We start from the raw sequence: 144,179 nt of genomic DNA, 5'->3' as shown, positions 1-144,179 counted from the left end.
AAACCCATAACCACCTAACAGGAGTGCTTATGGTCTGTTTTGTTTTTACTACATACCCTCAAATTATTTTCGGGCAAAAAGCCTGTGTACCTATGTATTTTTGTATGTATGTATTAACAGCACTGAAACACTTTACCCAGTGTCATGTACTGTACTGTGGTCCGATTTGAGAAACAAACTACAATCACAGACATTTTTTGTCAATGCTCTAATTAATAAAGCCATTGGTTCTTGTAAGTTTATTGGTAGTATCTTTAACCACAAAAAAAAAAAAAAAAAAAAAAATTACATATTCAAAAGTAATATTTTCCCACTGTACATAAAGTTTAATATGTACACTAAAACTAATAAAAGTAGAGAACAAACATGTTAACAACAATGAAATAACAGAATGATAAGACAAACTAAAAACTTTCACAAGCAATTCTATGAAACATGGGCTAACTAAGAACTTTATGGCCTTAGAAGGATCAAAGGATTAATATCTAATATACTGAACAAAAGAACTGCAAATATTATATCGTATATAGAGATTATTATACGAGCTTGTGTGTTGCACTGATTTTACAAACCAAGTGTAACAATTATTGTATTACCCATGAATCCTGACACGCAAGTGTAATAATTTTTTTATTATCCACATTACCCAAAATATTATTTTCGCGAATAACAAGCTGGGACCATGTTAAAACAATTTAACTGTATCTAAAAAGAGACTATGAAACAACATCATTTTCAGAAATGACATCATTTTGATAAGCATTTACACCGAGGAAGCCGCATTAAGTTGTGATGTTGCTTCGCAAAATTACGTCATTCGTAGTGTATGTGAAATTATTATGACACATGTGGGTCATACTGATTATATTTCTTGAACTATGGGGATAATAAACATGTATATGTATAAACATATATACATCACCACTGTAAACCGGGAAAAAATTGTGTGTGTATTAATTTCACATTGTTCGCGTCCAACCTCGTCGTAAAATTTATACGCACCCATTATTTTTTACAGATGCCAACGGTCATTCACGAAATCTAAACGTCGCAAACATGAGCTAAGGTGCATATTCGCAAAAAAAACATTTTGCAGTATTAATCTGGTTTGCAGTATATATATTTTATTTTTATTTATTTATTTATTTATTTTGGATACAATTCAATTCTGTCAAATGATGCATAAAATGTTCACAAAACAGTTAATTTTAAAAGACACAAAATTTAATGTAATGTTAAATAACAGATGCCAACGGTCATTCAAGAAATAAAAAACATTGCGAACATGAGTTAAGGTGCGTATTTGCAAAAAAAAAGATGTTGCAATATTAATCCAGTGTACAGTATATATATTTTATTTTTATTTATTTATATATTTTGGATACAATTCAACTGTCAAATGATGCATAAAATGTTCACAAAACAGTTAATTTTAAAAGACATAAAATTTAATGTAATGTTAAATAACAGATGCCAACGGTCATTCACGAAATAAAAAACATCGCGAACATGAGCTAAGGTGCGTATTCGCAAAAAAAAGATGTTGCAATATTAATCTAGTGTACAGTATATATATTTTATTTTTATTTATTTATTTATTATGGATACAATTCAATTCTGTCAAATGATGCATAAAATGTTCACAAGACACAGTTAATTTTAAAAGACACAAAATTTAATGTAATGTTAAATAAAATTAAAGAACACTAAATTGATATTTGTGTTTCCTTTATCGAGTATATTCCAACAAGCCAGGTTTGAAATACAGCTTTGGCTTTGGGCAAACCAAGCTTCCTTATAGTCTGGCTGGAGCTATACAAAATGTTCTATATTACAATAAAATGTACAGCACTTGATATATTACACTATTTACCGAACACATACATCACCATATGCACACACGCACACAAAACGCCACCCACAATGTGCCTTATATACTATATCCAGCATATCTGTAATTGTTGTTAACGCACACAAGTGCAAAGTTGGTCAGACATTAAAACTTCAAGATATATATGTTTTAAAATTTCAATACCTTTATGTAATAGGTACAATACAGGCCCAGGGCCCGTGCTTATAAAACTTAAAAGTCCACACTTTAATGTAATGCTATCTGAATGGCGGTGCCATGACGTTAAAGTCTGGACTTTATTAAAGTCTAGACTTTAAGGTTTATAAGCACGGGGCCTGGAAATGATATGTAAGAATTTCACTTGCTATTGTGGGAGGTGCACAAGCAAACTGTATTGTTTTTTATCATCCATTTAAGGTTTTTGTAGGCGATATCGCTGGCACTATAATTAGTGATATCTCCTGCGATATCTTCCTAGAAGATATCGCTTCTTTTGTTACGTCAATGTGTATGTTTCAGTGCTAAACCTATCATTAGTGATGTCACGCCACTGTCGTTCTGCTAGTTAACGAGTCTACCACTGCCAAATAGAGTGACATTCAACCCACATTACTGATATTGTTTACAATTGTCACAAATAAAAAGAATGATAATGGATGATAAATTGATCAGCACTCGTTAATAAAAGTATAAACATCCTCGGCAAGCCTCGGATTTCATACTTTTATCAACTCGTGCTAATAAATTATGATATCACAAGACATGAGAGAAGTATCCTCTACATATATCTAAGACAAAAAAAGTAAATAATCTGAATCTCAAGTACACGTACACAGGACCCATCATCTCCAACCCCAGCCTCACCCCAAGCAGCCCTGCAAGTTTATTAGAAGCAACCTAAAGATACATATTTTGCTTGTGCCCCCCCCCCCCCCAAAAAAAAACAACAACAACAACCCCAACAATACACAAAAAAAAAAAAAAAATCAAACAGCCAGACACTGACATACATACAGACAAACTCACACACACATGGAAACCTATCCACACAGACAGACAGACAGACACACTCATTCCTCCAGGCCTGTACCATCATATCTTTCTAAAATCAAGACCATGGCTAAGCACAGTAAAACGTAAGGAAACTAAGTTCTGACCACTTGACTTCGAACTCCCTTCTCTTTTGCTGGCGATATTTGCAACCAAAGGTGAAAAGCCAGATAATTAAGAAACAATGGTGTCCTTCAATATGTAAAAACCAATAAAATTTAAACCCAATACTGATCACTGGTGTACCAGTATTTCATATTGATGGGGGAAAGGGTGCAATTGTTTATGAGTCATGTCGTGGAGTGACAGACAAATATATAACATGGTGGGGAGATAAAATGAGGTGTGATCCATGCCAACGTCCCCCTGGCTATGCTAGTGATACTGATACTTATTTTGACAGATGAATATAAGAAAAGTGATTATGCATTTATTTCAGATGCATCGAAGTCTTAAATGATGACAAAATACAGTGTTCACCTGACATTTATCCTACATTATTAAATATGTATCTATATACATGGCGTTTAGGAAAGTTACACATGATTAAAAGAAAAATAACTTTCTAAAGTTCAGCCCTAAATGTCTGGTTACACTTGATAGATAAATATGAGCTATATGTACAATAAAATGACACTTTCTTCAAATTATCCCACATTACAAGCATACAAAATCATGCTTCAAAAGATACAAAACCCAAACATAACACACTTAAAGATATTGTCAAAGCCTTTCATTAATCAATTTTATATACACAAGGTACAGGGCCATTAACAAATACAATGTATCCACATTTTCCCAACCCACTACCTTTTCCCAAAAGTGTATATCAAAAGTGACGATTTTGCAAAAATCATTTCTCACCGATTTTTTTTTTTTTTTTAAAACAATAAAAGCATGGAAATTGGCCTGAACACCTTTCCCCCCCCTGAGTACAGATATGTTTTGGGAAAATATTGTCAATAGTGGATGGCCTCTAAATGCTGACGGAAATGCACATTTACTCTATGACTGATGAAAATAAGACACCACCATCATAAAACTTAATTTAATATGAGGTTAGATGTTATAAGTTTGAGTTACTCACTTTCAAAATGATAGCAAAGTGTTTCTCATACAACACAGATATCCCTGGGGCCATGCATATCAAGTCTACTCTGAAATCTCTAAGGTTGTCAAATGCATGCAATTTGTATCGAATTTGAAGTATCGAATCTGGGATAGCTCTTGGTGAAATTTTTTTTTTTTATTAAAGTTCAAAAATGGCATTTTTTCTAATAAAATGAGTAAAATGTGATAAACTAAAATTTGACAATTGTTTTTAAAATTTGCTTGGTTTTGGTCTAGACCTGTTAAACTCTTTAGTTTTATAAGAACCCCGTATAACTGAAAGGTGTTTTTGACGAGCATGATCAGTTGTCTGAAACTACAGAAAGTGTTTGACGTGATCAGTGTCTGAAACTCAGTGATGCTGGTTTGTTTGTTTTGTTTAATGACACCACTAGAGCACATCGATTCATTAATCACGCGGCTATTGGTTAAAGTTTGAATTTGTTTTTGTTTAATGACACCACTAGAGCACATTGATTTATTAATCACCGGCTACTGGATGTCAAATATTTTGTAATTTTGATAGTCTCATATAGTGAAAATCCGCTACATTTTTCAATTAGTAGCAAGGTATCTTTTATATGCACCATCCCACAGACAGGATAGCACATGCCATGGCCTTTGATATATCAGTTGTGGTGCACTGGCTGAATGAGAAATAATCTGGCGAGCACTTCCCACTAGACTTTACCTAAGTTTCGCCCCAGTGTTGAAAAGTATAAGAAAGTGTTTTTATGTGACCAATGGGTGCTTCAATGATGCTGGAGTTTGTAATAATTTTTTTAAATACTACCGAGTCATTGAGAACTCATAAACTGATCATGGACACAAGCATGTACACCTTTCCTCTTAATATTACACTCGTTGAGTTATTCAAGTCGCAGACCCTAGTTTCAATCCATGAAAATGGACAATATGTTTTGATAATTTAAAACCTCTAACACATTTGGATAAAGTTACAAAAGAGTGAAACGAGAGTCAGTGCTGTTGAAACTGGGAAATACACTTAAAAAATAGACTAGAGCTTGTCTCCATAACAGTTACTTCTCACAGGTATGTGCATTTTATAAAGTACGAAAAATGCATTTTGTGGTATTAGAAACACCGGGTTGACCAAAAAACACTTGAGATGTACAGAAATTTAGAGTCTAAACAATAAAATTGTCCAATTTCAATAATCAAAAACAATCGTAATGGTGAAAAATAGGCCATAATGTTATGCCAGATGAATTTGTAGGTAATAATTGTTTTGTTTAGCAACACCACTAGAGCACATTGATTTATTAAACATCGGTAATTGGGTGTCAAACATTTGGTAATTTTGACATTAAGTCTTAGAGAAGAAAACTGCTACATTTTTCAAGTAGTAGCAAGGGATTTTTTATATGCAAAACCCCAGTCAGGATAGAACATACCATGGCCTTTGATATACCATTCGTGGTACACTGGCTAGAACAAAAAATAGCCCAACGGGTCAAACCTATGGCGATCGATCTCAGACCGACCATGCATCAAGCGAGCGCTATACCACTGGGCTATGTTCCACCCCTTGTGGGTGATAAATATTACAAACTGTTTAGGTTATTAAGGCATGCTAGATGAATTTACCGGCCTCGATGGCGTAGTGTGGTTAAGCCACTGGACTACAGGCTGGTAGGTACAGGGTTCGCAGCCCGATACTGGCTTCCACCCAGAGCGAGTTCTTAAGGGCTCAATGGGTAGGTGTAAGGCCACTACACCCTCTCCTCTCTCACTAACTACTAACTAACAATTAACCCACTGTCCTGGACCGACAGCCCAAACAGCTGAGGTGTGTGCCCAGGACAGCATGCTTGAAACTTAATTGAATATAAGCACGAAAATAAGTTAAAATGAAATAGATGAATGTGTGGGTGATAAAGATCACAAACTGTTTAGGTTATTAGGGCATGCTAGATGAATTTGTGGGGGATATATTATTCCATGTGTCCAGATGTGATAACATTAAGGACTGAATTTACTGGTTTTTTCTTAAGCATAAAATGTAAATATGTATGATTGACATCCAACAGCTGATGATTAATCAATGTGCTCCAGTGGTGTCATCGAACAAAACAAATGTTTCTCAACATATATAGTTACTTGTGTGTAAGACAAAAACACACATTGTAAATTCAGCCCTTTATAAAATATGACAAATGAAGTATCATTTATTTCAATGTACATACAAGATAATTACATTTTAAATAACCAACAGAAGGCTTTTTGAACTGTCTCAAGGCAGCATCAGTTTTAACCCTTTGTGTTATGCGTCTGCTCACAGGAATGCAGTTTAAATAACCAACAGAAGGCTATATAAAACTGTCTCAAGGAAGAATCAACTTTAACCCTTTATGTTATGTGTCTTCTCACAGGAATGCAGTTTAAATAACCAACAGAAGGCTATATAAAACTGTCTCAAAGTACCATCAATTTTAATCCTTTCTCACAGGAATGCATAACGTTAATTCAACACATTTGTAAGAACAAATCTGATTGGATTTCTACAAAAATATGAAGTAGTAAAACCTGTGTTTTTCAACTTGAAATATGTGACGTTAAGTGCAGGAAGTCGGTGAAACATGTAGTGATGTTTACAGTGATGTTTACAGCACTTTATTACATACCCGATTAATATTACTACAGTAATAAAGACAATTCTGACCGTGCAATAATAATACACAATATTTCATGTGCCCTGGTAAATACACATACAAATGTACAATAACATGACTTGCTCTTTTAAAAACCTGTCCTTTGACATTGTCAGGGTTGTTTATCTATTCTGTTCTTTATATTTCATATTTCTGTTTTTATCATGATTTAATATTTTATCTTCCCCCCCCCCCCCACAATTTTTTTAAAAATAATTTAGCTTAGACTACCAATATAAATATATATTAAAAAAAATATATTATAAATATTTTTTTTAATAAAAGTGTACTTGATGATAGTTTTACATTCCTGAGTGATGTCAGTAATTACTGACACTTTTCAGAAAAATAATTTGTAAGTTTGTTTAAAAAAACAAGGAAATAATTTGAAATTAGAATAGGGATAACCCAACTGTGTTATGAGATTTGCAAACATAGTTGGTTTTACTATTGAACATTTTTCGTTTTACTGGCTCTACTAACAAGTCTGCAATCAAACTAAATCTTTTGACAGTAAACTATGAATCTATGTCTGCAATTGGAAAAAAGACAATGAAAGTAGTGTTTATATTTTGCAATTAGACAGGTTTTCTCCTATTCCCATATGTAGTGTTTTCCCTAGTATTGTTTAGCATAGTGACATGCCTCAAGTCTAGCTACATCTTGTCCCCAACCAATGCCATCCTGCCCTGAGGTATAATAAGCCTTTTTCAGTAATTATATTTATTACACATCTATTCACTATACTATAGTAATAAAGACATTTTGAAACCGTGTGATAAATTTATTTTGTATCGCACATGTGCAATCTAGACCTGAACTTTTAAATAGAGAATTCTCCTATTTTTATTGCACTTAGCACTTTTTATTTACTGATGTCATATATGATTTACAAATTATGTCACATCGTATTTGAAACATTACACAAGGCTGCCGCAGAGTATGATTCTTAACATTAAGCAAATCCATGAAAGGAGTTTTGATCATAGATTTAACAAAGTGTTGTTATGACGTTAAATTAAAAACCGTTTTTGTTAAACATAAAAGAAGGTATGTAATAAATACAGAACTTCACATACGTTGTTTTTGCTTTCTATTTATTGCACTCATTTATTTTGCGAAAGAACATACCACTTGACTGCTACGTGGTCTCATGGTATACATTCTTGCACAAAATAAGCTTGTGTAATAAATAGGAAGCGAAAACAACAAATGCAAAGTTCTGTACATTTATAAAACACTCAGTAACTGCAGTTATGCATGCAGATTTACAATTTCACTAATCAGAAATGGTAATCTATTACTATATAGACATAGACAGAGGGGTGGGAGATAGCTCAGTGGTACAGCGCTCGCCTGATGCTCGATCGATCTAGGATCGATTCCCATTGGTGGGCCCACTGCCACGGGGCTATTTCTCATTCCAGTCAGTGCTCCACAACTGGTGTAACAAAGGCTGTGGTATGTACTATCCTGTCTGTGGATGGTGCTTATAAAAGATCCCTTGCTGCTAATCGAAAAGAGTAGCCCATGAAGTGGTGACAGCGGGTTTCCTCTCTCAATAACTGTGTGTATCTTTAACCATATGTCTGATGCCATATAACCGTAAATAAAATGTGTTGAGTGCGTCGTTAAAAAAAACATTCTTCCTGCCTTCTTTATAGAACAGCGTGACAATTGTTGTTTAGTTTACCATGCCTTGCCAAATCTCTAGGGAAAACACCCAATATGATAACAATGAGCCAGTAATTGTCTTCCCCACTAAAGGATTTGGTCCATTTTGTAGTTATGAATTATTTGAAAAAAACATATGATCACAATATTTATTGGCATTTGAAAAATGGGTTCTCTGTTTGATATATTTTACTTGTTTCTTTTTTTTTTCTTTTTTTCTTTTTTCAAAAGTAGAATTATTAATCTGGGACTTGGAAGTATTTTTGTGCCGTGGTAATGCAGATTTGTACATTCAATTGTATTCATCAACAAATCAACAACTGTATGATGACTGTTAATATGCATCATTTGTACTAAGGCTATACAAATGCCATGGTATGTGCTTTCCCATCTGTAAGAATATGCACGCAATAGAGCCTTTTCTGCTACTATGACATAACACTAACTGATGTTTCAAATGTCTGACACAGGCGGTGATAAAACACTGAGCTGAGTCCTCATTACATATTGCTGTTAGTAAATATTAATTATAATGGAAGCCTCTTAGAAAGCTAAAACAGGAATTCCATGGAATAAATGTCTTGCCTACCATAAACCTTTTAAGTGCACTGTGATGAACATCTGTAGGTGCAACTATAAACCAAGTTTCACACATCTACGACTTACAGTTTGTGAGAAACTGATCTAAATGCAAAAGTCGATTCCACCACCGCTGGCAAAGTAATACCTATACTAAAAAAACTTAGTTGACTATATGTGAATTTAATATACATAGGCGTACGGACTCCAATTTTTGTAGGGGGCAGGCTGGTTTTTGCCCGAATTAAGCAAAACTGCCCAAATTTTAATAACAACATTTTATCCCGTTATATAGGGTTGCAAATGAATCACTATGCATTTTTACATGGATTACAACTAATTTTGATGATAGAATGATGGAAATACATGGTAAAAAGGTCTCAGGTTAGCACATTTTGCCCGAATATCTCTATCATTTTTGCCTGAATTTGAGGTTTTGCCCCTCCCCTTGCCTCGTATGCATATGTTAATATATTAATAATTTATAATCTTCTTTAAAATAAAATGTAAAACCCAATACATTTGAAGACAGCTATTTCTATCACAGATCATCTATTTTAACAATTTGCCATAGTCACAAAATCTAATATATCCTTATGAGGGAAATACGATAACTATGACAGGTTATATTAGATAGTGAACATTAAAAAATTTCAGGTGCAACTTCTACATGTGATCTCCTGCTTAAAGCAGACTTAAAGAACCCTGTCAACACCGTCGCGTGAGACAAAGTATGACTTGTATGTTAACATCGATGACCCGGTCCAACAGCAGTCCTTTGAAAATTGCGAGAGCGATAGTTTCGTTCGCATGTCGCTCATGTAAGTATAGTTTTGCTTAGCCCATTGTTCGTTCGCACATTGAATGTATAATGTCATTTACATGGTCATGGCAGGTTACGTAAAAACTAAATAAATGGATTACGCAAATTCTCAATTCTCAAAGGCCTGCTACATTTCGATATGTAAACACCTTCTACATATTATGAGGATAAAGATTCAAACACATTCTTCCGTCTGGTCAGTCCATCTTCAGATTGACGTAAATGTATCTGACAAATTTCAACGACGCGAAGAATGAGACGGTTCCCAGCATGAGGAAGAAGACGTAGCACGTGAGGATGGTGTAGCCAAAGAACTCGATCGTCTGCAGCATGCCCGACATGTTGGAGCGCTTGAAGTAGTAGAACAGAGCGTACAGGAAGACAAACAGGCCGGTAGAGCTGAAACGAGACAGACAATTAACAGTTGCAGTTCGACAGGTCAAATAGATCTTCTTTTACTCATTAAAGAACTCATTAAAGAACCCCCACGATTTATGCTTTACTTTCAGCTGTAACTATGTTGTGTTTTACCACTTAAATTTGAAATATGTTTTAAATGAAACAAATTACAACATATAAATCTAGAGCACTGAATATAGATCTCACCCTGCACAGAATATAGATCTCATTTACCATACATTGAATATAGATCTCACTTACCCTACACTAATATAGATCTCATTTACTGTACATTGAATATAGATCTCACTTACCCTACACTAATATAGATCTCATTTACCCTGCACTGAATATAGATCTCACTTTCCCTGCACAGAATATAGATCTCATTTACCGTACATTGAATATAGATCTCACTTACCCTACACTAATATAGATCTCATTTACTGTACATTGAATATAGATCTCACTTACCCTGCACTGGATATAGATCTCACTTACCCTGCACTGGATATAGATCTCACTTACCCTGCACTGGATATAGATCTCACTTACCTTGCACTGAATATAGATCTCATTTACCCTCCACTGAATATAGATCTCACTTACCCTGCACTGGATATAGATCTCACTTACCTTGCACTGGATATAGATCTCTCCTTGCACTAAATATAGATCTCACCCTGCACTGAATATAGATCTCACTTACTTTGCACTGAATATAGATCTCACTTACCTTGCACTGGATATAGATCTCTCACCCTGCACTGAATATAGATCTCACTTACCTTGCACTGAATATAGATCTCACTTACCCTGCACTGAATATAGATCTCACTTACCCTGAACTGAATACAGATCTCACTTACCCTGCACTGAATACAGATCTCACTTACCCTGAACTGAATATAGATCTCACTTACCCTGCACTGAATATAGATCTCACCCTGCACTGAATATAGATGTCACTTACCCTGCACTGAATATAGATCTCACTTACCCATCACTGAATATAGATCTCACTTACCCTGCACTGAATATAGATCTCACTTACCCTGCACTGAATACAGATCTCACCCTGCACTGAATATAGATCTCACTTACCCTGCACTGAATATAGATCTCACTTGCCCTGCACTAAATAGAGATCTCACCCTGCACTGAATATAGATCTCACTTACCCTGCACTGAATATAGATCTCACTTGCCCTGCACTGAATATAGATCTCACTTACCCTGCACTGAATACAGATCTCACTTACCCTGCACTGAATACAGATCTCACTTACCCTGCACTGAATACAGATCTCACTTACCCTGCACTGAATATAGACCTCCACCACCACCGGTAGTCCTCTGCAGACAACTGAAAGTAGGTCAGCGCGACCGAGATGCAAGCGGTGACACTCAGCAGAATGCCGTACACTATGAAGAGGATTCCGAACAGTGTGTATTGCTCACGACCCCACAGTGTGGCAAATATATAGTACAGCTCCACAGAGATGGCACTGCAAAAACAAGTATAAACAATGCTTTAAACATTTTGGAGTGGAATTGTTTTCCAGTTTTAAAGAATAATTATAATGATGTGTTGTCACACACAAAAATAATTAAATAAAGTATTTCATAATATGCAGTGCATAAAATATGTACAGTTTTTATTTTGTCTTTAACAATAATGTATATTTATAGTTTTACTTTGGTTATTTGGCAAACAAGTTTCTATTGTGGTCACAATATTGATGATTTAATTATTTTAATTCCTAAAACCAAAGGAAAAGTCAATTTCACTTTTAGAACAAAACTTACGAAGCAATTTAAAATAATATTAATTAATATAATAAAAAATAACCATCTTGTTGCAAACATAAGAAGAAAATATTTGGTTCTTTGAGTGCCAAATAATAAAAATAATTCAAGATTAGCACTAAATACATGAGTTAATTGTTGTAGCTCTACTGTACTGCTTGTTAGTAGTTTCTATATTCCAGCTGTTCATTTCACTGGGTGGTGAAAAGAAATTAGGACAAATTAAACTACTGGGTTATTTGAACATCAATCTTGCATTCAATGACTTTAAAACCTGACAAAGCATCTACAAATCATATTACTGCCTATAACGGCAGGACTTCCAATCCAAAGAACCACTACCTGAACGGCAAGAAGCCTCCTACAACACAGTGAGCGAATGCAGATCTATACCATGGGACACTGGGTATTTCCCGCGCAATGTTTTTTGTTCTGCAGGGAGCATCAAACGAATTTGCCCAGTTCTTTCCAAAAATACCACCAACTACTGTCAGAGGGTAGCCAACTGAAAAAACATGTAGAAAACACTTGAATAATACATTTTAAAATTGAACTGATAGCATGATGAATATGAATAAAATTAACTCAAAACAAACACACATGGCAAGAAATTCTAATGAATGAATGAATGAATGAATGAATGAATGAATGAATGAATTAATTAATTAATGTTTAACGACACCCCAGCACGAAAAATACATCGGCTATTGCATGTCAATCTATGGTAAATGACATCAATATAAAAATTCAAGAGTTAAATTAAAACAGTCTAAAGAACTGCAAAAAATACAAATATCACTGATAGATCAAATTAAAATTTATAATAAAAGTCAGTATCACAAAGAAATTGCAACAAAATTCTATTGAAGTCAAATTCATTATATTACCCATAATTGATCTTAATTTATATCAGTCAACTTGTTTGGTTTACGTTCCTGTAAGGTTGTAGTTCGCCAATCGATGACATCCTCATGTGAAGTCGAAGTTTTATGTCCCACTTGGCATTCTAATGGGACATATCACTTTGACAGGTACCAAGATATTTTTAACCATGTTGGTAATAAATGTCATTATCAATTTGCCAAAAATCTAATTCCTAATTCGAAACTGCATTCCATTTGTAAATCAACTGCCATTCTGGTTGTTCGGTCAATTCATCAAACTGCTAATAATTTTGGGTTATCTGTGGAAGGGCTGGGAGAATTAAAACTTACCAAACACCCACAATGCTATTAGCAAGATAATTGTTGTCCATGGCAACGCCTGTGTAGTCCCATATGCCCAGGCTACAGAGTTGATAAAAGACCACACTATAAAGAATGGAGCTGAAAGTAATTGAAAAAGAACAATATTAGATTATTATTTCTTTAAATTACTCAAAGAAGAAACAAAAAGCATCAAGTTTGATACAAAATACATCTGATATGCAATTAAGCAGGTTATGTTTAAATAAATCCATTATTAACTTTATCGATTTCTATTTACTTTTTTTCACTTTGAAGTACTGAGTCATGCAAAGTGTAAGTCCATCATAATGGAATTTCTGCAATGTTATTTTAAATAAATTATGGAAATACTCATGTCTATTACATTTTAATCATATTCCACATGCTGTTCTCAAAACAAAGGAAGGAAATATTTTATTTAACGACGCACTCAACACATTTTATTTACGGTTATATTGCGTCAGACATATGGTTAAGGACCACACAGATATTGAGGGAGGAAAACCGCTGTCGCCACTTCATGGGCTACTCTTTTCGATTAGCAGCAAGGGATCTTTTATATGCACCATCCCATAGATAGGATAGCACATACCACAGCCTTTGATGTACCAATCATAGTGCACTGGCTGGAGTGAGAAATAGCCCAATGGGCCCACCGACAGGGATCAATCCCAAACCGACCACGCATCAAGTGAGTGCTTTACCAGTGGGCTACGTCTCGTCCCTTTCTCAAAACGAAAAAGAAAGAAAGAAATTGTTTTTTATTATTTAACGACGCACTCAACACATTTTATTTACGGTTATATGGCGTCAGACATATGGTTAAGGACCACACAGATTTTTTAGAGGAAACCCGCTGTCGCCACTACATGAGCTACTCTTTCCGATTAGCAGCAAGGGATCTTTTATTTGCGCTTCCCACAGGCAGGATAGCATAAACCATGGCCTTTGTTGAATCAGTTATGGATCACTGGTCAGTGCAAGTGGTTTACACCTACCCATTGAGCCTTGCGGAGCACTTACTCAGGGTTTGGAGTCGGTATCTGGATTAAAAATCCCATGCCTCGACTGGGATTTGAACCCAGTACCTACCAGCCTGTAGACCGATGGCCTAACCACTATGCCACCGAGGCCGGTTTTTCTCAAAACGAATACTTAATTTGTTATTGTGAATCCTATCTGTTGTAATCTGTGTGTGTTTGAGATGACAGGATGTAAGTATTAACAGAGAAGAACTATACCAGCAAAGAGTGCGGACGTCAGGTTGATGATCCACACCCAGTTGTTTCCACCCATCCTGCGGAATATATTTGTAGACACATAGCCACTAATACCTGGAAACAGATCACAAATTAGAAACATTTAAAAAACATTCTCTGCTGTAATCCACCTAACATTCAGGGGCTGAAATTGTTTGTTTTTTTACCACTATCCCAAAGGAATAGTGAATTTCAAAAAACACTGTTCCGTCTGAAAATGTACTATCCCTTCAGTTATTAATGTACCACAAGTTTTCCTGACTGTGCTACGTCGCCTTGTACAACATTGCGTAACGAACAATTGTTTATATATCAGTCTATGCATTACTGCGTATTAGCTGGAATTACAAACAAACTCACTCCAAACATTAGTCACGATCAAAAAGAAGTTTATTTTATACCGGTAAGTGCATGAGAAAGGTCTTAGTAGCACGAGGATTTGTTCTGCAGAAAAATGTAGCTGAAGAAAAAGTATAAGCGGAATTATAGTCGCAGGTGATTTTCGATATTCTGTGCTCTATTTTCACTTTCATGGCGGAATATTGGAAGAATTGTTTTACTATTCCATTTCGAAATTTACTATTTGCAGAATAGCGGAATAGCGTAAAATTCGACCCCTGACATTTAAATTCTGGCATTTACAACACAAAATCGAGGACTAACAAACAGAACTGGGTATGTTCAAAGGTCTCACTACACAGATGTCATCTGCCTATGAAATACATGTTAAATTGCTCATCTTCAAATGAACATTGCTAATAGAATGGATTCGTATATACCACTAGTTTGAGGACAGGTGATGTTGAAAAGAAATAATATTAGAAAACATTTTCAGAGCACTGCTAAAGCAATGCATTCCCTTATAGGGCCCAAATCATTTTTTATCTCCTAAATTCAAGGGCCATAACTTTGTCAAAAATGGGTAAATCATCATAAAAGTCAAACTTGCAACAGTACATGATAAAGCTATGCACAAAATTTCAGTTTCATATCTTGAGGCATTGTGAAAATAAAGTCCGAAAAACTGGGACAAACGAACAAACAGACAGAAGAAAGGAGACGAAACCTATAGTTCCCTCTCGTTGGACTGGTTGGGGACTAATAAAAGCTTCAAGTTTTACTCACAAGCAGTGAAGGCGTACAAGATAATAGCGGCTGAATTGATAGCTCCATGTTGGTGAACGTTGAACATTCCACTGAGCGCCATCAGTAAGATGCCTGTTGCCAGTGCCAGAAACTGGCTACCAACACCTACAATAGAACAAAAACACACATTTTAACACCCTTCTTACACTTTACCAACCCAATTACAATAAGAAATAAACACATTTTAACACGCTTCTTACACTTTACTAACCCAATTACAATAGGAAATAAACACATTTTAACACCCTTCTTACACTTTACCAACCCAATTACAATAGGAAATAAACACATTTTAACACACTTCTTACACATTACTAACACAATTACAATAGGGAATAAACACATTTTAACACACTTCTTACACGTTACTAACACAATTACCATAGGGAATAAACACATTTTAACACACTTCTTACACGTTACTAACACAATTCCATAACTTTGATGTCTTTTTAAAAAGATTTTCCTTGACTTTTTAAAGAATGTTACAAAGATTTTTCTGCAATCATCAACACAATCAAATAATAAAACGTTTGAATGCACATTGATTATTTTTTATTAATTTAAATGGGGAAAGTTAACTTTCCAAATCTGGAAAAAGTTGCAAACTTCCATGACTTGCCAGGATTTTCATGATTTACATTGATCTTCAAAATAGCATCAAACATAAAGGTAGGAGAAAGACTTGGTGAGCATCCGACAAGGTAGGGTGGGACGTAGCCCAGTGGTAAAGTGCTCGATTCATGCGCGGTCAGTCAGGGATTGACCCCTGTTGATGGGCCCATTGGGCTATTTCTCAGTCCAGCCAGTGCACCACAACTGGTATATATCAAAGGCTGTGGCATGTGCTATCTTGTCTGTGGGATGGTGCATATAAAGATCCTTTGTTCATAATGCAAAAATGCAGCAGCATTGCCGATGATTAATAAATCAATGTGCTCTAGTGGTGTCATTAAACAAAACAAACTTCTTCTTTTTTATGACGAGTCACAAATTACCAAATGTTTGACATCCAATAGCCAATGTTTAATTGATCAATGTGCTCTTGTGGTGTCATTAAACAAAACAAACTAACAAATATAAAGGTCGGAGAAAGATTTGGTTAGAACCTGATACGGTATTTTCAGTTTTGGTTATTACAATTTCGAACACTCACCTAATATAGCACAGAAGAGTTTCTTGTGAGGAGGAAACCTGAAGACGTCTGTGTGGATGATCTTCCACCCGTTGTCATCCTGGTCCAAATCCTCTGATTCCTCATCATCCATGTTGTACCGAGCAAAATCACTCTTCAGCACACGCGTCTACACGAAAAAACATTGTCAAATCATTATATCTGTTAAATACATGTTTCAAATATATATTTATATATATATATATACACGGTTTAGACTTAAGCCCATGAAATAATAGCAATTTGGCAAATTTTAGGGAACATTTTGTTCTAAAAATCTTGATTAGCAATATTTCTAGTCAATTGAAAATTTATTAGCAACTACTTTTTAATGTTTTGAAATTGTGTAGCGATCTCCGAAACTTGCGTAGCGAATTGCGACGCAATACTGAACAAAATGTTCCCTGAATTTGCTACGTAAATCTGTCGCCAAACTGAAGCTTCATCTAGCCAATCAGCAAAAATGATGAAACATCCATAAATTTCAGACGATTTTCAAATTAGCTTTTTGGCTAATTAGCAATGAAATATATTTGTCAAATTGAACTTTGATTCACATTTGGTGATTTGGCAGGTGACAGCTTAAACCATGTATATATATGGCCATAATGGGGTGGGACGTATCCCAGTGGTAAAGCACTCACTTGATTCGCAGTCAGTTTGGGTTCGATCCCCATCGGTGGACCCACTGGACTATTTCTCATCCCAGCCAGTGTACCACAACTGGTATATCAATGGCCATGGTATGTGCTATCCTGTTTGTGGGATGGTGTATATATAAAAGATCCCATGCTACTAACAGAAAAATGAAGTGGGTTTCCTCTCTAAGACTATGTCAAAATTACCAAATGTTTCACATCCAATAGAAAATGATAATTAAAATATCAATGTGCTCTAGTGGTGTCGTTAAACACAACAAACTTTAACTTTATATATGGCCATAATTACATGCACACAATGACTTATAATTCACCAAATGAATGTATCAAAATGACTGTAGGTATTTTACCAATCTTGTTTTACATAGCCAAGCATACAAACATTAGCCTATACAAAACTGAAAACCAATGTTTAACTTTATACTTAACAAGAGAATAACCCCTGTGAGATCATTCTACTAAAAAAAAGTAACAAGTTTGCCACCTAGTTTAAAATATTATCAGTTATTTCATGGAGTCAGCAAAGGGAAGCAACTCCCATTAAACCACATTTGAAAGGCTACACACTACATGATATGGCATTTGGTTCTAGATGCAGGAATCAACCCTGTTTTAACATTATAATTGTGGGAGTTGTTCCCACCATCCAATTTTCAACATAGAATAACATAACAGTCAAATCAATTCCAATTCCATCAAAATGAAATCCAGAAAAGGGGCGTTCTTTTCAAAGAAATATATTCATCACCTACAAACAGTTGATAAAGAGTTATAAAAACAAAACATTACCAATCCTGCTCTTGACATTCATTGTCAGTAAGACACAAACTTCACATATACTACAAGCCTCTGAGAATTGAAACATTAGGTAACATTTTCTGGGATAAGCAAAACAATTTAAGGTAACCGACTTTTCTTTATTGTGTAACCTGTCAGGACTATGTAAATGATATTTTAAACTTAATGTGCAAATGAAAAATCAAATAAAAAAAATAAAAAATGTACATGAGCAATGGACATAAGCAAAACCTTAAATTTGGGAAAAAATTATACAAATATTCGGGCAAAGTGTGCTAACCTGAGACCTTTTTACCATGTATTTCCATCATTCTACCCTCAAAATTAGTTGTAATCCATGTAAAAATGTGTAGCGGTTCATTTGCAACCCTATACAGGTGTTTGGTAGTAATGCTAATATGAATAAATGTTGTTATACAGATTCTGGCATTTTCTTTTAATTCGGGCAAAAGCCAGCCTGCCTACAAAAATGTGAGCAGGCTATGGCAATGGACAAATGAAAGAAAACGATCCTTCAAGCAGTTTTCTCTGAGGTCTGTATTATGTCATTAAGTATACGACTTACCAGAATAATGACAACAAATCCTATCAGCAGGAAGACGAGAACCATCGAGTTGATGATTGACAGCCAGTGAATCTGAAATAAACAATGATACCTAGTGAACTCAAAACACCACACTTAAAACAGAAGTAGATAGGGTTTACATAGAGCTGATGATTGACAAGCCAGTGAATCTGAAATGAACAATGATACCTAGTGAACTCAAAACACCACACTTAAAACAGATGTAGATAGGGTTTACATAGAGTTGATGACTGACAAGCCAGTGAATCTGAAATGAACAATGATACCTAGTGAACTCAAAACACCACACTTAAAACAGACGTAGATAGGGTTTACATAGAGTTGATGACTGACAAGCCAGTGAATCTGAAATGAACAATGATACCTAGTGAACTCAAAACACCACACTTAAAACAGACGTAGATAGGGTTTACATAGATTGGATGACTGACAGCCAGTGAATCTAAAATGAACAATGATACCTAGTGAACTCAAAACACCACACTTAAAACAGATGTAGATAGGGTTTACATAGAGTTGATGACTGACAGCCAGTGAATCTGAAATGAACAATGATACCTAGTGAACTCAAAACACCACACTTAAAACAGACGTAGATAGGGTTTACATAGAGTTGATGACTGACAGCCTGTGAATCTGAATTGAACAATGATACCTAGTGAACTCAAAACACCACACTTAAAACAGACGTAGATAGGGTTTACATAGAGTTGATGACTGACAAGCCAGTGAATCTGAAATGAACAATGATACCTAGTGAACTCAAAACACCACACTTAAAACAGACGTAGATAGGGTTTACATAGAGTTGATGACTGACAGCCAGTGAATCTGAAATGAACAATGATACCTAGTGAACTCAAAACACCACACTTAAAACAGACGTAGATAGGGTTTACATAGAGTTGATGACTGACAAGCCAGTGAATCTGACATGAACAATGATACCTAGTGAACTCAAAACACCACACTTAAAACAGACGTAGATAGGGTTTACATAGAGTTGATGACTGACAAGCCAGTGAATCTGAAATAAACAATGATACCTAGTGAACTCAAAACACCACACTTAAAACAGACGTAGATAGGGTTTACATAGAGTTGATGACTGACAAGCCAGTGAATCTGAAATAAACAATGATACCTAGTGAACTCAAAACACCACACTTAAAACAGACGCAGATAGGGTTTACATAGAGTTGATGACTGACAAGCCAGTGAATCTGAAATAAACAATGATACCTAGTGAACTCAAAACACCACACTTACAACAGACGTAGATAGGGTTTACATAGAGTTGATGACTGACAGCCAGTGAATCTGAAATGAACAATGATACCTAGTGAACTCAAAACACCACACTTAAAACAGACGTAGATAGGGTTTACATAGAGTTGATGACTGACAGCCAGTGAATCTGAAATGAACAATGATACCTAGTGAACTCAAAACACCACACTTAAAACAGATGTAGATAGGGTTTACATAGAGTTGATGACTGACAAGCCAGTGAATCTGAAATGAACAATGATACCTAGTGAACTCAAAACACCACACTTAAAACAGACGTAGATAGGGTTTACATAGAGTTGATGACTGACAAGCCAGTGAATCTGAAATGAACAATGATACCTAGTGAACTCAAAACACCACACTTAAAACAGACGTAGATAGGGTTTACATAGATTGGATGACTGACAGCCAGTGAATCTAAAATGAACAATGATACCTAGTGAACTCAAAACACCACACTTAAAACAGATGTAGATAGGGTTTACATAGAGTTGATGACTGACAGCCAGTGAATCTGAAATGAACAATGATACCTAGTGAACTCAAAACACCACACTTAAAACAGACGTAGATAGGGTTTACATAGAGTTGATGACTGACAGCCTGTGAATCTGAATTGAACAATGATACCTAGTGAACTCAAAACACCACACTTAAAACAGACGTAGATAGGGTTTACATAGAGTTGATGACTGACAAGCCAGTGAATCTGAAATAAACAATGATACCTAGTGAACTCAAAACACCACACTTAAAACAGACGTAGATAGGGTTTACATAGAGTTGATGACTGACAGCCAGTGAATCTGAAATGAACAATGATACCTAGTGAACTCAAAACACCACACTTAAAACAGACGTAGATAGGGTTTACATAGAGTTGATGACTGACAAGCCAGTGAATCTGACATGAACAATGATACCTAGTGAACTCAAAACACCACACTTAAAACAGACGTAGATAGGGTTTACATAGAGTTGATGACTGACAAGCCAGTGAATCTGAAATAAACAATGATACCTAGTGAACTCAAAACACCACACTTAAAACAGACGTAGATAGGGTTTACATAGAGTTGATGACTGACAAGCCAGTGAATCTGAAATAAACAATGATACCTAGTGAACTCAAAACACCACACTTAAAACAGACGCAGATAGGGTTTACATAGAGTTGATGACTGACAAGCCAGTGAATCTGAAATAAACAATGATACCTAGTGAACTCAAAACACCACACTTACAACAGACGTAGATAGGGTTTACATAGAGTTGATGACTGACAAGCCAGTGAATCTGAAATAAACAATGATACCTAGTGAACTCAAAACACCACACTTAAAACAGACGTAGATAGGGTTTACATAGAGTTGATGACTGACAAGCCAGTGAATCTGAATTGAACAATGACACTCGGTTAAGTCTTAATCAATTTATTCACTGAAAACAAGTACAACACTTAAAACAGATGTAGACAGGGTTTACAAAGAACTAGCAAGTATTTGTTTTCACACAAGAATAGTAATCAACTGAACTGAATGAGTTACAAAGTCAACAAAAGTGCCACTCATAAATAAATAAATAAATGAAATAAATTAATGCAAAACCAAATTTTTAAAATGTACTCACTTCTAGAGTTTTTGGAAAAAAGCTGCTATCTCGCAGCCTTTTACTTCGATCTTCATACTTCAGACTGAAATCAAGTGACTGTACAGTAATAACATATCACAAAAATCAACTTTAAAACTTAGATAGACAAAGGACTTTTGACAGGAATTGCTTACACAGAGCTGACAGAGTTTTCTTTCCGAATAAATAATTAATTTTAAACTGAAACAAAACATGTATGAATGAGACAAATAAATTATATATAACAATCTACAAACTAACAACTGTATTGAAAGTATACTTAACCTGCAGAAACATTATTTGACTTACAATGTTGATCAAATATTTTACAAACATTTATCTCAAACTGTTGTCCTTTTTCAATACAAGACCCTTTTCATTTCCGTTTATTTTCGAACATATATTTAAGTTTAGATATACTGCCCTTTTTTGTTCTGTTTTAACAACACCACTTGAACACATTGAATTATTAATCATTGGCTAATGAATGTCAAACATTTGGTTGGTTTTGACATCTAGTCTTTGTAGAAACCAGCTACTTTTTTCTGTTAGCAGCAGGGGTGGGAAATAGCCCAGTGGTAAAGCGCTCCCTTGATGAGTGGTCAGTTTGGGATCGATCCCCGTCGGTGGGCCCATTGGGCTATTTCTCACTCCAGCCAGTGCACTATGACCGGTATATCAAAGGCTGTGGTATGTGCTATTCTATCTGTGGGATGGTGCACATAAAAGATCCATTGCTACTAATGGAAAAATGTAGCGGGTTTCCTCTCTAAGACTATATGTCAAAATTACCAAATGTTTGACATCCAATAGCCGATGATTAATAAATCAATGTGCTCTAGTCGTATCGTTAAACAAAACAAACTACTGGCAGCAAGTATGCTCTTCAGGACACAAACTTGAACTCTATCCAGGAGAGAGAACAGCAGTTCGTTGTTAGTGGTTAATGTTAGAAATTAGGGTAGTAGGCGTATACCCACCCCTCCCTCATTTCTCCCTTTCCTTTACACCTCACTCTGTGACTCAAACAGATACAGGCATACAAACTCCGTCAATGGTTTAATGTGTTGTTCACTGATGCTAGCAACCCCTGCAATTAAGAAAATGTCCACGGCTAAAAAAAACATGCCACTGTAAAACCCTGAATATAGTCCACGGCCAAAAGGTGCCGTGGAGAATTACAAACTCCATGGCATTGTCGATTACCGTGGGCATTTGCAAGAGTTGGGCCAGTCTAAAGAGACTCACCTGGTTTCATGCCACTTAACACTGTAGGTGAAGGCCACTTCAAAGGGAGTTGTCACACCGTCCAAACTGACAGGGGGCTGCTCCTTTGTCGAGACATTCGCATAGATTATCTGAATAAACATAAAACTATCATCATCACAGCATACAAGTAGAATATGAAATAAAAAACAGTATCTGTCTGTCCATTCCCATCATTGTAAACATTGTGGTTAATGGTTAAAGCTACAATCTTGACTCTGTGAAAAATAGGACACTGCTGTTTTAAGGATGTACAATCACTTGATAACTACCATGCAAATTTTATTTTATTTTATAGTGGCTCTGAAATGGTTTTTATTCTTTAAGTACAACAAACTACTGACTGGAGTATGAAAAAGTAGACAACGTTTAGTTAAAAAGGACCAAAAGTGAATTTACTTAAGATTCTTATTTCTGTATATACTGAATACAAGGATCATCACTGACAGCAATGTACTAACGTCATCTATTATTTTCATTGTATATATTAAGTTTTGGATAGCAGTATGCACAATAGTAAGAATGAAGTATATCAGAACAAAAGTAACTTACATGTTCTCCGTTATACTCAATATTGAAGTGTAGATGTGCCCAAAGGTAAACCTTGTGGTTGTGTGGAAGAAAACCACCTTCTTCCAAATGGCCAATGAAACCACGCAGCGGAATATCATCTGCAAAAAACACAACACTTACTAAGTATATACAGTAACAATGAATGAATGAAAGAATGAAAGAAAAAAAGAAAGAACGAAAGAATGAGAAAGAAAGAAAGAAAGAATGAAAGAATTAATGAATGAATGAATTAATTAATTAATTAATTGAATGGTTTAACAACACCCCAGCACGAAAAATACATCGGTTATCGGGTGTCAAATTATGGTAAATGCAGTTAAATTAAAACACAGTGTAAAGAACTGTGCAAAAAACACAAATATCACAGATAGGTAAAATTAAAATTTAGAATAAAAGTCAGTATCACAAAAAAATTGTAATAAAACTTCAGGATGGAATCAAAATGATTCCATCACAGTTATGTTGAATATCTGTTTATTGTAGTGTGAAATTATCAAATAAATTAAGAATAATAAAAGGATCCTTCAACTTTAATCAAACTAAGATGGATGGATGGATGGATGGATGGATAAACAAACAAATTTTAAAACTTTAGTTAATTCAAGAGGCTACTACTTATAATTTATTGGATATTTTGAATGGTTACTAGCAAACAACATTGTTTGCATTAAGAATGACTGCCATTGACATCATCCTAAATGGGTAAAACTGCCGCATGAAGAAGCGGGAGAGCGTACCTATGACAAACTCGAAATAATACAGATCTTCAATAGCGTTCTTGAGGAGTTCCAAATCCTTGTTGGAGTACGACACCATGCAGAGTTCCTTCTTGTCCGCATTCTCTGGCAAACAAAGTAAATATAATACGTTAACACAAATCTGTCAGGCTGCAGATTTTAGAAACTACCTTAGCCCTACGGTTTCGAAAAACCATTGTAAGCCATGACATCACTAACAGATGCCAGTGACGTCATAACCTACAATTGTTTTACAATACCATAGTGCTAAGATACCTTTGAAAGCATGGGACCAGATTAACACAATGTAAACTTAATTAACTAACAATATGAATTCTGTGAAATTAAATATTCTGCCTGTCATAAACTGTTATGCTGCACCTAGGATTTATAGTTTGTGAGAAACGGATCTAAACGCAAAATTTAACACTGAACTTTCCACACAAAAGTTAAGGCTGTCGTCGACGTCAGAAATGTAAAACATATATCTCACTTTTTTACTTCACAAAGGTGAGAAAATAATATTGTTCTCTTGTCAATTATTTGATGGTTGAATGTAAAGATAAAAACTGACAAAAGACAGAATTATTTTTAGTCTACATTTAAATAATAATAATATAATTAGTGACAGTAACTGAGTGGTGTAGACGGTAATGGAGTGATGAATACAAGTACCTTGTGTGTAGCAATTATTTCCTTTTTAAAAATGTTATTATTCATACACAGTTATGTGCGAATGTTTGTGTTTTGGTCTAATAAAGTGTGTAATAACAGTCTACTAAAATGTGGAATAATTTCTGACTTTTAAATTGTATTTTATAAACACTAAGGTCGGCCTACTAAATGTGGAATAACTGCTCACTTTTAAACTGTATCTTATAAGTAGATTCAGCCATCCGGTCTCCATCCAAGACTTCTCCAAGTGTTAGACTTTTATGTTCAATCTGCAAAAAAAAGATAATTTTATACCTGTTATTATCAAAGTCAAACATCAACTCCAGAATTAAATGTACATATACATGAGTAAAGGTAACTTCAGCTAACTGGTCAACTTGAAGGTAAAACACAACCAGCCAGACAATTTTATCATTCGTTCTTTCTCTCTTATTTACAAGATAATAAACAAAATTTAAATCTATTAGAAAAATAACGTCTCAAAGTTGCATCAAATATTAAATGTCAATACGAATTATTTCATTTGTAATACAGTCTATATTTATTTTATAAAAAAATGAATGAAACTCATACTTTAAAACTTCATTTGATGACAAATTGATAATTTAATAATATTGACAGCAATCAAAAATTACCTTCCACTTTCCTTTTGGTTGTCTTCAGGGTGTACACTACCAAATCAAAACAATGTGCCTAAAACTCCTACCTGCAGCGTATCAATCAACATAAACACCACAGATATAAATACCACCACTCCTCACCCTTAAAATGAATCAGAAAAAATTTGGGGTCAACTGCTCATTTCAGAAATAACGGGTAGCATATATGATTACCCTAGTTCCGCACAAAATTTGAGTACTTTTTTTTTTACAGGTATCAAGCACAAGGCTACTTGACACAGTGATACTAGATGAAATAAAATTGCCCAGATGAAACTTTTTTTCTTTTTTTTTTTACAACCAACACACTCATATTTATCACCAATCCCCTGCGTGTGCTGTAACCTCACCGTGGTGCAGGGGTGTAACATTCTCTTCGAGAATGGCCAATACAGCACAAATTGAAGTTTAGAATAAAAGTCAGTATCTGTCTGTGATATTTGTATTTGTATTTTTGCACAGTTCTTTACACTGTTTTTATTTATATCTTGAATTTTTCTATTGATGTTGATCATCACTTTATTTATTTGCATTACCATAGTTTGACACCCAATAGCCGATGTATTTTTCGTGCTGGGGTGTCGTTAAACATTCATTCATTCATTCATTCATTCATTCATTATCACCAGTCACATGACTTGTAGTATTAACTGCTCTATCAAAAGTTGGGTGCACTTCGAACTTTGACCCAGCCGGAAATTATTTGGTTTAGTACTACCTATAGGGCGATTTTGGTTCAAACTCAGGCCAAATACCCAGTACTCTTAACAAACCACTACAATTTCAAACACTACATAAAACCAAATTTATTGTAAGCTTTTGAAGCCACTTTAGACTTCAGTTCAAGAAGCAGACTATTTATTTATTTATAATTTAAGTTAAGTTAGTAACAGTTTGTGAATTGATTATTAGATTTACTAAATTATCTGAAATATGCATGTGAATCTAAGCCTAGATTTGGATGTTTAGCACGCAAATCCAACGTGAATCAGATTCGGAGGTTCGTACACATTGGTAGCCCTGTACTTACCGTAACTGGTCGACAGACTGGCAGCTGGTAATAATGGTAAGTTTCATGGGGATTGAAATAGGGTCCAACTTTATTCACATAGAGTTTCACCTGAAAAATAAATAACAATGATTTAGATTGCTACTGGAGTCTGTTTATAAGTTGTTCACTTAGAAGTGCTGTCATGATTGTTAAAAGCTGTTAGCATTACAATCTACATCAAAACCACTGCAGTTTCACCGATGACTCGCATTTTCTTGATGAACAAATGAACAGGTATGAAGGAAGGAAATGGTTTGTTTAATGACGCACTGAACACAGATATTGAGGGAGGAAGAGGGCTACTTCATGGGCTACTCTTTTTCGATTAGCAGCAAGGGATCTTTTATATTCACCATCCCATAGACAGGATAGCACATACCACAGCCTTTGATGTATCAGTCATGGTGCACTGGCTGGTGCGAGAAATAGCCCAATGGGCCAACTGATGGGGATCGATCCCAAACCGACCGCGCATCGAGTGTGCGCTTTACCACTGGGCTACATCCCGCCCCTTAAAGGTGAAAAAATAAAGTTTTTTTGTGAAAAGGTAATACAATTATTTGATGGCTGTCGTGGTGCACTGGATGGTGCGAGAAATAGCCCAATGGCCCACTGACGGGGATCGATCCCAAACCGACAGTGCATCAAGTGAGTGCTTTACCACTTAAGTTAAGTCTCGCCCCTAACAGTTGCACTGAACTCGAACCTTTTGACAAAATTAATGATTCCTATCATTACTGTATGATTTTCTTAACCCTAACCCTAAACTTAACCCATTTTCTTTCTGGGGGAGGCCCCCTATACCTGGGCTATTGACTGTGGTTGCATTCAATTTTATAGCACCATACCCAAACATTTCTTTCTGGTATGAGACTACTTGACAGGGCCTTGCTCCACGCTTGCTGTCAGTTGAGCTATCTCAGTATCACCCAAGCCCGGGGGACACGGAACCTGCAATGCATGCCAAGTAATCATCCCCAATGTGGGGTCATACACTCAGGAGACACACCCATAATCACAGACGTGAAGTCGGTGAAACTCGATGTGGCCTTACACCTACCCATTGAGCCTAGCGGTACACTCACTCTGGGTTGGAGCCGTTACTGGCATGCAAAATCCCCCATTGCATCAGGTGGGATATGAATCCAGTACCTACCAGCCTCAAAGCCAATGACATAAGTACTACACCACCGAGGCTGGGTCACACTAGCAACTTGATGCTACAAATGTCAAAATATTTTCATTTTATTAATTAAAAAAACACGACTTTTTTTAAACGTCTTATTGTTGATCAAAAAGTGATCCATAAACAAATTTCATGTCAATTATTGAGATTGCACGGTTTCATTTTTAAATTCCCCCAAAATGGCAAAATTAAAATAATACGGTTTTGAGCTGGGTCGCTTTTTGGAAACCAGGAAAGTCTAGCGATACATAACATGTATAATATATACTATTAAAAACTTTATACTATACTCTATAGCGGCTAGCCAGACGATAATGGCCCTATCTTTTAGGTTTTTGTCTTACTAATATTGAAGCATCTAACATTTATTTGACATATCGTCTTCATAATGTGCATTTAAAATGAAAAACATCTGGATACCTCCTGACCGTCTTTATATGTTGCACTGTTGACAAATAAAAAACACAGTGACCACGTAACAACAGAAAAAGTCGCCATTTTGTAAAGCGTTCTCCTTATTTATCGCGTTTATGAGATTAATCGAAAAACATTTATTAAGTAAAAAAAAATTATACTACACTCTACACTTATTAAAACTAGAGTAAAACTACAATTTAAAATAGTAATAAGTTATCTTTAGAGAATTCCGAATACACTAGCAAAATCGATATCCGCCTATCATTCGGAACTCCTCGGCCGAAGACTTCCGAATAACACTGTCCTGACTTTCGTTTTTAAAAGGGCTATAAATGGAAAATCGCAATTAACAAAATAATTGGCGTTAAAAGTGGAGAGGAATCGCGCCCCTAAATATTGAGTTATAATTTTATATATGGAATTTTTTTTAATATATTTTTTCTTTTGTTCTTTTTTTTTTAGATTTAATGTAATTTATTTAAAACAAAAAATAAATAAATAAACAGGCCTAAATAAATAAATAAAAACATAATATCTGTTTTCCTCTCTCACAGATAAATACTTCGCAGGACTTGAACATAAGTTAAAATTCCAAAAATAGTTTCTTATAGTTTCATGTATGCTTCCCCCTGGACAAATTTGTTTGTTTTGTTTTGTTTAACGACATCACTAGAGTAGGGGACTACATTGATTTATTAAGCATCGGCAATTGGATGTCAAACATTTGGTATGTGCTATTCTGTCTGTGGGATGTGCTCTAGTGGTGTCATTAAACAAAACAAACTAATATTTCATTCATTCATTTCAACTTATTTTCGTGTTTTTATCCAATTAAGGTTCAAGCACGCTGTCCTTGGCAGTTGGCACACAACTCAGTTATCTGGGCTGTCTGTCCAGGACAGTGGGTTAGTTGGTTAGTTGTTAGAGAGAAAGAAGAGGGTGCAGTGGCTTTACACCTACCCATTGATCCCTCAAGAACTCGCTCTGGGTTGGAGCCTGTACCGGGCTGGCGGTTGAAGTCCGGGGAACTGTACGGCGGGTGGGCTACACTACACTACGTCTGTCGGCTGTTTTACTGCAGATGCAGGGATCGCCGCTGTCTTAGATGCAGTCGTCGATCTAGAAAGAACCGCCATCAGTGGCTGAGCCACTTGTGGAAGGGGGGTGGGGGTGGGGGTAGATCAATAGTAACCATAGTAACCGGAGCGTAGTCATTTGTGACTGGCGTGGTCGAGGCTCTGGTTGGAAATTGTAACCGGCCTCGGTAGCGCAGTGGTTAAGCCATCGGACTACAGGCTGGTAGGTACAGAGTTCACAGCCCGGTACCGACTCCACCCAGAGCAAGTTCTTGAGGGATCAATGGGTAGGTGTAAGGCCACTGCACCCTCTTCTTTCTCTCTGACCACTAACCAACTAACAACTAACCCACTGCTTTGGACAGACGGCCCAGTTAGTTTAGGTGCGTGCCCAGGACAGCGTGCTTGAACCTTAATTGAATATAAGCACGAAAATAAGTCGAAATGAAATGAAATGGAAATTGTACTAGGCTAAGGCGCATTCACGGCTTGATTTCTTCCTGTGCTTGAAACTTTATTGAGTTCGTCAAATACCTGTATATAGCACTATAAAAATAAAACGTAAAAGTAACGCTTAGTTTGTAAAGATGCGTGAACCTTAATTCAACACTCGTATGTAAATGCATAAATGTTATTAAGTGGCAGTAAACTGTTTTAAAATAGTAGTACAAGGCGAGTTGAGATATTACTAGCGGATGATGGACATTACACCGACAGATGTTCTGTAGAAAATTATTTAATTTTGTGCCGTGGATTGTTTAATATCATGTAAAACATCAAAGCGAAAAAAAATTCACATTCGAAAACCAATACTTGCATGAGCTCGTGTTAATTACTCTTAAAGGGACATTCCTGAGTTTGCTGCATTGTAAAATGTTTCCGACTGTTAAAATATTTCTACGATTAAATTTACATATTAAATATGTTTTCTTGTTTAGAATAGCAGTGTCTGTATCTTCAATGTGTTTCTGGTCGTCTTAATATTTGTAAGAAGTCCAAACTGAATTTTGTCTCCAAATAATTTCGTACGTACGAAGGAAAATATATTTTAGGAAATAAATGAAATTTAATATACAGTCACAAATATTTTATGCAGAAAAAATAGATTTGATATGTAATTACAATCGTTAAAAAGTCTCTGTTAGTCGATAACATCTTTAAAATTGCAGCAAACTCAGGAATGTCTCTTTAAGTAGTCCATGCTGTACTCATATTCCATAAGAGAACAGATGCACGAAGTGGAACAGTAAGCAAAAATTCCAACCATACCCATATATTACATATTATTAATGAAAATTTGGGGAAATTTTAATCGTGAAACTTCATCCATCAAATTCCTTCGAGCCAATATTTTTATTTTTCACCATTATGTCTATCAGTATATAAAATAAATAGTTTTAAAATTGATACTATATGTTGTATTCATTTTCAGCTTAAACTTTAATAGGCTTAATATTTGACAATAATATATTACAAAGGCACTTTGTTTCCGCGCAAGGTGCGATGGGTTATGCGGTCGATCTACACCTGTGGCGGACCTAATGGATTCGCACCAGTTCTAATAAAACTGTCATCCCCTATACTAGAGCCAGATATAATTCATAACAGAAATCAACATATGTTAGTTGTGATATCCACTGGGGTTCTGAAAATCTCCGTTTAGTGAAAATTTACTTGATGATTAAGAATGTAACATTACCCGCATTAAACAAATATCAATAACATATATATATATATATATATATATATATATATATATATATACACATACACATACACATACACATACACATACACATATATTATTTTTAATTTTTTTAAAATTATTATATTTTTTTTATATTTTTTTTAAATATAGTGTCCCAGAAATGTGCTGTATATTATTAAGTGACAAGTATACAAGCATTAATTAACCGCAGTGGAAGTCGTGCTGGCGCCGTTTATAACAGATGAAGGGCAGTTGCCCTTCTAAAAATTACGAAAAAGGTACCTTTTTATCTGTCTGGAGAATGCCATAATATTATTGTGCCCTAACTCCTTTCTTTCCTTTTCACTTTCTTCCTTTTAAAAAAAAAAAATGTGTTGCCCCTGTCCCCATCCCCCACGGCGCAGCCAGATGGGAGCCCCCATTGGTATCTCTTTTCTTCCTCCCACAACCGTATATATTTTCCTGTCGTCCCGTAACACGATTCACAGACATAGTCGTTTCCTCCCCCCCCCCCCCCCCCAATGAGGGTTGCTCCTCCCAATATAAAATTTTGAGTACCTCAGTGACCCACGCCCCATGGTTACTGTAGTCTAGGTATGGTCTAACAGACCAATGGGAGTCCGGACAGCGGTAACAGACACAGATTAAATACATGTAATATGTTTAGATGCCATGGGTGGGGCGTAGCCCAGTGGTAAAGCGCTCGCTTAATGTGCGGTCGGTCTGGGATCGATCCCCGCCTGTGGGCCTATTGAGCAATTTTTCGTTCCAGCTAATGCATAATAACTGGTTTATCAAACGCCGTGGTTTGTGCTATCCTGTCTGTGGGATGGTGCATATAAAAGATCCCTTGCTACTAATAGAAAAATGTAGCGGGTTTCCTCTCTAAGATTATATGTCGGAATTACCAAATGTTTGACACCCAATAGCTGATGGTTAATAAATCAATGTGCTCTAATGGTGTCGTTAAACAAAAAACAAACAAACCTCACAGAATATATGACAAATATATGTAAGGCCTTTGTGTATTTATGAATATAATTGTTGATTTACATAAAGAGCTTTTGAAATAATTATATCAGATATGATTTTAAAAAAATACATGTATACTATTTTAGATAGTTGGATTTGTTTAAAATTGGTGATTCGGACATATAGTCCTAGGTGAAACCCGCTACATTTCCCCCACCAATTATTAATTTTATTAATGCCTTCATTACTCTACATTTCGTATGTATACTGAATACAATTATTTGATTATTTGAGTTTGTGTGCATTTTTGAACTGAGTAAACGAGTGCTTTTAATTTGATTGGCCTATTTAAATGGTTTTATTTGTTCAACAGTATGTGGGTCATTGTAAACTGACATATTAATACTGAATACATTTAAAAAAAACTAATACATTTATATTAAAATAGTTGCAAGAACAATACAATTCAATAATTTTATGTTTAATCTTCAAAACTTTCTCCAAATACAACGCACTGCAGCGGTACAAGAACATGAATAGACCCTAGTTATGCTAATTTATTTATGGATTGTTTTGAAAAAGTTCTACTATACTACTGTTATATATATATATATATATATATATATATATATATATATATATATATATATATATATATATATATATATATATATATATATATAGTGAACAGGTTTGGTATCTGACGAGCGAAAGTGAGTCAGATACCAACACTTCACGAATTTCATAAAAATGGTATGACATGCAAGCTAGTTTAGTATTTTATTTATTACAAACCAACTGTAAACAATCCACAACGCAGACGTAAGCAGATGTCGGGACCTACTACACGTTATTTTTCTGCGAATTGGGTCAGCAACTGATCTGCGTCACGCTCGCGTCACGCTCGCGTCACGCCAATATTACACTAGTCAGATATTGAGTGATTGTTATGACATGAGCAATATCTTACACTGGTGTGTAATAATGAGTCTTTTTCAACAACCGTTACTACAAAACAACAAACACACACACCAGTATTTACATTTCAAATCAACTCACCCAAAATTGTGTAAAAATGAAATTCCATTCAGTCATGGTAAAAAGTACACACGAATCATTTCGAACAGTGACACGTTACATACTGAATTAAAATGTTTGGTATGTGTTAGGTATTGAGGAATTATCGAGTGACAAGTACACTCAAAGTACTATCATAAAGTAAACCAATTGTTGCTTTTAACAGACCCTTCAATCTTAAAACTACAATCTAGGGTTGTTGTTTTTTTACTACCAATAGTAAGATTTACTATCAATAATATTTTTGATTCAGAATTATCGGAGGGGGGAGACTCCCCAGCCCCCCCCCCCCAATCTGCTCCGCCGTGCCTGAATCTAAATATGTTAATAAAAAACACTCTGCATTAATAATTAGATTGCATTAAATTGTGGCAAAATAAAATGCAAAAATTGCAAATTCCTTTTTAAAAGAGCACACTTTAAAAACAGTCATACTAGACCTGTTTTATTTCATAAAACATACAGTGGCATAATACGGTGTGCAATATATAGGACAGATAGGGAAATGGCCATCGTAGCTACACAAATTTATATTCCTGTAAATCTACGTTAAGTAATAATACCCACTTAAATACAAAATGACACTGCATATCATATTTCTTGTACCCCTGTTAAAATATTATTTAGCGCTGCAGTGATGAATATTACCATTTAGTAAGGGGAACATTTTGAATACGCGAATAAAGCTAGGAACCCATGTGTACGTATTGTGCGCGTAATGCGTAATACGTAATACGCAGTGCGTATTGCATACTGCGTATTGACTGTTTCCATGTATTCTTACATATTCATGTGCAAACTTAAAACGCGACATGTATTTAATGACAATGTTTTACTTGATGTAAACATGTGCAAACATAAAACGTCACATGGACTAAATGGCAATGTTTTACTTAGTGAACATATCTTAATCACTTTATTGCAATTTTACATATATACAATGTAATACAGCAGTATTACTTTTTGTTTTACTGTACTTTAAAACATTGTTTCATATTTTATATACAATGTGAGATAATTAAATAATTTGACAAAATTGCTAAGAAATGTATATATGCACAATCATTATTACCTTTTTCTACTTGAAATTTCTGTGATTTAGTACTTTTAAATTTCAGTGTGTTCATTTAGTGGTCTAATGTCTGTTCTCACGACAATTTTTTTTATGCATTAACCTGCTAATTTTAGACTACTTTTATATCTACTACAGATTCTGAACAAAATGATAAATCTCAATGACCTGACGTGACATCATCTTACTTATAATTTTTAAAAAGGCAAAACTGCCAAAACATGTTAATTAAACAATTATTGAACTGTAGTTATTGAAACGATATTATCTAGATTCCACTAGTCCACCGCACATGGGCGTACGACCCGAGGGGGGGGGCAGGGAGGGGGCAATTGCCCCCCCCCCCCCAAATTCGGGCAAAACAGTGGGGAAAGTTCGGGCAGTTTTTATCTGGGTAAAATTTCGGGCAAATCAACCCCTCCAGCCCCCCTAAATCAAAGAGTCCCCATACGCCCATGCCACCGCAGCATAGTTAACAGTTTTAATAATGCATTTTAAATGGCCAGGATTGCATTAAGACTGAACATTGTTTGCATGAATAAGTGTATAATAAATTAAATTGCACCAATCTTTTTTAGAATTTTACACGCAAGATTCCCACATGACTAGTGCTAGGCAGTAGAGACGAGATATGTTTATATTTAGCCTACACGATGCAGATAATTTAAAATGACCAATTATAATCTGAATTTTGTGTTGCTATTGTTTCATTGTTAATTCCAGCTTGCCCTTTAATATGCTATTATAACCAATAATATGTAACAAACGACAGCTGACGTTTCATGATTACCGCTGGAGGTACCCATCTTAATCTTTGGCCCAATTACGTGGATCAACGGTCTATATATTCGTGCGCGGGAATCGCCGACATACCGCCCACCGACGTGAAAAGATGCACAAATTACGACAGTGTTTACTTTTCAAATGCCAAACCTAACACCCAGTTGAACATGAAAATATTTAGTGCTTCCGCAAAACGCTAAACAAATGTTAGCAGCATGTACATGGAGAACTATATATTCATGCGCCAAGTGACGACTATTTACATGCACAATCAGGTCGACTAATCCTCTTAGGATCTGAGCAGCTTTATCTTTAGAGGGAGGTTAGAAACCTAGCAAAATTCTCCCGTTTCGCTACGATGGTTGAAGAATTTTCTCAAAACTGGAGTCGGAACTATAACAGAATTGAGATGGAGATGTGAGGGAGACGTAGCGAATTCGAATGTTTCTCCGATTACAGTAATCGTACTGTCGTGGATAATCCTTTAAAGCATATTGTTAGGTCTTAAAGGGACCGAGCCATTGTCTCGTCGGCCATTGCAGAAGCAGACGATTGCTCCAGTGCCAGGGCGCGTGGAATGGACTTCCATGCCGCTATGGAGACTTTCGCAGAGGCCTGGGTAGCGGCAAACACCCCGACAGCAGTGAACGTAGAATCACACGTGAGTTTGAAGTAGTCTCGTCAAGCTTAGCATCACGATCACATTGTTTATGTTGGTTTTAGTTTTGTTGTCACTTGTAAGTTTGAGCACATCAGGAAAGTGTAGGCTTATCATACCATTTGTTTATGTTGGTTTTAGTTTTGTTGTCACTTGTAAGTTTGAGCACATCAGGGAAGTGTTGGCTTATCATACCATTTGTTTGGATTTGTCACATAGTGACACTGATAATGTAGTAACAGTAGTGTAAAATAGTCTGGTCAAGCATAGCATGACATTGTTTATGTTGGTTTTGTTGACACTTGTAAGTTTAAGAATATCAGGAAAGTGTAGGCTTATCATATCATTTTAAGCAGTTTGGATTTGTCATATACTGATAATGTTGTGACAGTAGTGTATGGGGACTTATAACATGACATTGTTTATGTTTGTTTTGTTTTTGTTGTAAGTTTGAGCATATCAGGAAAGTGTAGGGTTATACCATTTTAAGCATTTGTTTGGATTTGTCACATACTGATATAGTGACAATAGTATATAGTGGCTTATAACATGTATGACATTGTTTATCATTGTTGTCACTTGTAAGTTTCAGGGCATCGGGGAAACTAGATAATGAAGTGATAGTAGTGTATAGCGGCTGATAAGTTATAACATGGATCCAGTTATAATGATACTTTCAGTTGTAAATACTCTTAAATTGTCACAGTACTTTCAGTTGTCAAATAATCTTACATGTCACAGTACTTTCAGTTGTCAAATAATCTTAATTGTCACAGTACTTTCAGTTGTCAAATACTCTATATCATCGTAGTACTTAAAGTTGTCAAATAATCTTATATGTCACAGTACTTTCAGTTGTCAAATAATCTTACATGTCACAGTACTTTCAGTTGTCAAATAATCTTACATGTCACAGTACTTAGTTGTCAAATAATCTAACACTAAGGCAAAACATTTTCCCATCTCATTGATTCATAGATTAATCCAGGCAGAAAGTGGGAGGGGTGGATGGGTGGGAGGGGTGGATGGGCAAGGACTCACACTGTACATTGCCAAATTAGCCAATTATTAATTTTTATGCAAAGTGGCTACATTTAGTCGTTGACTAATAGTAATAAATATTCCTTAAATTAACCACAGTTTAATAATTTTTAAGGAGATACTATGTACTATATCTGAAAACTGGCTAAACCAAAAATATTTTCCACTGTGAGCACTGGTTGGGGTACAGACATCTTCACATACCTTGATGCGCGGTCGGTTTGGGATCGATCCCCATCAGTGGGCCCATTGGGTTATTTCTCGCTCCAGCCAGTGCACCACGACTGGTACATCAAAGGCCGTGGTATGTGCTATCCTGTCTTTGGGATGGTGCATATAAAAGATCCCTTGCTGCTAATCGAAAAGAGTAGCCCATGAAGTGGCGACAGCAGGTTTCCTCCCTCAATATCTATGTGGTCCTTAACCATATGTCCGACGTCATATTTAACCGTAAATAAAATGTGTTGAGTGTGTTGTTAAATAAAACATTTCCTTCCTTCTAACTGGAAAACATGGCATAAATACACCCCTTGGGACTGTAGCATGGAACAATTTAAAGGTCTGCAGACACTGTCCATTGCATCCAGATGCTTACTAGATGTGTGCTCGAGATCCATGTTTGATCACAAATAAAAGCTTACATTTCATTTTGTTTTATTAATATTATATAGCATGTTACATTTCATCCATAGACGATGTGATTCATTGTGTAATAAGTGACATAACATGTATATATGCATTATTAATATCAAAAATGAAACTTTAAATCAAGTTAAAATCAATTCAACTCCTTGAAATGGTTTAGCTTTTTACATTATAGAGCTTTTAAAATGACGTGAAACTGTTTCAGCTAAAATCTTGTGAACCTTTTTGACACTGGTTCAGTAAAAATACATCGATTTTTGTTTGCTTTGTAAACCTATACTTTAATAGCATTCATCAAAAATGTATTAGGTGTGTACATTTTCAGTGATCATTCGTATACTTGGAATGTTGATTAGTGTAATAAGGGACGTATGTACATATTGCAGATAAAATACATGTAAGCAGGGCTTTATGTACCTATTTACACCTTCATTTTGAACAAAATGAATGTTTTAAATATGGGGCCATGTAGTAACTGTTGTAGAGGGGACAGCAGGTTACCTCTCATTATCTGTATGGTCCTGACCGGCCTCGGTGGTGTCGTGGTTAGGCTGGTAGATACTGGGTTCGGATCCCAGTCGAGGCATGGGATTTTTAATCCAGATACCGACTCCAAACCCTGAGTAAGTGCTCCGCAAGGCTCAATGGGTAGGTGAAAACCACTTGCACTGACCAGTGATCCATAACTGGTTCAACAAAGGCCATGGTTTGTGCTATCCTGCCTGCGGGAAGCACAAATAAAAGATCCCTTACTGATAATCAGAAAGAGTAGCCCATGAAGTGGCGATAGCGGGTTTCCTCTCAAAATCTGTGTGGTCCTTAACCATATGTCTGACACCATATAACCGTAAATAAAATGTGTTGAGTGCATGTGTCGTTAAATAAAACATTTTGTTTCTTTCTTTCTGTATGGTTAACTGTATGTCCGGCATTATATAACCATAATTAAAATGTGGTGAGTGCATCATTAATTGAAACATTCCTACCTTCCTATTTTATGCTGACAAAAAGAAGTCTTGAATCCTACACATTGACAATCACTGAATCAATATAATGTTTTTCAAACATGTATAGTGTCAGATTAAAAAAACCCCAGGTTTTTAAGCATTGTAAGGTTAAAGTTTGGTTTGATTAACGACACCACTAGAGCACATTGATTAATTAATCAACAGCTACTGGATGTCAAACATTTGGTAATTCTGACACGTAGTCATCAGAGGAAACCAGTTACATTGTTTCTAATGCAGCAAGGGATCTTATGCACTTCCCCACAGACAGAAAAGTACATATCACAGCCTTTGACCAGTTGTGGTGCACTAGTTGGAAGGAGAAAAAAAACAGGTGAATGGATCCACCATGGTAATTTGATCCGGCGATACAAGCACCTCAAGCAAGCACTCAACCGACTGAGCTAAATCCCTTCCCTTTAATCATTGTAAATACATGACAGGGCTTCTAAATTTTTATAAAATCTACTAGCCATAGGATCAGTGATTTTAAAAATGTGCTAGCCACGATTAAAAATTCACTAGCCTTACTTTACTTGAAGTTAATACAATTTTACTAAATAATAGTAATAATCAGATGTGTCACCTAAAGAGATTAAAAAAACTAACACAAAATGGACTTATTGAAACACTTGACTTCTTTTTCTTTCACTAGCATTCAGGCATAGCGGTACTAGTTATTTACTAGCCAAACATTGAATAGTACTAGCCATGGGAGTGGGGCTACCATAATCTAGAGGGTGTATACTACCAAATCAAATCCCATAGACAACAATAGTAACATATGTGGCTAAAACGCCTACCTGCAGCGTATCAATCGACATAAACACCACATATATAAATACTACTACCCCTCAACTCTTAAAGTAAATCAGAAAAAATTGGGGTTCAAGCTGCTCATTTCTGTGATAACGGGTAGCGTCTATGACTACCCTAGTTCCGCACAAAAGTCAAGTACTTTTTTTTTTTACAAGGCTACTTGACACATTGGTACTATAACCAATCACAGGACTTGTGTTGTTCACTTCTCTATGGGTGCACCTCGAACTTTGACCCAGCCGGAAGTTATTTGGTTTAGTGCTACCTATAGGCTATATGGTATTTACGGTTTAGTACTACCTACTACCTAGAAGCCCTGCACATGTAAGACAACAACAGGCTTTGTGAAATTTGACCCAGCCGGAAGTTATTTGGTTTAGTGCTACCTAGAAGCCCTGCACATGTAAGACAACAACAGGCTTTGTGAAATTTGACCCAGCCGGAAGTTATTTGGTTTAGTGCTACCTAGAAGGCCTGCACATGTAAGACAACAACAGGCTTTGTGAACTTTGACCCAGCCGGAAGTTATTTGGTTTAGTGCTACCAACAGGCTTTCTGAATTTGGCCCATATTGTATATCTATAGTTTTATCAGAAAATGAAAATTTCAGGAGCTCAAGTTCTGTATTTGTTGTTGAATGTTTTGTGAATTATTTTTGTTGTTGCTCATCATTTGATCCTGAAGTTGGTATGGGTGACACACTATCTGCATATTTAATTCTGTGTTACCTAACAAGTTCAGCTTTACTCCTCCTGTTCCTGGTGCTAATCACTCTCCAAGCTTAAACCTGATCTCTTGACCACATGTGCTTTCCCACTGCTACAGCACATCTGTTAATCATTTTTGCCTAAATGGAATTGTTCCCTGCAGGGAAAGCTGGCATTCAGATAATCAGAAAATCCACTTTGCTCAGTACCTCCAGTACACACATTTGTGCTATAATCTGTTCGTTTACAATTCCTAGACTAGAATGTGTGTCAGATAATGCTATAACCCATGCATGGAAAGTATTTGCTGAGAGATTTTCAACACCTGTTAATGTGATACGAAGGTTTTTGACCAAGTTACAAGTAGTTGATTTGTAAATTCTAATCTCAAAAGAAGTTTGTTTTGTTTAACAACACCACTAGAGCACATTGATTTATTAATCATCAGCTACTGAATGTCAAACATTTGTTAATTTTGACATATAGTCCTAGAAGAAGTTTGTTTTGTTTAACAACACCACTAGAGCACATTGATTTATTAATCATCGGCTATTGGATGTCAAACATTTGGTAATTTTGATATATACATGTTTTCCTATAGAGGAAACCTGCTACATTTTTCCATTAGTAGCAAGGGATCTTTTGTATGCACCATCCCACAGACGGGATAGCACATACCATAGACTTTATATATCGGTCATGATACACTGGCTGGAATGAGAAATAACCCAATGGGCCTACCGATGGAGATCGATCCTAAACTGACCGTGCATCAAGCGAGCACTGTACCACTAGGTTACTTCCCACCTCACAAAATAAAGACCCTTGGGATTACGTACAACCCTGGTTAAAAATGATTAATAAATCAGTTTGTTCTAGTGGTGTCGTTAAACAAAACAAACTTTAAGTTTAGCACAGGTTAAACTTCAAGTTGGGTCAGCCTTGGTCTAAAGTCTCTGGCACAGTCGGAGGTTGTGCTCACGACAGTTTTCAGGAGGCATATTTTGGGCGGGATGTCACTCAGTCAGGTAGAGCACTCACCTGATGTGATTGATTGGGTCGTATGATCAACCCTCCTTGGAGGTTTTCAGTCCCAGCCAGTGCTCCACGACTGATATATCAATGGTCATGCTATGTGCATGTCCTGTATGGTAGAGTACATATAATATTTAAAAACACAAAGTATCAGTTGGCAGGTTTCGAATCTAGGGTGGTATGAAGCCCAGTGGTAAAGCACTCACCTGATGCGTGATCGGGTTAGAATCAATCCCCATCAGTGGGCCCATTGGCCTATTTCTTGTTCCATGAACTATTTATTTAGACAAGTGAAAATGGTGTTCGACAAGTCAATTTCTGGATGTATTTGTCCAGTGGACTAGTGAAAATGTCTGCTTATTTCTATCAGGTGAATGTTGCAAATCTAAAGGAACCTACATGTAGATTGGTATTTCAATCATATAAACTGAACAACATTTCATTTCAACTTATTTTCGTGCTTGTATCCAATTAAGATTCAAGCACGCTGTACTGGGCACACACCTCAGCTATCTGGGCTTGTCTATCCAGGACAATTGGTTAGTTGTTATTGGTTAGTGAGAGAGATGTCCGATGGCTTAACCACGACACCACCAAGGCTTTGTAAAAAAAAGAAAAAAAGAGAGAGACAAAAGTGTAATACATAATAAGTGAACAATGCAGAGTCAAATGGGTAATTGACAAAATAGTGGTCGATTCCATGGATCTCAATCTGGTGTGTCATCTATAGGACAGCCACTCCCAAGGAGATCCTTTACTGGATATTTCATCCGTTTTGCACCACCACAGAGGACTGCCACTTCCAGACTAGTTTACTATCAAATCAAAACTGGCACCAGACAGCTCATTAGAAGTAAATTGTGATGGCATGCACTCATGAATCACTGTCATAACACTGATGATATCAGCTGTTCGTGAAAAGTGAGTGCATTCTTCCCCTCGTTGGCACCCATCATGAGTACTGCCACTACAGCTGTCAGATCCATCGCTTCATCTAAAACGATGACATTTTTTTTACCAAAGAGATGGAAAAAGTATGCACAAGTTCAAAATATGGAATAGTATCAGACATCATTTTGGTCAGAGATGCATTATATTTAGTACATATAGCCTCTAAATGTCTAACGTACAAAAAAAATTATTGAATGTCTGTGGACATCATATCCCTGATGGACAACTTCTGTGCCAGAATGATATGACGTTGTTTGAAATTTGCATACAATATGCATGCCCTAAAGTAGAGCTGGGCGGTATATTGTATATTCCATTCAGTATCGGTATCATGTCAGTATCGATTTACCGTACCGAGCAAATTTCAAAATACCCAAATTTCAGTATTGAAAAATGTTTCCCATCATTTAGTAAAGCACTAACAATATACATGTATTTGACGAATGCAAAATGGGTTGGGTATAAATCGGACAAGAGCCGTGTGTATGTAATGTAATTTTATTTAGATGGAATTTAATTTTATTTAGATGAAGTTATCGGGTAAGCCTTAACTCAGGCATGCATTTAAAGCCAAGTATATAGAAAATACTGCTCAGTATCAGTATTGGTATTGTGTCACTACTGAATACCGTACTAATACTGAGATAAATCAACCAAAAAATACCGATATCAATACCAAACCTCAAATTTCAGTACCACCCAGCTCTACCCTAAGGTATCTTATACGTTGTGATATGTAGACACCAAAAGCTGGAGCAGAAGGTATACTGCTCAACATGCAGGGGAAATTGACTATTGGAAAGTTGAAGTCCTCCCTTTTGTCATACAGCTTAGTTTGTAGACCAGTTTGGCTTTGAATCTCTATGCATAGATGAAGGTATGAAACTGATTTAATACCTTCAGATGTTCCTTTTATCTCTAACTCTTGTGGTAAATCAAAGGAAGGTAATCTGTAATCCTGCTATTATTGAATGATGTAAGATGATCAATATAGCGGAAAAGTATAGTAAAAAGTTTTAGCCAGATTGCTTTGTTTTGATTTAACCAGATTAGTCGGAAATTCTTATTCATTCATATGCATAGAGAAACAAATTGGAAATTGTAGAGCACAGTTGGTGCCCAGGGGGATTCCTATTTCCTGTCTATATGTCCCAGGTCTCGAATTTGATAAACAAGAGGGTAAGACCAGTTGGCCTGGACCGATGGAATTTTTAGGGATCATTATGATAACTTAACAAGCATCTTAAGTGTATAACAGGGGTGGGATGTAGCCCAGTGGTAAAGCGTTCACTTGATGCGCAGTTGGTTTGGGATCGATCCCTGTATGTGGGTTATTTCTCGCTCCAGACAGTGCACCACGACTGGTATATCAAAGGCTGTGGTATGTGTTATCCTGTCTGTGGGGTGGTACATATAAAAGATCCCTTGCTGCTAATTGAAAAGAGTAGCGACATCAGGTTTCCTCTCTCAGTATCTGTGTGGTCCTTAACCATATGTCGAACTCCATGTAACCGTAATTAAAATGTGTTGAGTGCGTCATTAAATAAAACATTTCCTTCCTTCCTAAAGTGATATAACAGAACACTTTCAAAATAAATAAGCATGAAAAGTTTCATGTGTTTGTAATAAAACAACTTATAGAGAAATCTTATTTGAGTATGATGACCAATTACTAACATGCAAATTAAGTCACGGCCAGTTTGGTCGTGACACATTGTTTAATTTCCAAGATATTGGAGTACATGAATAGGACATTACGGCAATTTTCTGCATAGCCTCTCCTCTGAGGCTGGGTTTTGCTGGTGCATTTGCTGGATCCTTCGATGTAGCTCTCCTTGGAGACAGGGTTTTGCTGGTGCATTTGCTGGATCCTTAGATGTAGCTCTGCTTGGAGACAAGGTTTTGCTGGTGCATTTGCTGGACCCTTCGATGTAGCTCTCCTTGGAGACAAGGTTTTGCTGGTGCATTTGCTGGACCCTTCGATGTAGCTCTACTTGGAGACAAGGTTTTGCTGGTGCATTTGCTGGACCCCTTGACATATCTCTACTTGTATGAGAGTCGGGACGTAGCCCAGTGGTACAGAGCTCACTTGATGCACAGTTGGTCTGGGATCGATCTCATCAGTGGGCCCATTGGGTTATTTCTCGTTCCAGCCAATGCACCATGACTGGTATACCAAAGGCTATCTTGCTGTCTGGAATGGTACATATAAAAGAACCCTTGCTACTAATGGAAAAAATGTAAAGGGGGTAGTGTTTTTCATCTCTAAGACTGTCAAAATTACCAAATGTTTGACATCTAATAGCCTATGATTAATAAATCAATGTGCTCCAGTGGTGTCGTTAAACAAAACAAACTTCTTCTTCTCTCATCGTATGGATTGTTATAAAGTTTAGGAATCCAATACAAAAGAGGAATGGACATGTTTTCAGATTTTCTATGAGGTTGTGAAGTTGTTTTATGTGTACGGATTTAATTATAATTTCCACCATTTTCAAAAAATAAACCTGAACCTGAACTCTTTTAACATGGTCATATAACATTATGTTTCCGAGCACATCTCACACAGGCTTAATCTCTGACTTCACCAGTGGCTAAGTTCGGGACAGGAGAGGGGAGGTAAATTTGAGGTGGGCGGAATTTGCAATAAAATTTAGAATAAGGTCGGAGAGACCTAAGCCAAAAGAGAATATAAAGGATATAGTTACAACTACTATTCATGTGGACACTAGTGGTGGATATAGGAATTTGTAAAGAGGTTTAAAGTTTGTTATAATGACACCACTGGAGCACATTGATTAATTAATCATCATCTATTGGATGTCAAACATTTGGTAATTCTGACTCATAGTCATCGGAAGAAACATGCTACATTTTTCCAAATGTAGCAAGGGATCTTTTATGTGCACTTTCCCATGGACAGGAAAGCACATACCATGACCTTTGTCCAGTTGTGGTGCACTGGATGGATTGTAAAGAGGTGTGCATGTTCAAGAGCTGAATTTACGAAGCCTGTTTTCCTAGCATTGTAAATACATGTAGTCAAAAACTGGCTTTGTAAATTCGCCACAAAATGTTTACACTTTAAGGCTGATGACCCTATTTTTTGCCAAATACACCAAAATTACTATAGTGTCTGTCTTTCAATACTATTTCACATCATTCAGTGTTTATATTAATATTAATTTGTGTTACATTTGTAAAATTAAAAAAAAAATCATTAAAAATGCGTTAGCGGAGCCAATAAAACGGTAAATTTGTTACTGTAAAACCACCGATATACATATGCAAATCGGAAAACACAGTAGGGTTATCCCTATTAAACTGTTTGCTGGTTGATTTTAAATAGGAAATTGTGACATTTGTAGTAAGAATAAGCCTATAAACGTCACCAGCTGGTGACGCCATTAGGCAGCCCATTAACAGATGATGGGTGGTTGGACAGTTAGCGGCTCGAACATAGATGTGTAATTTGACATATTTAATCTGCTCTCATGATTAAATAACGACTAATAAAGAATAATATGTTCATTCTGACATAAAAACCTCTCCGTATTTAACGACTTCTGTACGTAATATGAACCTACAGAAATTGTCTTTATGACGTCATTACAAAACAACCCTGTTCCTCGCTTAACCTATGACGTATTTCTGTCAGAAAATTTGCGACCGGCATATCGGTGATTTTACCACCTGAAATTTTTAGCAGGGATCCAATCAGATTCATTCTTACAAATGTGTTGAATTAGAATTTGTGTTTTCTCACTGCAGACTCACAAACAACATTGCTATCAACCCGATGAGAGTCAGATGTCTGGGGTGAGAAGTCATGGACAAGGTCCACAAGTGGGCATGGCTGGACATGGCAGTGGCATGGTGCTCGAGAGAGCTGGATCGGTAATCAACAGACCGGCACATGGTCTTGGTCACGGTGTGGATACAAGTCTCAAGCAGCCAGAGCAGAGCTCTGTGGCACCTGCAGGTAGGTTGATGATATGTTTTATAGACGATATGTCATGAATGATTTTTAGTCTCCTACCTATGAAGGACCCCTGTGGCACCTGCAGGTAGGTTGATGATATGTTTTATAGACGATATGTCATGAATGATTTTTAGTCCCCTACCTGTGACACCTGCAGGTAGGTTGATGATATGTTTTATAGACGATATGTCATGAGTGATTTTTAGTCCCCTACCTGTGACACCTGCAGGTAGGTTGATGATATGTTTTATAGAGGAGTGATTTTTAGTCCCCTACCTCTGATGGACCCCTGTGATACCTGCAGGTAGGTTGAGGATGTTTTATAGAGGATAAGTGAGTGGTTTTTAGTCCCCAACCTGTGACACCTGAAGGTAGATTTATGATATGTTTTATAGAGGATATGCCGTGAGGGATTTTTAGTCCTGCATGAGTGGGTTTTTTAGTCACCTACCGGTCCAACAAGAAGGAACTTTAAATTCATCTTCCTTCTGTCTGTCTGTGCCACATAAGTTTCCGGATTTTTTTTTTTTTTTACAATGTCTCAAGATGTTGAGCTAAAATTGTGTGTACAGCTTTATCATGTGCTGTTACAGATCAAGTTTAACTTTCATGGTGATTTACCCATTTTTTTTACAGTTATTTGCCTTTGAACTTAGGAGATACAATTTTTTTTTCCAGACTGTTTTTTCCCCCTGCAAATCACTTATGATATTCAGCTAACATTTTGTGTATAGCTAGATATTATGTACTGTTACAGATCAAGTTTGACTTTCATGTTAATTTACCCATTTGTCAGATAGTTATGGCCCTTGAACTTAGGAGGTATGAAAATGTGTTGGGCCCGGTTGAGGACATGTATTGGTTTATCAGTACTGTAAGTCCCCTACCGTTCCAACTGGAGGGGACTATGGGTTTCATCTCTGTCTGTCCATCCGTCCGTCTGCCTGTTTCTCCCACATATAGTTTTTTTTTTAGATACAACATAATTTGTTTTCCAGACTTTTTCCGCAATGCCACAAAATATTCTGAGGGAACTATAGGTTTCATCTCCGTCCTTCTGTTGGGGCAGGACGTAACTTAGTGGTGAAGTGCTCGTCTGCTGCATGGTCAGTCTAGGATCGATCCCCGTCGGTGGGCCCATTGGGCTATTTCTCGTTACAGCCTGTGCACCACAACTGGTATATCAAAGGCCTTAGTATGTGCTACCCGGTATGTGTTTGACATCCAATAGCCAATGGTTAATAAATCAACGTTCTCTAGTGGTGTCGTTAAACAAAACAAACTTTAACCATCTGCCTGTCTGTCTGTCCCACATACAGTTTTCTGGACTTTTTTTCACAATGCGTCAAGATATTGAGCTGAAATTGTGTGTATAACAGATCAAGTTTGACTTTCATGGTGATTTACCATTTTTTTTTAGAGTTATTGCCCTTTAACTTTAGGAGATACAAATATTTGTTTTCTATACCTTTTTTGCAATGATACTCAGCTGACATTTTGTATTTAACTTTATCATCTACTAGACATTTTGAAATAAATGCAAAAGTCATATACCGTACTTATGTAAAAAAACTTTAGATAGTTTATGAAAGTTGTAAATTTCATTAATGTTGTGTTCTCTCTATGTGTCTTGGGAGGGGTGAAGTTTACTAGAGTTGTACAGAGAATGCAGCTAAACTGTTATTTCATGACAACCACTAGACGACTTCCATCTAAATTTGGTTGTCTCATGGAAAAACAAAATCAGAGATGTTTGTCTTTAAAATTGTGAATTAAAAACAATGTAGCTTTTGTGGAACGGTGCCTAATATCAGAGATAATATCGATGTTAGCAACATAGATAATGGAACGGTGTCTAATATCAGAGATAATATCGATGTTAGCAACATAGATAATGGAACGGTGTCTAATATCAGAGATAATATCGATGTTAGCAACATAGATAATGGAACGGTGCCTAATATCAGAGATAATATCGATGTTAGCAACATAGATAATGGAACCGTGTTTGTTACTCACTGGAGCCTTTAGATTATAATTATTGTTAGAAAGCATGACTAGTGTGGTTGTTTTGCTTGACATGTATTTCATTTCATTTCAACTTATTTTTGTGCTTATATCCAATTAAGGTTCAAGCATGCTGTCCTGGGCACACACATCAGCTATCTGGGCTGTGTGTCCAGGTGTTCAGGACAGTGAGTTAGTTGTTAGTTGGTTAGTGGTTAGTGAAAGAAAAGGCTGTAGTGGCCTTACACCTACCTACTGATACATTAAGAATTCGCTCTGGGTTAGAGCCGGTGCCAGGCTGCGAATCCTGTACCTACAAGCCTTATGTCCGATGGCTTAACCACTGCGCCACCGAGGCTGATTTGACAGGTATTAACATATTTGTATCCCAAGGGATAAAACACATTTCTACTACCATTGTACCAATAATTCATTCATGACCATCTATTTTTGTTCTTGTATCCTATTACGGTTCAAGCACTATGAGTTAATTAGTGTGTCCTAAGTTTATGGCAGACGTAGTAAGTAAACATCAAGAATGATGTCCTTATGTACTAGCTAAGAAGGATAAAGTGAGAGTATTTGATGGGAGGAGAAATAAAGAGCTCATCCAGTTCGTAGAAGGAAGTGAACTAAACCAACCCAGTGTCTCCATTGTTACATACTGATTAGGGAAGTGTGGAGATGATAAAACAAAGATATACTTGCACCAGTAAAACTTTTCGTTTAATTGTTTGTTACTGGCAAGACGTCCACTTTTGTAAATGTTTGATTATTGCAAGTTTTATTGCATGTTGTTTTATTCTGAAAATGTGTGATATAGCAGACTTGGGAAAAAGTATATCTCAGAGTTGTTGGACATGTTCTCCTTTTGGGACAGATTTAGGGCATTTCAAGGTGATTTATAGTTAATTTTTATATATATATTTTTTTAATACGTATATATGTATGTATATAATTAAAATTACATTGCACAAGCATGCATCATATATCCATTTTCTGCAAGCTAAATACAAGAATGTAAATCAGTAACATTAATAATAAGATGACTTATTTTTCCTGAATTATACAGTGATATAATTAAGGATAACAATAAAAAGTGAAAAACAAAATTACACATGTATACATGGTTATTACCATTTTCTGTGAATACTATACATGTAACTTAAACAAGTTCATATTGAAGCTTAACAATGATGCAATTTCATTGATTTATCTTAAATGTTCACCCATACATTAACTACCAACTGTATTAACCTATTAGGAAGTAACTTTCCAACATATGTCACAAGGTTATCAACATATATACAAATTATGTTTTACATACTAACATTCAGTCAGAGGTGTCTATTCTTTATAATTCTATTCTCTGTGAACATTATTTAAGCCAGTAAAAAACCAACAGCAGGTGGGTGTTTATGACATTCCTGTTACAGTATATCTTACAATATCTTTTCTACATATCATGACCAGTCTCGGGTACGATGGGGAATATAACAGGATTGTGATTAGCCGGTGAAGACAAGAATGGGGAATAGCATAAGATTTGCCAAGTACAATTCATCCTCAACAGGATAAAGCCGGTAACCTACATCATACATGTTATTATTTGTATTCTGCAATTCTTTAAAACAAATGGAAAAAATCTGTAGATTTGTATGATCAGTCTAATGCTAGAGTCAGACTACCAACTGCCATCACAAAATTGGCCAACTTTATGCTATCATGACTCCTACGACTGTCCAGTTGCTGGTCTGGGCGCTCTTACAACCCGATTTTCGTTGTATAAGCAGGCATCGAAATAAGTCAAGAATGGTCATTCAGGTTACCAGCAGATTAACAAAAGGAAGAAAAATTGAGAATGGTGTTTTGTTCTCGACAAAAAATTCAAAGGTAGTTTTATTTCCAAACGTAAACCAGGTAATGCATTCTGGACTCCCACATTTCATTTTCTCATAAGGAATTGCATTGATGTTTGTTCACACTTGTGCAGTTACAAGCAATTATAGTTAATTTGCATTTTAACAGCATTCACTAGATGAATTTACTTCTGCATTTCATTTTCTCATACGAAATAGCTGCGCCCACTAGATTAATTTACTTCCGGATTTAGTTTTTTGTACCGATGTTCATGCGCACCGATTATCTTTCATTGTTGTATGATAAAATAAGAGAAAATAAAAAACAGAACATTTTTATTTGCATCAGTTTATTTATTCAATTGTTCAATTATTAAATATGAGTCACCTACTTGTAAAGAATTACATGTAATACATTAAGAACAGTAGTAAGTTAAAGAATGAATCATAAATACATGTATTCTACAATAATCATCTGGCACACATGTAAGTGTGTTAAAAGCAGTAGTAACAGGAATTCAGTTCCAACTTTCATAGTCTATAGTTGTGGTAACCTATAGGTTACCAGGCTATATTTTGTGGTAACCCGTAAATGGGTTACCAGACACAATGCTTATTTCGATGCCTGTATAAGCCATTACTTGTTAATCTGAGCCCACCCGTTTAAAGTCAGGAGTTGGGGAAATTTCAATGCAACCATCGAATTGGCCGACTTTCTGCTGGCAGTTGGTAGTCTGAGCATACCATAAGCAACCAAGCCTGTTGTAGTATGTTGTCAAGCACTGATTCATGATGTCATTCTTTGTAAGATGTAAAATTTCTAGCATTAAACATAGCTTTAAAATTTAATTCATAAATAAATATGCATGTTTTGTTAAGCTTTATTTCCATATAATGGTTGGATTTAGCTCAGTCGGTTGAGTGCTTGTTTGCGGTGCTTGTGTCACAGGATCGAACCACCTCGGTGGATCCATTCTGCTTGGGGTTTTTTCTCGTTCTAACCAGTGCACCACAACTGGACAAAGGCTGTGGTATGTGCTTTCCTGTCTGTGGGAAAGTGCATATAAAAGATCCCATGCTGCATTAGGAAAGATGAAGTGAGTTTCCTCTATTGACTATGAGTCATAATTACCACATGTTTGACATCCAATAGCTGATGATTAATTAATCAATGTGCTCTAGTGGTGTCATTCAACAAAACAAACTTCTTATTTCCATATAATATATTGAAATTAACGATATAAAAACTAAATTGAAAATTTAATCCTAAGTAAATGAGTAGAATTAGGCTTATGTCACATGATAATCACGCATCAAAATAAGTAGAGAATGGTCGTCCAGGTTACCAGGAGGTTATCATGTCAACAAGTCGAGAACGGTATTTGGTCAACCAAAATGTTATTTAAACACAATCTACAGCCTCTGACTTTTCATCATTTGTGGTTTTTATTAAAAATACATACAAATATCAGTACAATGAGAAAACAAAGTATAAGCGTATCTGTTATAAGATTGTAGGTTATTACCCATATGTGGGAAAGAAAAAATTTATATTTCCCTTGGGAAAGAAAAACCTCATTTCTTCTAGATACGTTTTGACGTCATAAACAGTGCTTCACTATAGTCCGTTAATTGTGTGTTAGAATAGTTTCCATGGTAGCAGTCATGTCAACAACTAACTTATGTCATCAGCAATACGTACGTCACAGCTATGATGCAACGCCGAAGGTTCTGGAAGAACAAGATTAATTCACTTGTGCAAGGTAAACGGTATTGCCTCGTAGCTCGTTGAGTGGTCTCTAAGTACATATAACAATAATAATGGAAATTGTAACTTGATAAATGTGTCATAACCTATAGGTTACCAGATCTGTAATTTGTGGTAACCTGTACAGGGTTACCAGAAAATATTGCTGATTTCAATGACTGAATAATTGATAATTACTATCACTGATACCTGGATAATTGATAATTACTACCACTGATACCTGAATAATTGATAATTACTATCACTGATACCTGAATAATTGACATTTACTATCACTGATACCTAGATAATTGATAATTACTATCACTGATACCTGAATAATTGATAATTACTATCACTGATACCTAGATGATTGACAATTACTATCACTGATACCTAGATGATTGACAATTACTATCACTGATACCTGGATAATTGACAATTACTATCACTGATACCTGAATAATTGACATTTACTATCACTGATACCTAAATAATTGATAATTACTATCACTGATACCTGGATAATTGACAATTACTATCACTGATACCTGAATAATTGACAATTACTATCACTGATACCTGAATAATTGACAATTACTATCACTGATACCTGAATAATTGACAATTACTATCACTGATACCTGGATAATTGACAATTACTACCACTGATACCTAGATAATTGACAATTACTACCACTGATACCTAGATAATTGATAATTACTATCACTGATACCTGGATAATTCATAATTACTACCACTGATACCTGGATAATTCATAATTACTATCACTGATACCTGGATAATTCATAATTACTATCACTGATACCTGGATAATTGATAATTACTACCACTGATACCTGGATAATTCATAATTACTACCGCCGATATGGTCTCATTATTCACTTAATCAAATTGCAGTAAACATTATCATCATGATTAAAATGCAATTGCTCTCTCAAGTGGTTAATAAAACAAAACAAGTGGCATACGTTTATAGAGTGACATATATTTTGTTTATAGTTTTAAGTGACATATATTTTGTTTATACACTGAGATACAGAATCAGGGCTCTAGATCTCACTAATTAGGGCACAGCACGTTTCTTATCTGTTGTAAGTACATGCAACACGGTCTTTTTAATACAATAATGTTATTACCAACTGCTTACGTGTTGTAGATATTCAGAAGAGCATTTCAAGTTACTTTAATCTAAGTAAAGCATACCAATTCAGTGGTTTTAAAATGAAAATTTTAAGGTCTGCATGTTTGTCCTAACCGGGTAGTTTGGGCATGTTTATTTTACTTATTTTGAGCACAGCATTTATCGTCTTAGCTTTATCCAAAGCCCTGTGAATCACCCGGTTGTTATAATCCTGAGTTAACTTAATGTTCAACTGGTTAAAACTAACTGAGTTATAGTCCTAAAATTAACCAAGGGATGACTACCGGCCTCAGTGGTGTTTTAACGACTCAATGGTAAGACCACTACACCCTCTTCTCTTTCACTAACAACTAATAACTAACTCACTGTCCTGGACAGACATCCCAGATAGCTGAGGTGTGTGTGCCCAGGAAAGCATGCTTGAACCTTAATTGGATATAAGCACAGAAATAAGTTGAAATGAAGGGATGGCTAAAACACATTTTAAAATATGGTTAGCAAAATCAGGGTTAGTTTTTACCATTTCAAGGTTATATTGCATTAACTCAGGATTCGACTTCAGTAACTCTGGGTTAATTACAGTTGACCAATCAGTTCAAAGTAAATAATGTCCCACAGTTCTCTGGTTTATGTACTTCCCATTATCAATATTTGCTTGTCTGTACAGCTAACCATAATTTTCAAAAGGTGATGAATGTGATTTTTGATATTTGTGAAGTTTTATTAATCATAGATTTTGTTGTGTAATATTTTGAGATAATTAGAAAACACAATGAGTAAGAGACTGAGAGGTGACAGTTTCAGAAACATGCCCATTAAGTTTGGTGATGGGTCATTGTGCTGCATCATATTGGCTTTGTACACAATCAATTTAACATATCTTACAATAATATTTTTTATTTGTAACATAAATTTTATACCGTGTGCAGATTTTGGCAGTCATCTTGTAAAACTTAAAATTGAACCAAATATTTTCTCTACATTTATGAAAATTATTTAAATGCAAAACAAAAAATTTCAGAGTAAAATTGCTATTAATTTTTTTGTTTTGATTTTGTTTGAACTGGCTAAGCTATGTCATTCCAACATTTTGGTGAGGGATTATGATTATAATACATGTAATAATTTATGCAAATATTCTTTTTCATCAGTGTTGAATGGTATTAATGGAATAACTTTACATCTATTAAATATGCATCTAAAGACACAAATAGAATCCAGGTTTTGAGCAAAAAACAACAACATCAAAATAAATTAAAATAAAAGGAACAGTGCTATGTTGTGTTGGGGGGGGGGGGGGGCTTATTATTTTTTAAATTATTATTATCAAGAAATGTTTTAGAATACATGCTATACACAGTTGTCTGTGATGATAATGGTATATGCTAAATGGCATACAGATAAAGGCTGTTCTATTGATGGTATAATACAAAATCTAACAATATATCCATGTCAATTTTATATGTATTACAAAAGTTCATAGATAACAATATTAATTATTTGTTTGTTAACATAAAATTACATCAATCAGGCTGCACATTTAGCAGATTTTGTATTTCCGCAAATTCCAGATTTTAGATCATAAATATAAAATTATGACATAGAATCCCAAAATATCTATATTATATCAGTGTGTGATTTTGAGGAGAGTCCGGGAGCCTGAGGCTTGCAAAAATCATATAGGACTTTCTAGCTTGGCTAGCATACAAGCCCATGTGGTCCGTAAAATTATTTGTACAAATTACATTGGTTCTTCGAATTGACACAGTCAACTTGCATGGTTTTATGCAAAACATTTAGTGTATCTTCTGTTCTACTCGCTGGTTTGGTGGCGGGCTCTCAAGATTAGTAAACAGGGAGTTGTAATTATGGCACTTAAATTTTTGAAACCAAAATCGCACACTGTACATATCTATTATATATCTGGTGGAATGGTAAAACAAAAAATCCCCAAATTCAATGCTTGTTAATAGTGTTTTTAAATGTACTACAGAAATTCAAACCATACCTTTGATTTTTAACATTTTTATTTTTGTTCAGAATTAACAGATACGTATGTTATGTGTGATTTTTATTTTCGTGTGATAATTAAATAAATGCAGTGCTGCACTCAGCCAGAAGTTAGACGCTTACTGCTTTAATACATTTCATGTCAGATTGCCTCTGTCTGACTTATCTGCTTCAAACGGCATTTGTTCTTAAAAAAGAACTAATCCCATAGAAAATCCACAAGAAAATCTTCGCTGTCACTTAATTATCTGTGTTTTGTCATAGCCATCAATATCTCCCCAAACCCCAGTGAAATGATAGCTGAGGACTTTATAGCGAACACTGGTTGTCTTGCAAGTATTATTCGTAGCATAAAGAGTCGACTTTACTTTGACATTGAGAAAGCATAGCGTTGCTAAATTGGGATTTAAGTGTGGGGAGCAATCATTCTCAGGGATTAATTCTAGGAGGATTAGTGAGCGTAGCCTAAATGTGTTTGCTTATCTTCTCTCCAAATGTGTATGTTTAATCTCCCAGTTTTAAGCCCCCATTTGCTTAATGCCATTCCACTGTCAGTCAGAGTGATGCGAGCTTGCCGACAACAGAATTGCTGGGGATTTGTTTTTTATTAGTCTTGCTCAACGAAAATTACCGATAAGCTTCTGCACTGAATGGCAGCATTTCAGGCTGCAGAATTCCCATTTTATTGAAGATTGATTCGTAGACTTGTTTGTCTCAGTGTTTTTCTGCTGTGCCATCCAACTCGCTTTAAATCCTCCATTTAACATTCAAATTACCGATGGATGAGGAAAGTCATGCATGGGACGAGCTGTGTGGTTCGAGTCATCGGTAATCTTCTCTGATTGGATTTAAGCAAATCAACCCCAGCTTCGGCTTTGTCAGGAACGGGCTTTGCTGTATTTTAAGCTCGAAGAATATATTTGACCTATAATCCTCCTAGTGCGACGGTGATGAGATTAGTGGTGCTGAGGTTTTTGATGCAGGGTATTTTATAAAATCCTCCGCAAAGTAAATTTTCATGAGGAAGACGTATCGTTCATCTATTTAAGATCTTTCTGTTGAAGAAAAGACTTTGCATTTAAGTTGTAAAATGTGCTAAAATGTTCAGAAATCTGTTTTGATTACAAATGGAGTATTCCTTTTAATGAACTTTAACTTTATCCCACAGAAAATTTACTCTGGTAATACCAATATTTCCCAAAATGCAAGCCTTTTTCTGACAATGTCAGTAATATATATGCTGATGAAGTATGATTTGTTTTTGTGTGTTTTAGAGAGACGTTATTTTATCAAGATTCATTTAATATTGATATTAAATGTATTGTCAAACTTATTGTCTTTTGTTGAAATCTGATAAAAGCAACATTGGTGTATATTGTTTAGTTCCAATAATGTGCACATGTATATCTACCATTGTTTAAACACTACCAGTTTGAAGTTTGACTGTGCTGAAGATTTACAAAATTGGTTGCTCACCCTCTTTGACAGCAACCTTCTCTCAACCAACATTGTTCAGCACTCTTATTTAGTACCAGTTACTAACTCACCTACCCTTCACAAAATCTTGTATGCACCCCTGCAAAATATATATTTTAAAAACCCTACCTCATAAAGCCATTTTTTATTAGTCCCCGGTCCAACTGGAGGAAACTATAGGTATCTGTCTGTCTGTCTGTCTGTCTGCCTGTTCTTCTATCTGTCCTACATATAGTTTTCTGGATGTTTTTCTCACAATGCCTTGAAATATTGAGCTAAACTGTTTTTTATAGCTTTATCACATACAGTTATAGATGAAGTTTGACTTATGGCCATAATGAACTGAGAAATAAGGAAATAAAAGTTGTTTTCCTGACTTTTTTGCATTATCTCATACTGAAGATATTGAGCTGACAATTTGTATATAGCTTTATCATGTCATCCAACTGGAGGGGACTATAGGTTTCATCTCCGTCTGTCTGTCTGTCCGCCTGTCTCTCCCACATATAGTTTTCTGGATGGGGGGGTTTTCCACAGTGCTTCAAGCTATTGAGCTGAAATTTAATGTATAGTTTCATCATGTGCTGTTACAGATCAAGTTTGATTCCTGGTGATTTACCCATTTTTCACAGAGTTTATGGCCCTTGAATTTAGAAGAAAAGAAAATTTGTTGGGTCCGGTAAGGGACATGTATTGCTTTAACGGTACTCTCAGAATGTTTGTTTTAAACTGAATAAAGCATTTTTAAAGCTCTTTATGCTAAACAAAATAAATTAAAATATACTAAATGAAATTAATTTTTTTGTTTGTATCTACATGTAAATATTAAATATTGGTATCTACTAACTGATTGGATTGGATGACATATTAACATGTCTATATCCAATTAAGGTTCAAGCACATCTCCTAGGCACAATCTCCAACTTCCCCAGTGACTGGGTCTGGGATAGAAGTGAGAGGGTGTAGAGTTCGAAACGGCAGAATTTTGAAAATAGCAAAAGTACCAAGTGAACTAAATCCCGCTCTTTGTTAAACCGTAAGGACTGCTATATAAGCCAATTACCATTTTATAGGAAATTATAATAATATGCCATATGGAGTGATATTATTGGATCATCCATTTTTATTACAAAAAAATTAAACACCCATAAAGAAATATTTTATTATTAAAAAAGGGGTGGGACGTAGCCCATTGGTAAAGCTCTTGCTTAATGCGTGGTCGGTTTGGGATCGAATCTGTCGGTGTGCCCATTGGGCTATTTCTCATTCCAGCCAGTGCACCACAACTGGTATATCTAAGGCTGTGGTATGTGCTATCCTGTGTAGGATGGTGCATATAAAAGATCCGTTGCTACTAAAATAAAAATGTAGAAGGTGTCAAGAATACCAAATGTTTTACATGTATTTGCTGATGATTAATAAATCAGTGTGCTCTAGTGGTGTCAAAACTAACTCGAACTTTTTATTATTAAACAAATATATCATACATTTTTTATCTGCAGAAACACAAAACGTTTTTCATTATTTTTTTCATTGGATTATCCATGTTTATACTCTGAGTTATTATTCAGTAAATAAAACATAAACTGGTTAATCTACAAAAACACAAAGCATTTCTTTATTGAGTCTTAAAACTCTATGAACTTAAGCATAATAGTAATAAAAAATACCTTCTTAGATAAAATGACAGGGCTAGCTGTGTTAAACTGTCTGGAATAAAGAAAGGAAGAGAGTTTTGCCACCAGACAGGCGAGATACATGTCTTATGTTGTCGAGATGATTACTATCTGTAAGGAGACTGGACCCCAAACTGTGATGTAAAATGAACTCTCACAGCTGGACTAGCTACTCAGCTTGTTCGCAGGCATTAGCTTTATTAATGGCAAATGATACCTTTTATAATCTGACTTAGTTACCCCACCCTTATTAATGGCTGAAAATGACTTGTGGAGAACTTCGCGTCCTAGTTATCAGATGTGGAGAAGTTGCATAAACCTGGCAATAAACATCACTCCATGGGGTGAAGAAAATTGTTTTTCAAAAGTTCACATAGGTCTGTCTCTTACTGTAAAATGGTTGCATGACAGTTTGCATCTTATAGGAATTACTCTTTGTGCTGCTGTGACAGAATAGCAAATATCACCAACGAAGTTCAAAATTTAATAGTTATTTTGTAAATACAATAATTACATCAGAAATAATCTTAGGTTTTTTTATGTCTTTACTTGTATATTAACTCAACAAGCAGCAAGGGATCTTTTAGCTGCAAGGGATCTTTTATTTGCACTTTCCCACAGACACAAGCAGCAAGGAATCTTTTATTAGCAGTTTCCCACACACACTAAAAAAAGAAAGAAGAAGACAGAACAACATCCTCAACCAGTAAACAAAAAACCAGCCCAAAACAAACAAACAAACAAGCTAACAAAACAAAAAATAACATTAATAAAACACGAACAGCGTATTCATATATTACTTAATTAACAACTCTGTTAAGCTATATTTGGAGCCGAATTAATTAGTTATTTTACCTACATAATGCTTCCTATGTTATACACATGTGGGATCAGTCTTCAGTGGACAGCATTGGTATTTCCATCTTTTCAACCAATGCAGCATTGCTGGCACATACCGGTATAAAGTTAAAGTTTGTTTTCTTTAATGACACCACTAGAGCACACTGATTAATTAATCATCCGCTATTGGATGTCAAACATTATGTAATCTGACACATAGTCATCAGAGGAAACTTGCTGCATTTTTCTTAATGCAGAATGGGATCTTTTATATGCACTTTCCCACAGACAGGAAAGCACATATCATGGCCTTTGACCAATTATGGTGCACTGATAGGAACGAGAAAAAACAATGAGTTGAATGGATCCTCTGAGGGGTTACGATCCTGAGACACCAGCACCTCAAGCGAGCACTCAAACGACTGAGCTAAATCCCGCCTCTAAGATATTTTGGGAACCCGTCTCGTAATCTTACACTTCCGACCCAATACATTGGATTTGTGGAAACACGGAATCCTGCTAAATTTGCAGCCTAAGTCCTACATGAATGAAACTTGGTTTATAGGTATGGTACATTTATGAATGTTTATCTCAGTGCATGGAATTTTTTTTTTTAATTTATTAAATTATTAAATTCACTTTTGTTTGTTTGTTTCTCCAATATTTAATTTTTAAAAGTGGGCAGCATGTCTAAGGGCTGATACATCAATATTTACCCTCTAACTTCATAGCTGGTTTTGTTCCAACCAGTCCACCACAACTGGTACATCAAAGGCCATGGTATGTGCTATCCTGTCTGGGATGGTGCATATAAAAGATCCCATGCTGTTAATCGAAAAAGAGTAGCCCATGAAGTGGCAACAGCGGGTTTCCTCTCTCAATATCTGTGTGGTCCTTAACCATATGTCCGACGCCATATAGCCATAAATAAAATGTGTTGAGTGCGTCGTTAAATAAAACATTTCCTTCCTTCATAACTGGTCGAGCAGGATGAAGCTCAGTTGGTAGAGTGCTCACCTGCATGCGTGATGGGATCAAATCATCTCAGTGAATCCATTCTCTGATTGGTGTGTCTTTTTCTGTCCCAGCCTGTGCACCACGACTAGTATATCAAAGGCTGTGATATGTGCTGTCCTGTCTGTGGGGAAAATGCATATAAAAGATCCCTTGCTACTAATGACAAAATGTAGTGGTTTTCCTCTAAAACTATATGTGTCAGAATTACCAAATGATTAACTTCAGTAGGTGATGATTATTAATAAATCAGTGTGCTCTAATGGTGCCGTTCAACAAAACAAACTAACGTTTTCATAGCTGGTCATGCTTGTAGATAGAGGTCCATGTACGTACATGGTCTTCTGGTGCAAGATTCTTTTCTTTCTTTCTCTCTTTCTCTTTCTCTCTCTCTATCTCTCTCTCTCTCTCTCTCTCTCTCTCTCTCTCTCTCTCTCTCTCTCTCTCTCTCTCTCTCTCTCTCTCTCTCTCTCTCTCTCTCTCTCTCTCTCTCTCTCTCTCTCTCTATCTCTCTCTCCCTCTTTCTCTCTCTATCTCTCTTTCTCTCTCTATCTCTCTTTCTTTCTCTCTCTCTCTCTCTCTCTCTCTCTCTCTCTCTCTCTCTCTCTCTCTCTCTCTCTCTCTCTCTCTCTCTCTCTCTCTCTCTCTCTCTCTCTCTCTCTCTCTCTCTCTCTCTCTCTCTCTCTCTGAGAGAGTGGGTGAGTTACACCTCAATATAATTTGACTAGCATCCAGAGCCCAATTTCACAAAACATTGTAAGCCTAATTTTGCACATAAATATAAATCTATGACTATTAACAGTACAACAAATACAGTTTGAAATAGACATATTTCAGTTTTGTTTGTTGGGGTGGGATTCAGCTCAGCTGAGTGCTCATCCGAGGTGCTTGAATCGCAGGATCGAACCACTTCAGTAGATCCATTTAACTGATTGAGTTTTTTCTCATTCCAACCAGTGCACCACAACTGGTCAAAGCCTGTGGTTTGTTCTTTCTTGTCTATAGATGGGAAAGTGCATATAAAAGATCCCTTGCTACTAATGTAAATATGTAGTGGGTTTCCTCTGATGACTACGAGTAAGAATTACCAAATGTTTGACATCCAGCAGACAATGATTAATAAATCAGTGTGCTCTAGTGGTGTTGTTAAACAAAACAAACTTTAACTTTTTCTTTTGCCCTTAAAATGCTCCATCTTCCATAATGATGTAAGTTTCTGCTTGAAATATATGTCAAACATGTGTAAACACATGACCGGTATAACTGCTGATCGCAGACATAAACTTACGATGTTTTGTGAAATATATGTCAAACATGTGTAAACACATGACCGGTATAACTGCTGATCGCAGACATAAACTTACGATGTTTTGTGAAATATATGTCAAACATGTGTAAACACATAACCGGTATAACTGCTGATCGCAGACATAAACTTACGATGTTTTGTGAAATATATGTCAAACATGTGTAAACACATGACCGGTATAACTGCTGATCGCAGACATAAACTTACGATGTTTTGTGAAATATATGTCAAACATGTGTAAACACATGACCGGTGTAACTGCTGATCGCAGACATAAACTTACGATGTTTTGTGAAATTGGCTACTCAATAGAAGATTATAACAAGGGCTAGCTCATGCGCTCACCAAATTTGCCATTTTCAAATTTTCAAAACAATTGGCAAATTTTATTTTTATTTCGTGAATAAATTTCATGTAACATTTGTTATTTTATTAGAAAATAACTGAATTTTTGCAATTATTGAAGTTTAAATAGATGATTTGGCAAAATGTTCTGATCACCCAAAGCTAACTCAGCACCCATCCTCCTTCCCCTAAAATACTTCCCTCCCACCCCCACCCCCATCCCCCAAGTATACCACACAACCTCCTTCCCCTAAAATACCACCCACCCAAGTATACCACCCAACCTCCTTCCCCTAAAATACCTCCCACCCCCCAGGTATACCACCCAACCTCCTTCCCCTAAAATACCTCCCACCCACCCCCAGTATACCACCCAACCTCCTTCCCCTAAAATACCTACCGCCCCCAAGTATACCACCCATCCTCCTTCCCCTAAAATACCTCCCATCCCCCAAGTTACCCAACCTCCTTCCCCTAAAATACCTCCCATCCCCCAAGTTACCCAACCTCCTTCTCCTGAAATACCTCCCACCCTCAAGTTACCCAACCTCCTTCCCCTAAAATACCTCCCACCCCCCAGGTATACCACCCAACCTCCTTCCCCTAAAATACCTCCCACCCACCCCCAGTATACCACCCAACCTCCTTCCCCTAAAATACCTACCGCCCCCAAGTATACCACCCAACCTCCTTCCCCTAAAATACCTCCCATCCCCCAAGTTACCCAACCTCCTTTACCTAAAATACCTCCCATACCCCAAGTTACCCAACCTCCTTCCACTAAAATACCTCCCATCCCCCAAGTTACCCAACCTCCTTCCCCTAAAATACCTCCCATCCCCCAAGTATACCACCCAACCTCCTTCCCTTAAAATACCTCCCACCCCCCCCCCCAGTATTGTAGACATGCAATTTTGATGTACTTGGTGCATTGGTGCATACAGACACATTAATGAAATTAAATGTGTAGGCTATCAGTTTTTCATTTTAAAAACCAATCTACTGTCAGTTGTGTCTGCCATGGTAAGCATAGAATAATCATTATAACAGAAAATAGACGGATTATATTTAAATTATCTGTAAGTACATTTTCTGGAATTTACTAATCATACAGGAAAGGGGTTAAGATGCCCTTCTGAAAGCTACCAGAGCATGGTCCAAGCTGACAATCTGACTGCTGTGCTGGAAGGAAATCATAGGCAAATAGATGGAGCGTCATTTCCATATAATTGGATCCACCGCTTACCTGCAGAGAAATAAGTAAAAGAACATCTTATCCTATTAACTTGATGATTATTATCTACCATTACATGAGCTTATGATAAAGGTTTTATTTTAGACCTGGTGCCACCAAGTTCGTCAGATCTGTTGGATGTCGGGATAAGCAGACGTTTTGTGAAAAGCAGAATATATTAATGTCTGATTGTGTGGCAGAGAAAGCTGGTCACCCATGGTGATGTTCACAATGTGGTGTAGAAATCTTGCACTGGCCAAGGTTCATCTGGCTGTTTAATAGGGACGTTATCTGTAATTCTATAGAATACATTACTTGAAGGTGGTACATGGCCAACAACACATTATGGGTATTAGCTTGCCTGCACAAAAGTTTTGTTTTCGGTATTAGTACCATATTGTATTTTATTTATTTTATTAATTTTTTCAATCTGAAGTTAATTTCTGGTTCTTTCCATTTTGTTGTTATCTTTTAGATATTGTTTCTGGTCATCTGTCATTCCAACCAGTGCTCCACAACTGGTGTAACAAAGGCCGTGGTATGTATTGTCCTGTCTGTGGGATGGTGCATATAAAAGATCCCTTGCTGTTAATCAAAAAGAGTAGCCCATGAAGTGGTGACAGCGGGCTTCCTCTCTCAATATCTGTGTGGTCCTTAACCATATGTCTGACTTCATATAACCGTAAATAAAAATGTGTTGAGTGTATCGTTAAATAAAACATTTCTTTCTTTCTTTCTGGTCATCTGTAAACTCACCCAAAGCATCCGACTCATTTTGGGCATATCTATTAAAATTTATAAGAAATTCATCCTATTTGTGGTACGATCACAGGGCTTCTAGATTATGGTAGCCCCACTCCCATGGCTAGTGATATTCAATGTTGGGCTAGTAAATAACTACTATTGCCATGCCAGACAGGGCTTCTAGATTATGGTAGCCCCACTCCCATGGCTAGTGATATTCATTGCTCCCAACCCCACCCCTAAATCTTAGTGTTCTTAATCGCTATCTTCCTCTTTAGGTAACATATCTGATTATTACTATTAGTAAAATTGCACGTGCGTCTGAGAAGTAATGGTTATGGAGTCATGTTTTAGTCTATTTTTAAGGGAATTTCAACGTCACAGATTCTTGTTTTACTCATTTTCGTAAATTAACCAAACTTAGTGTCCATTTTTACGAGTTGAAACTAGGGTCTAGGTGAAAAATATGCCTTTAAATATGTGTTTAAAAATTAGGGTCTGTCCCTTTAAGAATGGATTTTTCAGTATGTTGCCAATCAGAGGTTTTTTTTTTCAGATGGGCAGGTGGGATCTAGCTTAGTCAGAGTGTTGCCTCAGGTGAACCCATTTTCTGATTTTCTCTGGTTTTTCCCCTGTCTCAACCGGTGCACCATGACTGGTATATCAAAGGCTGTGGTATGTACTGTCCTGTCTGTTGGAAAATACATATAAAAGAATTTTTAGATTGCATAACCAATGTGCAAGCAGAACAATGGAATATTGTGCCCTGGCTTACACTTCATAAAGATAATGAAAATGTAAACAAAACAGTAACATTAGTTATTGAGTCTTGACACTCACGTGTTAAAAAAAAACCTATGAAATATACCACTAAACAAACTCATTTCATTTCATTTCAACTTATTTTTGTACTTATATCCAATTAAGGTTCAAGCATGCTGTCCTGGGCACACATCTCAACTATCTGGGCTGTCTGTCCAGGACAGTGTGTTAGTGAGACACAAAAGGTGTAGTGGTCTTACACCTACCCACCAAGGGTGAGAGCCGGTACTGGGTTGTGAACCCTATACCTACCAGCATTTCAACTTATTTTCATGCTTATATCCAATTAAGGTTCAAGCACGCTGTCCTGGGGCACACACACATCAGCTATCACAAAAATCAGTTGAAATGAAATGAATGGAATACTGCAGGTAGCTCTGCTTGAAGACATTTTCTCATTTTAGAAACTGTGTCAGATGGAGAGACATGGAGTAGACACGCGGCCTGCGAGAAATATGATCATCTATAAAACTTAGCAAAATCCTCTTTTCAGAACACACTCACGTACCTTTGTGGCCTAATCCGATGTACATGATTTCTTGGCAGTGCCAGCTTATCTCGGGTAAAATACGCAGGATGAGAGGGGATTGTGGATTAATTTTCCTCACTTGGGCTTGGCTTTAATACCATTGAGGCTCTGTTGGGGTTGTCGATAATTATAAATGACATTGTGAAAATATATATGTCATTAGAAACATTAGTCTGAGCTCCAGATTTTTTTATAGCACTCAAAATACAATTTTAGCCTACATCTCATGTTCAGCTTAGTTTCTGGGTATATTTTATGACATATATACAATGTATATATACATATATTTATCTATGTAAATCATTGCTGTTTATAAATCAGGATGTTAACTAAAGTTTGACCCTTTAAAGATACTAATTTGGGGACAAATTTAGGATGGCCACCAAAATTGTCCAGTCCTTGAGACTATTTAACACGTTGTTTTGGAGACCCCATATCACTAATTATACATGAATTAAGGACAACTGGTTTCAAAATGGTTGTAACATGATTACTCTTCAAATACATGTTCTAATTAGGTGGTAGTTATTAAAAATAATATGCCTAATTACTAGGCAAAGTAGTAGAAATTGACACTTTTCCCCCCACAAATTTTCACCTGTAAATGTTGAATTGCGATAATATCATAAAAAGGAAGGATGGTTCCTGCTAAAAGAATGCCAGGTTATCCTGAAAAAAGTCATCATGATTACTGAGTGAATATCTAGTGTCCTAATTATAAGCAGCAGTGTCGTGTGCTTATCACTCGGTATCAGGACACTAATGGGCTGAGTAATACTGGGTTTATTAATATGTTGAATTTTGAGATACTGGAACGTGCAAAGATGGTAAATGATACATGATGATTATTATTATTACATGTATGTGTTTGTGTATATTGCACTAGCAACCTCTGCAGCTGCCCACGACATCCGGCAGTGCTGTGGAGATTGCTGTGGACTATATTATTATTAAGTCTGTGAACATTTTCTTAATTGCAGGGGTTGACTGGGTAGTTTTTGCCAGAAAGATATTTTTGGGTATGGTGCTATGGAATTGAATACAGAGTATTTACAATGTGTGTGCTGAATGCAACTGCAGTCGACAGAAGGTATGGGGGGTCCTTCTCAAGAAAGAAAATGGGTTAAGTTTAGGATTAGGGTTAAGAAAATCAAACAGTAATGATAAAGATCAACTTTAAAAAATAAAATTAGGGTATGAGTAGTTTAGAAAACAGTAATATTCCAGTAACTACCTGTAAATATAAACAAAATAATCAAAATTGCTGAAAGTACATGTATGTCACTAAAGTAGTGTCGGAAATAGAATAAAACCGATTTTCATCGATTATGTCTTTCATATTAAACTGACATGTAAATATCTAGTGGTGTCATTAAACAAAACAAACTTTTTCTAAGACTATATATCAAATTACAAAACGTTTGACATCCAAAAGTCCATGATTACTAAATCGATGTGTTCTGTTATGTGTTAATTGAAAAGCTGTATGTAGCAGTTTTAGCCACGTATGTTACTATTATTGTCTTTTTTATTTAATTAGTTTGTCTTTAATTTGTTTATTTAAATAACTTGTAAAACACAATTGGTGTTACATAATATTCCTTGTTTCAGTTCTCATGTTTGTCTTCATTGTTCTCTACAGAGAAAAGATAACATAAAAACTTTATTGCTTACATGCCATATAAATATTATTGCATACATGCCATATAAATATGGCATGTACATGTACACATAAATTTTATATACTGGTAGCCATTTTAATTATAGTTATGTGTGTGAATTCCTCCATCCCAAAGTGAACCCTTTGTACATCTGCCTTATCTTTAACAATAGAACCTCTCCTGTCAGGTCTAATCTGCTTTAGATTTAATTTTGGGCAGTTATCCTGCAGAAAGCAGCACAGCCATTTAATCCCACCATCTGTCTTGTTTTCAAGCCATTTTCTTGACAAAGCAGATTAGATAGGATTTCTGCAGGCTTCGGTGATAGGCAGCTAATCTGTGGACCCTCACTTTTCTCAGGCAAAAAGTGCCACACTGTCCTGCATATGCTCATCTGTCTTGAGTAATAGTGTGGCCTTTTTTCCCTTTGTGAAGTGGATTATACAGAGCTGCTTTTAGGAAGACACATGGTGTATTGCTAGTTTTATGTTTATGCATTGCTACTCCTGGATAATACTTTTGTTTGACATCTAATAGCTGATGGGTTTTTGTTGGGGTTTTTTCCTCTTTTTTTTGTTTCTTTCTCCCCCTCCTTCTCATGCAGGGGTGATGCTAAGCGTTCATTTGTTGCTGTTTCCATGTTGCTTAAAGTAGCACACTAGGTTTGTGAACGATCCTCATCTTGTTCCAGCAGTGCACCACGACTGGTATATATCAAAGGCCATGTTATGTGCTATCCTGTCTGTGGGATGACACATACATAAAAGATCCCTTGTTACTTATGGAAAAATTTAACATTCTTCCTCTCTAAGACAAGCATGTATATAAAAATTACCAAATGTTTGACATCCAGCAGCTGATGATTAATAAATCATTGTGCTCTAGAGGTTTTGTTAAACAAAATAAACTTTACCTTTTTTAATGTAGCATTACAAACATCGATTCTGAGGTGACATGTATATTGAAATGCTTACATTCTTATGACTCTGCCAGGGGTTGAAATAATCCATTGCCTGGTGAGTAGGCGCCTAGACAAACTAGTGCTACTCACCTGGGGTTCCTAACTAACATTTAACGTAACTCATCCTGGGGCCAGTTGGCTTCTAAACCTCTTACATATCATATCAACCCCTGTTATACAATATTACATGCATGTAGTAATGCTGTTTATCACCAGCAGAAAATTATATAACGTTATATGATTTTGCACCTGAAATAATATTTATTTATTGTTTTATTTCATCTTATTTATTTAATTTTATTGATTGATTGATTGATTGATTTATTTGTATTGGGTACTAGTTGGGGGGTTTTAGGGGGGAGGGGGAGGGGGAGATGGAGTGGTGAGGGGTTTGTTTTGTTTTTCAAATCCAATGGTGACCAATGTAGTTTTCATGAACTTATGGAAAATTATTTAGAAATTGTGATTGTGTTTTGACACATACAAAATGGAATGCTAGACAACTAGCCCCAAAACCAACTCGCCCCAGTGTTTGGTCAACTCACCCCAAATTTTACTGCCCATAAATACTTGTGACAAAATTAAAAATGGACGTCTACAACTTTGGTATCATTTTATTTACTAATATTACAGTGAAACTTCGCTATAAAATGGTTTTATATTTAGAAGATCCAATAATCAATTACATTGAACTGTCAAGCCTATCTTAACGACGTTTGTGAGCTTGTCCCTTATAAATGAATGATCAGGCAATTGGCTTTAGGACTTCAACCAGTGTGCATATTCAACAGTAGTTAATGCACATTATTGCTTAAAATATTGACGTTGTTTTGTGAGCGTACGACGAAGAAGAAGATTTAATAAAACAGTAATGATATGTTTTACATAGAAAGCTTAACAAAAATCTCTTTTGCAGAAAATTACTAAAATTGATTTATTGGTTTTTGCATCTGAACTCTTCATACATAATAAACATAAACAAGGTAACTTTCACTATGTCTGAAGTAAAATAAAGTTAAACAATAGTTATATATAACATGTATAGAATCTTACCCTGTAATCAACTGCTCCCTACAAAATGTACATGGTAACCTATTAAATCTGTATTTCACTACTCTAGTCCTTTGAGGCAGTGACCAGTTGATTACATGTTAAGATTCTGTACATGTTATATATAACTATTGTTTAACTTTATTTTACTTCAGACATAGTGAAAGTTACCTTTTTTATGTTTATTATGTATGAAAAGTTCAGATACAAAAACCAATAAATCAATTTTAGTAATTTTCTGCAAAAGAGATTTTTGTTAAGCTTTCTATGTAAAACATATCAAGTCCACAGTGGGAGATATTAAGTTGAAATAAGTAATAAAACAATGGACAGAATTTTTTAAAATGAGTATGAAAATCAGAACATAATGCCTGGAACTGAGTAATGATGGTAAAAGTCGGTTTTTAGATAAAATGGCGTTTATCGGTTTTTGTGCCTGAACTCTTCATGTACAGTCAATTTTCTTCTGTTAAAGATTTAATTATATTTTGGTTGTGATGACTAACCTGACAACTGTGACTGTATTTGGTGCAGAGTGGGATGTATTAAACACCAGTGTAAGATGGTTTAAACAATATTTATTCCCAATTATACTTTAATGCTGGTTGAGGATTGGCCAACAGGCAAAATGCCTGTATCAAGGCCTCTCTCAACAATTTGAAAATGTAATTCAGGTTTACACAAGATGACGGACCAATGGTAAATTTCATGATTCCAAATCTCAAAGGCATATTCCCACAGGCAAGTTTACAAATCTGTTCGCAACACCAGGTCTACCAAGGATTATAAATAAAGTAACCTTGATTACTACTGAGGTGGGTTATTTCTATAGTCATATGACAACACACTATATGCCTTTAAGAGTGGGGAAACAAAATCTAAAATCTAAATCATACATTTTAGATAATACAGTGTAAGATATTGCTCATGTCATAACAATCACTCAATATCTAACTAGTGTAATATTGGCGTGATGTAGATCACTTGCTGACCCAATTCGTAGAAAAATAACCTGTAGTATAGGTCTCGACATCTGCTTACTTCTGCATTGTGGCTTGTTTGCAGTTGGTTTGTAATAAATAAAATACTTATCTAGTTTGCCTGTCATACCATTTTTATGAAACTCGTGAACAGGTTTGGTATCCGACTCACTTTTGCTCATCAGATACCAAACCTGTTCACTCATTTAATAAAAATGGTATGGCAGGTAAGCTCATTTAGTCATTTAGTATTCTCTATGTATCTCATTGGCAGGACGTAGCCCAGTGGTAAAGAGCTCGCTCGATGTGTGGTCGGTCTAGGATCGATCCCCGTCGGTGGGCCATTGTGCTATTTCTTGCTCCAGCCAGTGCACCACGACTGGTATATCAAAGGCCATAGTATGTGCTATCCTGTCTATGGGATGGTGCCTATAAAAGATCCCTTGCTGCTAATTGAAAAAGAGTAGTCCATGAAGTGGCGACAGCAGATTTCCTCCCTCAATATCTGTGTGGTCCTTAACCATATGTCTGACACCATATAACTGTAAATAAAATGTGTTGAGTGCATTGTTATATAAACCATTTCCTTCCTTCCTTTATGTATCTCAGCGGTATATATCTCACTACAGGTGTGATGGCTTCCTTCCTCTTACTCTTAGAACTTTCAGCCTAGTGTGGAAGGGAACAGGACTTATCACTCGCCTTTCCTGGCAAAGTTTGCTTAGTCTTGTGAGTCTTGTGCTTGTAAAATAATACAAAAAAAGATGTCAGTGGCATCCAAGTTTTATCAGTTACGCTTTTAATGACTTTTGATCCAACCCCTTGTCTGAAGCTGACGTCAAGCCCGAAGCGGCTTACGTTATAGTACTTGAAGCTAAGATATCTTTGGAGAAAGTCTCACTGCATAATTTCTTTCATTCTTTCTTTCGTTTTTTTTTTCAACTAGAGATCTAATGAAAAATAGATTGCAAGATTATGGTGGATTTAGACTGAATCTGACACAAGATGTGTTAAGCATTTTATCTTATTTTCTGATTAGGCATAGGCTTAATCATAATGTGTACAAAAATATGTCAATGGTGTTCTATTTCTGTGTTAGGATAATAAGTACAGTTTATGCTGTCTTATTCTTTGTGGAGGTCTAGATATTTCATCCTCTTTTCTCTGCAACACTGAAAAAGTTTCAAATTAATAAGACAAATCTTTATGATCATTTAAAAGATAGATATATAGATATTTCTCTCTCTCTCTCTCTCCTCTCCTCTCCTCTCCTCTCCTCTCCTCTCCTCTCCTCTCCTCTCTCTCTCTCTCTCTCTCTCTCTCTCTCTCTCTCTCTCTCTCTCTCTCTCTCTGTCTGTGTCTGTGTCTCTCTGTGTCTCTGTGTGTGTGTGTGTGTGTGTGTGTGTGTGTGTGTGTGGTGCAGAAATTAACTGTTGATTGACCTAAATTATTTAAATTACCATAATCTTCTGTGTAGTACTAGTACCCATGGACTATACATTTTAAAACACCTAATAATACGTACCTGTGAGAAATATCTTAATGTGCAGGCTATATGTGACTGTTTCTGTTGGAAAATATTAGGGGTGGAAGGGTGGAAATTACAGTAAAAAAACAAGTTGTTAACAGTCCGGTTACCCAGTACAACAACGCAGATAGTTGTGGACTATCCAATGGAACGGGTTATCTGACTATCTTTTTTCTTCTTTTTTACCAGCCTTGGTGGCGTCATGGTTAGGCCATCGGTCTACAGGCTGGTAGGTACTGGGTGGGATCCCAGTCGAGGCATGGGATTTTTAATCCAGATACCGACTCCAAACCCTGAGTGAGTGGTCCACAAGGCTCAGTGGGTAGGTGTAAACCACTTGCACCGACCAGTGATCCATAACTGGTTCAACAAAGGCCATGGTTTGTGCTATCCTGCCTGTGGGAAGCACAAATAAAAGATCCCTTGCTGCTAATTGGAAAGAGTAGCCCATGTAGTGGCGACAGCGGGTTTCCTCACAAAATCTGTGTGGTCCTTAACCATATGTCTGATGCCATATAACTGTAAATAAAATGTGTTGAGTGCGTCGTTAAATAAAACATTTAAAAAAAAAAAAATCATCTTCTTTCTAAAACCTAATTGTAGCTAGTTACAGACTATCTGGTATAATAGCCAATACAGAAGAAATTATGGTGTATACAATTAAGGTTCAAACATGCTGTCCTGGACACATACAGTATTTATTTAACTATATATCTATGACAAAGGTTATGTTTCTGAGAGATTAGTTTGAGTGGTAACATAGTTTCCATGCTGAGCTTTGTACTCATTTTGTGACATATTCTAATTTTTGAACACTACAGCATATTTTTCATTATTATAGCTGTTTTTGGTAATTAAAATCAGCCATTACTTAAATTTTATTGTTTTGATTATCCATTCCCATGCATCTGCTGTGTTTCTGGTCATCATTGTGCTTCTAATTCCACAAAATACATTTTTTCATACTTTAAAAAATGCACATATCTGTGAGAAGTAACTGTTATGGAGACAAGTTCTAGTCTATTTTTTAAGTATATTTCCTCGTTTTATCATCACAGACTCTTGTTCCACTCTGTTGTAGCTTTATGCAAATGTGTTACAAGTTGGTAGATTAACCAAACTTGGTGTCTATTTTCATGGTTTGAAACTAGGGTCTGTGACTTTAAATCCAATAGTTTAAGCACAGCACCATTGATGCTGGTGGTTTTCTTATTCTGCATATATGTACCGTACCAGCTTATCACTGGGACTGATTGGAGAAGTCGTCTTACAAAAGAACTGATGCTGTTGGTACCAAAGCCTCTTAACATCTCCAAATACACAACCTTTTTGTCAGGTCAGGTGGGCTTATAGAGTACTGAGGATCTCCCAAATCGGTGAACTTCAACATTTTAACCCTGATTACCCTGGAAGATGCTTATTGTGTGATTAGGAAAGACGATTTCTGAGCTGTATTAAGTCTGGCTTGTGGCATCCATTGCCTTCCATTGACAGTCTCATAAAAAGTGATGATTAATTAGTTTACTGTGGGAATCGGTAATATCACTGTTGCTACAGGTAGACTATTGTGTGCCAATACCAGTATGAAACCATTTCATACCAAATAAATAAAACTTGTTGGGTGTAGTCTGTAAGATGGTTGCCAATACAGTTTTAAACCATTTCATACCAAATGAATAAAGCTTGTTGGGTGTAGCCTCTAAGATGGTTGCCAATACCACTTTTAAAACATTTCATACCAAATGAATAAAGCTTATTGGATGTAGCCTGCAAGATGGTTGCCAATTAATACTTACTTGGAATTTAAGCCAGCTATTTAATATAAATTATAATTTTATAACTGGTACTGGTAGTTTGTACCTTTATTTCCTCATTTGATACAATATTGGCTAGAGTTCAGCATCCATTTTAATAGTTTATGTTTTAAATACAGATAATAGAATCAAGATCCATGTATAGAGCTGTATACACATAATAATTAATTATTTTATATTATTATATAGCTCCTACAATGTTTTAGCTGTGTTTGCTATGGTGACCACATTCGTATAGCTTGAAACAGTAATTGACAGCCATGGTGAGAAATTGGGAAAACACATAGAATTGTATTATGAGCTAAAGTAATGTACTGCTACAGTCAACACTGCTACAATCCACTTTTTATACATGTATGTCTATCTTTGACGGGTTGTGGGGTGGGATTTAGTCAGTCGGTTGAGTGCTCACTTGAGGTGCTTGCGTCACAGGATCGAACCACCTCGGTGGACCCATTAAGCTGATTGGTTTTTTTCTCATTCCAACCAGTGCACCACAACTGGACAAAAGCCGTGTTATGTGCTTTCCTGTCTGTGGGAAAGGGCATATAAAAGATCCCTTACTGTATTAGGAAAAATGTAGCAGGTTTCCTCTGATGACTACGAGTCCGAATTACCAAATGTTTGACATCCAATAGGCGATGATTTATTAATCATTGTGCTCCAGTGGTGTCGTTAAACAAAACAAAACTTTGACAGGTTGTATTATGGTATAGCATTGTCCGTCCATCCGTAAATGTTCTGTTTCCAAAGCATATCTTTCTCATTAATTCATATAGGATCATCAAGCCTTGCATGCATGTACAACATGGGATGGTGGTGTGTTGCATGTCATAACTAGGTCACCATGACCTACTTTTCATGCATTGCTGCATGTTATAGGAAATCTTTGTCCGAACCATGTCCAGTTATAATTATTAAAAACCTGACAGCATTTTCACAATTGTGGAAAATTGTGTAAATATGTATTTTGCAATAATATGTATAGAGTAAATAATGAGTATAAATGTATGTACAAAATGAGAAATTGTGCATGCATGTCACTACATGTATGTTTTATACTGGGTTTTAATTTTGTATTAATTCTTTCTTCGTGTTTGTGAATGGTATTTATATACATGTATTATTTAAAGGTTAACTTTATTAAAACAGTTTGGTTATTATGCTAATTAATAGCATTTACATGTAGATAATTAATTATGTAAAAACATGAAATAAAGGTTAAGTTTATTTTTAAAATCTTCTCTTATATTTGTTTTGGGGGGAGGGGGGTTATTAAGCATCATCACAGCATTTATATGTAGATATTTAATTATGTAAAAACATAAAATAAAAGTTAAAGGGTTTTTTTAATGACACCACTAGAGCACATTGATTAATTAATTATCAGCTATTGGTTGTCAAATATTTGGTAATTTGGACTCATAGTTACCAGAGGAAATCCGGTACATTTTTCCTAATGCAGAAAGGGATCTTTTATATGCACTTTTCACAGACAGGAAAGCACATACCACCGTCTTTGACCAGTTGTGATGCACTGACTGGGGTTTTCTCATTCCTACCAAATTAAGTCATTATTCTTGGTTCCGTTTACCCCCTTTTATTTAAACCAGCAATTTTAATGCAGGATTTTCAATACAGTAATTTTAATAAAAATTAAATTACCTTTATTGGAAATAAAAACATACATAACATCATCTCATCATGTTTGACTACAACTAAGCAAACATTTTATTTTTTTGATCTGGTTTTAACTTAACTTTGTTATAAAGTTAACCTTTAAGGAAATCACTATTAAGATACCTGTGAAACACCACTCTGTTAGCCAATCCTGTCTGTAATTTATTTTGTGATAAAGCTTCGTGTATATGTTTATAAAAATTAGGACTGGATGAGGGGATCCTAATATTTATATGATTCCCCGTGTGAAACACCACTCTGGCTAACAATCCTGTCTCTAATTTATTTTGAGATAAAGCTTCATTTATATTTATAAATAGTGGGAAGGAAATAAAAAAAAACACCTAACATTTGTGCAATTCCGCTTGTGAAACACCTATCCTCTGTCAAATTTACATGTATTTTGTGATAAAGCTTCATGTATGTTTATAAGAAGTGGGAAGGAATAAAAAAAAACCTTAACATTTGTGTGATTCCACTTGTGAAATGCCTATCCTCTGTCAAATTTACATGTATTTTGTGATAAAGCGTCATGTATGTTTATAAAAAGTGGGAAGCAAAATAATAATTCCTAACATTTGTGTGATTCCACCACGAAAAGGGCGGGAATGGAGGTGCAAGACTCAAGTCTTACTGGGCCAGACTGCAAACACACACTGTAGGACGTTCATTTGACTTTGGATTTACCCACTCATCGTGCGGCTATGTCCGCTGTCAAGTGTTGTTTCAATTTCTTACAATAATTTAAAAAGGAATGTTAGAAATTCAAATAGGGACATGAAAGTCCATGTCTAATCTTCGAAGAACCATCAAAACATTCTGCGTCTGATAGGTAGACTAATCCATGCTAAGGAACAGTATCTAAAATAAATATTGGTTTAGCAATGGTTTTGGGGACTTTTGGAAGCTGGTGAAATGAGAAATAAATCCTTGGAATTAGGTAGGATAAGACCTCACAAATTTAGAAGCTATGGCGGATGAAATGTAATAATTGAGGAATTAGTGCGCGTCTTTGTCACACGCTTCATTACGGACCAGCTTTGCCGGATTAGCCAGGTAATTTCGAAAACCAAAAACTTCTCAAAACCAAAATCCTATTAACCACAGCGGATCTTCGGCAATCATTTCCTCAGACTTTGATTTTTAGAGCATTAACCTTTTTTTACTTTCTCCTTGTTTCTTATTCAGTAATATCTTTATTACTGACAGGAACAGTCGTTGAGTAAACAGTGTTATAGTCATGTACAATGTATAATTCTAAATGTGTTGTACAAAACGATGATAGTCAAGTACATGTATGGTACTAAATGTGTTGTACAAAACAATGTTAGTCAAGTACATGTATGGTACTAAATGTGTTGTGCAAAACAATGTTAGTCAAGTACATGTATGGTACTAAATGTGTTGTACAAAACAATGTTAGTCAAGTACATGTATGGTACTAAATGTGTTGTACAAAACAATGTTAGTCAAGTACATGTATGGTACTAAATGTGTTGTACAAAACAATGTTAGTCAAGTACATGTATGGTACTAAATGTGTTGTACAAAACAATGTTAGTCAAATACATATATTGTACTAAATGTGTTGAACAAAACAATGTTAGTCAAATACATGTATTGTACTAAATGTGTTGTACAAAACAATGTTAGTCAAATACATGTATTGTACTAAATGTGTTGAACAAAACAATGTTAGTCAAGTTAAGTTAAGTAAAAGTATTTTCAAGCTCGTACCCAGTCTAATGATATACCATAACAATACCCCCCCCCCCCCCCCCCCCCAACTTGTACCCAGTCTAATGCTACACTGGAGCAATAGCGGCGTAGCAATAGACTGGGAACTGCTATGTCACTATTGTTTTTGTTGGATGTTTTCTCACTTCAAATTTTATTTGAGGTATTGATTCCACATCTGCAGAAAATTGATACAGGTAGGTTTATCATTAGTAATGTCAGAAACACTTACAGATTACTGCTAAATATTAACTTATGTCCATATTACTCAAAAATAAATGCAGCAAATCTTTTTGCTGATTCCGTTTGATTGCTAATATCACAAATTCCGCGATTTTGATTGCGACGTACAGGGCTTCTAGAATTTTATAAAAATCCACTAGCCATGTATCATTGATTTTAAAAATTTACTAGCCATGATTAAAAATCCACTAGCCCTACTTTAAATAAATACAATTTAATTAATAGTAATAATCAGATATGTCACCTGAAGAGGGAGTGAGAGCTTAAACATCCTTGGATTGGGGGTGGAAAGAGGGGGCAAGACTTTCATATTTACAAAATATGTAAATGCAGAATTTGACATGTGTTTTTTTCCCACTAGCCATTGGGTTAGATATAGTAGTTATTTACTAGCCCAACACTGAATATCACTAGCCATGGGAGTGGGGCTACCATAATCTAGAAGCCCTGGATGTAGCAATAGACTGGGAACGAGAACATTGTCGTCCAAGTTTTGTTATGATGTTATTTATGAATTTCATTTAAGCGGGATACTAAATTCTCAGGTGGGATACCAGATTTTGAAATGTTAGTATCCAACTGGGATACTGCCCAAAATTTTTAATCTCGAACACTGCACATATGGTACTAAATGTGTTGATCAAAACAATGTTAGTCAAATACATGTATGGTACTAAATGTGTTGATCAAAACAATGTTAGTCAAGTACATGTATGGCATTATATGTGTTGAGCAAAACAATATTAGTCAAGTACATGTATGGTACTAAATGTGTTGTACAAAACAATGTTAGTCAAGTACATGTATGGTACTAAATGTGTTGTACAAAACAATGTTAGTCAAATACATGTATGGTACTAAATGTGTTGTACAAAACAATGTTAGTCAAATACATGTATGGTACTATATGTGTTGTACAAAACAATGTTAGTCAAGTACATGTAAGGTACTAAATGTGTTGTACAAAACAATGTTAGTCAAGTACATGTATGGTACTAAATGTGTGGACCAGTCCTTGAGTAAATAATGTTAGTCATGTATATGTATGGTACTAAATGTGGAGCAGTCCTTGAGTAAATAATGTTAGACATGTATGGTACTAAATGTGTTGAGCAGTCCTTGAGTAAATAACGTTAGTCATATATGGTACTAAATGTGTTGAGCAGTCCTTGAGTAAATAATGTTAGTCATGTATGGTACTAAATGTGTGGAGCAGTCTTTGTAAGCAATGTTAGTCATGCATATGTATGGTACTAAATGTGTTGAACAGTCCTTGAGTAAATAACGTTAGTCATGTATGGTACTAAATGTGTTGAGCAGTCCTTGAGTAAATAACGTTAGTCATGTATTGTACTAAATGTGTTGAGCAGTCTGAGTAAATAACGTTAGTCATGTATCGTACTAAATGTGTTGAGCAGTCCTTGAGTAAATAATGTTAGTCATGTATGGTACTAAATGTGTGGAGCAGTCCTTGTAAACAATGTTAGTCATGCATATGTATGGTACTATATGTGTTGAGCAGTCCTTGAGTAAACAATGTTAGTCAAGTACATGTATGGTACTAAATGTGTTGTACAAAACAATGTTAGTCAAGTACATGTATGGTACTAAATGTGTTGTACAAAACAATGTTAGTCAAGTACATGTATGGTACTAAATGTGTTGTACAAAACAATGTTAGTCAAATACATATATTGTACTAAATGTGTTGAACAAAACAATGTTAGTCAAATACATGTATTGTACTAAATGTGTTGTACAAAACAATGTTAGTCAAATACATGTATTGTACTAAATGTGTTGAACAAAACAATGTTAGTCAAGTTAAGTTAAGTAAAAGTATTTTCAAGCTCGTACCCAGTCTAATGATATACCATAACAATACCCCCCCCCCCCCCCAACTTGTACCCAGTCTAATGCTACACTGGAGCAATAGCGGCGTAGCAATAGACTGGGAACTGCTATGTCACTATTGTTTTTGTTGGATGTTTTCTCACTTCAAATTTTATTTGAGGTATTGATTCCACATCTGCAGAAAATTGATACAGGTAGGTTTATCATTAGTAATGTCAGAAACACTTACAGATTACTGCTAAATATTAACTTATGTCCATATTACTCAAAAATAAATGCAGCAAATCTTTTTGCTGATTCCGTTTGATTGCTAATATCACAAATTCCGCGATTTTGATTGCGACGTACAGGGCTTCTAGAATTTTATAAAAATCCACTAGCCATGTATCATTGATTTTAAAAATTTACTAGCCATGATTAAAAATCCACTAGCCCTACTTTAAATAAATACAATTTAATTAATAGTAATAATCAGATATGTCACCTGAAGAGGGAGTGAGAGCTTAAACATCCTTGGATTGGGGGTGGAAAGAGGGGGCAAGACTTTCATATTTACAAAATATGTAAATGCAGAATTTGACATGTGTTTTTTCCCACTAGCCATTGGGTTAGATATAGTAGTTATTTACTAGCCCAACACTGAATATCACTAGCCATGGGAGTGGGGCTACCATAATCTAGAAGCCCTGGATGTAGCAATAGACTGGGAACGAGAACATTGTCGTCCAAGTTTTGTTATGATGTTATTTATGAATTTCATTTAAGCGGGATACTAAATTCTCAGGTGGAATACCAGATTTTGAAATGTTAGTATCCAACTGGGATACTGCCCAAAATTTTTAATCTCGAACACTGCACATATGGTACTAAATGTGTTGATCAAAACAATGTTAGTCAAATACATGTATGGTACTAAATGTGTTGATCAAAACAATGTTAGTCAAGTACATGTATGGCATTATATGTGTTGAGCAAAACAATATTAGTCAAGTACATGTATGGTACTAAATGTGTTGTACAAAACAATGTTAGTCAAGTACATGTATGGTACTAAATGTGTTGTACAAAACAATGTTAGTCAAATACATGTATGGTACTAAATGTGTTGTACAAAACAATGTTAGTCAAATACATGTATGGTACTATATGTGTTGTACAAAACAATGTTAGTCAAGTACATGTAAGGTACTAAATGTGTTGTACAAAACAATGTTAGTCAAGTACATGTATGGTACTAAATGTGTGGACCAGTCCTTGAGTAAATAATGTTAGTCATGTATATGTATGGTACTAAATGTGGAGCAGTCCTTGAGTAAATAATGTTAGACATGTATGGTACTAAATGTGTTGAGCAGTCCTTGAGTAAATAACGTTAGTCATATATGGTACTAAATGTGTTGAGCAGTCCTTAGTAAATAATGTTAGTCATGTATGGTACTAAATGTGTGGAGCAGTCTTTGTAAGCAATGTTAGTCATGCATATGTATGGTACTAAATGTGTTGAACAGTCCTTGAGTAAATAACGTTAGTCATGTATGGTACTAAATGTGTTGAGCAGTCCTTGAGTAAATAACGTTAGTCATGTATCGTACTAAATGTGTTGAGCAGTCTGAGTAAATAACGTTAGTCATGTATCGTACTAAATGTGTTGAGCAGTCCTTGAGTAAATAATGTTAGTCATGTATGGTACTAAATGTGTGGAGCAGTCCTTGTAAACAATGTTAGTCATGCATATGTATGGTACTATATGTGTTGAGCAGTCCTTGAGTAAATAATGTTAGTCATGTATGGTACTAAATGTGTTGAACAGTCTTTGTAAACAATGTTAGTCATGTATGGTACTAAATGTGTGGAGCAGTCCTTGAGTAAATAATGTTAGACATGTATGGTACTAAATGTGTTGAACAGTCTTTGTAAACAATGTTAGTCTATGTACGTATATGGTACTAAATGTGTTGAACAGTCTTTGTAAACAGTGTTAGTCTATGTAGGTATATGGTACTAAATGTATTGAACAGTCTTTGTAAACAGTGTTAGTCTATGTACGTATATGGTACTAAATGTATTGAACAGTCTTTGTAAACAGTGTTAGTCTATGTACGTATATGGTACAAAATGTATTGAACAGGGTTTAAAAAAAAAAAAAAGATTGTTACTCATATATGGTATTAAATGTGTTGAGCAGTCTTTACCTAAACAGTGTTAGTCATGTATGATGCCAAATTTGTTGAACAATCTTTGAGTAAAATGTTTTAGTTATGTACATGTACATGTATGGTATTAAATGTGTTGAACAGCAAGGCTCAATGGGTAGGTGTAAACCACTTGCACCGACCAGTGATCCATAACTGGTTCAACAAAGGCCATGGTTTGTGCTATCCTGTCTGTGGGAAGTGCAAATAAAAGATCCCTTGCTGCTAATCGGAAGAGTAGCCCATGTAGTGGTGACAGTGGGTTTCCTCTCAAAATCTGTGTGGTCCTTAGCCATATGTCTGACGCCATATAACCGTAAATAAAATTTGTTGAGTGCGTCATTAACCTTCTGACTACTGCAGGCGAGATATCTCGCCCGACGTCACGTCAGTCGATATACTGTACACTGTATATAGTGCATTCCCCAATTCATATTTCCCGCCGTTTTGCACACGACACTCACCGGAAACGGAAATATAATTAAAGAAAAAAGTTTTTTTTTCAGAATGGTGGCTTTTGTTTTAATTTTTTCAATTGAAAATACCTTTTTCGCTTGACAACAATGGCGGCACGTCACGGTCATTTTCAGGGATCGATAGCTGATTGTGACAGCTAATTTGATATTAAATTTGATCGTTTTACCAACAATGAAAATTACCAAATATTGCAATATGAATCTTAGTTCGGGTTTAAAAAAAAAATTCTGGTCAGAAAACCACTGTTATCGGGAATACTGGACAGCTGGCCACAAATGCCCGTAAGTAAACGCAACTTTTTCGATTTTTTGCCTAATTTTAATCACCATTAGCCAATCTAAAATAATAAAAATTAAAAATAAAAGACACGAAAATAATACTTACCGATTAATATATGAACTTTATTTCATGTTTTTATAAAACATTTAAGTGAATATATGTGAGTAAAAATTATAAACTTGTACCCACTCAACGTGGTTTTTGTTAAAAATTAATCCAGTAGTCTAAAGGTTAAATAAAACATTTCTTTCTTTCTTTATATTAAGTGTTTAAGCATGATAAATGTATGTAGTTAGATTGTACATATCTGTAGTTACATTGTACATGTATGTAGTTACATTGTACAATATGTAGTTACATTGTACAGTATGTAGTTACATTGTACATGTATGTAGTTAGATTGTACATATCTGTAGTTACATTGTACATGTATGTAGTTACATTGTACAATATGTAGTTACATTGTACAGTATGTAGTTACATTGTACATGTATGTAGTTAGATTGTACATATCTGTAGTTACATTGTACATGTATGTAGTTACATTGTACAGTATGTAGTTACATTGTACATGTATGTATAGTTACATTATACAATATGTAGTTACATTGTACTTATATATAGTTACATTGTACATGTATGTAGTTACATTATACATGTATGTAGTTACATTATACATGTATGTAGTTACATTATACATGTAACACAAAAACAGGCTTTGTTAATTGGGTCCTCTGTCAGTGTTACAGTAGTTTTGGAGTTACTCAGCATTACAGCCCAGTGTGTGAAGTGTTCCTGCTCTCCAGTGTGGACATTGGTTGTGTGAATTAGGGATATAGCTTCTGTTCATGTTTTATGTTGATTACAATGCCAAACCAGCCTCTTTATCTCCCCTTGCACCTGGTTACAATTTAATTAAGTCCTGCAGATAAAAGTGGATGCCATCTTACTGTTAATACTCAATTACCATCGAATAATCCCTCTTGGGCCGCTGTTTGTTGATTAATCTTATTGGACCTAAATTACCATGAATTGGTTCTGTTGGAAAATTCTTTTATTGTGTAAACCAAGCTAGTGTGACTTGTACTAGTTGTAGGTTTTTGATTAAACCCTTAGAAGTAACATGAACAGAAATAAACAGTGGCTTTTATAAAGCCTATGTTTGTTTTGTTTTAGTTAGCACTAATTGTGTTATTTGGTAAAATAAAATGGACCAACGTTTAAACAGATACTACTGGCCTCTACTGTTTAACCTACTGGACATAAGGCTGGCAGGTACTGGGTTCGCAGCCTGGTACTGACCTTCCACCCTGAGTGAGTTTTAATGACTCAATGTTTTGGTGTAAGATCACTTCACCGACTTCTCTATGATTAACAACTAACAAATAACAACTAACCCTCTGTCTTGGACAGGCAGCCCAGATAGCTGAGGTGTGTGTGTGTCCAGGACAGCATGCTTGAACCATAATTGGATATAAGTGCGAACATAAATAGAAATGAATGAACAGATACTTTATTTATAGCATTTAATTTTTTGCACCTTGTAAACCAGTCTGGCATAAAATTTGCTATTATACTATGTGTTGTAGTCATCAGCTATATACCATGTACTTGTAAAGGTATATACAAATTTGCTATTATACTATGTGTTGTAGTCATCAGCTATATACCAAGTACTTGTAAAGGTATATACAAATGTGTTTTTATTATGGTATGTTAATGGTTACACTGCTGTACTCTCATTATAGATGGTAATTATTGCATTAGTAATTAATGCATGTTGACATATCAACAGAGGTTATCAAAGAATACAATTAATTGCTTATTTGTGGGATATTTGATCATCAAATCTCACATGTAGGAACAACCTGGGATGGCAGTGTGTCACGTACTATTACTAGGTCACTGTGACCTACTTTTTACGGTCACTGGCACATGACGGTAAATCCTTGTTCAGATCATATCTTGCATACAGATGCATACAGGACCATCAAACCTCTCATGTAGGAACAACTTGGGATGGTGGTGTGTTGTGTATTATTACTAGGTCACTGTGACCTACTTTTCATGGTCTACTGCGCATAACAGTAAATCCTTGTCCAGACCATATCTTGCATACAGGACCATCAAACCTCAAATTTAGGAATAACTTGTGATGGTGGTGTGTCACATACAATTACTACATCTCTGTGATACAAATAAATAAAATAATTTGTCTATATTCTGAACCATCATATGGTTTTCCATCAAACTCCTGACGGGCATATTATGTACCTCCCCAGTACTCTTGTTGATTGAGTTGTGGCCCTTGAACATCAATTTTCCGGACTTTTAAAAAGAAAATGCCTCAAGATATTGAGCTGAAATTTTGTGTATGGTTTTTATCATATACTGTTACAGATCAAGTTTGAATTTCATGGCGATATACCTATTTGTGGCAAGAGTTACGGCCCTTGAACTTAGTTGGGGCTTGGTGGGGGACATGTATTGCTTTAGCATTATAGTACTCTCAGAATGCTTGTTTAACTGCACAGTTATTTCTTTGTTAGTGGATAAGATGAAACCAATAATTATTATTAAAAAAATTTCATTGTAGGTTCGACGAAATCACTTCCCATCCATTGTGTTGTGGAGCAAATATCTGGAACTCCCTCCTTCGACAGTGTCTCCAGTGTGGCGTGTGCTCAGAATGCCGTTGAGTTGGACAGCTACGCCATACTTCCAAGTTCTACACTGTTGAGTGACCTCGTTCATTCGGCACTCATCAAACTGGGCTATAGTTCCATCAATGCTATGACTGCTAAAGGTACTTTATGGTCTTCATTCAATGCAACCCATAGTTAAGAGTATTCTTGAGTCATGTTAAATTTTATAACATTCAGTTAACAATCTGGTTTGAATTTTAAAATGTTTATACTTCTTCGTATACTAAAATAATATTATGGTAAACATAAATTTAGTTGATTTTTCACTGTAATATTTGTTACTGTGAATTGTAATAGTTATAGTATCATGAGGAAATGGTCTTAGAATATTAAATTTATTCACTGAAGACTGTTTTTGTTTTGAATGTGGTAACATGTTCAACCATCTTGCACACATGCACACAAGCTCACAAAAGATGTTTTGCTGTCCCACTTTGTCTGTCTCAAAATGTGTGTTGAGCATTGTTAAATAAACCATTCCTTCCTCTCTCTCTCTCTCTCTCTCTCTCTCTCTCTCTCTCTCTCTCTCTCTCTCTCTCTCTCTCTCTCTCTCTCTCTCTCTCTCTCTCTCTCTCTCTCTCTCTCTCTCTCTCTCTCTCTCTCTCTCCCTCCCCCCCTCTCTCTCTCTTCTCTCTCTCTGTCTGTATACCTGTCTGTCTGTGTCTCTCTCCTGTCTGTCTCTGTCTCTTTCCCAATTTTTTGGTGCCTACCTAAATAAAAACAACTAAAATCAGCAAATGAACCTAATGGTTTATTGTTTGATAAAAATTGGAAGTTAAACTTGAAAAAAAGTTGGAAAGTGAGTACTTCATAAATTATTGTTGCTTTTAATTTGATATGTGGAAACTTTGTCATTGGAATTTGTAAATATAAATTAAAAGCTTATATTTGAAAATGTCATTAATTTCTAGCATACACATGCAACAAGATTTTTAAAAAGTGTGCCTAGTTTTCTTGTTTCCTTCAACAAGGTGCAATACAGATCAAAAACTGGAAACCGTTGACATTTGATGCAATTACCAACAATCCACAAGCCTCGATTGATGATATTCTCTCAGAACTCACAAACGTGGCCACCCTAAGGATTCGAATTGCAAGGTAAGATTTTAATCAAAGGAAAATCTTTCATATCTAGAAACATGTGAAGGAAATGCATGTTTCATGATACATTTTTCATGTTCCTTGTACGTTTTTACACACATTTCACCTGAACTGAATGTAGTTGACACGAGTCTTTTTATAGCTTCTCATTCCAGCCAGTGTACCACAGTTAGTATATCAAAGGCTGTATTATGTACTATCCTGTCTGTGGGATGGTGCATATAAAAGATCCGTTGCAAAGGCTGTAGTATGTACTATCCTGTCTGTGGGATGGTGCATATAAAAGATCCGTTGCAAAGGCTGTAGTATGTACTATCCTGTCTGTGGGATGGTGCATATAAAAGATCCGTTGCAACTAATGGGGAAAATGTTTGCGGGGTTTTCTCTGAAGAATACAAGTCAAAATTACCAAATGTATGACATCCAATAGCCGATGATTGATAAATCAATGTGCTCTAGTGGTGTTGTTAAACAAAACAAACTTTAACTTTTTATAACCGCTCCAGAATTGTTTTTTTTATATAATTTCCCAGCACCCTCTGACAGTCTTTTCCCAGAAAAGTGAGTGATCACCTCACAATATTTTTTTAAATAAATTTTATTTGAAACTATGTGATTGCTTGCCTAGCACCATTTGAGGAGAATGATTTTCAGGCTCTTCTGAATTTTGCTGCTAGTGAACACTTTTATTTCATTTCAACTTATTTTCATGCTTATATCCAATTAAGGTTTAAGCACACTGTCCTGGGCACACATACCAGCTATCTGGCCTGTCTGTCCTGGACAGTGGGTTAGTTGTTAGTTGTTAGTGGTTAGTGAGAGAGAAGAGGGTGTAGTGGCCTCAAACCTACCCAGTGAATCATTAAAACTCGCTCTACGTGGGAGCCGGTACTGGGCTGCGAACCCTGTACCTACCAACCTGACTGCGACACCACCGAGGCCGGTTGAACACTGCAATGAGGTGTGATAGGTCACATGATCAATTGTCTTCATTATATCCCAACCAGTGCCCTATGACTGGTACATCAATGCTTTGTTTACCATATGTATATACTGTCCTGTCTCTGGGAAGGGCATATAAAAGAATCCTTGCTGTTTTATCTATAAGGTTCCCTCTGTTTTTCTATTGACAAAATGTCAAAATAACCATGACAACAAATAGCTTTATTTTTTAAAAATGTGTTGATGTGTCATTAAAGAAATATTCCTTTCCTTTTATCCTTTCTGATACATGTTCCCTAATTGTTGAAATTACCATAACATCTCAATTCACCCCTATCATGAAAAATGGATTAATTTGCTCACATGTAAGGGAAGGAAATATACAATGGAAATCATTATTAATTTGATTATTTGTGTAATCATTAGAGATTTGTATATCAGTACACCTACATTTTTTTTGTCTTAAATAAACAATCTGTTTTCAACGAAGCTTAAACACTTTTTCTCATTGTTTTTGTGATTGTAGTCATCATATTACGACATACTCAATTCATTTATAGCCCTGTATGTGTGTGTGTGTGTGTGTGTGTGGTGTGTGTGTGTGTGAATTTGCCATCTTGTTTGGATGTTTGGTATGTAAAAATATTTTTGAGTAAGTCAGTTATATTATAAAAAAAACCCTGCTAATAATGAAATCACTGCATAGGGTTTTAATTATTTCATCTTTTTATTGCTACCATTAATTGCCAAATATATTTTTTAATTTGTTTTGATTAGATGTAAATAATATCCCACAGTAGCCTACTTGAATCAAAGATAGATGTTTAGAAAAAAATGTGATAATTTATATTGTCCATTCACTTTCTCTGATATCATTAAGGAACTGGATTTATTTAATTTTGATGTGAAAGCTAGAAGCTGGAAGAAGGTGCTTGTCATCTGAGATATTTACAAGAGATTGTTTATACACATCAAATATATTTGATCAAGGTTATTTGGCCTAACTGATAAATATCTTACAATTAACCCCATGGTAACATGTTCTACTTTGTTTTCAAATAATAAGAATGGTATGCTGCTAACATTTGCAATGACAGAACAATTAAATCAGCAGCTGGTTTTCTTCTTGTTAGATACATCCAAAAAGGAGAATCACAGGGCTTCTAGATCATGGTAGCTCCACTCCCATGGCTAGTGATATTCAATGTTGGGCTAGTGAATAACTATTAATGCCATGCCTGATGGCTATGGAATTTTTATTTATCCATTTTGTAAATATGAATATCCTGCCCCCACCCCAACCACCAGTCTTAGTGTTTTTAAGATTATCTCCGTCTTTATGTGACATATCTGATTATTACTATTATTTAGTAAAATTGTAGGGCTCGTGAATTTTTAATTGTGGCTAATAAAACCTTTTAAATCACTGATCCCATAGCTAGTGGATTTTATAAAAATTCTAGAAGTCCTGCTAAACATCACAGAGAAACTTGCAGGAACCAGCTTGCAAGCAAATGAGGATCATCAAAAGAAGATAATATGAAGGAACCATAAGACCTCATCTTGAGTATATATCCAACGAGCAGAATCAAAACTAGATGCATGCTAACCATCACAGAGAATCTAGCAGGAACCAGCTTGGGAGCAACTGAGGATTGTCAAAAAGAGGAAAATATGAAGAAACACTAAGTCTTAAGATCTCATCTTGAGGATGGTTTATTAAATCTTCAACCACAGCAAGACAAACCAACAAGCTGTAGACCAGGGTCAAAACCCAGCTTTACGAATCATAACAGGATCTACGAAATCTGCACCTGTTAAAACTTGGGGAAAACTGCTCAGTAAAGCCACTCTTTGAAGGAAGAGATAAACACGGTCATGATCCAGGCAGAACAAATTTAAGTACTTCCCAACCATCCAAAGAAATGGAGGATGGAGGGTCTGACACAACAAAAAGTCTTAAATTCAGCAATTTCACCCATAATAAGAGGAAACGTATTAGAGTACTAAGCCAACATCATTTCCATTTAGACCAGCAGATCTCCTACAACCATGGCATTATGAACAAGCTAATCTGCAGATCAGCGTGTCCGTCCCTCAAGTAGCCTTAGGAGATGCCCAAGCTAACACAGTAAATGCTCAATGATGATGGCCATGACCAATGAGCAGTTCCCAGAAGAAGATCGTTGGATCCATGCATGCATACATTGATGACTCATTGCTGTGTCCAATGGAGGTGCAGGAAACATCTGTGAAGAAGAAATTCCAACCCTACACCTACAGTTCCATCTATAATGCAAAAACCCCAAGGCCTAAAGACTATGTATGATACATAGATCTACAAGATCTCAGACTTTATTTTCAAAACTTTGTTTCCAAGACGTTTTTCATGATGTATTGTCAAACATCTTGCAGACTGTGCTTCAGAGACCAGTTTCTAAAGACAGGATCTGTTTTGAGAGATTCTGCAACCAAATTTAGGAGATGGTTGAATGATTCTGATTCATCCATATGAAATTAGAATAATCATCTGCATCAGTTTTGAAGGGAAGCTCTTCTAGAATTGTGTCTAGCTGAAAGTTTGAGTCAGAATTTGACTCACCTTGGAATATTCACATAACACCAAATTTTGACATCATGTTCTTGTTAAGACTGTGAATGGGTCAAGAACAAGGCTAATTAATTTCTGAAGCTTATTTTTCAACCTACGTTTAAAACTAGAAGTACAATGTCACTTTTAATAAATGCACTTGACTTCCCTATCTGCTTTTAATTATCGAAAGATTTTACACTGTCACCATTATTGAATACAGATAAAAATGCAAATAATGGTTGTCTATTTCACATACATGTGTGCTTGGAGTTGGGACCATATCAAAAACAAAATCTTGCAACCTATATTAGTAAAACCCTGTTTGAATTTTGATAATGAAATGTTGATAATTATATCATATGTGCATACAGAAGTGGAGCAGGGGTTTCACCCTACACTCTGAAATGCCCTAAAAATTCAACTTTTAATTAATTTAGCCTATATATTCAATTTATTAAAAATAATTGAGCCTCATTTTTAAAACAAAATGGAGATACATAAATAGCAGAGTGAAAAAGTAAAATCTGTGATCCATGAATATAAAAAAAACATAGAAACAGTTTTTGTTGAAAAATAGTGCACATGCATTAATGCACACACAGACACACACACACACACACACACACACACACACACACACACACACACACACACACACACATACACACACACACACACACACACACACACACACACACACACACACACACACACACACACACACACACACACACACACACACACACACACACACAGACACACACACACACACACACAGACACGCACACACACACACACACACAGACACACACACACACATACACACACACACACATACACACACACAAATCGCAAAGTGAAAAAGTAAAATCTGTGATCCACGAATATAATCTTGTGTTGTATGTTTTAGGAAAAAACTGAAATGTTTTGTTCACAAATAGTGCTCATGCATTGATGGACACATACATGCACACACACACACACACACACACAACACAAACACACACATACACACACACACACACACACACACACATACAGACACATATTCAAACACAAACATACATATACAAACACACACACACTATAAACTACGAATGAAGGGAACTTTAAAGATATGACCTCACTATACAAGATTATGTATAAACTTGACATGTATGTATCGGGGTTTTTTTCTCCCCTGTCTCAATTTCCACTTGTGCCTGCGAAAAAAAGATGCAGGTTTATTAAAGATGCTGATAACTTATTATTACTTATTATAACTGTAATCATAAGATGCAAGATAGGCCTAATGAGAGTTTTCCTCTGCAGAAAATGTATATTGTCTGAAACATAAATCCATTTTAGAACGCTGATCACACTTAGAAACCATGGTGATATGTGGGAACTGACTTGCTGACTTCCCCCTCTCTTTACTGAATACCCAATGACTGTTACATTGAAAGCCATGATATAGTCTGTCTTGTTTATGGGGAAAGTACATATAAAAGGGCCCCACAACTAGTACGTCAAAAGCCATGATAAATACTGTCTTGTTTATGGGGAAAGTACATATAAAAGGGCCCCAAAACTGGTACATCAAAAGCCATGATAAATACTGTCTTGTTTATGGGAAAAGTACATATAAAAGGGCCCCACAACTGGTACGTCAAAAGCCATGATATATGTCTTGTTTATGGGAAAAGTACATACAAAAGGGCCCCACAACTGGTACGTCAAAAGCCATGATATATGTCTTGTTTATGGGAAAAGTACATATAAAAGGGCCCCACAACTGGTACGTCAAAAGCCATGATATATAATGTCTTGTTTATGGGAAAAGTACATACAAAAGGGCCCCACAACTGATAGATCAAAAGCAATGATATATAATGTCTCGTTTATGGGAAAAGTACATATAAAAGGGCCCCACAACTGGTACATCAAAAGCCATGATATATAATGTCTTGTTTATGGGAAAAGTACATACAAAAGGGCCCCACAACTGGTAGATCAAAAGCCATGATATATAATGTCTTGTTTATGGGAAAAGTACATACAAAAGGGCCCCACAACTGGTACATCAAAAGCCATGATATATAATGTCTTGTTTATGGGGAAAGTACATATAAAAGGGCCCCACAACTGGTACATCAAAAGCCATGATATAGTCTATATTGTTTATGGGAAAAGTGCATATAAAAGGGCCCCACAACTGGTACATCAAAAGCCATGATATATAATGTCTTGTTTATGGGGAAAGTACATATAAAAGGGCCCCACAACTGGTACATCAAAAGTCATAATATATAATATCTTGTTTATGGGGAAAGTACATATAAAAGGGCCCCACAACTGGTACATCAAAAGCCATGATAAATACTGTCTTGTTTATGGGGAAAGTACATATAAAAGGGCCCCACAACTGGTACATCAAAAGCCATGATATATGTCTTGTTTATGGGAAAAGTACATATAAAAGGGCCTCACAACTGGTACATCAAAAGCCATGATATATAATGTCTTGTTTATGGGAAAAGTACACATAAAAGGGCCCCACAACTGGTACATCAAAAGCCATCATATGTAATGTCTTGTTTATGGGGAAATAACATATAAAATGGCCCCACAACTGGTACATCAAAAGCCATGATATATAATGTCTTGTTTATGGGGAAAGTACATATAAAAGGGACCCACAACTGGTACATCAAAAGCCATGATAAATACTGTCTTGTTTATGGGGAAAGTACATATAAAAGGGCCCCACAACTGGTACATCAAAAGCCATGATATATGTCTTGTTTATGGGAAAAGTACATATAAAAGGGCCTCACAACTGGTACATCAAAAGCCATGATATATAATGTCTTGTTTATGGGAAAAATACACATAAAAGGGCCCCATAACTGGTACATCAAAAGCTATGATATATACTGTCTTGTTTATGGGGAAAGTACATATAAAAGGGTCCCACAACTGGTACATCAAAAGCCATGATAGATACTGTCTTGTTTATGGGGAAAGTACATATAAAAGGGCCCCACAACTGGTACATCAAAAGCCATTATATATAATGTCTTGTTTATGGGAAAAGTACACATAAAAGGGCCCCACAACTGGTACATCAAAAGCCATGATATGTAATGTCTTGTTTATGGGGAAATAACATATAAAATGGCCCCACAACTGGTACATCAAAAGCCATGATATATAATGTCTTGTTCATGGGAAAAGTACATATAAAAGGGCCCCACAACTGGTACATCAAAAGCCATGATATATACTGTCTTATTTATGGGGAAAGTACATATAAAAGGGACCCACAACTGGTACATCAAAAGCCATGATATATAATGTCTTGTTTATGGGGGAAAGTACATATAAAAGGGCCCCACAACTGGTACATCAAAAGCCATGATATATGTCTTGTTTATGGGGAAAGTACATATAAAAGGGACCCACAACTGGTACATCAAAAGCCGTGATAAATACGGTCTTGTTTATGGGGAAAGTACATATAAAAGGGACCCACAACTGGTACATCAAAAGCCATGATAAATACGGTCTTGTTTATGGGGAAAGTACATATAAAAGGGACCCACAACTGGTACATCAAAAGCCATGATATATGTCTTGTTTATGGGGAAAGTACATATAAAAGGGACCCACAACTGGTACATCAAAAGCCATGATATATAATGTCTTGTTTATGGGGAAAGTACATACAAAAGGGCCCCACAACTGGTACATCAAAAGCCATGATATATACTGTCTTGTTTATGGGGAAAGTACATATAAAAGGGCCCCACAACTGGTACATCAAAAGCCATGATATATACTGTCTTGTTTATGGGGAAAGTACATATAAAAGGGCGCCACAACTGATACATCAAAAGCCATGATATATAATGTCTTGTTTATGGGGAAAGTACATATATCAAAAGCCATGATATATAATGTCTTTTTTATGGGGAAAGTACATATAAAAGGGCCCCACAACTGGTACATCAAAAGCCATGATATATAATGCCTTGTTTATGGGGAAAGTACATATAAAATGGCCCCACAACTGGTACATCAAAAGCCATGATATATAATGTCTTGTTTATGGGGAAAGTAAATATAAAAGGGCCCCACAACTGGTACATCAAAAGCCATGATATATAATGTCTTGTTTATGGGGAAAGTACATATAAAAGGGACCCACAACTGGTACATCAAAAGCCATGATATGTTCTTGGGGAAAGTACATATAAAAGGGCACCACAACTGGTACATCAAAAGCTATGATATATAATGTCTTATTTATGGGAAAAGTACATATAAAAAGGCCACACAACTGGTACGTCAAAAGCCATGATATAGTCTGTCTTGTTTATGGGGAAAGTACATATAAAATGGCTCCACAACTGGTACATCAAAAGCCATGATATGTTTATGGGGAAAGTACATATAAAAGGGCCCCACAACTGGTACATCAAAAGCCATGATATATAATGTCTTGTTTATGGGGAAAGTACATATAAAAGGGCCCCACAACTGGTACATCAAAAGCCATGATATATAATGTCTTGTTTATGGGGAAAGTACATATAAAAGGGACCCACAACTGGTACATCAAAAGCCATGATATATAATGTCTTGTTTATGGGGAAAGTACATATAAAAGGGCCCCACAACTGGTACATCAAAAGCCATGATAAATACGGTCTTGTTTATGGGGAAAGTACATATAAAAGGGACCCACAACTGGTACATCAAAAGCCATGATATATAATGTCTTGTTTATGGGGAAAGTACATACAAAAGGGCCCCACAACTGGTACATCAAAAGCCATGATATATACTGTCTTGTTTATGGGGAAAGTACATATAAAAGGGCCCCACAACTGGTACATCAAAAGCCATGATATATAATGTCTTGTTTATGGGGAAAGTACATATAAAAGGGCGCCACAACTGGTACATCAAAAGCCATGATAAATACGGTCTTGTTTATGGGGAAAGTACATATAAAAGGGACCCACAACTGGTACATCAAAAGCCATGATATATAATGTCTTGTTTATAGGGAAAGTACATATAAAAGGGACCCACAACTGGTACATCAAAGCCATGATATATAATGTCTTGTTTATGGGAAAAGTACATTTAAAAGGGCCCCACAACTGGTACATCAAGAGCCATTATATGTAATGTCTTGTTTATGGGGAAAGTACATATATCAAAAGCCATGATATATAATGTCTTTTTTATGGGGAAAGTACATATAAAAGGGCCCCACAACTGGTACATCAAAAGCCATGATATATAATGCCTTGTTTATGGGGAAAGTACATATAAAATGGCCCCACAACTGGTACATCAAAAGCCACGATATATAATGTCTTGTTTATGGGGAAAGTACATATAAAAGAGCTCCACAACTGGTACATCAAAAGCCATGATATATAATCTCTTGTTTATGGGGAAAGTACATATAAAAGGGCCCCATAACTGGTACATCAAAAGCCATGATAAATAATGTCTTGTTTATGGGGAAAGTACATATAAAAGAGCTCCACAACTGGTACATCAAAAGCCATTATATATAATGTCTTGTTTATGGGAAAAGTACATATAAAAGGGACCCACAACTGGTACATCAAAAGCCATGATATGTTTATGGGGAAAGTACATATAAAAGGGCACCACAACTGGTACATCAAAAGCTATGATATATAATGTCTTATTTATGGGAAAAGTACATATAAAAAGGCCACACAACTGGTACGTCAAAAGCCATGATATGTTTATGGGGAAAGTACATATAAAAGGGCCCCACAACTGGTACATCAAAAGCCATGATATATAATGTCTTGTTTATGGGGAAAGTACATATAAAAGGGCCCCACAACTGGTACATCAAAAGCCATTATATGTAATGTCTTGTTTATGGGGAAAGTACATATAAAAGGGACCCACAACTGGTACATCAAAAGCCATGATATATAATGTCTTGTTTATGGGGAAAGTACATATAAAAGGGCCCCACAACTGGTACATCAAAAGCCATGATATATAATGTCTTGTTTATGGGGAAAGTACATATAAAAGGGCCCCACAACTGGTACATCAAAAGCCATGATATATAATGTCTTATTTATGGGGAAAGTACATATAAAAGGGCCCCACAACTGGTACATCAAAAGCCATGATATATACTGTCTTGTTTATGGGGAAAGTACATATAAAAGGGCCCCACAACTGGTACATCAAAAGCCATGATATGTTCTTGGGGAAAGTACATATAAAAGGGCACCACAACTGGTACATCAAAAGCTATGATATATAATGTCTTGTTTATTGGGAAAGTACATATAAAAGGGCCCCACAACTGGTACATCAAAAGCCATGATATATAATGTCTTGTTTATGGGGAAAGTACATATAAAAGGGCCCCACAACTGGTACATCAAAAGCCATGATATGTTCTTGGGGAAAGTACATATAAAAGGGCCCCACAACTGGTACATCAAAAGCCATGATATATAATGTCTTGTTTATTGGGAAAGTACATATAAAAGGGCCCCACAACTGGTACATCAAAAGCCATGATATGTAATGTCTTGTTTATTGGGAAAGTACATATAAAAGGGCCCCACAACTGGTACATCAAAAGCCATGATATATAATGTCTGTTTATGGGGAAAGTACATATAAAAGGGCCCCACAACTGGTACATCAAAAGCCATGATATGTAATGTCTTGTTTATGGGGAAAGTACATATAAAAGGTCCCCACAACTGGTACATCAAAAGCCATGATATATAATGTCTTGTTTATGGGGAAAGTCCATATAAAAGGTCCCCACAACTGGTACATCAAAAGCTATGATATATAATGTCTTGTTTATGGGGAAAGTACATATAAAAGGGACCCACAACTGGTACATCAAAAGCCATGATATATAATGTCTTGTTTATGGGGAAAGTACATATAAAAGGGCCCCACAACTGGTACATCAAAAGCCATGATATATAATGTCTTGTTTATTGGGAAAGTACATATAAAAGGGCCCCACAACTGGTACATCAAAAGCCATGATATATAATGTCTTGTTTATGGGGAAAGTACATATAAAAGGGCCCCACAACTGGTACATCAAAAGCCATTATATATAATGTCTTGTTTATGGGGAAAGTACATATAAAAGGGACCCACAACTGGTACATCAAGAGCCATGATATGTTCTTGGGGAAAGTACATATAAAAGGGCCCCACAACTGGTACATCAAAAGCCATGATATAGTCTGTCTTGTTTATGGGGAAAGTACATATAAAATGGCTCCACAACTGATACATCAAAAGCCATGATATGTTTATGGGGAAAGAACATATAAAAGGGCCCCACAACTGGTACGTCAAAAGCCATGATATATAATGTCTTGTTTATGGGGAAAGTACATATAAAAGGGCCCCACAACTGGTACATCAAAAGCCATGATATGTTCTTGGGGAAAGTACATATAAAAGGGCACCACAACTGGTACATCAAAAGCTATGATATATAATGTCTTGTTTATTGGGAAAGTACATATAAAAGGGCCCCACAACTGGTACATCAAAAGCCATGATATATAATGTCTTGTTTATGGGGAAAGTACATATGAAAGGGCCCCACAACTGGTACATCAAAAGCCATGATATGTTCTTGGGGAAAGTACATATAAAAGGGCCCCACAACTGGTACATCAAAAGCCATGATATATAATGTCTTGTTTATGGGGAAAGTACATATAAAAGGTCCCCACAACTGGTACATCAAAAGCCATGATATATAATGTCTTGTTTATGGGGAAAGTACATATAAAAGGGACCCACAACTGGTACATCAAAAGCCATGATATATAATGTCTTGTTTATGGGGAAAGTACATATAAAAAGGCCCCACAACTGGTACGTCAAAAGCCATGATATAGTCTGTCTGGTTTATGGGGAAAGTACATATAAAATGGCTCCACAACTGGTACATCAAAAGCCATGATATGTTTATGGGGAAAATACATATAAAAGGGCCCCACAACTGGTACGTCAAAAGCCATTATATTTACTGTCCTGTTTATGGGAAAAGTACATATAAAAGATCCCTTGCTGCCTGTCGCTTGAAGTAGTGTATGTAGCTTAGGTGCAATAGAAGATTTCTGGAGAAAAAGTAATTTGTTTCTTTTTAATCAGTGAACTTGTTCAGAAAAACTAAACAATAATTTTCCTTTCTTTTTTCTCACCAAACTTAAGCTTGTAGAAGTTGATTTCTTCTGTATCGTAACAAAGTGTTGTGTTAGAGACACCATGTTGCCATAGTTTAAAATTTGTTCTGAAGTGTCGTTAAAACAATATTCCTTTCCTTAGTTTTTCCAGTTGAATATATTGTTGAAGTATTTTTGTGGGCTTTATGAGTATCAAGAGTTTCCGGGTGACTAAAACAAAACAGGGACAAATATCAAAATAAGACACCAAATAGTTGTTTTAAATGTGTGACTCAGTTTGTTACTTGAACAGAAGAACACTTTTATAGCCAGACTATATAGAGATTATTTGTGTCGTATTGATTTTACGAAACAAGTGTCAGGATTTTTGTATTGCCATACACAAGTTTCGTAAAATCAGTACAACACACATGCATGAGTGTAATAATCTCTTTATTATCCATATCATTACCATCATTTTTAATGAATAACAAGGGCTGTCTCAAAATGTTTCAACCACAACTAGAAGTTGACAACAAAATGACATCATATTTCACATGCAAAGTGTTAGGTAGGACTGGGGAAAACAATGTCGTGTTATAAGGTCGCTTCCCAATATTACATCATTACACTTGTTGTTATTACACGTGTGCTTCATATGATTATTATTAACTCGGTTATGTTGAACTTTGTGGATTAATAGACTCCATCATATGTGGTCATATGGGATACAAAAAGTACACCCTCTGTGGTGGAAATATTTACCCGGGACGAAGCTTGCAGAGTCCCAGGGTCAAAATTTTCACCACCAAGGGTGTACTGTTTCTATCCCACATGACCGCATATGATGGAGTCTTTTTCTCCCATCCATTCGATAAATAAACCATTATTTTACACGAACAAACAAAGATGGCTGAAAAAGTAACTTTTTTATTTGACTGTTTAATCATAAACTACACTATCATATTTTCCGCATCTGTTTCATTGTTCTGCATGGGCTGACATCATGGAATGAGTCTGTCTTGCATGGCTACATATAAAATCATTTATTACAAGGTGGAAGGGTAACAATTTAATTGACAAAGTTTGTACTATAAGTTATATGCCCTAACTATCAGCATCTCTGCACAAGATTTGATTCCAAAAGGTACTTATAGAGTCATGAGGGTATGTAGCCATAACTCTCTGTCAGGTGCTTTGTCTACGGAGGAGAGCTCATTTTGGCCACAATATATGGTTCCATATCTGTCTGTAGGAGGATTGTCACTTTAAGGCATTCGCCAGAATAGGTGCCAAAAGAATTTTCTATTCAAATCCCAGTCCTGCCTTCAATACATGCTAGAGCAAATGAAATGCTTAGACTTAGACATACACGTATGTTGATTAAGTGATGGAGAATGTATGAGGAAATGTGAAATTGTGGAAAATAATTCATGAGCTCCTTAGGGGCAAGTTAGTATTTTTCAGAAATCTACTTTTGTGACTGGCAAATTGACTACTATTTTATATTATTTAAAATGAAAACAGGTTTAAAATGGCAAGGAGTATTTACAAATTAATAACCAAAACTTACTGGATTCTTTTGGACCTCACCTGAACAATTTCTGGATGTGACTTCTTTGCAGTGATTGGGTATCATTAAGCATGATACATACATGTACATGTGCTAAAAGTGCAGTCTTTGATTACTGATTTAGTATTTGACAATATTTGTAGTAGTCTATTTGAACACATTTCTATCATTAGTATCAGGTTTATGGTATCAAAGAAGAAAGTTCCATGTCAAAGTTTCAGGGGCACTGTCATATATTTTACAGAGTAAAAACAGCTGCATCTCTCTGATTGGTAGTAATATGTTATACTGATTATTTGTGAAAATACTATTATTCATTGCCAATAAATAAATACACTTCCATTTGTTATGCAATTGTTATGCAGTATATACCTAGAGGTTGAAACTAGTGCAGTGTTGTCCCTAATATGGAACTACAATATTTAGCAAAAATGAGAGTAGCTGATAAAAACATTAATTAAATCTCTTAAATGTTATGTGACACACACACACACCCCTCCCCTCATTTTATTGCAGGTGGATTAAATGTAAAGTGCCACACATTTTATTGGTGTACTCCCTGGATGTGTTCATACGCTGCTTATATCAGTTTTATTAGTAAACGTTAACGTTATTGGCAATAGGAATTGATTTGGTACACTGGAACCTATAAAGCTTACATTACATGTTCATTTTATGATGCAGATGTGTGGCTTCGTGAGCTAAAGGGTTGTACTTGTTAATCACCTATAAATTCTGTTAGTTGTGGGTTTGAAATCGTGACCTGACCACACAAACAGTTCAAATTGCATTGTTCGCAGCGATTCATGTAGATTTTCTCATTTTATTACCCACATTGGCTAAAATATCTGGAGTCCTATTTTTTCAATAATTGCACACTGTGCAGATTAATTCTACTGCCACTGATTGGTTGGATTAAAAATGACGTTTGGTTGGTTGTTTGCTAAGGCCAGAAGTTTACTTTTATTCATTTAATGTTTCCATTCACGAGTCAGATTGCACATATGTTACATAATCTACAAAGATTTGCAGGAAATTTATTAATTAATTAATTAATTAATTAATTAATTTATTTATTTATTTATTTTATTATTATTATTATTATTATTAATTTTTTTATATATTTTTTTTATATAAATAGTTTATTGCCCCAGAAATATGTTATGATAGTGTACATAAACAATCATTACAATATGTTAATCTACAAATAATGTACATACTAATATATAAAAAAGGACCAGTGACAAAAGTGGAAATAAAACAAAGATTGACAAGAGAAAAGTAAAAATGAAATTATAGATATACTTCCAAACTGGCATCATACTTAAATATATATATATAACAAAAGTACTAAGTGTCTCAGTTGTGATGTTCTAAAACTTAACCTGGGTTCCCAATTGTCGTTGAATTCTCTATTTTTTACTATTTATAATTCCAAATAAAATTATGTTCCTATTTAACTGGATATAATCACGTTTTTGTAGTAACCATTCTTCTATAATAGTTAATACTCCAGAGTTCAATGACTTTAGGACAGTCATAAAATAGATGCTGCAGTGTTTCTGGCTCATGTGACCAAAAGTTACACATACTAGAATCAATCAGTTTTATTTTATGTAAAAAGGTATTTGTTGGTATAATTATATGTAAAATCTAGTACTGAAACCACAACAGTGTTAAGTTTTTCAAAGAGCAAAATGGTAAACTATAATATTTCGCCCATAACGAAGAGGTAAAATCACACCTTTCCGCTGAATATTTCATTTGTTATGTAGGAACAATAGACAATTTATTTAGTACTTTATAAAAAGTTTTTACTTCCCAGCTGGTCCTTTAACAAGAATTTTATTTTGACTTATTTGCTTCATAAACATGAAATTAGCAGTTTGTTTAACAGCATAAAAATACTTATTATTTTATATAATAAAGTTAGTGAATGACAACTGTTCATTGAAAAGTCGGTAAAAGAAATCAACGACAAGATTTCTGTCCATTGGCCACCTTCTTCATTTTTCTCACCAAGGGGAAGAACTAACAACAAATTAAGACTTAAAATGAAATCCAAAAGTTTGGACATGACTCAAAATGTGGAATTTACAAATGCATGATTTGGCTATAAAAAGAACACCATTATGCAATGATGTCACTTACATTACATCATGTCATGCTTGTACGATTATGTGACATAATGGCTGATGGATCTTCTGTAGATAGCAGAGCAATTTTTATGTTAAAAACTAGTTACAAATTATCTGTCCCTCGAGAATTGAATGTTGTAAAAGCCTCACCAAAGGCTCGGGTTTACAACATTAATTCACTTGGGCAGATAATCCTCTTGGCTTGTTATTGATTCTCTAAATCTCTGTGGTCCTTAACCATATTTCTGACGCCATATAATCATAAATATGAATGTGTCTTTAAATAAAACATTTCTTTCTTCTTTGTTTTTTGTTTACCATTGTATTTGCACACGTTGAATCTCTTCACCTACTAAGCAAGCATTAATAGATATCGTTCAGAGTGAGACACGGTGGAACCGCTCAAAACTGGACCCTCTGTAAACCGGAATTCACTCAAAACTGGACCCTCTGTAAACCGGAATTCACTCAAAACTGGACCCTCTGTAAACCGGAATTCCCTCAAAACTGGACCCTCTGTAAACCGGAATTCCCTCAAAATCGGATGTTTTTCATGGTCCCTTTTTAAATATCTGTGCAGAAAAGAACCTCTCTAAACCGGATACCTCTTAAAATCGGACTTATCACTTAATCCCGAGGGTGTCCGGTTTTGAGGGGTTGTACTAGTATTCGGTAGAAGGGAGCAAAACCGTTTCCATTCCCCAGTATATTTTAGATATTAAAATGACAAATGTTTACTTCAACTTAACTAATCTTTGTTCCTATTATTATATTTTATTCTTTATATCTGTACTTATTGAATTTACCCAGCCAGTGCACCACGACTGGTATATCAAAGGCTGTGGTATGTGCTATCCTGTCTATGGGGTGGTGCATATAAAAGATCCCTTGCTACTAATGGAAAAATGTAGCGTGTTTCATCTCTAAGACTTAATGTTGAAATTTCCAAATATTTGACATCCAATAGCCGATGATTAATAAATCATTGTGCTCTAATGGTGTCGTTAAACAAAACAAACTTTAAACTTTTCAATGACTTCTTATCATGGTTTATTTTTTTGTTGGACATTTAATTTGATTGAGATGTTACTGCATGCACGAGATGGACAGTTATGAGAAAGATAAGCAGTAGTATACGATCGGTATTTTGGCCGTGCCTTGTTGCAGTAGTGAACCAATACTTTCGCTCTTGCAGCCATCCGAAACCTAGCACTGCTGAAGAAGTGAAGGAGAAATTATTGCAGCTACTTCTATCTCAGTCCCATAGTCTTCTCAACCAATCAGGCTGCCCAATAAATCAGGTGAGAATCGTTTTATGGCTTCTTGTTTTATATACATTTAAAAACAAATTTAATATTACGATTTTTGTTTTATGTGTATGTAAAAACAAATTTAATATTAGTTTTCGAAATGTTTAAATATGTTTTGAATGTTTAAATATCAGAATGAGTAACAACTTAAAATCAATTTATTATCAATAAAAGTTAATGAAGAATTAATAGAACTAATTAAAAGCTAATTTCCTTTTGATTACAGTGGATGATGTTTTTTGCAAGATTGTCTGTTTCCAATTTGAGATGTATACTCTTGTATTTTCAGGGTCTTCTATCATCCATTAGCAAGGGAGACCACTCTGTGAATATTCCAGAAGATTTGACATCTGCCTTTGACAAGTGGTACAAAGAACAGCTCAAAGGACAACTCTGTAAGAATGTTTCAGACTTGGTGCCAAGAGAGAAAACACCCGAGCCAGATATAAAAGAGGGTGAACTGTCCAAAGAAAGTAGTCCACAGACATCTCCTGATCTAAAGGATGGGTCTGCACCAACTGCACCCCAGCCTTACTTCATGGCCAGTCGGACTCGAGTTCGAACATCGTTCGATCCAGAGCACGAGATTCCTCGACTTCATAAGTGGTTTCAGGAAAATCAGCATCCATCTCGAGAACAGATGATCCGATTCATGAATGAACTGAATCAGCTAGATTCACGTAAAGGGAGACGTCCACTTGACCTTACTAACATTATTTACTGGTTCAAAAATGCGAGAGCTGCACAGAGAAGAGCATCAAAAGCTGTGGACGACTCATTTGAAAATGAAGAAAACACCGAGGTAACGACGAGCAGTTTGCTTTCTGGACATTATCCTTATTTGCCAAACAAAAATGCTGTGTATGTTATTCCATTTCCTTACCATCCGCAGTTAGGAGAGCATGATGCAGGCAACGATCAGCCGTGTGATTTATCTATGAATAAAAAGAAAGACATAATGAATGATAGGCCAGCTGAAAAGTTGTTGGACAGTAAGCAACATAACTGTGATGAAATGAAACCGGTGAACATGTCTAATGGTTATGAGAGTGATAGGAAAAGGCCAACAACTCCGCTGGTTGATATGGAAATAAAACAAGAAGAGTCGGCCGATGAGGTTAATGTTGAGGAAAGTGAAAGTGAGGTGTTACATAGGGAGGTGTTTGAGAACGGGACGTCCGACTGCTGTGAGAAAGTGGAGGATAAGCCTGTTGTGACAGATCGTAGTGTGGCTTCGGTTCAGGACCGTCAGAAGGACGAAGAGGACAAAAGATTGTTTTATGATGACTCTAGTGAGGACATTTCAGAATCGGAATCCGATGATGATGACCATTCAGCATTAGTTCAGAAGGAAAACATTGACCATGCCATGATGTCAACGAGGTGTGACATTTCCTCGGCCAATATGTCTGCTGCCGCCAGCATGGCCGCAATGTCTCTTGCCCAGATGGCCCAACCTCTGCACATCCCACAGTTGAACCCACCACTGATGACATACTACCCAATGAATGCCCGCTTCTACTCGCCTCATTCAAACTCGGTTCACGAGTCTGTGCATACGAACTCTCACAAGCACCACGAACCACGCAAGAGACGCACTCGCGTTTTTATTGACCCTTTGACTGAGATTCCCAAACTAGAAAAGTGGTTCCTTGAAGACACACATCCCTCTGCCTATATGATTGACAAGTTCTGTGACGAACTCAACAGGTCTGAATATCGACAGAAGTTTCCGAGACTTGAGTCTAAAAATGTGCAATTGTGGTTCAAAAATCATCGAGCAAAAGTCAAACGGATGCGATTAGACACAAGTTCATAATTCATTTTGAGTTTTGTCAGTTTTATGATAGTTCGTTACTCTTCCAAAATGCAGTGTTAGTCTCCTCTGATCAGTGTTCTGTGTTAAATGGCCATGTGTGAATCATCGTATTAGCTGGGAGGTCTCTTCTCGCCGGCTGTCTACTCAATTCTTAAATGGCTTCCATCTACATTAGTGCTTTTTCAAGTATCAAGTTGACAACATACAACATTAGCAAATGCACTTTTGTTATTGTGCATGATATAAATGATAAAGGACAGAATTCAAATTCATAATATCTCTTTCTTTTTTTCCTCTTTTTTTTAGTACCATGATATGGTTGCTATGACAATGAAATATGTGTTATAATCTTTTGTTAACTAGGAAGATATTTTAGTACCAAATTTAATAATACTGTACTTTGGTTTACTCTTTAAACATTTATGTTAAAAGAAAGTTGTTATTTTAAAAATATGTGCATTTACTACTAGTCTGTTGATCTAGTCTTGTAAAAATATAAAGGAATGGATGAAGTATCGGACAAAAAAATACTGACAGAACTTCACATGTTCCACAAGTAACTTAAGATCAGTGTGATGTACATACAAGATGCCAGGAGACCACTAACTTGCAACACTGCTTTTCATTATTTTGTGCTTTATACTGAGTGGACATCCAGTAGCCGATGTATTCGTGCTGGGATATCGCTAAACATTCATTCATTCATTATACTGAGTGGACACCCGGTAGCCGATGTATTTGTCATGCTGGGGTGTCACTAACATTCGTTCATCTATTATACTGAGTGGACACCTAGTAGCTAATGTATTCGTGCTGGGGTGTCGCTAAACATTCATTCATTCATTATACTGAGTGGACACCTAGTAGCTAATGTATTCGTGCTGGGGTGTCGCTAAACATTCATTCATTCATTATACTGAGTGGACACCTAGTAGCTAATGTATTCATGCTGGGGTGTCGCTAAACATTCATTCATTCATTATACTGAGTGTTTATTGTCTAGAGCTTCATAATTTAATCCTTACCCTGTGCTTAGAATCCTCCTATGTACAAATACTAGTGCTCTTTCTTTGTTTTGTTCTGCAACATCCACAAGTAGACTTAAAATAGTGGTTTTATTTTAAGCCAGCTTGCAGCTGTTGTGTATTATTTTACAAATACATGTACCTGGATGGTATGACATAATATGAATTGGTCCTTGTTAGGTTGTATGATTGTGGAAATTGAGATTCTTAACAGTGAGATTAAGCCTGCCATATTATACAAGTCAAGTATTATTTATGTATGATCTGTTAGTAAAGCAATATTTCATATATATGTCAGCTTAACTTACCTAAACATTTGGTTGGTACATAATGCATTGCTTGGCATATTGTAAAGACTTTCTGCCTTCTTTTATATCACAACATTACATTACAAATACAACATTAAAGCATCTTTAGACATTGTAACTGATAATTATTGCTTTAATGCCATATTTGCGGAAAACCCCCACATAAAAAAAAAACCTTGAATAATCATTTTATATTTGGCATGCACAATCATGGTGTCCACCATAGTAAAGGTCTTTAAACATTATAACATTTTAAACCAATGACACATTTATTAAGAATTCACTTTGTTTATTCATAAAAATACTCTTTCAACAGTTTGCATTGTTCTTTAAAGATTTGTTTTGTAGCAAAAATTTCAAAATATGTTATTGTGGCAGGCACAATATTAGAGCCTATTGGCATTTACCAGTATTTGTCACGATGAATTGTACTTGTTGAATGCATTAACATGCATTAAGGACATCTAATTTTTTTAATTGCTGGGTGAGCATGCCATACCCCCATCTCCCTTCTCCCCGCCACCAAATCACCCTAGAAGCTTGGGTGCCCTCGATCTCAGTCAGTCAGCCCCTCCAATGTTCATTTACTTCCACCAGGCCTTTGTGGCAGTGGTATGTTTTATCAGTATTGTTAATCATTTAATTAAGAATTAACGACTCCATTATCTCACATTAACAATTATGTAGTGCATTATGTGGTCATTTCTGCACCACCACCCCTCTAATTTTTAACACTGAAACAAATTAACTTGACTCTCTAACAATTTGTAACATTTATACCATCAACTGATGTAATTTGACCATCATTTATTATTTTGTTATTCTGGGTTTTTTTTTATTTGTTTCATTGATATTAATTAATAACTAACTTCATTTTAAAAAAAATGTTTTTACCTGTAGTAAAAAAAGAAACTTGAAATAAAAGTGTAATTTATGAATAAAAATGACACATGGTTTTGAAAATATTACATAATTCCACAAACATTGTCAATACTTCTAGACCACATGATTGTTGAACAGCTCTGTATACCTTCAACCAGTAATGGCCTAGGTGCGTGAATGAAATAGGTTGAACCAATCCACCACCATATCTAGCAACAAACACATTGGGTGTAACTGAAAGTGACTGTGGCATGGTTTAACCTATTTGATAAAAGTTCCTGTAAGAATAATACATGTATGTGTCATAGCTGAAAACAATATTTGTGATCTAAAATATTTACTTTTTATGTTAAAACGTATTTTTAAAATGTACTTCAGTCAATATTATTGATCTAAAATATATGCTTTTTATGTTAAAACATATTTAAAAAGTGTAATTCAGCCAATATTATTGATCTAAAATATTTACTTTTTATGTATATTTAAAAGTGTAATTCAGTCAATATTATTGATATAAAATATTTGCTTTTATTTAAAACCTATTTAAAAGTGTTATTCAGCCAATATTAGTGAAGTAAAATATTTGCATGTTATATTAAAACATATTTAAAAGTGTGTTCAGCCATCTAATGGACATATAGTTACTCCTTGAAATTAGGTAATGCTTATTATATTTTAATTATTCCGTTTCCATCCCTAGATCAATGATATATTTTTCATGTTTTACGCAAAATTGGCTATGATACTTGAAAGCCTTAACTAGCTAAGTCATTGCACAGTCATTAGCATTTTTTTCTTTTTCAATCTAGTTTCAAGATGAAATTTGAGAATATAGTTTTTTAAAAATATTTATAAAATATGATTGATTTGAAAAAACACAAAAAAACAAAACAAATAAAAGAAAACATTTGTCCCGTCCAAATTAGTTTGTAAAAATAGTGACAATCCTGTAAAGATGTTTTTTTAATGAAACAAAAGATATGTAAAGTTAATGTATCAAATGTTGTAGCATAGTAGTTATTGGAGTTTGGTCAGGTCAGGTCAGGTCAGATCAGAGTGTTTGACGTGCACATTCAGAGCAAGCTGTTGTATCACACACCTGTTCTAGGGTGGGATGGGTTGGAGGGGGCACCACCTGCACTGGCAGGTGCAAGGGAGCACCAGCAGTCCGACCAGGGCCGGTAACAGGCGGAGGGTGGTATGGTGCTATGGAATATGGAATGTCCTCTAGGATTAAGCCAAATAGAAATGGTGCACATTTTTGTGAAGGAAGTTTGGTATACATGTAACTATTATGTACAATGATTCCTATGGAGTTATGCCCCTTGACACGTTACATCTTTTGACAGTTGGAATCAAAATTCAATGGAACTTTTTTTTTCAAAGTTGGATTCAGCTATCGGCATAAGTAGTAAGCCTTATGTTATGTTATGTCATTATGTAGTTCTTTTACGGCAATATATCATTTTAAAATTATGTTTATGATTTATGTAAATGAAATTAAAGCATGTTTAATAATAGTGTATTTGATAAAGTTGCATGTTACTATTGCTTCTACTGTTGTCTTAATTGCTTTGCATAATTGTTTTTATTTTAAACACATCTACTGCAATATTCACTCATGTTAAAATTGTTTAATGTTCTTGTTATTTTTGCAAGTGTTTCCATAATAAAATGCAATATGTTCTTAATAGCAATCTCTTTATTTAGATGAAGTTTGTCATCTTTGTTTCATAATTTTTGTTAATTATTAACTATATTTTACAAATGGCAACATTCTATTAATCTTTTATACCATGATAATTTTTGTCTCATGTGTTTTTAATTGTTGTTGGCATCTCATTAACATGAGAGAACTTCCAGCAGTTTTGGTATTGTTATTGTATTTGTTGGTTATTCTGGGAGGTGATTGAAACAGAATATATGATGTAAGCCAAAGCCAGGCTGTTCTGTTTTAAGGAAAATATGTTAATGCCATGTAATTTTCTTTTTACCCCCACAAATGGCAAACAGGGTCTCCGATTATCATAAATAATATGTTGGATTTGTTTTGTTTTGTTGGTTTTTGCAATGGCTTTTTTCATGGCATGTTATTGTACCTACTTGCTACATAATAATTTGCAATCATTCACAAAATATATCTGAATTCCATGTTGGAAAAACAAGGTTTTATTTGCAGATCTACTTAACAGATGGCTTAACCTAAGGTTAATTAAGGCAATGGGCAGGTTTCCCCACACACAACTTGGTGACAATCATGAACACTAATACACTTTGACAAGCAGGTCATAATAGCTTCAAATAGTAAGCAACATTTCTATGGCAACCCTATTATATTGGTTTAAACAATATTTATTGCTGTTCAAAAACAGTAGTGATCTGGCAATTGGCCAACAGGCGTTGGCCTATATTAAGGCCTCTCCCCTAATATATTGATATAGTAGACATATATTGTTTTAAGCAAATGTTATTAACCCCATAATTTGAATATAGTAAATTTCCCCAGTTGCAGTTAGTGTTATCAACTTCTATCTGTTGTTTCATGAATAGTTAACACTTTTTAATATTGCTGGCCAGTTCATATTTAACATTCATTATGGGTTGTTTATTGATGATATAATTACACTAATGCATTGAACATTGGTGATTTAACTATCGTTTTTATGTATGGGTGATCCTCTGAAATTCATTTTCGAAAAAATAACACCAAAAAACAATACAAACTCAAATAAAACCCCACATAGGCTAATTACTTTTAATAATACTACTAAATAAATTTGACATACTGAATTAACTTGCTCCAGCCAAAACACATTGAAGATACAGCCACTGTTACTATAAACTAGAAATGGTAGTTTCATGTCATTTTAATTGTTAAAAGGCTCGGTTAGTTGTTGTATCAAAGGCCGTGCTATGTACTATCCTGTCTGTGGGATGGTGCATATAAAAGATCCCTGGCTACTGATGGGAAATATGTAGTGTGTTTCCACTCAAAGACTATATGTCAAAATTACCAAATGTTTGATGTTAATTCAATGTGCTCTAGTGGTGTAATTAAACAAAACAAACTTTAATGTTTTTAACTTAAGCGTATGTAATCTTGAGAGGAAACATCATACGAATGAAACAAACTTGGAGGAGTATTCTTTTAATTTTGTAGTTGGAAATGTTTGCTCAATATTCTAACTACTCAGTCATTTGTTTATTCAAGTTGTTCAATATCCTAGAACACTTATGTGGATTTTTCATTTCATAGAATTTCCAATGAAGTTCAAATCAATTGCTGATTTATTACATGCATTTTTTTAGATTCCGTTTAATAATATTGTTAATCTAGTCATACTCAAGCAGTGGTCTCTAGAATATTTTTATTATTCAAGCATTAGAATAGATGATCCAGCTCTGTTTGGTACATACATGTATAAGGCCCTGTACTTTGCATTGGGTTCACTGTACTCACTTATCTAGGTAAAATACAAATGTTCTTCCCGGCTGTCTTACAAAAGTGGGCTACAACTGGGATTTACTTGATTTGTGTCGGCACTGAACTTCTCACGTGATATTAAACAAATTTAACTGTCTTGAGGGGTTGTCTCATATCTCCATGACATATCCATAGACACATGGGATAACATATTGCTAGGGATTGGTGGGAGATTTACACCAAAATATTTTAAGGTGCCCTACATTTGGCATAAGCATTACAGTTATGTAACATTTTAGGGAAAACCGAGTCTTAAGTTATATTACAAAACATTATGGGGAGGGAGGTGGGTTTTTTTAGGGAAAACAGAATCTTAAGTTATATTATAAAACATTATGGGGAGGGAGGTGTTTTTTAGCAATTGGCAGCAGACACAATGCTTTTGAATGTAGACTTTTGATGATACCCATTGAATAGACTCATGGGTTTATTGTAAATGGACTTGTGTTTGTATTTTGCATTAGTAAACAATTCTATAATATGGTAAAGTCATTATGACATATATCAAAAAATTATTATGTCACAATAGTTATATGGCATATACCTGATATATAATAGTATGAACTCTTGTTGTTAATTTGATGAACAATTTGAATAGAAAAAAAAAACATGAATGAGAGGTAACATTTTATTCCAGGCATCTTAATACTGCTTATTGTGTTGGCCCCGGTCCATGAAGCAATGTTAGCACCAAGATCACCTTAAGTGCATAACCACTTGTTTTATTTAGGACATGATATATACATCCATGGTTCTACCGGGCTCTGCAAAATGAATTGGGTTACTTGTAATATTTTTTGTGTAACCCATAAACTGTTTACGCAAACGTTGAATTCACTGTTAAAAATATTATTCATTGAGTGCATATTACAATGACAGCATAGTTGAATTTTGTATTAATGAAGACAATTAAATTAATTTGTTATAAAAATATTTTCTGTGTAAAACACAAGAAAACAAAATGCAATTAACAAGTGCAATGGTTGTTTGAGTGCTGGCATTTATTAAAGTCACGTGTACAAGTTTAATTGTACTCAGTGTTGTTGATTGCTTTGTGGTTGTTGATTGTTCATTGCAGTTACACTTGTCATGAGAAATATGAGCATTAGAGCTGGACTTAATTGGAACATGAAATACATCAGGTGTCATTCTACTGTTAACTGATATTCTCGATATTTAGAATTTGTTTTTTTTATTATCAATTTTAATTTTTTTTAAATAAATACATTTTCAAAAAAGGAAAGACATGCATTTCAAGAAATTCTTTAAGAAACAATATATCTAAATTGATTGCTACAAGGGATGAGATTTAGCTCAATCGGTTGAGTGTTCGCCTGAGGTGCACCTCAGTGGAACCATTCAACTGATTGTTTTTTTCTCATTCCAACCAATGTACTACAACTGGACAAAGGCCATGGTATGTGCTATCCTGTCTGTGGGAAAGTGCATATAAAAGATACCTTACTGCTAATGGAAAAATGTAGCATGTTTCTTCAGAATTACCCAGTTTTTGACATCCAACAGCCGATGATTAATAAATCAATGTGCTCTAGTGGTGTCGTTAAACAAAACAAACTTCTCATTGCTACAAGACCTAATAGTAATAATATAATGGTGATCACTAAACATTGCAATTGCAGGTCACTGAATTATATTTAAACCTTGTGTATTTTAATGAGTTTAATTTCACATTTCTTAACATCAGAAATTCAGTTTGTTCATATCTTGACATGTTGATTGCATAGTAGAATGGCATCTATAGAAACATGTGTCGTTAACGATCCAGAAAAGTCCACCTTTTTTATTTCTAATAGGAACATTACCTCTTATAGCGTGCAGCATTTTTCTATAACTGCTATAAATGTATTTTTCTGTGCTGAATACTTTTTTTTTTAAAGCTTACCCATAATATTTACATTACATTTATTTATAATGATATATCTTATACATTTTGTATATAATCATACACACCTACGCATATATATTTATGATTGGCATAATTATATTTATGCATAAATATTTTCCAGCCTTGTATGGGACTATAGTCAATCTGTCTGTATGTGGCAATAATGGACTCTGTGAAACCACATTAGTTAACATGTACCTTGAATTAATTTATTACCTCAGTCTGTACTGTTTTGTTTTCGGCATTGATATTAAATGTCAGACCGCTGTTCTGACCCTATACCACACCATTTGTTGACTTTTGTCTTTATAACATTTCATTTCAAATTATTTTTGTGCTATATCCAATGCACACACCTCAGCTATCTAGGCTGTCTGTCCAGGACAGTAGGTTAGTTGTTAATTGTTTGTGGTTAGTGGGAGAGAAGAGGATGTTGTGACCTTACACCTACCTATGGAGTCATTAACACTCGCTCTTGGTGGGAGTCATTACCGGGCTGTGAATCCTGTACCTACCAGCCTACCAGCCTTATGTGTTTATAACGTATTATTTCATGAAAGTCCTTTCTGTTATGGACTTGATACCAGGTATGTCTGGCATTGTTGTAGATTTTTTTTTTTTTTTTTTTCCTCATTCCAACCAGTGCACCACAACTGGACAAAGGTATGTGCTGCTTTCCTGTCTTTGGGAAAGTACATATAAAAGATCCCTTGCTGCATTAGGAAACATGTAGCTGGTTTCTTGTGATGACTACATGTCAGAATTACCAAATGTTTGACATCCATTAGTTGACGACCGGCATTGTGGTTAGGCCATCGGTCTACAAGCTGGTAGGTACTGGGTTCGGATCCCAGTCGAGGCATGGGATTTTTAATCCAGATACCGACTCCAAACCCTGAGTGAGTGCTCTGCAAGGCTCAATGGGTAGGTGTAAACCACTTGCACCGACCAGTGATCCATAACTGGTTCAACAAAGGCCATGGTTTGTGCTATCCTGCTTGTGTGAAGTGCAAATAAAAGATCCCTTGCTGCTAATCAGAAAGAGTAACCCATGTAGTGGCGACAGTGGGTTTCCTCTCAAAATCTGTGTGGTCCTTAACCATATGTCTGACGCCATATAACTGTAAATAAAATGTGTTGAGTGCATCGTTAAAACATTTCTTTTTTTCTTTCCATTAGCTGATGATTAATTATTCAATGTGTTCCAGTGGTGTCGTTAAACTAACGATCTTAATTTTTTATTATAGGAATGAAAGGAATATCACAGCTTATTATCTAATTAAGTAAAACATGCTTTATCAGCATTCAGACATTTCAGATAGCTTCAAGAACATTTTTATTATGTGCCTTCTTACAATAATACATGATGTGTGGTCAGTTTGGGATCCATCCCAGTCATTGGGCCCATTGGGCTATTTCACGTTCCAGCCAGTGCACCACGACTGGTATATCAACAGCCATGGTATGTGCTATCCTGTGTGGGATGGTGCATATAAAAGATCCCTTGCTGCTAATCGAAAAGAGTAGCCCATGAAGTGGTGACAGCCAGTGTCCTTTCTCAATATCTGTGTGATACTTAACCATATGTCTGACGCCATATAACCATAAATAAAATGTGTTGAGTGTGTCATTAAATAAAATATTTCCTTCCTTTTTATTATGTGCCTTCTTACATATATGACAATACATAACACATACTTTGGGGAATAATGATTTGAACTGACTGAAATGGACAGAATTGTTCATTTAACTTATATTCATACTTCTGTCCAATCAAGATTCAAGTAGTAATGATATTCAGTGATCGATTATAATTGAAAATTGATTTATTATAATTGAAAATTGATCGGTTGGGCTCTACCGATGTAATGATCAATTATAAAAATCCATAATCGACTGTGTTCCTTCTGTTAAGATGATGGAATTTATCTAAATATGTTGGGTTTATGGTTTGTGTACATGAAGATAAAGATATTAAATCGATATTAAAGCTAAAATTGCCTCTTTGTAGGGTCTAGATCCCGGTGAACACATCGAGTGAAAGCTTCTTATAATTCATATCATCATTGTGTTCTAACCCATTGTGCAATCAAAGGTTGATCAGCCTGTGCCAATCGATTGTAGCTGATGATTGATGATGGTATTCCAACCGATTTCCAACACTAGGTTCAAGTATGCTATCCTGGGCACATATCGGCTGTCTGGAGAGTGTCTCCATAACAGAGGTTGGTGAAAAAACCAGTTAATAGTTGCCATAAAGGCTGTGTAGGTGTTTTTGATTCATTTTATGCACCATTAAATAATAAAACAAATACAGCAATCAATGCTTGAGTCATCTGTTTTCATCTTGGCAGTAAAGGATGGTGGATAGTGCTCATGATTACCTGACCCCAAATACAAGCATCTCATTGGTCATGCCATATGAATCACACCTGGATGCTTTTCTTTCACATTCCTTATGTGCTATTAATTGCTACTGATTAATAACAGGATAACACTTAACATAATCTGCTGTTTTTCCTCATGGGTAACAAACTAATGTGGTTTTTCTTTCACCAAAAAAACAAACAAAAACCCTCTTTAAAAATAATTACAGTACTCTTTATACACTATAAGAGGCTTACTATATAATCTACTATATCTTATCTTATCTATCTATCTTACTATATAATCTACTATATCTTATCTTATCTATCTATCTTACTATATAATCTACTATATCTTATCTTATCTATCTATCTTACTATATAATCTACTATATCTTATCTTATCTATCTATCTTACTATATATCTTATCTTATCTATATCTTATCTACTATCTTATCTATCTATCTTACTATATAATCTACTATATCTTATCTTATCTATCTATCTTACTATATAATCTACTATATCTTATCTATATCTTATCTATCTATCTTACTATATATATCTACTATATATATCTTATCTATCTTATCTATATTACTATATAAATCTACTATATCTTATCTTATCTATCTATCTTACTATATAATCTACTATATCTTATCTTATCTATCTATCTACTATATCTTATCTTATCTATCTATCTTACTATATAATCTACTATATCTTATCTTATCTATCTATCTTACTATATAATCTACTATATCTTATCTTATCTATCTAATTACTATATAATCTACTATATCTTATCTTATCTATCTATCTTACTATATAATCTACTATATCTTATCTTATCTATCTATCTTACTATATAATCTACTATATCTTATCTTATCTATCTATCTTACTATATAATCTACTATATCTTATCTATCTATCTTACTATATAATCTACTATATCTTATCTTATCTATCTATCTTACTATATAATCTACTATATCTTATCTATCTATCTTACTATATAATCTACTATATCTTATCTTATCTATCTATCTTACTATATAATCTACTATATCTTATCTTATCTATCTATCTTACTATATAATCTACTATATCTTATCTTATCTATCTATCTTACTATATAATCTACTATATCTTATCTTATCTATCTATCTTACTATATAATCTACTATATCTTATCTTATCTATCTATCTTACTATATAATCTACTATATAATCTACTATATCTTATCTATCTATCTTACTATCTATCTCTACTATATCTTATCTACTATATCTTATCTATCTATCTATCTATAATCTACTATATAATCTACTATCTATCTATCTTACTATATAATCTACTATATCTTATCTTATCTATCTATCTTACTATATAATCTACTATATCTTATCTATCTATCTTACTATATAATCTACTATATCTTATCTTATCTATCTATCTTACTATATAATCTACTATATCTTATCTTATCTATCTATCTTACTATATAATCTACTATATCTTATCTTATCTATCTATCTATATAATCTACTATAATCTATCTATATCTTATCTATATATCTATCTATCTATATATATCTACTATATCTTATCTTATCTATCTATCTTACTATATATCTATCTACTATATCTTATCTTATCTATCTATCTTACTATATAATCTACTATATCTTATCTTATCTATCTATCTTACTATATAATCTACTATATCTTATCTATCTATCTATCTTACTATATAATCTACTATATCTTATCTTATCTATCTATCTTACTATATAATCTACTATATCTTATCTTATCTATCTATCTTACTATATAATCTACTATATCTTATCTTATCTATCTATCTTACTATATAATCTACTATATCTTATCTTATCTATCTATCTTACTATATAATCTACTATATCTTATCTATCTATCTTACTATATAATCTACTATATCTTATCTTATCTATCTATCTTACTATATAATCTACTATATCTTATCTTATCTATCTATCTTACTATCTTACTATATAATCTATCTATATCTTATATATAATCTACTATCTTATCTTATCTATCTATACTATATAATCTACTATATCTTATCTTATCTATCTATCTTACTATATAATCTACTATATCTTATCTTATCTATATCTATATAATCTACTATCTATCTATATCTATATAATCTACTATATCTTATCTTATCTATCTATCTTACTATATAATCTACTATATCTTATCTTATCTATCTATCTTACTATATAATCTACTATATCTTATCTATCTATCTTACTATATAATCTACTATATCTTATCTTATCTATCTATCTTACTATATAATCTACTATATCTTATCTTATCTATCTATCTTACTATATAATCTACTATATCTTATCTTATCTATCTATCTTACTATATAATCTACTATATCTTATCTTATCTATCTATCTTACTATATAATCTACTATATCTTATCTTATCTATCTATCTTACTATATAATCTACTATATCTTATCTTATCTATCTATCTTACTATATAATCTACTATATCTTATCTTATCTATCTATCTTACTATATAATCTACTATATCTTATCTTATCTATCTATCTTACTATATAATCTACTATATCTTATCTTATCTATCTATCTTACTATATAATCTACTATATATCTATCTTATCTATCTATCTTATATATAATCTACTATATCTTATCTTATCTATCTATCTTACTATATAATCTACTATATCTTATCTTATCTATCTATCTACTACTATATAATCTATATCTATATCTATCTATCTACTATATAATCTACTATATATCTATCTATCTATACTATATAATCTACTATATCTTATCTTATCTATCTATCTTACTATATAATCTACTATATCTTATCTATCTATCTTACTATATAATCTACTATAATTACTATCTATCTTACTATATATCTATATCTATCTTATATATCTATCTATATAATCTACTATATCTTATCTTATCTATCTATCTTACTATATAATCTACTATATCTTATCTATCTATATCTATCTATATCTTACTATATATTACTATATAATCTACTATATCTTCTTATATCTATCTATCTAATCTACTATTACTATATAATCTACTATATATTATCTACTATCTATATATCTTATATATAATATATATCTAATCTTATCTATATATCTTACTATATAATCTATATATATCTCTATCTATCTTACTATATAATCTACTATATCTTATCTTATCTATCTATCTATATATATAATCTACTATATCTATCTATCTATCTATCTTACTATATAATACTATATCTTATCTTATCTATCTATCTTACTATATAATCTACTATATCTTATCTTATCTATCTATCTTACTATATAATCTACTATATCTTATCTTATCTATCTATCTTACTATATAATCTACTATATCTTATCTATCTATCTATCTTACTATAAATCTATCTTACTATCTATCTATCTATATCTAATCTACTATATCTTATCTATCTATCTTACTATATAATCTACTATATCTTATCTTATCTATCTATCTTACTATATAATCTACTATATCTTATCTTATCTATCTATCTTACTATATAATCTACTATATCTTATCTTATCTATCTATCTTACTATATAATCTACTATATCTTATCTTATCTATCTATCTTACTATATAATCTACTATATCTTATCTTATCTATCTATCTTACTATATAATCTACTATATCTTATCTTATCTATCTATCTTACTATATAATCTACTATATCTTATCTTATCTATCTATCTTACTATATAATCTACTATATCTTATCTTATCTATCTATCTTACTATATAATCTACTATATCTTATCTTATCTATCTATCTTACTATATAATCTACTATATCTTATCTTATCTATCTATCTTACTATATAATCTACTATATCTTATCTATCTATCTATCTTACTATATAATCTACTATATCTTATCTTATCTATCTATCTTACTATATAATCTACTATATCTTATCTATCTATCTTACTATATAATCTACTATATCTTATCTTATCTATCTATCTTACTATATAATCTACTATATCTTATCTTATCTATCTAATATATATATCTACTATATCTTATCTTATCTATCTATCTTACTATATAATCTACTATATCTTATCTTATCTTATCTATCTATCTTACTATATAATCTACTATATCTTATCTTATCTATCTATCTTACTATATAATCTACTATATCTTATCTATCTATCTTATATATAATCTACTATCTTATCTATCTATCTACTATAAATCTACTATATCTTATCTTATCTATCTATCTTACTATATAATCTACTATATCTTATCTTATCTATCTATCTTACTATATAATCTACTATATCTTATCTTATCTATCTATCTTACTATATAATCTACTAATCTACTATATCTACTTATCTATCTATCTATCTTACTATATAATCTACTATATCTTATCTTATCTATCTATCTTACTATATAATCTACTATATCTTATCTTATCTATCTATCTTACTATATAATCTACTATATCTTATCTTATCTATCTATCTTACTATATAATCTACTATATCTTATCTTATCTATCTATCTTACTATATAATCTACTCTATCTTATCTATATCTTACTATATATCTACTATATCTTATCTTATCTATCTATCTTACTATATAATCTACTATATCTTATCTATCTATCTTACTATATAATCTACTATATCTTATCTTATCTATCTATCTTACTATATAATCTACTATATCTTATCTATCTATCTTACTATATAATTTTTTCAATGTTTAAAGTGGGCAGAATATAGCTCAGTTGATAGAACGCTCACCTGAGGTCCATGGGTCGAAGGATCAAATCCCAATGGGTTAACCCATTCATGGATTGCGATTTTTCCCATCCCAACCAGCGGTCCCTTACTGGTATATAAAAGGCTTTGGTATTTGCTGGGCTGTTTGTGCAAAAAATGCATATAAAAGATCTCTTATTGTGGCAGTTTTGCTCTCAGAATATATATCAGAATTACCAAATGTTTGGCATCCAATAGCCAATGATTAATTATTCAGTGTGCTCTAGTGGTGTCGTTAAACAAAACAATACATCAACTTTGTCTTTACATGTATGTTTGATGGAGCGGGACATCCCAGTGGTAAAGTGCTCACTCGATGGGATTGATCCCCGTCGATGGGCTCATTGGGCTATTTCTCATTCCAGCCAGTTCACCACAACTGGTATATCAAAGGCAGTGGTATGTGATATCCTGTCTTCGGGATGGTGTATATAAAAGATACCTTGCTACTAATGGAAAAATGTAGCAGGTTTATGTCAAAATGACCAAATGTTTGACATCCAATAGCCGATGATTAATAAATCAATGTGCTCTAGTGGTGTTGTGTAACCAAAATAAACTTTAACATTAAATCTGCTGATTGGTATATCAAAGTTCTTGGTATGTGCTGTCCTGTCTTGAAAAATGCATATAAAAGATCTTGCTGTACATAGCAGTTTTTCTCTAAAACTATGTCAGAATTACCAAAATGTTTGACATCCAATATCCGATGATTAAAAAATCAATGTGCTCTAGTGGTGTCATACAACAAAATAATACATCAGCATGTGTGATATACAGACCTACTTTTTTTTTTTCTTCTCCCCTTCTCTCTCATTTTTCTTTTTCTTTTTTTCTCTCTCTCCTCTTCACTTCTTTTAATGCATATACAGACCTACTACCGTCACCAGCCAGTACACCATGACTGGTATATCAAAGGCCATGGTGTGTGCTGTCCTGTCAGTGGGATTGTGCATACAAAATTATCCCTTGCTACTAATAAAAAAAATATAGCAGGTTTCCTTTCTATGACTGTCAAAAATGATCATATGTTTAACATCCAATAGGTGATGATTAATAAATCATTGTGCTCTAGTGATGTCGTTAAACAAAAACAAAAACAAACTTTAACATTAAATCTGCTGATTGATATATCAAAGTTCTTGGTATGTGCTGTCCTATCTGGAAAAATGCATATAAAAGATATCTCCATGTGTGATATATAGACCTTTGCTACTAATGAAAAAATATAGTAGATTTCCTCTCTATGACTGTCAAAAATTATCATATGTTTGACATCCAATAGCTGATGATTACTAAATCAATGTGCTCTAGTGGTGTCGTTAAACAAAAACTGTGATATGCAGACCTACGTACTGCCACTGACAGTATCAGCAGGGTGCACTTGTCGTGAACCAAAATGACCAAATGTTTGACATCCAGTGCCGATGATTAATAAATCAATGTGCTCTAGTGGTGTCGTTAAACAAAAACTGTGATATGCAGACCTACTGTCACTGACAGTGTCAGCATGGTATACTTGTCGTGAGTCAAACATTTGGTAATTTTGACCATATGTTTGTCATCCAATGGCATATGATTAATAAATCAATGTGCTCTAGTGGTGTCATTAAACAAAAACTATGTGTGATATGCAGATCTACTGTCACTCACAGTATCGGCATGGTGCACTTGTCGTGAGCCAAAATCACCAAATGTTTGACATCCAATGGCCGATGATTAATAAATCAATGTGCTCTAGTGGTGTCGTTAAACAAAATCTATGTGTGATATGCAGACCTATTTCTGTCACTGCCGGTGTCAGCACGGTGCAGTTGTCGTGAGCCAAAATCACCAAATGTTTGACATCCAATGGCCGATGATTAATAAATCAATGTGCTCTAGTGGTGTCGTTAAACAAAAACTATGTGTGATATGCAGACCTATTTCTGTCACTGCCGGTGTCAGCACGGTGCAGTTGTCGTGAGCCAAAATCACCAAATGTTTGACATCCAATGGCCGATGATTAATAAATCAATGTGCTCTAGTGGTGTCGTTAAACAAAAACTATGTGTGATATGCAGACCTATTTCTGTCAGTGCCGGTGTCAGCACGGTGCACTCGTCGTGAGCCTCGTAAAGAGATTAGGTCTAATTCCCATCTGCTTAGAAAGTCAAAGGAGAATCTAGCACAGATTATACCATATTAGACTGGAGCCACAGATGATTACTTTGGATCAGAAGCTTGATTAAAAACTAATATCGGATTAGGCAAAACTTGTGCAAAATAAATCACAAACAGGATTGATCTGGGAAATAAACAGATCAATTTACTCGTTGCCATGGTAACAGTCTCACAATGCATATGCACAGCAGCATTCGAATCCCCAAAATTGAATCCTTTTGAGAAAAAAAACTCCTCCTGTTTGATATTGCATGTTACTTGTTCCATCAGTGGCAATATGGTTTTTTCTGAAAGTTAATGCACGGGAGAAATGTAAAGTCAGCATTTTAATTTAAATATGATTTGTAATGTACAGTAAGTGCTGTTTATCTCACAGTTGCTGGTGTCAACCAGTACATTTGAAAACATCACTACATTGAGACAGCATCGACAAATAATAGATGGTAGAAATAATTTAGCATCAGTTTAGCAATATTATCTTACAATGTGCCCCACATACCTCGTTACTGAACCTAAATGTAAATGTTACGTAAAATCATAATGAAATAATATTTCCTTTTGTTAAATTCATCCCAAATATTCTTAGGACTAGATTCTGTCGATACGTTAAGTATAATGAGGTTGTTTTGGGTTTGTATTTTGGGTTTTTTCAAAAGCAGATATTGGAGACTGAAAATATAATAACAGATTATTTTTTTTAGTTTAGAAATCAGTACTGTTCAAGTTTCATTTAACACCCAATGAATGTTTAAGATGTCAAAAATAATGGCAGATGATTAGATATTATTGAATTTCCAATTTGTTCAAACGATACTGAGTATGTTATTTACAGTTAGGGTTCCATTGATACAGATATAGCTATGTCAAAACTTTATTTGAGAGCTGCAGTCTCAGTCTAAAGGAAGATTGATCTCCCTTGTCACAAGAGTGATCTCCCCAAGTCAACAGACCTATTGACCCAGACCTACATTAACAAAAAGTTAGTTTGTTTTGTTTAATGACACCACTAGAGCACATTGATTTATTAATTGTTGACTATTGGATATCAAACATTTGGTAATTTTGACATCTAGTATTAGAGAGGAAACCTGTTACATTTTTACATTAGGTCACAGCTAGGTACCACCAAACAGAAACCCCTAGTATGAATACTCCAGTTAGATATATTATATAATGTAACTATAACACATTCAACATTATTGGTTGGGGATACCTGTGCATCAGGTCAGGTCAGGTCATAGGGATTAACGTGCACATTCATAGCAAGCTGTTGTAGCGCTCGCCTGTCATAGGTGCAAGTGTCAGCCTAAGCTGGTTCCTTCATCTAGGACAGGAAAAGGGTTGGGTAGAAGGAGGGAGCGTCCGCGGTTGCAGATGAAAGAGAGCACCATGCAGCAGTCCGACCGGTGTCGGTAGCTGGTGATGGCATTTTTCCATTAGTAGCAAGGGATCTTTTATATGCAGCATCCCATAAAGAGGATAGTACATACCATGGCTTTTGTTATTCCAGTTGTGGAACACTGGCAAGAATGACAAATAGCCAAATGGGCCCACCGACATGGATCGATCCTAGACCAACCATGCATCAGGTGAGCGCGTTCCCAGACAGTGTACCATGACTGGTATATGAAAGGTCATGGTATGTGCTGTCCTGTCTGTGGGAAAGTGCATATAAAAGATCCCTTGTTATAATGGCAAAATGTAGCATGTTTCTTCTCTAAGACTATATGTAAGAATTAGAATTATCAAATCTTTGACATCCAATAGCTAGCTGATGATTAATAAATCAGTGTGCTCCTGGTTGGGACGGGAAACACTCCAATCACAGAATGGGTCCACTGGGGTGGTTTGATCCTACAACCCCACCACTTCAGGTGAGCTAGATGCCGCCCCCACCTACCATAAGCTTGATGGCTTAACCAATCACCCAACTAAATAAAATGCTGTTTTTTTTAAACATTTCAGTAATGACTGGTCAGTCATTCTGTCTTTATTTCTGGGTTGCTGTTATAGAATTTTAAGAAGATAGGAAGGAAATGTTTTATTTAACGACGCACTCATCACATTTTATTTACGGTTATATGGTGTCGGACATATGGTTAAGGACCACACAGATATTCAGAGAGGAAACCTGCTATTGCCACTTCATGGGCTACTCTTTTCGATTAGCAGCTTCTCGCCCACCAGAATTTTATGAAGTCACATTTGAAAAGAATTGTGATTAAGGTTACACTGTTTGATTCTTTCTGTCTATTGAGTTACTTAAATTAATAAATAAATTAATAAACAAACAAACAAAAAACAAAACAAAAACAACAACCAAACAAACATAAATAAACAAACAAACAAACAACCAACCAATGAAAACAAATAAACAAAAAACAACCGAACATACATTTCTTTGCACTGGTCATGTCATAGCACAACCCAAATCTGTAAACTTTAAATCAATCACCCCTGCACGTGCTGTAACCTCACCATGGTGCAGAGGTGTAACATTCTCTTTGAGACCCCTGCACGTGCTGTAACCTCACCGTGGTGCAGAGGTGTAACATTCTCTTTGAGACCCCTGCACGTGCTGTAACCTCACCGTGGTGCAGAGGTGTAACATTCTCTTTGAGACCCCTGCACGTGCTGTAACCTCACCGTGGTGCAGGGGTGTAACATTCTCTTTGAGACCCCTGCACATGCTGTAACCTCACCGTGGTGCAGAGGTGTAACATTCTCTTTGAGACCCCTGCACGTGCTGTAACCTCACCGTGGTGCAGAGGTGTAACATTCTCTTTGAGACCCCTGCACGTGCTGTAACCTCACCGTGGTGCAGGGGTGTAACATTCTCTTTGAGACCCCTGCACGTGCTGTAACCTCACCGTGGTGCAGGGGTGTAACATTCTCTTTGAGACCCCTGCACGTGCTGTAACCTCACCGTGGTGCAGAGGTGTAACATTCTCTTTGAGACCCCTGCACGTGCTGTAACCTCACCGTGGTGCAGAGGTGTAACATTCTCTTTGAGACCCCTGCACGTGCTGTAACCTCACCGTGGTGCAGGGGTGTAACATTCTCTTTGAGACCCCTGCACGTGCTGTAACCTCACCGTGGTGCAGAGGTGTAACATTCTCTTTGAGACCCCTGCACGTGCTGTAACCTCACCGTGGTGCAGAGGTGTAACATTCTCTTTGAGACCCCTGCACTAACCTCACCGTGGTGCAGAGGTGTAACATTCTCTTTGAGACCCCTGCATGTGCTGTAACCTCACCGTGGTGCAGAGGTGTAACATTCTCTTTGAGACCCCTGCACGTGCTGTAACCTCACCGTGGTGCAGGGGTGTAACATTCTCTTTGAGACCCCTGCACGTGCTGTAACCTCACCGTGGTGCAGAGGTGTAACATTCTCTTTGAGACCCCTGCACGTGCTGTAACCTCACCGTGGTGCAGAGGTGTAACATTCTCTTTGAGACCCCTGCACGTGCTGTAACCTCACCGTGGTGCAGGGGTGTAACATTCTCTTTGAGACCCCTGCACGTGCTGTAACCTCACCGTGGTGCAGAGGTGTAACATTCTCTTTGAGAATGGCTAATACAGCACAAATCCTCTTCGAGATACAATTGAAATTTTGAGTAAGAGTCAGTATCTATCTGTGATATTTGTATTTTTGCACAGTTCTTTACACTGTTTTTATTCAAATCTTGAATTTTTATATTGATGTTGATCATCACTTTATTTGTTTGCATTACCATAGCTTGACACCCAATAGCCGATGTATTTTTCATGCTGGGGTGTCGTTAAACATTCATTCATTCATTCATTCATTCATTCATTCATTCATTCATTAAATCAATCAATAATTTAGAAATGGTAATAGAGGAACATCATTTTAATCTCCGTATTCAACTACATGCATAAATGCAAGATGATTTCACTGAGCTACAGGATATACATGTGTATGTATATACTTTTATATACCAGTTAGATTTTTCGGTGTTTTTAAAAAAATAAATGTCACCATTGATTTGCTGTGTGTATTACCTCAGATTTTCTGACAAAACTAATTGTATAGAGTATTATGTGTATTTATGTTTCAGAATTATTTATCGGGAGATTATATTAGGAGACCTTTTATAAAACAATGACTGTTTTTTATTCTTATATGTTTATTTTATCAATACGTATTAGATATATTTTCTATATTGTTTTAATTGTGGTGAAATAAAAAAAAGATTTGTACGTAGTCTGTAATTAAGGGATTGAGTTTGTACTGACAGACAAATCTATGCTGGGTGATGGTATATGATTATGTGCCATGCTTAATCAGTTTGGACATTTAATATTAATTAGATGAACCTACTGGCCTCAGTGGCATCGTGGTTAGGCCATCTGTCTACAGGCTGGTAGGTAATGGGTTCGGATCCCAGTCGAGGCATGGGATTTTTAATCCAGATACCGACTCCAAACCCTGAGTGTGTGCTCCGCAAGGCTCAATGGGTAGGTGTAAACCACTTGCACCAACCAGTGATCCATAACTGGTTCAACAAAGATCCCTTGCTGCTAATTAGAAAGAGTAGCCCATGTAGTGGCGGCAGCGGGTTTCCTCTCAAAATCTGTGTGGTCCTTAGCCATATGTCTGACGCCATACAACTGTAAATAAAATGTGTTGAGTGTGCGCCGTTAAATAAAATCTATTTTTAATTTGTAATACAACTACAGTTTAAATTTAAATAAGAAAATCTATTACATCAGTATAATTTTTTATTTTTTATTTTTATTTTTTTGTTTCTTTAATGACACTGTTAGAGCACATTTTAAACTATTTAATGACTTTGGTTATTTGGTGTCCAACATAATTATTTGGTGAAGAGAGAAAGAAATGAGAAGAAACCCACTGACACCATATAGGCTACTTGTACTAATAAAGCACTTTATTATCCATATGGTTCAACATAACCGAGTTAATAATAATCATAGTAAGCACACGTGTAATAACAAGGGTAATTACGTAATTTTGGAAAGTGACGTCATAACATGACGTTGCTTCTCCAGTCCTAGCTCAGACTGTGCATTTGAAATATGATGTCTCCTTCTAGTTGTGGCTGAGACCTTTTGAGTTGGGTCTTGTTGTTCATAAAGAAAACAACACTAATAATATGGAAAATAAAGAAATTATTACACTAGCGTGTGAGTTGTACTGATTTTATGAAACGAGTGTCAGGATTCATGTATTACCCTCACCTTCGCTTTGGCAATACAAAAATCCTGACACTCGTTTCGTAAAATCAGTACGACACACAAGCTTGTATAATAATCTCTATTTGTTATATATGAGACAGTACCTTTAAATGAATTACCATAAATAACAGACAACTGCTTATGTCAGAAGCTATATCTAAGCACTATGATATCGGAAAACCGTCATGGACTACCGGTATGACATCACTGTGACACATGTCATAACCCATGACGGGTTTACGATATTGTAGCACTACGATGGCTTTGAAAGTATGGGTCCAGGTCCTAACCAGTAATCATCTTGTAATGGAGAATTTACGGTAGCAGGGTTTTATTTCTAAAATTCGACTCGATGCCTGTGGCTTTGACTTTGGGAATTTTAGGTTGTTTTACCAAAATATTGGGAATGTTCAGTTTTATTTTAAAAACATCTAATTAAGCTAAATTGGACTTTACAAGAGTACTACTATACTTATACTTGTATTTATTCAAATTAATATATCTACTTTGTGTTACGAAATGTTATGGGTGAGCGAAGGGGTGTTTGTCAAGTGTCAGAATATATCTGTATATGGTAATAAACAAAACAAATATTTACAATCGGAATTGTTTAGTCCAGAATTAGGAATATAAAATGACATAGCCTTTGGTGAATGATGGGGAACGATGCTGATAATTGGAGTCTAGAAACACATGTGATAAATATACAGAACCACATACCAGTTGTTTTACCATGCTATTTATTGCACAAGTTTATAATGTGCAAGAATATTATACCACAAGAAATATGTGTTATCAGTGAACTCGAAAATTATTAATGTAAAGGTATTTAGCATCAAACTTAAAATTGTTGTTGTATTAGAGCAGGAATCTTTGTCTATCATATGGTGTTTTCGCTATAGAGTGATTTCTATTGGCAGAGAACAATCATACTGTCCAAATGTCCGTCTAGCTCTTGAACGGCATAGTACTCTGGCTAGTGGTTTTGTATTTATTACATACCACCTTTCTATATTATGATTAACAAAACTTTAATTAAATAAAACAACTGAGTTTGTCTTGAAAGTTGGTTGAATTTTATGGAATTGATGGAATGCTGAGCATCCTGACTAGGGATATGACATCATTCCTGGCTGAGGATATGACATCATTCCTGGCTGGGGATATGACGTCATTCCTGGCTGGGGATATGCCATTATTCCTGGCTGAGGATATGACATCATTCCTGGCTGAGGATATGATGTCATTCCTGGCTGAGGATGTGACGTCATTCCTGGCTGGGGATGTGACGTCATTCCTGGCTGGGGATGTGACGTCATTCCTGGCTGGGGATGTGACGTCATTCCTGGCTGGGGATGTGACGTCATTCCTGGCTGGGGATGTGACGTCATTCCTGGCTGGGGATGTGACGTCATTCCTGGCTGGGAATGTGACTTCATTCCTGGCTGGGGATGTGACATCATTCCTGGCTGGGGATGTGACATCATTCCTGGCTGGGGATGTGACGTCATTCCTGCCTGGGGATATGACGTCATTCCTGGCTGGGGATATGACATCATTCCTGGCTGGGGATATGACATCATTTGGGTGAACATGTACTACGCATGTGAGATTTTGTATCACACAGATGTTCAATAAAAGTCTGGGGGTTTTATTGCACGATCAGAATTGTCTTTATTACTATAGTAAGATTAAATGGGTATGCAATAAAAGATTGGGTAATCATAATGATATGTTAACTAACATTAAAGCCTGTATGTATTTATTGTCAGCTTGAAGCCGACGGAGTGGCCGGCCACGTGGGATGACCAGGCTGTGCGGTGTGCCATTCTCTGTCTACTCAAGGAGGTCAACCAACCAACCCTGGCCAAGTTGTCTCCCCTTTGTCAGTCCATGATCTCCAACATCGCCAATGGAAAGTATGTCAACAAGCTGAGTGCCGAAAAGTGCAAAGAGTTCGGAGATTGGTACAGACGGTATAAAGCTCAAGCTTTAGGTAAAAATGAAATTTAGTCAAATAAAATGTGTTTTTGGTCTACCTATTTCATTATATGCTCTTCAAAAAAAGTAAGGGAACTCTAATAAGAATTTACAATTGCCAAAATTGTAATGTATATTAGCTGTGGGGAATGGTTATATGATAATAGTGAATTAATTGGGCAAACATTACAACCAGTAGTTTACTATTACAGTAGGTTTTATGACCACCAAAGATCTTGAAGGACGATTGGGGTCAGAAGTGAAATTTGAAAGTAACTTCCTGGAAGTTGTCAAAATCGAGAATGACACCCCACACATGTGTACGGGGCAACTGCATGATGCATGTGCAAACTATGGAATATGTTTCGGTGTGTTGATAAACAGACCTGAACGTCCTTTTAGGATGTCTGTGGTCAAAACGTACGTTCGGTCTAATAGTTGATATTAACATTAATATTTCAGGTTCCCCTACTTTTTTTGAAGAGTATATAATTTTATTCTTGATATTACAGTAATTTGCATTTTGCAGAAATATTTTGTTGGCTTTTCACCATCTTCTCTCCATTTTAGTCTGCATAATATGGAAGATGTCTTATATTATATTGTTAAGCAAAGTAATTTTGTAATGATTTTAATAAGTTGAAATGGCAAGAAATAGATTACGTGCCTGAACCTCTTTTGGATATAGGCACACTAATAAAAAGAAAGAAATGTTTTATTTAACGATGCACTCAACACATTTTATTTATGGTTATATGGCGTCGGACATATGATTAAGGACCACACAGATATTGAGAGAGGAACCCGCTGTCACCACTTCATTAGCTACTCTCTTCGATTAACAGCAAGGGATCTGTTATATACACCATCCCACAGACAGGGTAGTACATACCACAGCCTTTGATATACCAGCCGTGGGGCACTGACTGGAACGAGAAATAGCCCAATGGGTCCACCAATGGGGATCGATCCCAGTCCGACCACGCATCGAGCGAGCACTTTACAACTGGGCTACGTCCCACCCTCGCGCACACTAATAAAGTAAAAGAAAGAAAGAATGGTCATTGTGGAGAGTTGGTATGGTGCAATATTAAGGACTATAATAAACATATTTTGTTTTATACATGTTATTAGAAAGTTGATTTTGATGCTTGTGGGGGCAGAATTTAGCTCAGTTCTTTGAGTGCTCACCTGAGGTGCTTGCATCACAGGATCGAACCACCTCAGTGAATCTATTCAACTGATTGTTTTTTTTCTCATTCCAACCATTGCACCACAACTGGTCAAATGCCATGGTATGTGCTCTCCTGACTGTGGAAAAGTGCATATAAAAGATCCCTTACTACTAATGGAAAAATTTAGCGGGTTTCCTCTCTAAGACTCTATGTTTGACATCCAATAGCCAATGAATAATTAATCAATGTGCTCTAGTGGTGTTGTTAAGTTAAACAAAACAAACTTTAACTATAATGTTTGTGTTTCAGATTTTCCATCAACTAGCTACAAGGGAATTCCCAAGGACACTCGGCTGACGTTTCACCCCCAACACGAGGTACCTCTCCTGAAGAGTTGGTACGCCAGCTGCAAACATCCCTCCATCGAGAAACTTCGCTTCTACTGCAGCGAGTTAAACAAAGGACACATTCGAAACGCAAGACCCCCAGTGACGCCAGCTCGACTCAAACTCTGGTGGAAAAACGAAAAACAGAAGGAACGACGGCAAAAAAGAGAAGAGTCATCTTGCTCAAGCCAAGGACAGATAAATCCTGATTCGAGTTCGGAAGCATCAGTCATAGATTTACGTAGTGAAGTTAGCTCGGAAGGTATTAGCTCTGAGAGGTGTGAGCTGGACTCCAGTGTGAACACACAAAGATCTGAACAGTCAAGTGTGGTTAATGTGAACACACCAAGACCTGAACAGTCAGGCGGTGTTCAGATAATGCTGTCGACATTTGTAGATTCACAGAATTGGATGCAGTGACATCACACCAACAAAGCGGAAACAGTTCGTCCGTAACTGATCTGAAATTTGTTAAAAGAATTATCCTCAGTTTGCTGTATTGTAAGATGTTTTTGACTAATACAATTTAGTAATGACTAGTATTACATAGTAAATACATTTTAAACTTTAGAATATTAGTGTCTGTATATTCAATGTGTTTCTGATCATTCTAATATTTGTAAGTAACCTAACTTGGATTTGGTATCCCAATAATTTTCGTACATATGAAAAAATAATTAAATTTCCATTACATTTATTACAATATAATGTCATCCCATTGGTCCAGCCGTAGCAAAGGGGAGTTTGTTAATTTCCCGATGAATGTAAAAATTACGTCGTCAGGGAACGTCATACCTGATGATGTCATTTTATACTGGTAATTTGTCTTACTGAGCATTATTGTTTTAACAAAACAAAAAAATTAAAAATTAAATGTGAACTTTTAATGTTATTATTAGTAAGTATGTTTCAAATTTAATTATAAGTATTATCTGTTATTTCTTTTACATTCATCTGGGTATGAACAAAAGATCGTCTGCAAACGTATGTGAGAACGGCTTCACCAATTCACACAGTTTGTGGATAATTTTTTTGCTCATACCCCGATGAACGTAAAAGAAATAAAAGACAATCTTTAAATATATATTAGGAAATAAAATGAAGTTTTACCTAATGCAAATACTAGAACGATCTCAGAAACACGTTTAAGTATACAACCACAAATGTTTTATTTAGAAATATATATTTAATATGTAATTACAGTCATTAAAAGTCTTTTTGGTCAACATCATTTTAACAATCAGTGAAAACTCAGGATAGTCTCTTTAATTTAATTCTGAAAATCATTTCCATCTAGATTGACATTTATTACTATTCACTGTGCATAACTGGTATGAATATAAAAACAAAAGTGCTATGAAACTTTAATGATAACTGTGAGTCTGTGAGGTACATGTATATTGTGGTTGCCACATGTTCATCATATTAATCATTATTATATATCCATACATGTATATTGTTAATGCTCAACACATTTCCTATGGACATGATATATAAAAACTCAATTATCATACATAACAGTTAACGAGATAAAATTACTTTGTACCTTATGTTTAAACTTTATTCTGAATAAGTTGCATGTTCACCTCACAGGTTACTGTTCACAAAACACATCACAGACACCAGTTCACATCACACACACCAGATTACAGTTCACTGCACATATTGCAGATACAATTCACATCATACATAATAGTTCACTTCACACCCCCCAGATTACAGTTCACTGCATATATTACAGTTACAGTTCACATCATACATTACTGTTCACATCACACACACACCAGATTACAGTTCACAGCACACATTGCAGTTACAGTTCACATCATACATTACTGTTCACAGCAGAGGTTACAGTTCATATAAGACATCACAGATAACTGTTTGCATCATACATTACAGTTCACATCACATACCCCAGATTACAGTTCACACCACTCATTAGAAGTTACAGTTCATATCACAGGTTACAGTTCACAATCACACAAAACAGTTATTGTAGTCAAATTCATTTTGTTATTTTCAAGTTGTTTGTACTTACTTTTACATATTGTGGGATGTGTATTTGAGTATTTTAGATATTTTATTGGGCAGAACTAACTAATTTGGTAATAAGATTCCTTGGTTCTATTTATGTTACCATATTGATTTATCAGGGAAGATTTTGTTTTTAAAATTTTGATTAAGTGACAGTTGGTGATCAGTTGAAAATTGAGTAGCAACTACTATTTAACGTTTAAGAATTGTGTCATCATCTCTGAAATTTGTGGAGAAAATCATGATGCAATACTGAACAAAATGTTCCCTGTTAATAATGTTTACTTCTGTAACCAAGACATGGTGCATGTTCTTTAGTCACATTGCCTTTTATTGTTCATCGACATTCAATCTTTTGTGTTGCTGTGCAAGGTTTGTTAATCTTAATTTTATCATCCAACTGATGGATGGTATGGACTGTTATTGTATTTAGCTAGAGGCAGTTGAATTTAATTCCCATCGATGTGTGATGTGTGATGTGTGATGTGTGATGTGTGACTCTGTATTGTGGACATCACATCACAAGTGTACCAGAGATGTCAGGAAGGAAATGTTTTATTTAACGACGCACTCAACACATTTTATTTATAGTTATATGGCATCAGACATATGGTTAAGGACCACACAGATATTGAGGGAGGAAACCCACTTTCACCACTTCATGGGCTGCTCTTTTCGATTAGCAGCAAGGGATCTTTTATATGCACTATCCCATAGACGACCGGATAGCAGCACATACCACGGCCTTTGATGTGCCAGTTGTGGTATACTGGCTGGAGCGAGAAATAGCCCAATGGGCCCACTGGCAGGGATTAATCCCAAACCAACCGTGCATCAAGCAAGCGCTTTACCACTGGGCTATGTCTCATCCACCAGAGACATCAGTGGCAGGTTTGAGAATATTTCAGTAAAGAATTAACACGTGAAAAACTTATGTGTTGGTGTCATGTTGACAGATGTGCAAACATTTGGTATAGTGGTTTCTGTGGAAGGTGATGGCAGTATGTTTTCACCTTGTTGTCATCAGCGCTTGCTCGATGTGTGGTTGGTCTGGGATCGATCCCTGTTGGTGGGCCCATTTGGCTATTTCTCGTTCCAGCCAGTGCACCACGACTGGTATATCAAAGGCCGTGGTATATACTACCCTGTCTGTGGGATGGTGCATATAAAAGATCTCTTGCTGCTAATCAAAAAGAATAGCTCATGAAGTGGTGACAGCGAGTTTCCTCTCTCAATCTGTGTGGTCCTTAACCACATGTCTGATGCTATATAACCATAAATAAAATGTGTTGAGTTTGTCGTTAAATAAAACATTTCTTTCTTTTTCTCTTTTTTTTTGGAGTGGAATGCAACATGTATAATATTTAGATCTAGTCTTTCATGGACATGTGTATGACTGTGATCAACATTTGTTAGATTTTATTTGAAAATTGTCTGTCTGTGTTCTTACTCTACCCGATTCTTTCATCATGTTACTTCACTGGACATTGGACTGTGTTCATTAGTGCTCTTTTCATGTGTAATTGTGTATTTATATAGTTCAATAGTGTTCTTTTCATGTGTAATTGTGTATTTATATAGACGATTGCCTTATTAATGTGGTATACTTCACTTATTATCTTTGCAAACCAAAGGTCCTATTCCATTATGTTACCCCATATGTGCATAATGGTATCAACAGGAATAGGACTCGTGGCTTGCGAACATGTTAAGTTACCTAATCATGTTTTTGTAGTCTGTTTGCGTCAAAAGGGAACCAATGAATTGGCATGCAAGTCTGTAATGACTGAAGTTAAATTTCAAATAAATACATTATTATTAAGTTTTAGACTCATACCAATTAACTCACTTTTTTTTTTTTTTTTAAATTAGTGTAAATAAAAAGATGGGTTTTTTTTTTTACAAATGACCATAGGTTAAATCTTCGTTTTTGATACATGTAGGAAGGCAACTGATGGAACAGCCAAGGTAAAGCAATTGCATGCATTGTCTTGCATTATTGATTACAAGCAACCAAGCAGGTGAAAATGCATCCATTGGCTGTTTCAACATTTGGTCTTCTCCCCTGTACAATTTGATGTTAATTTAATCTACACAAAATTGATGTTAGTTTGTTAAGAAACATTTCATTTAGATGTGCAACCTAGTGCATAAAGCACCCTCACAAAAAAACTTCACAAGTTTGCATTAGATCATATTGTTTAATTCATGATGGTTTGCAGACACCATGTTGGAGAGTTGGCCCCAAACGTTTTTCTTTCTAAGACTTGTCACACACACACACACAAACACACACTATCTCTCTCTCTCTCTCTGTCTCTCTCTCTTTGTGTCTCTCTCTCCCTCCCTTCCTCCCTCCCCTTTCCCTCTTTCTCTCCCTCCCCTCTCCTCCTCTCTCTCTCTCCCTCACTTCTCTCTCCCCCTCTCTCCCTCCCTCCCCTCTCTCTCCCTCCCTCCCTCTCTCCCTCCCTCTCTCTCACTCTCTCTCTCTGTCTCTCTCTCTTTGTGTCTCTCTCTCTCCCTCCCTTCCTCCCCTTTCCCTCTTTCTCTCCCTCCCCTCTTCCTCTCTCTCTCCCTCACTTCTCTCTCCCCCTCTCTCCCTCCCCTCTCTCTCTCCCTCCCTCCCTCTCTCCCTCCCTCTCTCTCTCTCTCTCTCTCTCTCTCTCTCTCTCTCTCTCTCTCTCTCTCTCTCTCTCTCTCTCTCTCTCTGTGTGTGTGTGAACTATCTTTCACCCCAGTCACATTGATACAATCACACACCAGCCCAATACTGGCAGACCATTACTGTCCTGGGTTCCTTACGATAGCCCCAGTGACAGTGTTTACCATATATTAATGTCCCAGGTGTCTGGGAGGAATTTCCCAAGTACATATTGTACTTAAAGTCTAAATAGAGAGAAACAACCCTCAGATCTCTTGATGGTGTTTATGCATGTTTAGTATAATGAAACATTACGTTGGTTGCTTTAGTTGAATCCCTCACAAACTCCCCTGCTTTATGTTTACATCTTTGAACAAATTCATAAAGATTATTAAACTTACGATGACATTCATGAAACTATACTTCTAAAACAACTTAACTATAATTACACTACAAATTTCTAGAAACATATTGTTGTATATGCCAGGTACAGCCATGAGAATAGCAATCTGCTGGTTGAAAATGAATCACAAATCAGCTAGACTTGTTACCCTTTTAAATTATTGTACTCACCTTGTTTGGGATGGGATGGGATGGGAAACTCTATTAACGTGCCCATATCCACAGAGGTTCAGGCACGCCCACCCCGGACTTAGCCTCTGACTTCGCCATTGACCAATTCCGGGACAGGTATCCTACATTATTAGGTATCTCTATATCCCAAAGCACTACTCCAGCCAGTACATCAAAGGCCATGGTATGTGCTATCCTGTCTATGGGATGGTGCATATAAAAGATCCCTTGCTGCTAATCGAAAAGAGTAGCCCATGAAGTGGCAACAGTGGATTTCCTCCATCAATATCTGTGTGGTCCTTAAACATATGTCCGACACCATATAACCATAAATAAAATGTGTTAAGTGTGTCGTTAAAGAAACTACTTCCTTCCTTCCCACATTATTAGGTATCTCTGTATCCCAAAGCACTATATACCTGTCTAATTGCATGCTGCATTAATGTAGCACTAAGTCTGATCAAAACGTCTTCTTTTTCATCTATGACCTGCTCATGAGTGGTTGCTGGTAAGTTATATGGGTTTTGATTGTACACTTTGTTGTACACCGAGACCTGTCTCAGTATACCTCCTGGCAAGTTTTGTGTATGAGCTCCATCGTTTACCAAACATTGATGTGGATCATTATTCTCACCCAATGATGATGACGGTGTATCGTATGCAACAGATTGTTCATCGCTTGCATTATCTGATTGATTTTCAACGTTGATCAAATCATCCTCCTGGTTGTATATGACAAAACTATTTTTCATCTCTGACTTGTTCACCACCCGGATGTCTTTGTCATCTTCTGCCCATTGGGCTATTTCTCATTTCAGCCAGTGCACCACAACTGGTATATCAAAGGCCATGGTATATGCTATCCTGTCTGTGAGATGGTGCATATAAAAAGATCCATTGCTACTAATGGACAAAATGTAGCAGGTTTCCTCTCTGAGACAATAGCCGATGATTAATAAATCAGTGTGCTCTAGTGGTGTCATTAAACAAAACAAACTTCTTCTCTAAACACTTGGGCTTCCATGAGTCCAAAATATTAGACTTGAGTACTCGATGGTCAAACGTGACCCGGACCTGAGTACCCGACACTTAAACTACATGATAATTAAACTAAGGAATAAAGTAAAATAGCATTATGCAACTTAATTCCAGTGCTAAACATGGATGCCAAATAATGCCATTGTATTGTATTCCACACATTCGACTTTTTGTTTTCCCTCCATGTCTCATAGCTCAATAATGTAACTGGTGGCAAGCATATGGCAAAGTGACGTAAAAACTTTAATTAAATGACAGTGCTCTTCCTTGTACGGGTACTTGAGTCCTGTGAACGGACTCAAGTCTTGCTAAACTTGACCTGTTGAGTACTCATGGAGACCCTACTAAGCACTTTATCATGCTGACCTTCCAAACCTCTGCCTCGACTCTGGTATGCTCCCCTGCTTTTTCATAGGCATAACCTAGCTTCTCTTGATTCTCCTGTATCCATACTAGCAGTATCTTTTCCTGCACTTCGCCATTTTCTCCATCAAGAAGACAATATATTGGAAGCTGAGGGTAACTTCCAAACAGATAAAATGTTCAAAAGCCAGTTGAAGAATGTGTTGTAGCATTGTAATAATAAATGAGCTGAAGTATATACTCAGGCCATTTCTTCTTTTGGTCATTTGAAATTGTGTGGAGCAGATCAGGAAGTGTTCTTTTGAATCACTCGCACTATCCATTTCCTTCAGGGTGATACAGTGTGGTCCTACTCTATTTCACTCCATAAAGGGTACATAAACCGCTTATTACCTCTGATTCAAAGTTTCTACCTTGATCAGAGTGTATTCGGTCTGGTGCACGATATCTCTGAAACCACTAAGACACTAGTAATGTTGCTGTGGTCGCAGCCTTCTGGTCTTTGTAGGAACAGTCACCGTGAACTTGGTAAACACACCTGTCATGACTAAAACATCTTCTTTGCCACTTGAAGTCCATGGCTACAATCTCAAGAGGTCTTGTAGCAATAACATGTCCTAAAGGTAGTTTCAGTTTTGGTTGTGGCAATTTTTGCAACCGCACACCTTTCATACTCTTTACACCATTTCTGCACATCTTTGTGCATACCAAGCCAGTAGCATCTTCTAATATGACTCCTGGTGCCCTCAAAAAGCTTGGTGTCCCATCCAATTAGGTAGGCTATTCAGAACTTTCCCCTTCAACACGCCTGGAAGTACTATCTGCTTCATAATTCCCAAGTTGGGGTTCTTTACTTTTCTGTAAAGCACATTGTTTTCAATACACAATCTGTCCATGGTTTCCTACCTCTAACCATGTAATGAAGCACTCTCCTTATTAACTTGTCTTTCGCCTGCGTCTCTGCTAGCTCTTCTAAAGAGTAGCTAGGAAATGATGTGGCTTCCATAGTTTCACGAAACGGTTCAACTGTAACAATTGTTTGTGTGGCTTTTCTTCCATCACTGTTTCTAGCTTGTCTCATCTTTTGCTGAACTTCTGTACCACCAGCAGTAGCTCTCGATGCAGCTTCCACTGATGTAGACATCATTCTGTGAAATTTCTTCCTAGATAAACCATCAGCATTCTTATTATGTTGTGCTGAGCGATATTTCACATCAAAATCAAACACTGCAAGTGAAGACACCCATCTCTGTTTCCCTACGCCTAATTTTGCAGTACCAAAATGACTTAGTGGATTGCTGTCCATATCTTTGAACGTTTCAATCACTGTGCATTTCAGAATAACAAGCTCTAACTTCATGGAACTGTAGTTGTTCATGTTCATGCAGTCACTTTCCATTGTCCATTCTGCTTCTGTGACAGTACAGCTTCCAGACCGTACACATTTGCATTAGTTTCAACAATAAACCATTGTGCTGAGCAATATTTCACATCAAAATCGAATGCTACAAGTTGAGACACCCATCTCTGTTCCACTGCACCTATTTTTGCAGTACCAAGATGACTTAGTGGATTGCTGTCCATATATATTGTAAATTTATGTCCAAGAAGATATTGGAGCTGAAGTTAACTGTCCCTTCAGAGTGTCAAAATAATTTTGATAACTCTCATCCCAAGCATTTCAAAAACCTGTTCACAATGGTCCACCTGTATGTAGTAATTGGCAAACCCCAAGAAAGACATCAAGTTCTTCTCAGTTGGTCTTAAGCACCGGCTAGCATATGCAGTCACTTTCCTTTGTCCATTCTGCTCCTGTGACAGTACAGCTCCAAGACCTTAAAAACCAGCATCAGTTTCCACAATAAACAGTTCACTAATATTGGAGCTGAAGTTAACTTCCCCTTCAGAGTGTGTCAAAAGCATTGTGACAACTCTTGTCCCAGGCAAACTTTAAGCATGCTTGGTTTTTCTTTTCTTGAAACCTGTTCACCAAAGTATGCAATGATCCAGCAATATGTGAAAATCCTTTCACATTCCATCTGTAGTAACTGGCAAACTACAAGAGAGACATCAAGTCCTTTGGTGGGGTTTTTAAACTTGCCACTCAAGAACAGCCTTTATTTTGTCTGAATCTGTAGCTAGAGATCACATGTCCTAGATATTTCATTTCTTTCTTAAGGAAACAGCATTTCCTTGGTTTTAGTTTATACTCAAGAACAGCCTTTATTTTGTCTGAATCTGTAGCTAGAGATCACATGTCCTAGATATTTCATTTCTTTCTTAAGGAAACAGCATTCCCTTGGTTTTAGTTTATACTCAAGAACAGCCTTTATTTTGTCTGAATCTGTAGCTAGAGATCACATGTCCTAGATATTTCACTTCTTTCTTAAGGAAACAGCATTCTCTTGGTTTTAGTTTATACTCAAGAACAGCCTTTATTTTGTCTGAATCTGTAGCTAGAGATCACATGTCCTAGATATTTCACTTCTTTCTTAAGGAAACAGCATTCTCTTGGTTTTAGTTTGAGCCCATGTTGTTTTAAGATTTCAAATACCTTTTAGTCTGCGGATGTGCTCATCAAATGAACTTGCATAAACTATAATATCATTGTTGAGTTCTAAGATCACTACCCATCTGACACCATCAGACAACCACAGAGACCAAGTAAAAACTGATTTTATTTCTAACTACAGCAATATATAAAACAAGGAAAGAAAACAATATGCAAATTAAGGTGTTCTAACCATGTCAGCTCTTTCTCCCTAGTACCAACAATTGAACATAAGCACACTCTTATCTCAGCATTGAGACAGACACTTAGGTTTGTTAATTACACACAGCCGGACCAGTATCTCCCCTCCCAAGTAGAAACTATTTTATATGGCTTAATTTATCCCCTTGAACTTGAACAATCATTCAAAAAGACTAGTAACATCTGAAATATCTGCTCTCTGAAACAATGTTGCATGAGTCTTTGAAATGTGGCTAGTGCCCCTGGTAAACCAAAAGGCATTCGGTTGTACTCAAACAAACCCATTGGAGTGATGAATGCAGTTTTCTCTTTCTCTTTATCCTCAACCTCATCCTGGATGTATCCACTGGCCATATCCAGTGTGGAAAACCATTTTGCTCCATGCAAAGCATCTAATGACTCATCTATTCTAGGACTGAGATCAATCCCCGTCGGTAGGCCCATTGGGCTATTTCTTGTTCCAGACAGTGCACCACGACTGGTATATCAAAGTCAGTGGTATGTGCTATCTGCTATCTTGTATGTGGGATAGTGCATATAAGACCCCTTGCTACTAATGGAAAAATATAGCGGGTTTCCTCTCTGAGACTTATGTTATCAAATGTTTGACATCCAATAGCCTATGATTAATAAATCAATGTTCTCTAGTGGTGTTGTTAAACAAAACAAACTAATATCTATTATAGGAAGTGGAAAGCAGTCTTTCCTAGTTTTAGCATTTAGCCACCTATAGTCCACACGCTATAACAATAGGAGATTCATATGGGCTATGGCTGGGTCAAATTACATCTTGCTAGTTTCTTGATATGTTATTTGACTTCCCTGTACTGACTTGGTGGAATTCTTCTGTGTGGTTGTGACACTGGTATGTCATCAGTTGTACGTATCTGGTGTTTACAGTAAAACCCATATCAATGTCATCTTTAGCAAATACATCAGAGTATTTCCTAAGTATTCACTCTAACTTCTTCTACTCATCAGAATAGTCACAGTTTGAGATATCTTTGTGACATGTTGAACTTGCTGTGTAAACTGCCATGTGCTCTTCATAAACATAACTTCTTCTACTCATCAGAATAGTCACAGTTTGAGATATCTTCGTGACATGTTGAACCCGCTGTGTAAACTGTCATGTCCTCTTCATAAACATCTTCTCCTTCTTCTATCTTTCTAAATCTCACCTCCATGTTGTTTGGTGACTGAGGCTCTTCTACTTCTGCCACTGATGACAAAATAGCCACACTAGTTTTTGGTTTCAGCCAAATAGCTATAGACCTTAAGTTTACAACTTGAACTCTGCTGAAGGATTTGCTTTTTCCCCTTCAGAGTGGGCAAAGTATTATAGCCTGCCATTTAAGATTTTGAAAGACCCAACACTGTTATGGTTCCAATATCAAATCCTACATCGAATTACAGCAACGAATACTTTCTTATATAAAATAAAATATGTTGATTCAAATCTCTGTAATTTCTGTCATCACCAGCCAGAAACATCAGATCACTTGTTTTATGCTTGTCCCAAAGCCGTCGAACTCTGAAATCTTATAGAACAATGGTCACAACAAACTGGTGAAGACTTCCAGTTTGACAAAACTATGATTTTATTTGGTGATATAAAGGAAAACAATTTCGTAAATTGGTTAATTATAAATGTAAAGTATTATATAAAACCGCTCAATATTTTAGCCTGATGTTTTGTACATGTTACCAGTGAACGCACCGCCACACAATAGCTGGGTCAATGCCGTATTTGCACGTGCAGTTTTGCTTCTGGGACATGGACATGTTTTTCCCATTTTTTCTCTCCCAACATGTTACTTTTCAAGTTTTTGTCGACTTTTCAACTGTCGGGTCATTGCATGCCAACCGGGGGTACAGAAAAGCAGGTTATTTCTGTTGAAAATTGTAGCAGAGCAATGCCCAGGCTAAACGAAAATGACCGCCTTCGCGCAATAGGCATGATCCAGGCTGGTATGCGCCATCGCGCTGTCGCTACGCAATTTGGTGTACACATAAACAGTATTCAGGCTTTGTGGAGACGTTATCAACATGTTGGTAATGTCAGAGACCAACAACGTGCAGGCCGTCCACGCGTGACGTCACGACAGCAGGACAACCACATCAGACTCGTGCACCTCAGGAATCGATTCCAAACGGCAAGTCTGACAGCGCGGACCATTCCTGGATTGCGTGCCATTAATCCCAGAACTGTACGGAATCGATTACGTGAACATGGTATCCGTCCGTGACGCCCGGCTGTCCGTTCAGTTTTGCTAAGACGTAATCGTGTAGCACGTTTGGCTTGGTGTAGAAGACACTTGCACTTTAATCGCCGTGACTGGGCGGGTATACTGTTTACGGACGAGTCCAGGTTTCACTTGGACAGCAGTGACGGCCGTTCAAGAGTGTATCGTCGTGTTGGAGAACGTTTTAGTGACGCCTGTGTTGTGGAGCGACGTGCATTTAGCGGAGGCAGTGTCATGGTTTGGGGTGGCATCACGTCAACTGGACGAACACCTGTTGTGGTCATCGATGGCAATTTGAACGCTGTACGCTACCGTGACGACATTATTCAGGCTCACGTCATCCTATTTGTGCAAGGACAGCAACGTCACATCACGCTTCAGCATGACAATGCTAGACCTCACGTCGCCCGGGTGGTAATGGATTTTCTAGCACAGCAGAACATCGATGTGTTGCAGTGGCCTGTGGTCTCACCCGATCTTGCACCAATCGAGCACGTCTGGGATGAGATGCAACGTCGTGTACGTGCACTGCCTAACCAGCCGCTGACGTTGAGAACGCTTGGTCAGACGTTAGTACAGATCTGGAACGGCATTCCCCAGGCATTCTTCAACAATTTGGTAGGCTCTATGAGGCGACGGTGCCAGGCCTACATCGACGCAAACGGTGGCCATACGCGCTATTAACTTTGTGAACTGTTTTTTTACCCCCCATGTCTTTCATCCCCAATACCGATAAAATGACGGATGCTGTGACTTTTTAAATGAATTGACGTTTTGCTTAATTGCCTAATAAATAATGCTATATGATCATTTTATCGTTTTATGTCTTGAAATTATGTTTTTATCAACATGATAACCATACACAGTTACTTTTTTCCACTAGTATATATAAAACAAAATTACAGAACACCACACTCAATAAAACTGGATTCAAACATTATATTGAAGATAAGCTATTATTAGAAAAATATATGTATTACAAGAATTGTTTACCTAAAGAATTGGACGAAAACTGGGAATGTTGGTTAAGATTTTTGCAAAATATTTAAACGACTAGCCTTTTTTTTTTTAATATAAAAAGACTATGGTTGTTTGTTTTACAATGTTGCTGGTTTGGAGGAAATATTTATTTCAGCTTTCTTCCTTCCCTTTCTCTCCTTGCTCCATGGTATATTCTGTGTATAATTGATATGTACGGTAATGATTCTGGACCCCAAACCTGACATTATCTATTGTTTTTCTGGGGCAATAAACATTTTAAAAAAAGAAAGAAAAAAAGTTTACAACTCGAACATGAAACAGTTCGTTGTGAACCCGAATTAGAGTGTTTATCACCATCAAATTCACAGGTATATATCCTGACTTATCCAACATTTGTTCCACCACAGCATAGTCACCTAACTTGTGCTTGTCAATTTGACAGATAGCATCTGTTACAGCAGACTGGATGTTCTTCAGTAATTTTGACTGTACATAAGATGCTTTTTGTTGGTTGGCCAGTCTTTAGACTCGTTATCCAGCTTTGATATATGAACCTGTTGGTCAATTTTCCTTACAAAATTCTTACTGAGGTCTTTAGCCAGCAATTCTCCACATTGGCTAATAATATTCATCCCCAATATGCATGGTACTTGCTCCCTCTGTAGCCATGTGGCTTGGTCTTTGGGTCTGTTCACAACCAAGATTCCTCTGTCAGGAACTAATTTGCCCAGTGCCTCAATATTCAGTTCAATATACCCACAGTAGGGAATATCCAGTCCATTGGCAGCCTTAAGCAAGAGCCATCCTTGTTTTACAAGGAACTCCGTACCAAGTGGAGCAAAGTTGTTGTTGAAGAAATACTCGGTTATGGTAGTTGAACCAATACCTAACAAACAATCACCTTGGATACCTGCCATGGATACTTGAACTATTGGACAGTCAGCAACTGTTCTGGCAAATATTTGATCCAGTGGCAAATCTGAGGGGGGCTCCAGGGGCCCAGGAACCCCTAAATTTTGTGACAGTTATATTTTAATTAAAAAAAATTAAGTTGGAAAATATGAGGAATCCCTTCGGGAACATTTGTGTCCTTCGGCCACATGTCATTGCCCTCCCTTACCCCTACAAATGGATTGTCTGGATCTGCCAGAGTGATCAGAAACAGTATCAGACCCAGATGAGCCAGTACAGTTCTCCTTTACTGCCTGACTCACAGCAATAGAGGGTTGAAGTTTCCCCATCTCTTCTTGCTGGTCTTCAACTGAACCTCGTCCTCTTGTAATACCTTGTAGTACTGACTTCTACCCCTTCCACTTGTCTACGTACCTCTTTGAGAACCTCTCCGTCTGTTTCTAGTGCAGTCCTTGGGTGAAGGAAGGTTGAAAGCTGGTGGAGAACTAGTCTGCTGAATATGTTGCATTGTACTTGCAAACATATCGGACAGATTTTCTATCTGCTTCTGCCGTTTTGAAAGAGATTCCCGTAGCTCCACTAGCATAGGATCTCTTGATGGCGAAGAGGTGACATCATTTTGCAGTGGTGGAGAACATCCCATATCTTTTGACAGTTTAAAGGCTTCTTCCCATAATTGGAGAAAGGTCATGCCATCTGCCTGCTGAGAAAAGAGTAGCCCATGAAGTGGCGACAGTGAGTTTCCTCCCTCAATATTTGTGTGGTCCTTAACCATATGTCCGACGCCATATAACCGTAAATAAAATGTGTTGAGTGTATCATTAAATCAAACATTTCCTTCCTTCCTTCGGACTACTGAACTAATTATTTTAGTTCTTTATTCAGACTTGGGTCTCTCACATTCTCAGCGAACTGGTGCAACAAAGTATCATCTTGTCAGGCTCCATTGCTGCATCTTTCTTAAAACACTGTATCTAATAACTCACAAAGAGAATGAGAAAATTCACACTCTGTTTGTGGCCAATAATAACAAAAATTTACATTTATACACCCAAAACACAATAACTGAATCAGTGTGTAAGTTGAATATTAATTATACTGATATTGTCAGTGTTTGTCCACCATGTAGTTATAACCTCAGTGATAAATTTGGTCTCTCCACTACTGTTGTCTCAGTGTTCTTTGATCTCCGATCATTCTACTCCTCTGGCAACTTCACAACTCCAGCAAAAATAACTAAGTCCTTATTGGACTTGGTGGTATAGTGGTTATGCTATCAGATTTGTTGCTGTAGTTACTGGGTTCGTATCCCAGCTGAGGCAACGGGGGATTTTTCTTGCCAATACCGGCTC

The 144,179-nt window shown here is 35.7% G+C and overlaps 3 protein-coding genes across 3 annotated transcripts; 2 read left to right on the top strand and 1 right to left on the bottom strand.

The window, feature by feature from the left end:
• Window positions 1-8,207: 8,207 nt before the first annotated feature.
• LOC121377734 (transmembrane 9 superfamily member 1-like) lies at window positions 8,208-28,380 on the bottom strand. Its single transcript, XM_041505817.1, has 15 exons — window positions 28,306-28,380; window positions 26,679-26,768; window positions 25,177-25,258; window positions 24,315-24,419; window positions 23,557-23,675; window positions 22,987-23,096; window positions 21,739-21,802; window positions 18,796-18,867; window positions 16,756-16,903; window positions 15,579-15,704; window positions 14,436-14,528; window positions 13,183-13,293; window positions 12,311-12,473; window positions 11,476-11,667; window positions 8,208-10,159 (listed from the first exon to the last, which is right to left on the bottom strand). The coding sequence occupies exons 3-15, from the start codon at window positions 25,208-25,210 to the stop codon at window positions 9,958-9,960; spliced, it is 1,539 nt and encodes a 512-aa protein (XP_041361751.1). The 5' UTR covers window positions 25,211-25,258; window positions 26,679-26,768; window positions 28,306-28,380; the 3' UTR covers window positions 8,208-9,957.
• Window positions 28,381-35,303: 6,923 nt separating this feature from the next.
• LOC121377339 lies at window positions 35,304-110,212 on the top strand. Its single transcript, XM_041505288.1, has 6 exons — window positions 35,304-35,651; window positions 45,625-45,835; window positions 83,666-83,875; window positions 84,746-84,872; window positions 101,527-101,632; window positions 101,931-110,212. Exons 1-6 carry the CDS (start codon window positions 35,568-35,570, stop codon window positions 103,458-103,460), a joined length of 2,268 nt encoding a protein of 755 aa, XP_041361222.1. The 5' UTR covers window positions 35,304-35,567; the 3' UTR covers window positions 103,461-110,212.
• Window positions 110,213-129,086: 18,874 nt separating this feature from the next.
• On the top strand, window positions 129,087-129,724 carry LOC121377340. The gene has a single exon (XM_041505289.1). It carries the CDS (start codon window positions 129,144-129,146, stop codon window positions 129,702-129,704), a length of 561 nt encoding a protein of 186 aa, XP_041361223.1. The 5' UTR covers window positions 129,087-129,143; the 3' UTR covers window positions 129,705-129,724.
• Window positions 129,725-144,179: the final 14,455 nt, after the last annotated feature.

Source organism: Gigantopelta aegis, chromosome 7, assembly GCF_016097555.1.
Source record: "Gigantopelta aegis isolate Gae_Host chromosome 7, Gae_host_genome, whole genome shotgun sequence".
Classification (NCBI taxonomy): domain Eukaryota; kingdom Metazoa; phylum Mollusca; class Gastropoda; order Neomphalida; family Peltospiridae; genus Gigantopelta; species Gigantopelta aegis.
Note: the sequence above shows the minus strand (reverse complement) of the source record. Positions and strands in the feature narration are given on the sequence as shown.

Bases quoted from the DNA above. Each gene is read 5' to 3' on its own strand.
- LOC121377734 (XM_041505817.1), bottom strand. From the start codon at position 25,210: ATGGCTGAATCTACTTATAAGATACAGTTTAAAA. The intron at 24,420-25,176 runs GTGAGCAGTTAT...TTTGTTTGCCAG, and splicing joins TTATAAGATACAGTTTAAAA to AGAATGCGGACAAGAAGGAA. The intron at 21,803-22,986 runs GTGAGTCTCTTT...ACTTGATTTCAG, and splicing joins GTTAAGTGGCATGAAACCAG to TCTGAAGTATGAAGATCGAA.
- LOC121377339 (XM_041505288.1), top strand. From the start codon at position 35,568: ATGGACTTCCATGCCGCTATGGAGACTTTCGCAGAGGCCTGGGTAGCG. The intron at 35,652-45,624 runs GTGAGTTTGAAG...TTCTCACTGCAG, and splicing joins CAGTGAACGTAGAATCACAC to ACTCACAAACAACATTGCTA. The intron at 83,876-84,745 runs GTACTTTATGGT...TCCTTCAACAAG, and splicing joins CAATGCTATGACTGCTAAAG to GTGCAATACAGATCAAAAAC.
- LOC121377340 (XM_041505289.1), top strand. From the start codon at position 129,144: ATGTGCTCTAGTGGTGTTGTTAAGTTAAACAAAACAAACTTTAACTAT.